Source organism: Calypte anna, chromosome 3 (assembly GCF_003957555.1).
Source record: "Calypte anna isolate BGI_N300 chromosome 3, bCalAnn1_v1.p, whole genome shotgun sequence".
Taxonomy (NCBI): domain Eukaryota; kingdom Metazoa; phylum Chordata; class Aves; order Apodiformes; family Trochilidae; genus Calypte; species Calypte anna.
Genome location: NC_044246.1, coordinates 44,076,266 through 44,220,444, shown reverse-complemented (window position 1 = coordinate 44,220,444; position 144,179 = coordinate 44,076,266).

Below are 144,179 nucleotides of genomic sequence, written 5' to 3'. Positions count from 1 at the left end.
TCTGTGAAGTCCAGTGCTTTGAAATTGTGTGGATGTTGTATGCAGCTGCATGCTAAAGAGGGAACACTTCACTTCCCCATGCAACTGTGTTTCTTCAGACACTATTTAAGGGACCTGATTTTGACCTCCCATAAACCCATGTTAGCTGACGCTGGTGAGAGTTACTCTCTGCTCACACTTGCAAGATGAGGTTCAGTTGCAATCTCTAAGTTTAACAGCAAAAGACAGCAGCATTCCTGCTCAACTGAAATCTTGAGAGATCCATGTGTTTGGCTCGACATACTTTGACATTAGTCTGCTGTTGGACTATCCATGGGAAACAACAGCCAAGTGACTGAAGAATATAAGAAATCTTAGTTTGTCTGGCACAGCCTAGCCTGCCACCATAAAAGATGAAAACACATGAGGAGGTAGGAGGAGTCCACTCAGCTGTTTCAATTTCAACACGCAGTCTGGGCTGGTTTCCTGATTATCAGGGAAAGCTAAGAAAAGTAAAACAATGCTGCTAGTCTGTGAAACGTACCCTTTAGAAACAGCTAAGTTAACCAATCAACCTGTGAGTCAGTTGTGAAGGGAATAAAAGTGTGTACTAACGAAAAAGTGATAGCATTAATATTGTTTCAAAGTGTTTCATATTTAAATACAGCTCTAAATTTGTTGTGCATAACAGGACAAATATAACTAAGGTGGGGCTGAGCACAGGAGCTGGACTCCAGCCTGGTTTGGGAAGCCAAAATAAACACTTAAACAAATGCAAAGTTTCACATGGACTTTTGTGCTAATTATCTACAGTTTCTGATGCTAGCTTTTAAAAAGGTGGAGGGAAGACAGTGAAATGTCTAGGAAACCTACTGATGGGAATACTGTGGACTTTATCCAGATCTTGTATAAATCATGGCTCACTCTTTAGAAGTTAAGGATGAGCCAATGCTCCTGGCTTTTCTCACCAGGCTTATTAGGGTAGACTTGAATTTTTAAAAGCTGAAGCACCAGAATTCACTGGGTGGGTGCTGAAGTGGCAATCTGGTAGTCAGACTTCTCACTGCTAGTTGCTCTGCTGCATGGTTCAGAGCAAGCCTCTGTGCCTTGCTGTTTCCCACTTGTTCTTTGTCCCAAGGCTGCCAGCTCAGTTCTATTTATTTGCATTGTGGTACTGTGGGCATAGGCTCTTCAAATTCACTCCACATTTGTTTCATCCCTCCCTCTTACTTAGCTTATCTTTTTCTGACTATATGTTTTTTACTCTTGTATAATGAGCTCTGTCTCTGTGTCCAGGCTTGGCATTCTTGTTTGCTTAGACTTGGAGCAGATTGGTTTGCTCACTGCTGTTGTTTTATGCCTTGTAATAAACAAGTATGTTAATAATAAGAGATGACTGTTACCCCAAATAGCTTCTTGTTTTTTTGGTTTTGCTTGTTTTTTTTTAAAAAAACAGCCCTGAACTATAGTATAATCCCATACTTTATTGTAGTTGATGTCTTTAAGTGGTGTACACCTAAAGGTTTAGGATTTGTGTTTTTGAAGCTTTTATAATGTAGCAGAGCTCTATTTGTCTTTGGAGTCTTAAGGTGCTACTGTTATATTACTCAATGCTTATAAAACAAAAATGTTCAAAGCTACTTTGTAGTTTTGTAATGTTTTCTCCTAAAAAAACCTCCCACCCCTGTCTGTTTCTCTGTTTCTGCTTTTTCTTGTTTTGTTTTTTTGGTTTTGTTTTGTTTGTTTTTTGTTTTTTTTTGTGGGGAGTTGTTTGGTTTCTTTCCTTTGATTTTGGTTTTTTTTTTTTTTGGCAGTACAAGCTCACTGATGTGTGTTAAGTGTAGAGACACTTTAATTACTATACATCTGACTGGCTGTCACATTAGGAGTTTAAAGATCTCTATTTCAAGGAAAGAAACATTTTTATGTTTCTAATATAAATTAGTATGCTTCAGCCTTTTTACCAAATTCAAACTGCATGGAAGGGTATTTTACAATAGACTAAGAAGGCAATATAAAATTAAGTAAAGCTGGGTCTGGTGCCTAAAAATATTTGGCAGAATTCCCTGGAAAGCCACATTTGAGCATTTTAAATATATGTTACAAGGCAGACAAGAATAATTATCTTCTCTTGAAGTTCTCCAAGTGAGAGAAGTCTATTGCAATGCCCTTTGAAAAAAAATAATATAAATTGCCAAATGATTATGTTGTGGTATTCTTCCCACCCCCTGTCTTTCACCCATCTGATTGTATGCAGGAGAGGAAGAATATGGTATCAATGAAGCTGCTGTTTTGATCTTTCATTTTGAAAAACAAAACTTAACACCTTTAAGTATAGGTGTACCAGCCAGTGTGCAGGATAGTATTTGCAAAAAGAATTAGGATAAGTATTTCTAACTCATTAAAACATAGCATTGTTTAAGATGAGGCAGCTCTTCCTTTCAGTTTTGTGTTGTGAATTCTTGGGAAAAGTCAAGTAGAGTCGCTAATGTTTTCCTCTCCCTGCTACATGCAGAACTGAAAACAAGGAATGTAAAAGCCTTTTTGATTTGCCTCCTCATCCACTGTTAAAATGAATGACACAGTCTTAGCATTGGGAACTGGGATTAAACAGGATTATATGAACTAGCAGCAACCATTTGTATTTTAGAGACCTTGATAAATGCCCAACTCCCTCAAAAATTAAATCCCCATGAAAATCCCTACAGAGAAGCACCACTCTTTAGATGAGAAAGAGAACTTTGTTAGAAAATGAAGATTCTTTTTTAGTCAGTAGAAAAACTCTTGCAGTGCCCAAGTGTCTTTTTTTCAATCTTGTTCTACCTGTTAATAGATACTTACAAAGAAAGGCAGTTGTGCCACCACTTTCTTGTGGAACTCATCTTGTCTATCATAGTCTGGTGTAGAGGAGTATAAAGGTAGGCAGGCTAAATGAGCCAAAACATGATTCTTGGAAGCTGAGCTGGATTCAAACTTGACAGTTTCAGTGTGTTTTCCTCTGGTGAATGAGGAAAACCTGGGTCCTGATCCTAAATTCCTAGAGGGAAAGAGAGGCATGGGCTTGTGAAATCAATGTGGGGATAGAGGGGTGGAGGGAGAAACAAGACTCTCTCCTGTTGTAGGCTGGAATTGCTGTTACTTGGATAAAAAAAGTTCCTTCTGATTTAAACCATCCAAGAAAGGTCCTGCAGGGTCTTGAGAGAGCTGCAGATATGTGATCCTGGAAGTGAAGAAACAAAACTAGGAATCTATGGAGAGGCAGTCAGAGCTATTTTGGCAGCAGTATTTAAGGCAGAAACAGGGTGGGAGACAAAACTGTAATGGGAGTGCTGGGGCTGAGCAATCTTAGCCTGGGAAATCTGTCTGACTGAGGGAATACAAGCTGCTTTCCTAATTATTTACTTCTTTTTTTTTTTTTTTTTTTCCAGAGAATGTGAAGTTTGATCCTTTTAGTTCAAAGGGGAGGTGGAAAAGCTGAAGGAAAATTTTTTTATTTAGTGGAGTCGTTCATATGAAATATATGTGCAAATTGTTTGTGTACACCTATTTTAATGAAGAGCATTCAATTAATCAGGTGTTCAGGAGAAGCTATTTAGATCTCTTGGGAAATGTTGGTATATTATCTTCCAAATAAGTGTCCCTATTCATGCATGGCCTGTTGTACAGTGATGGGTACTTTGGAAACGTATGTAAAATTAGCTTTTAGATATGTTATAATTGAAGCTGGTTGTGACAAGTGAAATTGTGGTTTCATTTTATGGCTAACAAATTGATTCTTTGGAATCTTTCTCTGTTGCAGTCAAACACAGTGCTGTGAGTGTATAACACTACCTCCCTCTGGCACTGATGGTAATGTTCCTGAAGAGCCAAGGAGCTCAGCACAGCTTCATCACCATATATTTCTCCTCCCTGTTCGGAAGGTTTTGTAGTTGACATCAAGTTCCATTTTACAATTGTAGTTTAGCATGTGCTAGCTTCATTCTGAGCACATATAGGCATTAATGTTTTGTCTGGGTTGTTGGCTAAGGCTTGTCATTCTTGGTTATGCTAGACAACTAGCTGTAACCATAACTTACATTGCACATGACATTAAAAGGACTGCAACTATGTTGTCAATTGCAATTGTGGACTCATCCCCACATGCTTTAAGAGAACTGATTCCTGTAGGCTGCTGGTACCAGGGAAGGTCAGAGATGATGCACTGTGGATGAGAGGGAAGGCTTGGTGGTGATGACATTCTCCTCTCTTCATTTCCTCTCCTACTCTCGTAGTGGAACACCAGGGTATTGGAATAGACCTAAAGATGCTTTGTAGTGTGAGACATACCTCAGGGAGGCCAAAATACGATGCAGGAGAGTCCAGTCCTGTAGAGATTTGCAGGAGAAGGTGGTGCTTTCATCTTCTTTCCTTTGGGAGGTGAAGCAGTTGGATGCTTTCACCTGTGACAAGTCCACCATGTAAAACTTGTACATCTCTCTTTGCTCCTTTTACTGGCAGGGCTGAAGGAGCTCAGCTGCCTTAGTGGTGCCATGATGTTGGCTATTGTACTTTTTTCAAGTCCTTTTTTTAAATGTGACAAGATCAGAGCTTAGAAACATGCTGTCTTGGAACACAAACTAGATGAAAACACACTGCAATGAAAGTTTTTTAAAGGAAAGTATTATGATACTGCCAATTGAAAATTAGGACCAGGTGAAACCTCTGAGAGCCTGGGCATTTAATTTACTGAGTTGGTCACTCCTCTGTGAAACCAGCATGTGTTCTCTGAAAGTAAGTGATATCTTTGTGTTTGACCTAGTTGGTTGAAGGAAAATAATGAGATGGATTGTTTTGGTCTTCTTGTTTGCATAAACCTTACATAAAAGTTATTTGCTTTGCAAGCCACTATGATAGGGTGTCTGTAGTTTATGTGGTCAGGAAATTTTGTAGAACAAAGGTATCTAATGAAGTGTTGCTTTGAATGTGGAGATGAGCTTTCTAAATAAACAGGTTAATGCAGCTTAGCAAAGTTTTTGTTGTTGTTGCTCTTCCTCCATTTGCATGCATATGAGTTTTATCAGTCATAGCCAGAAAGAAAAGTTGCTTTGCAATGTAGCCTACTTGTACCCATTCTGTGAAGTAAACACAACTTTCCCTAAGGACTCCATGCCTAAGATTTTCATTTTCTGGTACTGACTAAGTGCCTTTTTGGGTTGTGGTCACATATGTATACATATCTCTTAGTTTATTTGTTTGTCAAGTTAGAAGATGGAAGGTTTATAACTTCACACCTCTAAATTTCATTATCCTTTGAAAATTAATTATTTGATTTTTCGGTCTGACAAACCAGGTGTCTAGATATCAAATTGAAGCACATTTTTTGTATTGTTTTCAGATCTGCTTCTACCTGGAAAAATTGGCTTAAAGTCTGCATACTTGTGACTCAGAATTAATCAAGATCATAATTCAGGTAACCTCCCTCCATATTTGCATTTGTTTGTAGTATTTCATATGGAACATATTTTAAGGCAAGGTTGTGGTTGTGGTCTTCTATGGGAATTGGGGTCTCAAATCATGTAAAAAACATACTTCCATGAGAATCTTCATGAGAATCTTATATGCTTAAAGACATACAAAAAATCATTCATACATTTAGCCAATAATAACAAATGGAAGCACACTTAGATACGTAAGAAATAGTATTTCCATACCATGGGTGACATGGACTCTCTTAAAAAATCTACTTCCAAATCAATACCTTGTTAAATGTTGCCAAAAAGGTTTTTTAAAAAATATTGATTCAGAAGTGCTGAAACATGTTCTCTATCAGGCAAGTTTTGACATAGAGATTTTTATGATGATTGTAAATACAGTATTCAATGAAATCAGAGATGACTGGACAGCGGGATGCAAAGCCCTCCCTTCTGGTTTCATTCTGTGTCGATGCAATTTGAAACAGAGGAATATTTTTCTTTAAGTTGTGCTTACTTGCTTTACTGTGACAAAAATAGAAAGGTGGATTTTCTCATAATTTTACTTCTTTTGGCATCAGTGAGTTGAAGTCAGGGCATAAATTAATATTATTAATCTCAACACAAATGCTTAAATGGATGCAGTGTTCTCACAAATTCAGTCTATGGTGTGTAGACCAAAGCCTAGTGTTGGATATAACATCTTGTCTGTTGTGGAAACCAGATTGTAATAATCATCTTAGTTTTGCTGCTCTGTGTGTATGAAAAACTTCCTGTAAAAATCTGGAAGGAAATCATCCTTGCTTTCCAGAGACAGGGATCTCTGTCAGTCATTGAGCAATCAGTGTCACTATAGAAGTTACCTAAAACTCATTGGGATGACTGAGCGTGCTGGGTCATGTTTCTAGTTAGCTGGGAGACAATCGAGCCAGCTTTTTTCCTGTGGGTTTTAAGATTCTGCAATAGTAATTCCTAAAAGCCACAGTTTCTGGGGCTTCATTGTGCAGTCTCACAAGATGAGTCTTCTCTGTCCAGGGAACCTACACAAGCAGCACTACCATCTGGTTGTGCCAGTAGTGAGTGACAGCACAGCTGAACTCTGCCTGTTTGTGGCTGGGGTCATCCTATACTTGGGCTCTTTCTGTCAACCAGGGCGAATTTTTCTCATTTGGAGACGATGTAAGAAACATAGGTTGGCAAGTATTTCATTGGTTCCTTCTCCTCCCATCCTGCCTATACTTGTGGCTGACTTTTTAATATATTTAAAAGCAATGCTTGGACAATGAACTCAACCTTTAGCTACATAAACTATTATGAGCTTAAAAGGCTACCAGAATTGCATCATGAACTTTCTGTCCAAGCAATGAGGGTTCAAACTCACGTGGTGACTGCTCACAGGTCAGTGTGAGATGGACATGACCCCAGTTCTTTCCTAGAGGCATTTATAGTTTCGAATTAGAAAAGGGGAAGATTTGAGGTGACTTGCACCAAAGTAACTGAGTTATCAGCCCAATTAAATCCTTCATTTTCTGTCTTTTAGCTCCACTGGCTTCGTGTTCACCTATGTTGGTCTACTTTCTCTAAAATTTGCAGAACTGGTCTTTTAAAAGTGCTTATTAAAGCTACCTCCTTTTTTCCCCTTTCTCCAGTATTCAGCATTGATCAGATACTGTTCATCTATCATTCTTCCCTCTGATTTTTCACTGTGTGTCCTTAGCAAGGATTATGCTGATGACTGTCTCCTTCCTTGAACCTTACTAACAGGATATGTGTGCTTGCTTATGTTTCTTTCTCTGCTGGGTGATTCAAGAGCTGCAAATTGAGCTCTACCCTTCTGCACCTGTGACAATGTGGGCTTCTCTTGGTAACCACCATACACAACAGCATTGACCCATGTAAACTCTCATGCAGCTCTGAGAGAGGAGACCTTGCATGTGAAGAGGAGGGAAAGGGGGTGGAGTGAAAAATGTGGATTCATGTTCTCGCTCTGCAGCAGTCTTCCTGGGTGGCCTTGAACTGTATCACTTACATCGTTCCCTTCCTTCCTGCCCCTCCTTTCCTTCCTTATGCTCCAGTCTCCCACCTGTAAAATAAGGATGATAAAACTTCCTCTTGCCCTTCCTCTGGCTTAATCATTCAGGTGGTCAGCTCTCCACAGATGATGTTCTCAGTATAGTGCAAGTAATGAGGTTGACCTTGCTCATAAGTTTAAGGGTTGAAGTAATTAGAGTAACATAAATATTCAGAAGCCAGATTTGCTGTAGGTTTCTAGGATATGATTTTCATAGTTCCTGAAGACCATATCCATGTGTCAGGGAGACTTATGAGACTTTTCTACTGTAGGAAGTTCAATGTTTAAGTCCATGATTGGGTTGCTGAATCAGTTGTATGACTAAAGAGGCACTCACCAATCAGCAGCTTGATGTGAGCATGGTAGATGTGAATTTGGAATGCTCAATATTTTCACAGTTGTTTCTGATTTAGAGATGGACTTAAGCCTTGCTGTAGATGATGAGGTTCTACGGTGGCTGTGGCTCTGTGTGTGTGGTTTTTTTTTCCCTAAAGCCACTGCTTCAGTTCAAAATGTCTCTAGTTCACAAGGACAAAATAAACGTACTAAGTGACTTGATTCATCAGTAGATTCCAGATTGCCAGATGCATTTGGTGGTCTTGGTGATTTTCCAGCAGAAAAATTCAGATCTGACATTGTGCATATGTATTTTCACACGTAGATATTTTGGCATTTTAGCTGGCTGTGTTCACTCAGTAGAAATGTGGACCAAGTTGTTGCAGGAGCAAGGAGGTGGTCTCAGCAGGTCAGAGTTCGGGTTAGTGGTAGGGCAGGGTGGGGAAGCTTGGATTGCAGCTGCCTACGCAAAATTTGACCTCAGATTAACCAGACAGCTTCAGTTTCCACTGCTGCTGTCTCACAGCCTCCGTGAGCAAAAATGTAAAAAGTACAAAGTACAGTAAAAGAAAATAGATTTTTGGAATTTGTACAGAGAGGGGAAGAAAACCTAAAGTGAAGAGTTTTTTGTTTGACTAGTGCCTACTGACAGCTGCAAGCTAATGTTAGATATTCTAGGGCTAACGCCACAAAAGTGTATGCATACATCAGTGCTAAACAGGTTAGACAAGATCATACACTGATGTTAATCAACAGGTCTCTGTTGAAGTTGTGCCATCTTAGACCAGTTAAGTATATAATCCCTGAATGTAATAATTTACTGTGTTATTCCCTTTAAAGTTTTAAATTCTTTATCTTCTTACTCTGAAAGCTGAGCTGGTTTTCATTAGATAGCAGGTTTATAGGAATGGGGTGTTTTTATTAAATAATAAAACTTCACATTTACCTTAACTGAAGGTTTTGGCTTCATTTAGTCCTCATTGAAACTGACAGTGAAGAATATACACTGTTCTTGCCAAATCCTGATATGGTAGGGCATCAAAGTGTTTTGCGAGTGATGATGAGTTCTCCTTCACAGAACTTATCTGAGTTTCTATAATCAAGTACAGACTTTTTCAGAAAGTCTGAAATATGGCTTGTTTTTGAGAAACTGCTGAGTATTGAGTGCTGATCTTTCTTCTCAAACTTATATTCAGTGTTATGCCAGAAGCTTCTGTTTGCCAGAAGCCATTCTTTGAGTGTCTTTTCAGAAGTTTCCACATAGGCAAATTCTGTACATTTATAGGAATCATAGAATGGTGGAACATGCTGAGTTGGAAGGGATCCATCAGGATCATCAAGTCCAACTCCTGTCCCTGTGTAGGGCATCCCCAGAATCACACCGTGTGTCAGTGTGTCCAAATGCTTCTTGAACTCAGTCAGGTTTTGTGCTATGACCACTTTCCTAGGAAGCCTGTTCCATTGCCCAACTGCCTTCTGGTTAAAAAACCTTTTCTTGATATCTAATCTAACCCCTCCCCTGATTCAACTTCCTACCATTTCTCCAAGACCTGTCTTTGATCATAGGAGTGAAAAAATCAAATTCAAATGTATAAGAACAAGGATTTCTGAAACTTCTGAAAATTCCCAAGTAAAATTAGACATTTTTCCGACATCCTGCCTGTTTTAACCCTGCCATCTGTGTCCATAAGGTATTAAAATAATATTTTAGAAAGCTACACTACTGGCTGTGTCCCACAGTGCATCGGACCTTGCTTCTCATAGCCTTGGTCTAAGAGGGCTTCAAATGCTGTTCAGACTTCTGTGCCTTCCAATAAACATGCTGAATTAATTTTGTCTTTTTTTGTGTTCCCAAGGATTTGATTATTTGACAAAAATTGTAATAACAATAGCATTCCATAGGGTGTTACGAATGACTTTGTCACTCAAGTGGTGCTGGGGACTGGATCATCTTCGTATTTTATGTAAACAGGTTTTTTCACTGCAAAATTAATCTGCAGGCTGTAGAAGCAATGAATGACGAGAAATGTCTGATAGATGCTGTCAGTAGCCAGAACATGGAATGTCATTGAATTCTGAGTAAAAAATAGAGAGTACCTCCAAAGTAAGAGAAAGCAGAATTTGGTGTTTAAAAATCCCATGGAATTCAGGATACAGAGTAATTAGGGGAAAAAAAAAAATCTCCTTTCAATTCAATCTTCCAGGTTGATATTCAGTATGTAGAGTGTAGAGGGGGAGTTACTCAACTAGAAAAGCTTAAAGAAAAAACTCTGAATTTGGTTTCCAGGAACACCTTTTTGCATTATGATTGCAGCCTTTCCAGAGGTTCAAAGTTGTCTTCAGTAGTCAAAAGAGTGGATTGAGTGCACTGGTGAAAGGTATCTGGGGTGAGAGTTTCCCATTGTCACAAAGGAAGGATTAAGTGAATTTTGAGGTATTGTTTTCCTCTTCCTGGTTTAGTCTTGGTAAATTCAGTGATCTGCCTGTGACTAGAGACACCAGGTATAGTGGTGTCCTTTATTCTTCTCCTGCAACAATTCCAGGAATGGTCAATCCATTAATACATTATTAAAACACAGAGCTACAGCTCTTCTGGTGATCAGTCCCATAGTCATCCAAGACAGAATGAGTCACCAGTATATGATTGTCAGGAAAATGGGTTTTGGAGCAGGCTTTGAGTGGATGTCCCTGACTCTTACTAAATTGCTGAAATACAGGTCTAGAAACAGGTTTTCAAAGCCTCTTTGCATGCAGTTGTGACACTCTTGAAGCCCATACTAAAACTCACTTGTATTTCAGCTGATGCTGAACAGTTTTAGCTATTCAGGTTTTTTCTAATTCTTTTTCAAACTTTGATTTTTGTCACATATGTTTGCACTGATTGATATAACTACAACTTGGGGTTAACCTTCCAATGTCTTAATTATTTGTAAGTGGAAGCATTGATCTCTGCTCCCCCCTGCTTGCTCATCATCTTAATATGCATTTGCAATTGTGTGCAACCATGGTTTTAGTGGATGAAAGGGCAAAGGTGATGTCAATTTACTTTTCCACGGATGGCAGATAATTTGTAAAAGTCCTACTGCCTGGTACATTACCACTTTTTAGGGAGGTATGTTAGTGTGCAAAGATGCCTTTCAGGCCTCAGATGTTGAGTCATGAAGGAAAATAAACAATGTATTTTGATTGACATGTAGAAAGGAATTAGATTTTAGAATACAAAAGTTAAATGGCTTCTTAATACAGAAAATCACCACATGTTTAAGAATATTGATGTTTAAGTTTGTATTGACTGAGACAAAGCTAGAAAAATCCTGTGTGGAAAACCCATGAACTGAATAAATTACTCATCCCTACATCTCAGAATATCTTAAAGCAAATAATTTTGCTATTTTCTCTCTCATTGCTCTTTAACTCAGTAGCATCTTCTTTCCTATGACTTGTTCCATTATCTTCAGTGTGGCAAGTATAGAGTGAATTTACTCCCTTCAGTGTGAGTTGAATGATTAAATCTCGTTCAATAAATTGTTTCAGTATTTTAGAAAAAAGGTCTTCCTTCTCTTATCTTCTTCCCCACCCTCCTGCTCCTCACTCAAGTTTCTGATGCTGTTGCTGTAATGGCCCAGGATCTGAAAAGCATCCTAAAACACACCTGGTATGTTTGTACTTAACCTTGGATTTACATCCTTATTTTAAAGGGTGCAGAGAGTTCTTGCTGCATTCAGTTTAATGATGCTTTTGTTTTTCTTCATGGAATAGAAATGAGTTCTTAACATGCAACTTTCTGGGTGCAGGCCTAGAAGCAGGCTGACCAAGCTAACTCAAACTGGAAATCACAAAATGTAAAAAACTGATAGGATGAGTTTTCTGTGTAGACCCATGCATGACCTTTTCCTCTGAAAAACATTTTGCAACACAAGGTAAATATCTGACCACATTTATCAAGATCTAAAATACTTTAAAAATCTAACTTTATTGGCTGTATGTTTCTGTACAGGAAGTAAAAATTTTGAGAGACTTGTAACACAGTATAAAATTCTTCCTGTTTCATTATTCTAGCTTCAGATATATTGATCATTCGTGCTTGTTTGTTTCTAATACAAAGTCCACCTAAATTTTGAAATTGAAGTTTTTCGTGGGACTGCTATTTCAGAAAAAAACTCCTCTGTAAAGGAAGAATTAGTAGTTTTTAATAGGCTTTCACTATTGTCTTTCTTTGTTTAATGTGTTTGAATGTTGTATCATGCTAAATTATGTACATGTTAAGTGATAAATTATGTAATGCTTCAATGTGGTGGGAATTAATAGTGGAGCTGCCTTAATTTGGTCTTTTTTTTTTTTTTTTTTTTTTCCACCATAAACCCTATTAAATTTCTCTGTTATGTAGATGGCTTTCTCAAATAGTATTCAGAAGAAAGGAAGGAGTCAGAAGGGGGGCGGGGACGGGGGGGGAGGAGGGAAGCCCAAGCCCCAAACCAAACAGAGTCTTGCTTCCTTTGGACAGATGGTGAGGGCTGAACCTTCATGAATTTGTTATTGACCTAATTGAAATCACATTTGTGTATTGTTCTCAAGCTATGCTAAGGACAGGGCTGGCAGGGGTGGGGGAGAAGAGTTGCACCACAAAAATGTGGTGCTGTGAAAATCCTCCAGAAGGTTAAGAAGGATTCCAGCACCTCCTGGGCTATTGCTGCTGCCCGCATGGCCTGCTGCTGACCCAGGGTCAGGCATGGGCAGACACCTCCCAGCTGCATTGCTTCGCCTCTCTTTTCCCAGAGGAAATTACTACAGGGAATGGATGGCCTCAAATAGCATAGCTGAAGCCTGGGAAAAGGCGTATTGCTTCCGAGCAGTTAGTTTACAATATGGTAAATTAGAGACAGGTCTTGTAGTCACAATGCCCATTAAATGACATAAATCAGGACTTTGTGCAATATTTCATTATATGTGCAGTATTTCAGTATAAGGGCTGTCTTTTTTTCACTAGGTGATGAATTATGAAGGTATGTTAATGGTGGGTGGGATAGAGAATGGCTTTGATTCCTGGGGCAGCCTGTGTAGGTGATGCTCTAGGATGTTCTCTTGATTGCACATCTGGGTATGATATGGAAATGTGGTTTAATCTTACGTGCTGGCAAAATTCCCAACAGCATAAAAGAAGCAAGTGCATGCATCTATGCCTGTCTGTTGCTTGGATGTTGAAGGAACAGTTTTAGCAGAGAAGTAGAAGATTTTTTTCCGTCATGGTTAATGCTGTTTACCTGTGATACCTGTGAACTGTGGTCTTAACCTAAAGAGTACTCTTTCAGTGTTGAATGTTATTTCATCATGATTCTAGTGTACATTTAAAACCAGAGATGAGATCCTGGTCATTGCTGTAGGCCCATGCAATCCAGAGAGTTCAGTAGATTTCATTTACTGTTTGTACTTAATAACAGGAAAAGTCACTCTGTAAGTCCATGAAGTTTAGACTTTGCACTTAAATATCATTTTTTCTTTACGTAACTGTCTCTTAATCACTGCACATCATGAATGAGGCTATCGTGTACTCCTGTCAAAAAAAAGTGAGCTTAAGTTTAAAACATATTGGAGGTACTGGTGTCTCTAATTTCAAAATTCAATGGGGTGTTCAGCCCTCTAGAGTGCAAGTAGCATGTATGAATAAAGAGCAGAGTAAGTAAATCACCCTTTTATCTCAGGGGTATCTCAGTTGCTATGACAGGCTCTTTATTTTTCATACAAAACTGATTTGCTTTATGTAGAATCTTTCAATTCTGTTGCATATTCAAAATCACTAAAGTACAGGAATACAAATGTTACCATTTTGACATTCATACATAACTCATCTTGTGTTCTTTCACATGAAAAAAATTGTCTTTAAGATGTAGGTAAACATGCATGTGTATGTTGTACTTATAGCTGTGGAGTCCTTGGTGATGACTGGAGTAGAATAACAACACTAAGAGTGCAGATTCAGACATCAAATTTTTTTTCAAAATTAAGAGAAATTAAAATACTTTTCCTGCTTAAAGGAGTTTAAAGAGGAAACTTATATACCTGGAAAAATGAATAGAAGTTGTGTTTTGATTTCATGTTTGCAAGCTTTGTTCCTTTACTGATTTTTTTTTTCTTTTATTCCTGTCACTCTTTGTCCTTTTCTACTAAGTCACAACATGCACAGAGAAGAGAGGAATAGTACCAAAAGGGGCCTATCAAAGATCAGAAGTTTAATTTTCCATTTTTTTAATAAAAAAAATTTCTTAAAGTCGGATGAAATTCAGGAGAGTCATAGTATATATAAAATTTTGTATGCATATATGCACATACACACACACATACATACAGCTATGATAGCAATGTGGAAATTCTCAAATTCTCTCTGCATTAGAACAATATATTTATTTCAGCTTGCTTTTCTTAAGGAAAAAAAAATATTACCAAAGAGAAACAGCTTCTTATTTACAAATGTAATTAAAATAAAGTTCTGGGGATGAATAGTTATTATTCATTGGCTTTCCAAATATTTTGGTATGGGAACCCTTTCAATACATACATGGAAACTAAAGCTAGGGATGTAGAGCAAAGTTAGAAGTTATCACTTAATGAAAGTGTATCTTTCAGGACTATTGTGAACGTCAGATCACTTGCTGAGTAATGTGTATATGTAGTAACTTCTCTCTCTGTCCCTTGCAGAACAGACCTTTGGATGGCTTTTTGGTGTATGCTGTAGTCTTTGTGTTGAGCTCATCTGTACCAGGATGATGCATTAGTGTCAATGTAGAACTAGGCCATATATTTCTTAAACAAATATGCCAGAAGATACCGAAAAGCTCACAGTTAGGCTACACTTTTGTTTAAAAATGGCAAGAAAAAAATCTGTGAATAACTCCATGGGTGGGGAAAGCTCACAACTTCTTAGACTAGTTAAATCTATTATCTGACTACATTCTTGCTGTGAGATTTGTGTCCTTCAGGTCTTGCTTTGTGTGGTGACTGTTGGGGTTGCAGCTGATTCCATACAATGTCTATGGAATCTTTGAAGATTCTCCATCCTTCAGAAAATGCTGAAGCTTTCTTTTAAGGTGTTTGCTGTAGGCCACTGCCTGCCTTTTGGGCAAAAAAAAAAGTTTGTGGTGTTTACATTTTGCCATTAGTTATGAGGAGTTACTGAACTTTTTCTGTACTCCTTGCATCAAGCTTTCCTTCGTAATCTTTGCTTGCTATTTAACAGTATTAGCTGAATACATCCTGCCCTCTAGAAACTTTCAGTTTAGTTTATTCAGTTATTCTCAGGACAAATGCAGCCTTTCATCAGTTCTGTAGGACACCACCTAACCCACCCATCAAAGAGCAGGGCATCAACATATTCCTTGGTTTCTTTTTAAACAACACATGCAATGCATAGTGTTGATAAAACAACCTGGAGACAAATTACTTATTTTTCATGTGCTGTATAATCTGAAAGACTTGCAGGCAACAAATGAGACTTTGCATTTCTATGGTGATTTGGAAAGAAGGCAGTGATTTGGCCTGATGAATAAATGTAAATTGGTGCAAGGATGCAGGAATAAGATGCTGTGTCCAGAAAGCATTTCAGGAAAAGTTTTGCTGGGAAAGCTGCTGAATTTGCTTGCTGTGGGAGCTGAGATGATAGCTATGGAAAGGTGGTTGATGATATAAAACATGGCACACGCAGCAGGAGGCTTAAAGTGGGAGGTTAGATGGGTGTCTGCAAAATTGGCTTTAGGCTCTAGCTAAAAATGAGGGAACTGACTGCTCTCCTGAATTTCCTGACAGCTCATTGAAAGCCAGAGATAGGAGGAGGAGATACCCAGGTAAATCACTGGCTAAGCTAACACACACTTATTTTGAAATTATGGTGAAAACCATGAAGATTAATTTACTGTGTTGGTTGTCAAAATCACAGGAGCAGGATGACCGTGAAGATTTACTGCAAAGTGTTGCATACATGCTCCTGGAGTGGTACTTGCTGCAGTGGATAGCAGTGTCATCAAGCACAGTGTGTGCACTGCCAAGAGGTGTTTCTGAACATGGTCAGTTGCTCTTCTAATGCTTGGCTGAAGTCTTGGATGCTGTCTGTTCTCTCTGTCATGCAGAAAAGTGTGCTGTAAGTTACGTAGGTGAAAAAATTCCCATAGCCCTTGGAGACAGATGAGTTTGGTTATGGACAGTAAATGTAAATATAGAAGTTCTTACAAAGAATCCATTAATTTACAGGTGCTGGTGCCCATTTCATTATTAGTTATTGAATTTTCAGTATTAGGCTAGCTATACATGCATGCAGGCACATCTATAGCAAGAACAATTAATTCCTTAATTCTGTATTATATGCAGTGATGTTTTGTCTGTGCAACTACTGTTCTTAAGAATTATGGATTATAATGACTTAAACTGTGGCAGGAACTGTTTATTGCATAGTAGACTGCCTTAACATTTGCTAACATAAATTTTTACTTCAAATTCCAACTTTTCACATTTTGTGACTACAGTAAGTCAACAGATGTCTATTCCTCCATTTCCTCTTGTCACTTTTATGTAGAGTGGAGGTTGCTTTGCTCTGCTTACCTTTCTGAATGGTAACCCATATTGAGAGTCTTCCAAGATGGTTTCCTTTCAAAAGAAATGCGACTTATATGGGATGTGGCTGTGTATTCTTAGTGCCACCTGCTCTTATTACATAAGACACATCAGTGATAACTTAGGACCTTTGTGTTCCTGCAAAACTATAGACAGTATATAGACAATATAGATCTATGGACAGATCTATATTACCTACTGAGCAAGAACTCTGTGTAACTATTGTAAACAGTGAGTAACCTTCCTTGCTGCTTGCAACAGCTTTCTCATTGGAAATGTTCTTAAAAATGTAGATTTCTTAAAAACTAAATATGACTTGCTCTCGCATCTTGTGTACATGTTTATAACAGCTCCATCCAGTGGCTTGTGCTATACTGTGAATTCAGGTCATGGTTTGCAGGGGTTCAAAACCTTCAGGACTGAAAAGTGCTACTTCAAGATACATGATTTGGCAGTTAGCACCTTGCAGGAGAAAGCGTGACCAATTTAAAAAATGAAGTATGTGGTGTTTACATTTTGCAATTAGTTATGAGTTACTCTACTTTTTCTATGCTCCTGGTATCAAATGGCTTCCATCTCTTGGTGCTCAATGAGGGAACATCCTTCCAGTGGCTGGAACATATTTGTGTTTGTTATGAAGATGAATAGAGTGTCTCTATATGGATGGATTTCTTGAAAGAGCAAAATAGCCCATGTCAACTCACTCATTCAAGGAAGTCCTGCTCTAGAGTTCAGAAGAGAATCTAGAATTGCTCAAGTTTTTGTTGTCATCTTTATTGTTGAGAAAAGCCAATTTATTTATACAAAGCCTTTGATTTTGAAAATGTGAGCATTAATTTGAAAGCTTAGTTTTTTTCTCTTCAATTTTAATTGGGTTGATTCTTTTTTTATTTAGTCTTGTCTCTCCTATAAGAGTGATGCAGGTAGATTTTCAGGTTGCAAAAATTTAAGATTTCCATTTCTTTCCTTTTCAGGATAGGAAAAATCTTTCAAAATCTAAAAAAAATATCATGGATCAGAAAGTTTCCCACACAGCTCTAGTTAATAGGAGTCTTTTGATAAACTTCACTATGCCTTGGATCGGGCCCTGAGAGCTTATTAGAGATTTTGTCAGCCTCATTGATTGCACAAACCAGCCTTGTTATGAGGAAACATTCCTGGGCCAGACAGCATTCTGACATTTGTCTGTAGTTTTCACATTTAGGAGCGATTATTGTCTCCAGAGGGTCATTCTTGATGATTTAAATCTGAGGTAGATCGTTTTTTCTGGCAGCGTGTGTGTAATCTAATCCATATATTGTTGAAAATAGTTGGAATGAGCATTGAGTTGCTCTATGGTTGTGGTCAGAAGTATTGACTGCTTTGAAACTTGCTGAGTAGGTGGTATAAATTATAAGAGGACCTGGAAAACCAAAGCAAAAAAAAAAGTATTCAAAACAGGCCAGTGTGGAAGTAGAAATGCTTTCCACTGGGATTACGTTGGAAGCAAACAGTCTGAGCTTTAAAAAAATTTGCTCTTAATTACATGTTGGATAACATCACATACACCATATGACCAAGTGTATGTAAAATTTTTGTTTGTTTCCTTCTCAAAGGGCTTGATGGTGACTTTAGGCACATCCTCTGAGCAAAGGATGGTGTGTAAACTGTACCACCCAAGGAGCAGCCCTGGGGGAGGTAGTGTGACTCATAGGCAGGCTGCTGAGACAGATATCCCTCCCTGCTTTCGCTGAGCTTTTAAGGCTGTAAAATAGAAAGATACTGCTGGGTTTTTTTCACCACACTGAAGCTCCTGCAGTACTACAGGGATCAGTAGTTGGTAGTGGGAGAAAAGGATGCTTGGAGTCCTGGCTTCGTGTCTTCAGGAAGGGGATGTGTTGGCAATTCCAGTTCTCACTGTGGTGTAATATCAGAGTAACTTATGGAAGTGAGTTATTTCTTCAGCCTAGCATGGTAAAGAATTTCAACACACATTTCAACTTTTAAATGTTGATTAGATTTAAATACGTGCTTAATAATAAATGCTCTAATGCTTCATCAGAGAAAAATGTTGCTATGAGATTATATTCCCTTGCATATGTGTATGCTCCAAGTTAGTTCACATTGCATCTAGCTTCTCTGAATTACTACCCTGTCCTGTGGTGAAAGCTTTTTGCTGACTTCAGTTTTGGACACCTCACAACTACTTTCTAATTAGAAAAATCTTTTAAATGTTGTTTATTAGGACTTGCCACTATCTATTAACGTTATTTCTTTACACTAATGATATGCTTGGTTTAAAAACAAAAAAAAAGGTCTATGTGTGTGTGCAATATTCCAGGTAGTACCCTACATAAAAATAGGAATCAACAGCAGCCCTGGGAAAGCCCAGGCTGGACTCCTGGAGTCGGCAGCAGTCAGGAACTGGAGGCAGGAACAGAGGTGCAAGGTTCAGTTTGATATATATCTAAAATGTTAAACTGACTAGTGAGGTATTTTAATAGGTAGAGAACCAAATTTTAGCCAACAGGTTGAATTTTATTTCAGCCCCAAGAGTTAATTTTGCAAAAAAATGAAGCCTCCCATTTCCCACCCGTTGGCACTTCTTCCTTTTCTTTCTTTCATTGCATAAATTGCCAACTGAAAGAGACTTTTAATCCACAGGCTAATTTCTTCAATGTAAGTAGTTTTTAGATACCTCTCTTTAGACATTCACCTCAATTTAGATTTTGTATTAACCTATGCAAAAGACTGTATTAGAAGGTTCATTGAAATTAAGTTATAAATGTTTCACATTATTCAACATTAAAATCAATCTCTTAATTTGTTAAAAATAATTTTTGACTCTGATTTTTTATTAGCATGCTGAAGGCGGCCTTATTCTCCAGTTTTGTGGGGGTTTTTTTAACCTTTCACTTTTTCAATCTGTTGGTTATTTCATGTGAAGTAAGGAACATTTAAACAGAAAAGTGACAGATATCATCTGAGAGAAGACAGTTGGAACATAATTGTGGCATTTCTGTATGCACAGAACCGTTCACTGGAACATTGGAAATCCTACAATGTTACCATGCATACTTACATGAGCTATGTAAAGGATTTAAAAACCTTAAAGATTTAAAAACTACTATTATATTTATTTTGCTGGAGGGCAACCTTGTAGCTTTGTACTTGACACTGGAGACTGATGTGTGATGTTACTGATGCTTATTCCAGCCATGAAGGTAAAAGTTGAAACCCTAGTTTTCCCACTGTGGTCTATTTACTTCTGAATAAAGTGTTTGTCTCTTTCTGTACTTTGGTCTCATCACTAGCAGCCTATTTTCCTCTCTGTATTACCACAGCAGTGCATGAGTTGTTGAAGCCTGCAACTTACCATTGGAATGGGGTCCCTCCAACCAGTGAAAGCTACCTGTCCTCTTATTGCTGGTTAATGCAGGTTTCCCATACTGGGCATTAGACAGAAGGGAGGAGGCCCCAGTGACTGTATTAATTTCTTGAAAGTATTCTATTGTATATTTTCTTCATGAAATTGTATCAGTTTGCTGTCAAAATTTCTCATAGCATGTGAAATAGGCAGAAGTGATTGATCTGCATGATCAAAGCCTATTCAGAGTCTTAAAACTGTAAATAAGACACAAGACTGAATGCTCTGTATATCCCTAATTATATCTGCCTACATTATATTACTAAATGATTATATCCAAGTGGCACTCATATTGCTCTCAGGCACATGGTATGATTCTGGGGGTGCCCTGCGCAAGGACAGGAGTTGGACTTCATGATCCTGATGGGTTCCTTCCAGCTCGGCATATTCTAAGATCCTATGATTCTAACTGCTAAAGTGGAAAAGGGGCATTTCCTACCAATATTATGAGTAGCTTTTAATAGGTAACTGATAAAATACAGGCTAAATTTAGCACAATAAAAAGTTGTGCTTGCACTGGAAAGTGCAAGAAACTTGAAACTCTGGGGCTTATGATGTGCTCTTATAGGAGAAGGGAATTATTTCAAGTAAACAAATGTAGTTATTTCTCTGCCTAACGTAGGTGAAAACTTAGCTAATGCATTCCACCTGCAATAGTCATAAGGGGAATTCCAGAGAAAAGCTTTTTCCTGCACTTAAAAGACTTTAAGTAATGTATCTATTGGACTGGTTAACAGCAAAGTTATGTGTAAGACCTAATTATTGATTTTTGGTTTGTTTCATTTATGTTTTGGATAGTTTGTTCAGAACAGAGAAGCTGTGCTCATAGGTGACATTTGGATTTTCTTTACATAACTTCTGGAGATAGGTTTTTTTATTATTTATTTAATGGAATCTTCAGTTTTAAAAAGACAGGGAAGGATTTTTAAGTAATATTTTTTCCACACATCCCTCCTGTGCCACACCTTCTGTGACATCTTGATAGTCTAAATATGGTGCCTCTTTTATACGCAGGACCTTTCAGCAATATGTGGCACAAGGGATGTTACAAACCAGGAAGTAAATGTCCAATACTTTGACATTTCATATGAGACTTCCTCCTCCCCACCTTCCAGAATCTTGCATCTGAGGTGAATTTCTTCCACAGTCTCATCATCAGTTTTGGGTGATATTAGAGTTGCAGACTTTGGGCTGTAACAAAAGTGACAAAGCTGCTGTAAGGAAGGAAGATAAATGGAAAGAATTAAGTTTATGTTGACTGCATTGTGGGTATCTCTTAGCATGAGGTAGCAGTGGAGAACAATGTTTATTCATTAAGATATAATTGCTTGGAGCTAGATGTGTTTCTGCCTTCCATGCTGGTTTTCTTTGAATGCTTTCTGTTTAAATTTTTCTTTCTCATTGCTGTAATTTGCTACGCACTGATGGGGATGAATGTCATCAAAGGTCTGAAGCTTTTGATGTTTCTAATGTAAGATGCAAATTCTAAACAGATGAAAAGTATTTGCTAATAAGTAAATAAGTATCAAAAGAATAAGTACAAATAAAAGCCTTGTGTAATAGCTGCTAAAAATTAAAGTGACTTATTATTTAAGTAGTGGGCAGGTCCATCTTTGTAAATATTTTCAGACAGAGGCATCCTTGTGTTGTTAGAGAGTAACTTTTTTTCATTTTCTTTTTAACTTGACTTGAAACATTCTGTCAAAATACAGACAGGTGAATATTCCTAGATATGTTGGAACTGAGGGAAAGAGGCATTTCAACTGCTGATGATTCCCAACTACTTGTCTGTTTAGGTGGGGAGACTGTTCCTGGTTCGTAAACGTGGCAGGAACTGTTAGTTCTCTAAAAACTCCTACAGATTGCTTGTGTTCAATATTGAGCTTAACTGGACCTCGTGCATGTCTAGTTTCTGCAGGCTGCTGTAATAAATACTGGGCAACTTAAAACCATCTACAATCAGGATTTCAAGTTGAAATATGACCTTCTCTTGATTATATCCCTGGAAGACCCATCTTGCTGCTAATCATTGAAGCCAATGCAGAGCAAGCCAGAAGAGTTGCTTTACAGTCTTTTATCAAGACAGCCTGTCTTTTTGAATGACTGCCCTTGAAATCTGGGAAAGGATGTTGGGCCAGGCATGTTATATCTTGGTTGGATTTTGGCTGAACGGTGCTTAGGGGTCAAGGTGATTTGACCTCTGGATTTATTCACTTGCAGTTTGAAATGGCTGAAGTATTAAAACCCTTAAGTGCATTTCTTGTCAAAGGCCTCTTAAATCAAACACAGCTTAAATGACTTACTGAAAAGAAACAGTTTCCACTTCTTCCTTACTCTGTCTCCCATGCTCAGTAATTGATGTCTAGTTTCATTATTCATATTTAACTAGACTCAGGTTAAATCTCTTACAACTTAATCCTGTACATCCTTCCGCAGTTAATGTCTGTGATGAGAGCTGGTATAGTTTTTTCATGAGTAGACTGTCAGATGGATTTCTGCAGGAATTTGTGGTGTTTTTTATCTCCTGGGGAAGAACTTGAGGAAAACCAGCATCTGTAGTCTTTGCCTCTTACGGGACTGGAGAGCTACTTTGAGTTGATTTGGGGATTCCCAAGGAGTAAGGGGTTCTGTTGTATGGACATGCAAGATCAGATCTTCAGGATCAGATGTTACAACACAAAGGAAGTCAGCTGCAAGTGAATTGGAGACTGGTATCCCAAACAGAGGGGCCAAATGGGCCTTGAGTTAAAAACAGAGATGGCAGTCAGTACTTGCTGATCCCTGCAAGTAAATGTGGACTTACCTGTGGAGGTCTAGAGGAAGGAGGTGGAAATGTGTGAGTTATGCTACTTTGATTTCTGTCACCACTGTGAAGCGGCTTTTCTGAGCTGTGGAAGTTATGCTCAGAATTAATTTTTCAAAAGATTTAAAAGCCATTCTGTTTCCTTTTTTTTCTTTTGTTCTTTTTCATTTTTTTCTTTTTTTTCTTCTTTTCTTTGCCTTCTTTTTTCTTATTCTTTTTTTCTTTTTCCTTTTTTCTTTTTTTCCTTTTTTTTTTCTTGTATTTTTCTACAGAAAAGGAAGAAAAAGGGTAAGGCAGGCATATAGTAATGGGAATGTGCAGTTTTGTCAGATGGATAGGAAAACATGACTATAGTGACAATTTTCATTAAAACCAAACCTTCGGTAAGAAAAAGTAATCATGTAATGGCTGTTTTCATTATTGTTGCTGCTGAAGAAACAAAATGTATTGGAAGATAAAACCATCAAAATTTTCCTAACTACTCTCAATCACTTAAATTAACAAAGAGGAAGAAAGTTTATTCCATTTTGTCTTTCCTTGGTTTGTTGTCTTGGTGTTATATATATTAGAGTCTGTAAGTGTCTTGCCCCTTTTGTTTGGTTTTTTTTTTCTGTTGTCCCTGTGATTGTTTTCTTTCATAATAAGACCAATTATCATGTTGACAGAAGAGAACCACTTGTGGATTTTTTTCCTTTCCCCTGAGTCTGGAACAAGGTTTAGCAGATAAATAGATTTGCCTCTAATGGAAGGGGGGAAATTGCAAATGGGAATTTCACTAGACATGTGTCATTAGTTACTCCCACATCTTCCAGGTGTGACATTAATCAGGTTGTGGGTGATGTTTTTGGAGTTTCAGAGGGATCTGACACCATCTGTGTGGCTCCTGTGTTCAGGGTCACTAACTGAGTATGCAGAAAAAGATCACTTCCTGAGGCATCTCTGCCTTTGAACAGGCCTCTTCCACCCCACAATGGGTACCTCAAACAGCCAGCACCTGAAGGACATCACTTTTCTGGTATTGGCACTGATGGATGTGCACAAAGCTAAATTAGCACTTCCTTCTTTCCTGAAACTCTGGCTGGCCCATCTGTGCATGGGCACTGCATTTGGAGTAGTGAGTTAGTGTTTCTAGATCCAAGGAAACCAAGCAGGATGCAAATTACCCTATCTAGAAAATTCCCATTTTTCCTGCTTCCTTAGAGAATCATAGGATGTCAGATTGGAAGGGACCTCAACAATCATTGGGTCCAACCCGTCTAATATTATTGTTTATATGATATGTGGCATTATTTTGTGCTGAGAAGAATGAATTGAATAGAACACTTTTTAATACCACTATAAAGGAGCAGCACATAGGTTTTCTTGGTCTTCGAGTATGCCAAGCTTTAGCAAGACTTGGAAAAGAAATGCCTTTAGAGATATTGCAGTTCTTGATTGTAAAGCTGTTTCTTCATGTTACCTATGGAATGGAAAACAGACTGACAAAAAGATTTCCTCCACCTCTTCTCACCTTTCCCAACCCCTCCATGTAGAGTATCAATTGTAGGGTAAGTAAGTAATAATTTACTTGCATTCTCTCTCTTCCTTGCATATCTAAGTGTTGTCATCCTTGTCACTTAAACCTGTCTGTCTAGTTGGTGGTTGTTTTAAATCAAACCCCTGCATGTCAGACACACTACTTTGTATGCAAGCTAGCACAGAGGGTCTCTCTTTTGGACCATGACTCTTATCAGTTTCTGCCAAAGCCAGATTCTTTAGGGAGTTGTGCTCACCCAGCCCCAGAGTGCACTGTGGGAGGAGAACCCTCCTAGAAGTAGTTATCTGTATTTTAATTCAAGAAAATAACTTACTGGATTTCTTCCCTTGAGAAAATATCCCCTGATACAGATTTTGTTCCAGTCAAGCCTCAGTTTCAGTATCTAACAGAGAGACCTAGTTTCCTTCAGGCTTCTGAGTCTAATAACTTGGGAACTTGTTTCTCCCCCTCCCTTCCCCCCAAGAGATCATGCTTGCTAGACGGGCTTTCCCAAATTCTCACAGCTCTAATCTGGATACCATTTAGTGTGACAGCCTTCTTCCCGGGTTCCCACAGCTGGTTAGTGTTTTGAATTCCAGCCTCATGAACTCATATCAGGCTACATGGGCTAATGCTCTGAGCACAACCTAGAGCAGATATCTCTGATGACAGAGTAATGGACAAAACTGTGGTACTTTCTTTGTGTTTATAAATGCACAGTCATTTGTGGTGTTCTTCAATTTCTACAGAGAGTTATTGACTAATGCTTCATAAAGGCATTTAGTTGTTAATGGAGGTGAAAATAAAATCATTAAAGTCTGTTTGAAAGACCAGTAAAACAACCTGCTGCAGTAGGAAAAGTCTATCAAATCCCAAGGGTCACAAATAGGGCTAAAAATATCACTTAAATAATTGCTGTTATCTCCAGCTGAGCTGTTATGAAGGAAAAGTCCAGTTGAAATATGCCCTATTCTCTCATAAAACTCATATTTTGCCTTGATTAAAAGATATTTCAAATAACAAGAGGTGGAAGTTGTCAAACAGTTCAACAGGCACCAGACAGTGCCATTGAATTCAGTGCCTGGGCCTTGTTCAGGGCTGGATTTAGAAGCAGTCTCTGGTTGGGTGATGTGCTACTCCCTCCATTTCCCTGTTGGTTTGTGGGGGCCATCAGCACATGGTTGGATTTGGGGAGATATTTGGAACCCCAAACTCTATTCATGCATTTTGGGAATCCCACGCTCAGCACTGCAGTTAATTAGATCTGTATGTCTCTGAAAATCCAACACTCAAGGCACTTCCAAAGTGGTGTCCTCTTTGGCAATGTTATTTATGAGGTGTGAGTAGAGATTTGAGTGAAGAAATTTTACAGGAGTAATTCCAGGTATTTCCCCCAGCAGTTCTACTGATTCTAGGAGGGGTTTTACAATCTGTACCAGTGCGGGATTTAACCCTGCTCAACTTTTGAGTTTTCAGTTTTTTCCTTAAATTAAACAACAAAAAACTCTCAGAATTATAAGCAACTGTACATCAAAATGGAAATGATTGGTGGCATGTGTTAAGAGCACTGAGAAGCAGTGGGTGAAAGTCAAGCATTTTGTCTGCAATTGCACTGTTCAGAATATTGTTAGGGAGCTGTGTTACTTAAAATTTATGAGGGTGAAGCTACTCTCAGGGCACATGAGAAACAGGATTTCCCTCTGAAGCATTTTAAAAACACTTGAATGTTTATTTTTTCCTTTGATGTTGACACAACTGCATCCCATGACTTGCCCATCTTAATCCCGTAACAATCAGGAATCTGAGAACTGTGTGGATGGGAGATACTGTTCTTTCATGGAGAGGAAAAAAAGAAGATAATTTACTAGTAATTTGTAGATGGATCCCTCTACTTGATTCACAAGCCCAAACTGAGAAGCTCAGATACCTAGGAGATTGTTCAGTTTGTGGCCAGGTCCTCTACTAGATCTTTGACTGGCAGAAAGTCAGCAGATATGAAGATGTGGCCCAATAAAAAAATATTGGGGTAGTCAATTTCATAGTTTGCCCAGGTTAACCCCCAAACTTCATAGAAAGCAATAGCTCTTTGCCACTCTAAAAGAAAACACTTTTGTTCACCCTTTGTTTTTTTTGTTTTTTTTTTTGAGTAGAAGCTTTTCCATATAATTTTGTGTAATCAGATGATTAATCTTGAATGTTTCTGCAGTTGAGACTATATATAGTTGAATGCAGGAGCAGAAGGGATTTGTAATCTAACAAAGGAAAAAAAAAATTCCCAGCAAGCAACCTGCTTATAGCCCCCTTTGAAAGGTTATCAGGCTGCTTTGATTTGGATTCTTGCTATCTATTGAGGGAAAGTTTCAGAACCTTGCTCCTCTGATGCCTCAAAACCCTTCTCATTTCCCATCGAAATGTGGTAGCTCTTAACCTATTCCAGGTGCTTTTATGTTAAAATACAGGTGCTTAACCTGGATATCCATCCTCTAAAATTTGATACATCTCAGCATTTATGTCAGAGAGGAAGGAGGTGACCGGTTCCACTGCTCAATTCTAACCAGGAATTATTCAGACCTTTAGGAAACATAGGAGAGCAAATGTTTACTGACCGTGTAATTAGCACAGTGATTTGCTCTGTCTGTTGGCCCTTAGCACCATATTTCCTGTCTGAGCAGTAGAAAACAAAAATATTAGTTACTGTTTTACTAGAGGAACAAGTGTCTTCCAAATGAACAAATGATCTATTACCAGACTTGCAGAATCTTCCCATGGGAATAGCCATTTTGCTTCTTTTTTTACAGCTAATTTCTTTTGTACAGCAGGTTCCCAGACACATCAAATGCCTCACATGTTAAGCTGTTAGTTAAGACTTATAGTCTCTGTGTTATCAAAGTGAATTACACTATGGCTGGCAGTCAGAGCTCTTCTCATGGACTTCTGTAAAAATGAATAAATTAATAAATAAGTTTTTGATATCTGGTGCTTTCTAAACCTCGAGACATTCTCAAGTCTTCTCTTCAGAAGTTTCTTGTATTGCTGGGCTGACAAGGCTATAACAGTAAATACTACTCCTTTGCTTGTTGAAAGAATAAAATTCATGCACAGTATTGGTGGGTCTTCCATGTACACAAAAAAGCTGTAGAAGAGGATTGGAATGAAATTCAGTGGTTGTTTATTACTTTTGTGTTAATAGATCTCAGCTGAGTCATGAGAAGAAAATATAGACTTAGCAGATTGAAGAAAAGCACTTTCTGCATTAGTGTTTTTTAGGCTAGTTCTTTAGCATACAGTGGCAGACTTGGAAAGATGTTGGTGCTTTTATAATAAGACCACATGAGCCTTAATCCAGTACTTTTTCTTTCTAGTTGTAAATGTGTCATGGAAATGCCTTTGCAGTAACATTAAAACATTGAGAATAAAAGCAAAATTTGCTCTTCAAAAGGTGAAACTTTTATTTATTTTTTTTTAAGAACAAGTAAGTTCTTTTAATGTTTCTGGGAAATTTTTAACTGAACTGATTTATTAATTTAATTATGGGGTAACTTGCAGTTGGGAGAAATGTCACTTCTAACTGTGAGAATCATGAATTGTGTATGACAGTATAAGCAAATTTTTAGTTGGTAGACAGGGAAGGGAAATGGAGAATGGAATCCATGAGACTGGAGTTCCACAAGCTCTGCATCTTCTTTGTAGCTGTGTGACAAGCTAAAAGGAATAAACTTTTTACAAAACAAGGGAAGTGTAGCCTACACTTACTTTCTCTCACTTATCCTTTGTCACTCCCCAGTTTAAATGTTGAATTCTATAAATGTCAGATGTGCTTTTTATTTAAAAAAAAAAAAAATTAAATCAAAAAACCCCACCAAATAACCAACCAAAAAGCCCAAATAAAATCTCAATGCTTGTTAAAGACAGTGTGGATGAAAGAGGGGGAGATACTTTCAAGCCAGAATTATTACGTTCTACAGACTGACCAACAAAAATGAGAGAGAATGCATCTCTTAGCTAACAGTTTAGCTCTTTTTATCTGTTTCAAACAAAGAAACTGCTATTTCTCATTAATGCCTGCTGCTCAATCAGCAGCCCTGATTACGGCATCACATCCGCTCCTGCTTTGAGATACCTCTCTTCTCTGAAGTGAGACCACAAGATCTATTAGACCTGATAGTTAACCTCAGGTTTGAGCTGATCCATAATAACAAAAGCTAAGTACTGATCCTTCAGCCACTCATCCACATACCCCTAATGCTTGCTGCCTTTTCTTTTTTTTTTTTTTTTTTTTTTTTGTAATTCGGGGAGAGGGGTGAGATTTCACGTTTGTTTCATTTCCAAGGTTGTAAGGATTTAAATAGTTCATCGCTGTTACATTGTAAATTCTACATATTTATGTATCTTTAAGTTACACTATGACTTCTACAGTAGTTACATAAAATATTTCAAATTGCTGGGCAATTACTAAGTCATCCTGATGGTTATTACTACTTATTGTGGTGATAATTGTCTGATTTCAAAACGAATATTTAACTGACATTTTACAAACGAAATAAGAAAATTGTTTTTTCAGAAATGTGTAGTTTAAAATTGGTTCACTTTCACCTTGGTGTTAAGCAGAATAGAGTCTGCTTTTCATGTTTTTTGTTCAATTTTTCTACAATAAAACTACAAAGCTCCATTATTGTACAGTGATTTAGTTAAATCACTTTTCATCATGGAGAACTGATAGTGATAGAGGCAATCTCAATCCAGTCTTTAATAGAAATTAATCTGTATTCCAAATCTCACTCCCTGCTTGCTCTCCATCCACTTAAGGAATTTCAGCACGTGAAAGCAATGGAAGTTGTAGGTAGGTATATTGGCAGGGCCATTTATCATCTGCCTTACACATGCTCACCTGGGTCTCAGTTGCTTGCCCAGTAACCTGGGGTCCTGAGGCAACAAAACATTAAAAGACATGTGCAGTTTAGATATTCCAGGTAGTTGTACTGAAAGTCAGGCTGTCACCAGTGGCGTGATGGCTGATGTAATGGTATTTGCATAGGATGGAAAAATGCAAATTTACATTTGTTTAAAATCTGGGTTGAGTGTGCAAGATTAAAATTATTATGCTGCAGGTTTAGATACAGAATGTCTTGCTAACTGAAAAAAAAAATTAAAAGAATCTAACTTGAGTATAGTAAAATAATAAAAAGCCTAAGTATACTAACCATGATTCTAAAAAAGAAAATTGTTTTATAAACAATTCAATTATTCTATGGTTAAAATAAAACTTAATCATGATGTTTACACATAGATGTAAATTACAATGGTGAGTGACCCTGTGTAAGAATGACCAGACTCTTACAGAAGTACAGCTAAATTTTTAGGTTTGGTAAATCAGTCTAAACAAATGTTTTATATTGTTGAAGCTTTATGGCACTGCAGAAATAATTCTGCAATATAAAAAGCTGTCAAAGAGATATGCAAATTTACCTGGGATTTATGTTTAGGGAGGCTGTATTTATAAGAATATTTATGTTTACTTGTATTCTGCAGAAGTAAAGATTTGTCTCCATTTTCCTACTGCCTATAATATTTTGTAGATTAGTGTCATAATGTAAACGTTGGCAGAATTTGACAGTTGGATATACCTTTTTTGAACAACAACAAAATATTTACCCTGTGTTGCTTTGTTGGCCTAAAAAGAAAAAGCACAGTATTTTTTGGTGGTTGAAATCTCAGTCTTCTGAGATGTGATTGCAGGATTTTAATGGGTAAAAAAATTGTCTGCAGAACTACCCAAGAGGTGCATTAGCCCTCCCATACTGAATTTCTCTCTAGTGCTTTTTAATTTATTTGTGGGAGGTTTTCTTCTGAAGTAATTTTTCTTGCATCTGGAAAGGCATAGCATGGGGGAAAGGTCAAATTTTCAAAGCACCTCAGTAGTGAGATCGAAGGGTAATCCCAGGTTTTGTGAAAGTCTGTAACATACCCGTCAAACAAGTTTTAGAACCACAACCAGAGGCCAAATTTTTGAGTGTTCTAATGGGTGCTTCAATGACAACAGCCTTGTCTTCTTTGAACAGTTATGCTGTATTTCACAAAGCAACAAGTTTAAAATCAAGCTGAGGAGCATTTTATGATTCAAAGAGTCAGGCAATCCTACTAATACCTGTCACCTCTCCTGGAAATGGTACCCTGAGAACGGTGCTGTGTGTCAAGGTATTGAGACATATAGATTGCTTCTTGATATGAGAGAGTGACTGTAAGAATGAAAAGGGAGAAAGTAATTGAGTGGAGGGGGAAGTTATCATCAAAAGGAAGAATCTTATTGTATTTCAAGGCAAGAGCATCCAAGAAAAATTAAGAACAAGGGCAACATAAAGAGATGACATCAAGCCTCATTCTGCTGTGTATGTGATAGGTGAATCTCTGGCAGCAGCAGTGTTCTTCCTGCATCCTTTAGTTTGTACTGATCAGTTCCTGATACAGGAGAGCAACAGCGTTAGTAAGACATTTCTTTACCTTACAAATAACTACAGTGATAAGTTTAAGCAAGATAGCATACAAAATGCTGTCCATTAGCCATTTTCCAATTCACACCAGCCCATGCTGAGTTTGCCTCCTTATCAGACAAGGTAAACAGCAGAAGAAAAAGCGAGGAGCAAGCCACTGTCTAGTCAGGCATCTTCTCTGACACAGACTCTGTAGTGGGATCCTTTTTCTGCAGCAAACCTACACGTCGTGTGTTGGGCCTCTTTCCAGAGGATGGGAATGTTTCTACCCCCTCCTTTTTCCTTCTCAAAAAAGTCAAACACATCCAGTGCGCACTTGTACGCATGTAGCTAGTTGGTGGTCTGCCCGCTGGCTTGCGTGTTGGGTTCTTTCCAGAGGGGGTGTATTAGCATGTGGTTTCCATCTCAGGAGCTCTCAAAGCCTTCTCACAGTGCCCCTTGAGCATCCTTTAACAACTTGGGAAGAGCGCAGCTTCTTTCAGGTACTTGGGCTTTGGTATCCCTCCATTTGCTTAGCTACACCCCTGAAAATGTTTGCAAAAGGAGTGGGAGGCATTTTGTTTCTCCTCTTGAATGTTCCCTTAGCTGTGTCTGGTCAGCACTTTTTCTCTGTAGCATCCGGTCTGCAGTGTACGTGAGCACTGTTAGCTCTGCAGCGGGGGCTGCTCAGATAGCCCCTTAATTTCTGTATCTGATGAGCTTCCTCTTTTTTATTTTTCCTTTGAAGTGGTGTGGTTCACTGGGGAAAGGTGTCACCCTGTATGATAACTTGAGAAAATCACTTTCCTTTTGTCTCTACCACCTTCCTTTCTGCTTGTAGGTAGACTGAAACTTTAGCTAACCCAATGTGGACAAAATATTCACTGAAAATTTGTTCATTAGGAGGTAGCTGCTCATCCTTGGATTCTGGGGTAAGATGTTTCATAAACATTCTTCAGCTTTAGTTCTGGAACTGGCACTTGACTGGGGGTGGCAGGCCCTGGGAAAAAGGCATTAGTTTTTAAGTTTTCTGATTTGAATTCTTGGCTCTGACATAGTCTGCCTGGTCCTGTAGATAAATCTCTTCACTCTCACTACTGTAAGAAATAGAGTAATATATGTAAGAAATACAGTAACATCTGTAAGAAATATTTTTTTTTTCTTCCATGTGTGGTTCCTTGTGTTTGCAGTGACTTGATGCTTGTTTACATGTGTAGTGTCTATCACTTCCTGTTCATCGGTGCTTGTAATCTAGGCAATTGTTTTAAGTAGTATTTTTATGGAGAATGCATCTTGATATGAGACATCACAACTTTGTAAAAAGTTTAAGCTTCCAGAATTAGACTAGAAAACCCTGATGTGTGCAGCCTGGGTGATTCAGATTGTTCTGATGTCAGCCAAGATGTCTCTGAGCTTTTACCATACTTTGAAATTCCACCCACCCCAAGTCTTGCAGCTATACCATGTTGCCTTTCTGATTTTATGAATGGAATGTCATGATGTGCATCTGCATAAAGGTCCTTTCATTAGATGCTCTTTCTGTTCTTAAGACATTTATGGAGGTTAATCTGGGGGAAAAAATTCTTTGCCATAGACGACATTTTCCTTCCATTATACTTCAGCTGTCCCAGATTTATGTGGAAAGATTACACATAGCATCCTATTTATAAGGATATGTACACTGACACAGACAAAAATGCTACAATGTATTCTTTCTAAAGGGAAGTGCTCTGGCTAGTCAGAGCAAATTACATCATGGGACTAAACAGTTTTTTATCAAAATCCTGAATAGACATAACTAATTTGCAACACTTCTTATGTGCTTTCCAAATCAACATTACCAGAAGGCCAGATGGGCAACTCCTATAATTGCTGACTGTGCCACTGTCTTTTGCCTTTTACCTCTTTTACAGTGTTTCTACTAACATAAATATTTGCAGCCCAAACCTAGAAAGTCTTTTGGGAAATTGAAGGTTTGTTTTTTTTTTAGTTTGCTCATCATTTTTTTTTTTTGGTCCCAACATGTTAACAGATGTAAATATGAATCATATTTCATTCTCAGACTCCTTATAAAAATACTCAGAACCAAAGTTTCTGAGTAATAAAACATTTTGGATGCATCTCTAAACCACAATGAAACACCCTATCCCCAAACGAGTCAAGGCTTGGCTTGTGCACCTTTGTCTGAAAACGAGTAAAGAAATCTTAGAATAGCTGTGCTGTTTGTTTGCTTATTGCTTACTTTTACAGGCAATCAGCACTGATAAAGTGTGTGTAGATGCATGCTTCTCTGTGTTTTTAGGTGTATGATTTCCTGTAGTCTTATCTTTCTTGTCTATCCTTTATGACTGATCTACACTGTAGACATTTCTGTGGTTTTGATGGTTAAAATGAGATGATATTCATTGTTTTCAGTCAGCCCTCCTCCTCCAGGCACCTCAGGCAAGACTTAGAATTAGGCTTTCTGAGTGTGCTTACATACCTAGGAAGTCAGGATGTATTAGTGATCTGGGATTCTCTTTAGGGTACCGAGCATGCTATGAGTTAGGGTATCAGCCAGTACACAGGAACCGGTACTGTGAGTTGGGTGTGAAGCTTGCTTGAGTTATTGGAAGGAATCTTGCTGGCTTCAAGCTTGCTGTAATGACCTCTAAAACAAGACCATTCATTTAAGCTGAAAATAAACGCTTTGTTTTGATTAATGATGTCAGAAAGGATGGGGTACATATTATCCTAATAAAATGAAAAAGGCTGGGACATGAGACAGCAGGCTCATGTTGGTTGCTTGTATTATTTAACTGTTAGGCAGCTGAGCAGAATACGTGGAAGTTTTGATGTGCAGCAAGTATCAGTCACCCAAGCGACTTTTGGGCATGTTTTAGGAATTGGGAGCATCCTGCTCCTGGTCCCAGTGCATAGCATGAGTGACGACATCATTTTGGGAAGTGAAAAGATGTCCAGCCTATGTGGATATGAGCTCTGCTGTGCATTCTTTTGGCTTCAGGGCTGGAGAACAGGACCATTTCACTTGGTAGTACAGGCATAGCTGTTGATGCTCTCAATTGAAGCTTTGTATTCTGAGTGTTCCAGTTCTGGGCTCTACATCCCTTTTTCCATGTTAGCAATGTACAGTGTGGGCATCCACATTTAAGGCTTTAGGTTTGATGCTATGAGCTGGCAAGCTTCAGTCTCACCTGCTGAAAATATCAGCTGCTTTGAACAGAAAACTCTTAGAGTAGACTTACTAAGCATGGGCTGTTTGACTTAACTGGGTTTTGATGGGTTATTTTTTCTGGCAATAAGCCAGTGTAGCAGAGGTTGTTCATAAGTGCATGGGTTCACTTTCATACTCCCTCACTGATGCACAAGCATCTTGCTATTGTGTCTGATCCTGTGACAAGAGAGGATTCTTGCTTTCTGTGTAGGCTTTGCATGGACTAAATGCCTGTGTCTTGTGCCCCCAGAGCTACAGGAATCCAAGTAAATAGTGGGAGAAAGCAGCAGCAATGGGTGGCTGGGGTGCATGAAACATTTCTGAGGTGAGGAACAACTTATTCCTCTATAGTACTTCCTTCCTTAATATAAACCTCTTGTTTCTCTTTAGAAATGAAGCCTTAATTGCAATGAGACTTAACAAAAACTCTTCCAGGAAGAAAAGGGTGTTCATATCACTTTGCTGTAAACACTCCTGAAAGATTTGTTGTACATTTATCTTAACCATGAAAATACCCACCCATCTCCCAACACAACTCTTTCCCTCAAAACTAATGAAGCCTACATAACACCCCTCCTTGAACTTACACAGCCAGGAACACTGAAAAATAGTTGCTGTTTTATTATACTATTTATATGGCTGAGACAAAACCATATATGTGGTTTCCACCCTCTACATAAAGTCTTTAAATAAAAGAAAAAGGAGAAGATGGACAGCAATATGATTAATTTCTGTAGGGAATATTCTGTTAAGGGTTCAGTGTAATTTTGGAGTAAAGGCCTACACAAAGAGATGAATAGAGAGGTTTTAATTCTTCCAGACTTGGTTTTCCAGATGCAGGGTCCAGATGTGAGGGGTAGCAGTGTGTCATGTCTGCTTGCACAGCAATCTGGAGTAAAGTGAATGTGTTCTACTGGTTTTCTTTTAATATAAAATCATACTATTCTGGGATTGCCTAGGATATCTCAGGCTTTATGTCATAAACTGAATCATCTGAGTCTTCTGCTGTAACTATAGAACCATGCATATAGATCTTTTGCTAGTGTTTGCTTTGTGTTTACATGAAAAAACAAGCCAGAGGATTATGTGGTCAGCATGATGACAAGGATTTGAAGTGAAGAGAAAAACCAAAATGAGTGTAGACATGATCAAAGCTTTACTTTAACATGGAAGCTAAAAGCACTTTCCCACTACTTATAGGAAATCCATTTAGGACCCTCTGTTACTGGAAAAGGTATCAGCTCTGAGCAATGTTAAATGTGTCTTGATATTAAACAAGATGCTGGACTTGAGACCTTCATTACTACTTTTTTTTTGCTCAGGTGATTTTTGAGTGTATGTTTCTGCAAAGCTGTCCTAGTTTCTACCTCTGGATTTGCTTATTTTTTATGCATCACCTTATGAGTGTAGGTGTGAGCAGGGTGATTGGGCAGGAAAGAAGAGAGAAAGTATTTGGGGGTTCCTTTTTGAGCTGAAAGGGCTCAAAAGCTGATATGAATTGTTTTTACAGGGAAAGAGTAATTCTGTCATTGTAAAATGAAAGAAATGGTACTTCAGCAATGTGATTCTTAGTCATCATGTTTTGCAAGACCATTTTTATAGAGCTTTTGCAACAACTGTTTACACCCAAAACTAAAATCTAACCTTACTGATTTTTGCTTGTGAATGGTGTAATGTGAGGAAAAGTTGGTCTTCTGCTTCCTCTGAGGAAGTTTTCTCTTATCTCTCTCTGTGGGGTTTTTTTGGTTGTTTTTTGTTTTTTGTTTTTTTCTTTTTAACCCCCATTTGCTGTCTTCAAATTCAGTGGTCTCTCTATTTTATATAGAGAAGAGAGGGTATTGAAATTGTGGATGCATTTTCCTTTTACTACCACCATGCCCACTGTGTGCAAATTTGATGCACTCAAAGTTACTGTGTTTTGGGGGCAGCAAGTCATCAACTTATTTTACAATGAGAGTTTCCTCTGGGACTGTTTTTCTCCAGGATGATGAGCCTCAGATGAACATTCCTCTTCATTAATTATACAGTCAAGGACAATCACTTATAGCTTCTTCCCTTTTAAGCTCTGCAGCAAGTCAGTTTATAGACACAATAAGGATTAGGAAAAGACTACAATCTTGGGAGAAATCCTGAGTATAGCAGCCATGCCAATAGTCTCACCTCTCTTCATCACTCAAGATGCTGAACAGCTTTAAAGCAGCTTTGTATATGCTGTAGCCCCATGTTAGCATACTCTGTGCCACTGATCTGGTTCTGTGTAGGAGGATATGTGGCCTGTGTTTCCTGTTTTATCATTCATCCCTTTTCTATTTCTCCACTGGCAGAATTTGTGGAGTAAAAAGTAAAACATGAATTTTATCTTCCATTTATTGAATGTTTTCTCCACCATTTAAGCTGCTGGAATAACATGCCTCAGTGGAAGCAGGAATTTTCTTCTCTGACCTCAGAAAACTTGTAAAATCTTTTTTTGTTGTATTGGAGATTTTAGTACAGAAAACAATGTTCAGTGATGTAACAGAGTTCTGTCCTCACTACACTCCTAAAATATTGTGTATACTATGAGACAGAATTTATCATGGTAGAACTTAAACAAATTTCAACCTGAAAAAACTCTTGCTCAGTATCTGTTTCTGAGGTTCTTGAAAATATGTAGTAAGGATCCCATGAGTTTTACCTGTCTTTCCAGAGCACATATCTGTGTTTCTGCTCCCTTTTTTGAAGGCTACAGGAAAGAAACTCTGTGTAGTCTTCTACTTCACCTCCATGAACTCTATCCATTGAGTGTCCCCATCAGTAATTGATACCACCCTTTATCTGAGACACAACACCATTGATCCACTTCTCTTACTGTTTAGGTTTCACAGCTCACAGTTCACAAACCTGCTGAGATTTCACAGCTTGCTCTGTGTGATCTTCACACAAGCTTCTCCTACACAGTAGACTCCAAGCTGGGATAATTCAAATGTTCCCTGGAAGTCCTAGAAACTACACTGCTGGGAATAGCTCTGCCCTTACATGGGGTCTACATGACATAGTAGGCCTTTCCATCCCTAATTACAGTGATTCAACTTTTGGCATGCCTTAAACCAAACACCCTAGGAGGAAGTCATGCAAAACTCCTTGCTGGTCTCTGGGCTTGCTGATTAAGAGATCCATCCTCTTTTTCCCAGGTGTTGCATGACAGCCAGATATTAGTGGGGGGGAAAAGGCATCCTGACTAGAGCTGTGAATAATTTTCTACCAGCTTTCTTTTTCACTTAAAAATGTAAATTTAAGCCCATCAAAACTTTTAGCAATTAATTTTCAGTTCCTTACATTGTTCTACATAAACAGGAGTGAAAATATTAAGAGTCTATTTCAATTTTAACTTTCATTTCATTAATATCCAGCCAAGTTTTTATGTATTTTTTTACATAAGTTATAATGTATAGAGGTCTAGCTTCAAGGAGACAAGACAGCCAGAATATCAGAGTTTTTAGTTTGCAAATACTCCAGACAAAAGATTTCCTTTTCTGTTATGACAATAATTTTAGAGCTTGTTGTCTATAAGATGATATAGTAGGTTAATATAGGGAAATCTATTGATGCTAGCATTGGCCTTTAAAGACAAATAACATCTGATCACAGTGTAATTCTCCAAGCATGTAAAAAAAAGACATGTCCATGTAGTTATTCATGGTCTTTAAATAAGACATCTAACTAGGTTAATAGTGTGAAACCTACACTTCTCACTTACAATGACACCAGGTCTCACACTGTCACCTACACTTGATTGTGCAACAGTCTTGCAATGCCACTCATTAGCAAATCTCTGAGGACTGTGTTGTTTTATGTCAGCTCCAAGAAGCATTGCAGCATTAAGTTTATAGGAAATCCAGGTAGCAAAGATTGCTAATCAACTCCAATTTAGGCATATTTGCCAATGTTATTATCTCAGGTAGCAATTACTCTAACAATCATAAATAGCTGAAGTTGCGTTGTACAACAGTGCCTTTTTTTTTTTTTTTTTTTCCCTCTAGAAGACTATGACATGAAGACATGTCTTGTAAATTCTGCATAGCAAACTTCTCACTCATAAGATTATGTCCCCTGATATTTCTAGCTGGTATTTTGAGTGAAGTATTGGAAAATAAACATGCAAATCTTTCTTCTCTGCCTTTGTGAAAAAATCTTTGTTACCATATGTGCGAAGTAATTGCACAAAATCTTCTTCCACTGAAGCATGTAATAAGCACACCAACTCCTTTGTCCCAAAGAGGAATGCACAAATAGCCTTAAACAGAGACTCTTTCTTTGAACCTGAGTAAGCAGTCTGAAAATACAGTGAATAATTCAGATAAAGCCAAATATTCATTTAAAAAAAAAAAAAAAAAAAGAGAGAGCTGGGCACAAGGAATCTATCTCAACAGCAGCTGAAGCATTTTGTGTGAACAGAAACTCTTCAAATAAAATATTCTTTCACCCTCCTCAAACTAAAGCTTTCTCTGGACATTCATGTCTGGCAACAGGTGTTACTTAATTTTCAGCACCAAATGAGACAAATGTGCACTTCTCAGGTGGAGGCATCAGGATCAAATGGAAGAATTGGAAAGGGAAGGAGAATCAGAGTTTTGTTGAACACATGCAAGTTCCATTAAACTGAGGTGGAAAACACAAAGTTCTTTTGTGTCATGTGAAAGTGTTCATTGTAATGTGGCACATCTTTAACATGTATAAATGTGTGTAGTTCCTGCTTATTAATGGCTCCTTCACCCATGAGATGTTTTTTATTTGATTAGCCAAGGGTAACAAGGATGAGCATTTGCATCTTAATAAATTGATCCTAGAATCTCATCGTGGCTGATCTGTGAGACCTCAGAGCACTCCCAGTTTCTGACTGGTTTATTTTAACAATAATTGCCAGGTCAGGTTTTTGAAGGCTTTATCAATGCATAGAAAAAATACTTAGGTGTCAGGCTACAGTATTTAGCACCTCTTGGCAGTGGAACTCAATGCTCTCTTTGGCATCTGTGTACTGGCAGATGGCTGCACAGTATGAGCCTTTTGAGGAGTCTCCTGTGTCCCTAATGTTTGCACATATATTTTGCTTATGATAAGACCTTGAAAAAGGTCTCATTCTCACCCTGAGACTGTGAGAATAATGGTTGTCTGGTAAATTCTCCTTTTGGATTGGGTTCTACTTTTTTTAAACCACATTTCATCACATTTAAACAGCTGGCTGTTGTGTTCCTAATAACTCTTCAGGCAGTTAGTAGAGATATAGATCAATGCTAGAGCTTGTATGAGTATAGCAGTCTGAGTAGCAAGATAACTGATCAGTCATCCATCCACTTGGATATCCAAGCATTCACAAAGTCTGTTCCCATTCATACATATGTTCAATAAGTACGATGGACAAGGGGAGACAACCTGGATCCAAAAGAGATGATTGCAGGTGTTAAGATCCCTGCAAAGAAGCAGTTGATATATCTGGAACACAGCTGAATCCATGAGCTTGTCCAGGGGGATTGCAGTCAGGGCACATCAGGAGTCAAAGATTCTGGGCCCGTCTCACTTCACAGACATGATGTAGCCACTGAGATCAGCTGACTCCTAAATATATCCTGGGACCCATACAAGGGATGGGCAAACCCTATGGATCTTTATTGCCTGCAGCATGGCTTAAAATGTTTATCAGAACAGCAAAAAAGAGCTTGAGTTCAGAGATCTTGTTTTTCCCATAATTCAAACACACGGTCAGATTAATTCTCTCTCTCTTGCTCTTAAAAGTGATCCAACTTCAAAACAAAAATATTGTTTTCATGAATCTGTACTGGGATGGGACTAGGAAAGTATCCACTGAAGGCAGGTTAAGAATGTGACATTCTTATATGTCCACTTACCTCCCCACCACTTTGTTTTTTCACTGAATTTTTCTGTCTTTGTGCCCATCTTTCATATTCACACTTTCTTGCCTCCCTATCAACTCAATTCTATTTTAAGTCAATTTATCTGTGGCTTAGAATGAAAATCCAACTTAAATAAATAGAACTTATGAACCACAAGTTGTAGTACAAAATTAGTGGAGTAAAGAGAAATTCCCCTCACTGTTTTCAAGTGACCCTTAGTTATCCTGAATTTCTGGTTTTTTTCATTCTGAGGAGCAGCTTTCATCATAACTGTTCTCTTGTTGCTTTTTTGTCTGTCTGAGTGTTTGTGTATGTCTCTGAAAACTCTGATAGTCTTCTTGGTTATTAATTTTTCTCCAAAGACTCTCAGATATCAAAATACCTTGCAAAGTTGAAGCAAACTAGAATTCCAGGTTCCATATGAATACTTTTTTGTTTTTTGTTGGGCTTTTTTTATTTGTTTTGGTTTTTTAAGAGAACCTTAATATATTAGAAAGTAAAGGTTAGCAGAATTCAGGCTAGCTCTGAGTTTAGAGTTTGCACAGCTCCCATTCCTAGGGGCAATTCTGGTCACCTCCATGTCATAAGATCTGAGTATTTACTGTCCTTGTTTTTTTCCCCCTACATGCCTTTCCTTAGGGTAGCTTTCCCTGTTCAACAGCATCAGCTTTTCTTTTCAATTTGCATGCTACTTCCTTCATGATTTGTTCTTTAGAGGAAAAGTCTGCTAAACAAAACTTTAGCATTTCTAAAATTACCTGTGATTTCTGAAAATCATTTTTTCTGAATGATTTTTTTTTAAATTGTTTTTTATATGGAAGAATCTCAGAAGGATATATAATCCCAAGATATTCTAAAGATACAGTAATTGTACCTGGTCTGCTTCTTTAATTTGGCTTTTGATGCTATTTAGAGTTTTGGAAGGACCAGAGAGTGATTTCAAAGCATTTGTCTGGAAAGCTAGAAGTGGCCTCTTAACTTCTCATTGCTTTAAGATTTCTGAGCCATCTGTCTTGGTGTCTTGGGACACTTGTTCTTCAGGTTCTTTGAAGCATCTGGCTACCTTTTGCATTTCCCATTTCCCATGAACTCGGCAATATTTGCCTTGCATGCTACTTAAACTTTTCAGGCATGATTGCCATTTTGTATTTAGACATGAATTCATTTGTGTTCTTTATCAGCCAACCAAATTTGGTTTGTTTTTCCAGTCTCTCCTTTGTGGAAGGGGCTGGGGGATGTCTGGAAGGAGGGCAAGGGAACATTCATGCTCCCCAGTGTAGAAAATAGAAACCCAACTGCTGAGTGCCCAATTCAGCCTCTGTTGTTGTGGCCACAGAGATATTTACCCCTTTTTTCATGGAATGCATCGAGATTTGTGGATAGGAGAAAAAAAATGATAGAAGTATTATATAATGCTGAATAGCATATTACTTCGATTATTTTGTTGTCATTATTGTTGAGGGTGATGTTTACAATGCTGTGACCTCCCATTGGAAACCATGCCTAACTTCTTTTTCCACTGACTGGAAAATAACTGTGGATTTGTTGAGTTAGGCTATAAGTACAGTAAACTGAAATCCAAGATTTGAAGTCGTAGAAGCTGAAATGCAGAATGACTGGCTGTCATTCAGTATCTTCCTATGATATTCTGGTTTACTTGTGTGTTAAACATTTTTATTTGAGCAGTTGCCTGCCACGTACTTTGCTTTCTAGTGCTGGTATCAGTATCCCAGTGATTTTCTTTCTGATGATAGTCAATATTGGCTGTCAGTGTTGATGAGATGGTTGTTAACTGCTGCTGCAAGAAAGAATGTCTATTCTATCCCGTGATAGGTAAAATGTTTTACCCACCAACAGTCTAGTTATTTCTGCAAAATATTGGTAACTGTCCTGTCAAAATTACTTTCTGTAGATCTTGCCTATTTTTTCCATATTTTTTTTTAATGTTTCAGAACCTCTATTTTGATTGCTAGGAAAGACAGTTTCTGAATTTGTAATGTTACAATAATTTTCAAAATTACAATTTGTAATGTTATTTGAAAAAAATCCTGTATTTCTGTGTTACCTTGGAAAACGTTTCACTTATTTTTCAACTCACCCTAAAAAAAATCTGAAGATCCAAAGGTCCCTTTGGTGTGAAAGTCACTGAGACAATCCATACAAAAAGATGTCATGCCTTGTGATCCAGCCACAAAGACAATAGACTTTCTAGTCTCCCTTGCTTATAGCTATATTCTAGCAATATATTCCAGTAACACAATACTCTCTTAGCCAGGATTTGTAACACTAGTTAGGCTGACAGAATTTTACAAAACAACAAACCTACAAATTATATCAGATTAATAAGATCACTGTAAAGCCTTCTGTTTTGGAAGACTGCTCAGTAATGTGAAAAAGTACCAGGATTTGCTATAGTAAAAGAAAGTCTTTTGAATTTCAGGAGACTTTAGTACACACCGTAAAAGAGAATATATCTCCAAGGGAATTTGGTTGCAGAGCCCTGTGTGCTTATTAAGAAATATAATCTCGTTTTTTTGATCATAATAAAGCTTGTAATCTGTATTTAATTTAGCTGTAAAGCACAGCTCTTCATATTTTCTACATAAACCATTTGAATTTTGGACTCCTGAAGCCTGATGCATAAGGCATAATACATGTGCTTAAAGCAAATGGGTTGTATCAAAGTGTTAATGATTAATGATTGATAATTATTTCAATCTTGTCTCCAGTTAAAATCTGTCATTTAACATTCTGAATTTAATCAGAGAAGTGCAGTGTTGCAACAACCACAGCAATGCTGTAAAAAAGAAACACCTCTGAAAAGGCTGTTTCTTCCATTCTTCTAGCCCTTCACTGCCTACAATTTCTGTCCAAAATGTAAAATCTAAAAATAATAGTGAAGAAGTATTAATTTTATAAATCTGACTGTTTCTTAAAATAGCTATTTTAATGTAGCATAGCTACATTAAAGCATAGCTAGAAGCAGATTTTGGAAATCAATATATTGAAAATGCCATAAGAATTTCATTCAAGATTTGCACATATTTGCACAAAAAATTATGAGACTTCCATTCTTCTTGTTCAGTTCCTGTTATATCACTGTCTTTTCAGAAGCATTCTACAGTTGTACACAGGTGAATACATCTCTCCAAATAGTTTTCCATTAAAAAAAACAAAATTAAGAGTTTTGTATGGAAAATAAGACTTTCATTTTACTGTTGAGTACACCCCACCCTGTGTTTCCTAATCAGGATTTGTCTGGTTTATAATACGTGATTGCTGCAATAGAGACATTATTCATTTGCTGACAATATTGCATTTAAAAAGAGAAAAATGGCTTGGAAAAATATTAGTATTTCCTAAAGGAACATGAAGTGGAAATTTGTGGGGGGTTTTGTTTTGGCTTTTTTTCTTTTTTTAGTATATTCTTTAAATCCTGGAGTTTAATACAGAATATTTTTTACTCACTCAAAGGATGTGCAGAGGTAGAGGTTTTTCTTCAGTGGGCAGGTGATGTAATCATGTCCAAAGACAGCAGTTCTTAGTTCACAACATGCAGATGTTTTCAGTGCTAGCTGAGCCAGTGGGCAGCCATTGATCCTGCTGACATGCATCTCAGCTGAGCCTTATGCCCTTCTCTGTGCACTTCATTGCTTTTTCTTTTCTACTTTGGTTGTCAGTTTGTAAGATCACCTAAAGACAGTGCAGCAGGAGAAGGGTTCTGAGCACTCACTGGAAATTGAGAGGAGAGGTATGTCCTGCCTTGAAAAGGGGAAAAGACTGAACACTGGACCTTTTGAATCCATTATCTTCTGCAAGGTTTTGGTGCTTACGACATTGAGTAAAGGAACATTAATTACTGAAGCTCTGTGATGGATGTCTATAAAAACTTCTGTTTCATGCTTAATTTGCTGTGTTCACTGGAGAATAGGTCTTGGAAGTTCAGCCTGAACTGTCCCAACTCTCTCAGCCTTTCTTCATTGGACACATGTTCCATCCTTCTGAAGATCACTGATGAAAATGTGTTCTCTAGAAATATTCAAAGCAGGTATTTGTGCAACCACATTCTGTGTTTAGTAATGTAAGACAAGTGTGAAAGCATTTTAAGATGTGTATTCTTTTCATCTCTGAAGTGATTCTAGGATGGTTTAGTCTGTCACAACTGGTAGAGGCACAGGCTCTCACCTCAGCTAGTGATTATCTGACTGATTGTAATATGTATCTAAACCACTTTTTACTGCTTAAATAAATCACAGATTCTTGGTGCATGAGATCCACAAACTGACTTGCAAGTCTGCTGGCACAGCAAACTTATTTTTTCTCTATCCTTTACCCACTCATTTGCTCATATCCTTGTTACTCAAAATGAGAGGAGTTTTAACTATGGACCTCCTCACACCAGCCAGAAGTCATCTTTCATAGCAAGAGAACTCTTAGAGACAAATACACTGAGGCACAAACTTATCCTGATCAACTTTCAGCTGCTGGGATATAGCAGATGAACTCCTCAGCCTGACATGGGGGAGTTAATCCCCAGCTCACTTTCTCGTCTTAGATTTGTCCATGTTTTTATTTAAGTTCAGTGTTCTAAAGCGTCCTGAACTTTTGAGTAGTGGATATTTCAACTGCCAAATAGATAACATTTCAACTCTGAATGCTTGCCAGTTTAACAGGTTTCTGGCAAGTTTTCTAAAGGTCGTGTTAACTTGTGCTGATGAGTTGAATAAAAGGTGGTGATTAGCAGGAAAGAAACACCCATGCTTAGTATGGACAATGCCCTTGAGATGCTTCTTACTTCATATGAAATTCAACTCCTGAAACTTACAGATAGGTTTGTATCAATCTCTGAAGAACTTTCCTTTCTGAAGAATACCAGACAAACTTCTGAACTTGTTTCCTTTAGTTACTGCCTAAACCTATATGTGAAAACCTATTTTTTTCTTTGCTACCTTCACAGACTCCTGATAATTTGAATGTTTACTTATTTCCTGTAGATATTCCATATAAGAAGACTTGGGAAAAAAATGATCTATATTTGGTATTCTTAATTGTGGGAGCTCAGGAAAAATAATCTATTTAATTTACTGTATTTTAATTTTAATTTTACAATGAAAACCAATTTCTGTTGCCTCACATCTTTGCCATTTATTTTCTGTGCATTAGTCACATTGCAGAAGTGGGACAGGAATATATTATCAGAACAGATTGTGGTGTGTATAATCACACTGTGTCCTTCACCCTAGCACACAAGCTTGTGGTGGGTATTTAGGTAAGGTCAAATTCACTGAGTAGTATCTCTAGTGTGTGAATATTCACAGTTCTGGTGAAATTAATCTTCTAGTGACATGAAGACATTTCTGACCTTTGTCGTGCCAAAAGTCCAAGAGACAGAAAGCTACACCAAAATGAGAACTTCAAGTGTCTAGGCATTTGAACAGGTGCCAAATTTTGTTCCATCATCTGTGGCCTGTATCTGCTATAGAAGAGCTGTTTTATCTGTTCTGGTCACCAATGCACGACCCTAAATATGACTGGGTTATTCTTTCCCATTCTTCATGATAATTTCTAGTACAATATGTCCCAAAATACTTCTCATACTTTTGGAAGCTGTGCTTTTAGGGTCTGATCCAATACTCACTGAAGTCAAGAATAAGTCTCCCCACTGATTTCGGTTGATTTTGGATTAAATTCTTATTTAGGGGATATAAATACATTGCTAGAGGGGAAAATCCCATCCCAGACTTTTGATTTTTATTTTTTTTTTTTTTAATTTTCTTCTCATATTTTTATCAAATGAAATCTCAAGCTCCATTGCATTTCCTAATCTTCACTTTTTCGACAGATTGCAGGCCAGCAGAAAGACAAGACTAAACCCATGAAAATAAAGTGCTTTTTTCATTATGCTGTCTAAGATGTTTTCCATAAAGCAGAGAGAGATATCACTTTGCCAAACTGGTGTAATGAGATTCCAAAAGTTTTGGCGACTTAGCAGACTTCCAGTAAAAATACATGTTGCTCTTCAGACCTCTTGTGGGTGATCCACACCTCTCTTGGAGCCTCCTCTTATTATCTTGTGGGTTCAAATGGAAGAAAGTCTAAATTATTTTGGACCAGTAGTAACAGTTCTCAGTGTTATTAATAGCATTCTGAGTGAGCTTATTATGCTCTGATTGCCTCTTTTGCCTTCCATGGACTAAGCACTTAGGAAACAAACAAACTTTGGAGAAAAGATGGCTCAGTTAACAAGCTTCACATGGAAAGCCAAGAAAGGTGAATATCTAAAAGAAAAAGACATTTCTGTGAAAAAGAGCATATTCCCAAACTGTGGTGAACAGACTGACACCCCTTCCAGGTTGATGTGCAGTATGCATTGACATTGAATTGTTCCACACAGCTGTCTGGCTGATTCCTATTCTTTTTTGCAGAAAAAGTCACTTCTTTATGATGTTTTGCCTCCCTGAGATGACATTTTTCTTATCCTATCTATTCCATTTTTGTATTTTTATAATCTGGAAATTACTGAAAGATTTAAAACTGGAAAATTATTTCCATCACTTCTTGGTGCCTCTTGTCAATGACAGTAGTAATAGACCAAAATACCCATCAGACAGTGCTCATTTTTTAGCATTCAGAACACACATGCTATTGGCTATGTTTTTAGTTACTCTGGCAACCATTATTATCAATATGTATGAAAAGATAATCTGAATTTTTGTATATGTGGATAATAATCATGTGACTTTTGATACATGGTTCTAAAAGGTGAAATTAAAGGAATGTAACTGTCAGAATTAAAAAACAAAACCCAAAAACCCGGACATTCCTATGTCTAACTGCTGTGTTGGATGGATTTAAAACAGAATTTTCCACCATTATCCAGGGATAATAGTCTGAAATGTAATAATACTTTTGGCACCACCTTTTACAAATAAGGCAACTGCATTCAGTTAGTAGGCATTTAAAGTTCTGCAACAGGATACTTGCAGCACACTTCAGAGGCTGCAGCTGACTTCAGAGACATCCTCATTGAAGTCTGGGAAGCAGCCAGTATCACTGGAAAACATTTGCAAAGAAAGCAGTATGAGTATAACTTGAGTATAACTAAAAAAACCCTAAACAGCCAAAACACAATACTCAACCTAATGCTCCTTTCCCCATGCCTGCCCAGAGGTTCAGCCAGGTCCTGCATGGCCTGGAGCAATTTCAGTGTGTCCAACTCAGTTTGGCACTGAGGAACCTAAGCATATAAGCTTGCCTGCTTCTTGTGGAAGATTCCTTCTGATTTTAAGCAGCACTCATCTTGAAGTTTTTGTAGCTCTTTAGAATGAATGGTAGACTACTTGGTGGAAGAAAGTAGATTGTGAATATTTTGAATGCATCCCTTGATTCCTGGAATGGCACTTGTGCAGGTGTGGAACAACATACAGAGCATCTATTTAACTGATAGGGCCTTAAAAAACCATTGAAAATTTAAGAACTGTCAAAAATCCCTTTCTGCACAGTTTTCAAAATACACATTTTGAATCTTATCTAAGTTTTGAATTTTGAAACAAATGTTCAAGTGCATGTTAATAGCCCAAGACTGGCTGCCCTAGTGTAGCTGTTTGATGAATAAACAGACCACTTCATTCCCTAAGCACAGTAAGTCTCATCCATTTCTGCTCTGCTAAGTGAGTACAGTATTTACCAAGGTCAAGAGAGGTGGATGTGAACCTTCAGTTTGCCTTTATTCTTATTTCAGTTTATTTACTGAAGTGTAGTCATTCTACTTGAGTGCTGGCTGAATGAAAGAGCAACCTTTTTTAGTAAAATGTTCAAAATGAATATGTTTTTTGACAAATGGAGGAGAAATTAAAGTGAAAACTGTCTTCTTTTTATAAGAAACTATTTTTTCTTATTTTGTCTTCAAGATTTTTTTTGACGTTTGCAGAAGAGGTAATGTGGCGTCCTCCTTATTTTCTAGGGTTTTTTCCTACTAGAAAATAAAGAATACTTTATTTTTAAGCTTCTTTCATGGGAAGTTATTTTAAAACATATTTTCATAGAAAAATAGTAAATTTCACTATTTCTTGATTTGGTTAATTTTGTCCATTTTTTAGAAGTGCTTTTGTTATTGTAACTTTCTTCCTAAAATCTCAAGATTGAAAAGCCTAGCCTACTTGGTTTCCCCCTGTGAAGTTTTCCTTAAATTCTGTTGAAATTAGCAGCAGTTTCAAGATATCAAAATATTCAAAGTATCAAAATATGTGATCTTTAAGTGAGAAATGTTTGAAGCAGTAATTTGCTTTTACTGACTCAACTCCTTTCTTCACTTCACCAGCTTTTTTTCAGAACTGAGTTTTTCAGGATTTACTCATAGTAGTAGTGCACCTGATGATTTTGTAGAATTGCAAATCTTTTTGAAACCTTTGTTTGTTTGTTTGTTTTTTTGTTAGAACTAATGAAATAATATTCTATAGTTAAGTCCTGTGTCACCCCAGATTATTCTATAGTACTCAAAGAAGGATCTGCCCCAGCTGTAAAAACTGCTAGAGCTTTGTTTTTCATTTTTCTTATTTCATAAAAATTGAGCTGTTTTATAATCTTTGCATTTTTATTAATCACAGTGTTGGAAGTTCACACAGATTTGTTCAACCTGATTTGTACTTCTGGGTATTTTTTCTAACTAGATAGCTTAATAGATAGAATACAAAGCCACATTCACTAAAAAGGTCCCAGTGACGTCACACATACTTGTGACATCAACGGATCTTTCAGTAAATTACTATCTTTGTCTACATCGAAGGATCAGACATTGCTGTATCTGGTGCTTTCTATGAGAGAATTTTTTCTATTAACTTGAAGTGGAGAATGAGAATTTAGTCTTGGCTCAGTGAATCATCACTCTGTTGTGCTTGGTTTTTTTTTTCCTGTGGAAATCTGTGGAGGAGAGCAAGCCACAGGTAGCATTTTATTGGTTTCAAGTCTGATATTGAAAGGTCTTTACAGAACCATACAGAAAAATTCTGTGGCTCAAATATTATTCTTAGCAATACTAGAATTGAAATATAGTGTTGCATGGAAAGACTGAGTTATCTACTATCTCATAATGGTTATTTCTTTTTATGTATGTACAACAGATGTTAAGAAAATATGTTAAATGTTCATTGGGAGGAGAAAAAAAGGGGTACGGAAGAGGAGATGAAAACAATTCTTTAAGATAGGGTATTCCAAGACAAGTAAAACAACTTATGTTCATCATCAATCACACTGTAAATTGCCCAGCATTCAGAGAACATCAAGTGCTTAGCAGAAGAGAAATATTTTAGCACTTTGGGAAATCTGGAATGTGTTTGAAACATGTGGGGAAAATGATGGCAGTGTAAACAAAACAGTGAACACTATTTTGAATAACTGCTCACTGCTTCTCTGTGGATGCTTTCAAGGGTCTCTGTTTCATCAAAATGACTTTTTTCTCTGTAACAGTCATGCTACATATTTTTCAGACAAATGCAGTTTACTGTGGTTCCAGGAAATTCTGTCTCATGTGCTCTCAAATATTCAGCTTCTTTAGACAGAAAATTTTAACTGCTTCTCTAGAAGAATTTTTCATTAAGCAAGAATCAGCATGAAAACATCATCACCAGCATTTAAAGATTAATCTTTTAATTTATTTACATATTAATCACAGCTCTGTCAAAATAATAATGTTATTGCCACAACTGCTACTACCAATTGATTTATAGATCGCTTTGCATATGTCTCAAGGTGCTTTAAATATAACCATAAAAATGACACAAAAGTGTAATAAAATAGAACAAATAATACATCCAGTTGTTGCTAGAAGAGTCACATGGGAAAATGCTTTTGATCAGTGAAGGGGTAATGGGAACTGAATTTACTCTGCTTATATGATTCCGGCTATCTCTTTATTTCTAATACTGCCTTTGAGTCTCACTGTCATAAAGTCAAACATGAAAAAGTAACAAGTATCAAAGCATCTCAAATTCATGCCTGTTCATTTTCACATTTTGCAGTTGGAGGAGGTTAGGTTTTCAACAACACTTTGCTCGAGGTCACAGAAAGTGTATCTATACCTTGGGATTAGTGTGCAGTATATAGACTCTTTTTAGGTTTAAAACCTCTTAGTAGATAACCAGGAATCTGTTTTATAAGCACCTCTCCTTTCTTTAGTTCATTTTCAGTCACAGGAGAGTTTATAAAATACTAGTGCATGAATATATTTTTCATATCTTAATTTTCTTGGAAAAATATATTTTGTTGAGAAAAACCTTCATTTTTTTTGTTTCATCAAAATTTTATTCTTATTTGTTGAAAAAACCAACTATATTTTACTAGTTCTATAAGGGAAATTATGGAATTTGCTTTTTGTAGGTTTTTTTTTTTTTTTTTGAAAGAAACACTTCAAAAGGGTGGTAAGGTTTACAATGATATCTTCACAAAAGAGTGTATCCTCATATCCTTCTACAGCATCTTGCAGTATTCTACTGCAACTTCACAACATGTCTTTATCAGGAGGTCCTATGCTTCCATTTGATACAATGGTGGCCAGAGACTTCTTTTTGGTCATATTATTTTTTAATTATTATTTATTTTTTAGATCATGTTATTGTAGCTACTGACTTTTTCTGCGTCATTCATCATCTCCAGATAGAATGCTTTATGCAGCTCCACTTACTCTTTCCAGAGACCTGATGTGTGTTTGCCAGCCATGGATAAGGCCAAGGGGGCCAGGCAGCTATGTTCCTCTTCTTCCCAGTCTGGCCATCAAATATTCCTGTATCTGACCAATTGGAAAGTAAAAGTCCTAAGAAAGAACTGACCAGCAAGATAGATGGAGGGAAGAGCCAGGATACTGACATCTTAGATGTATTTCTCTGTTTCTATTTGTTGTTTTCATATTTTGAACACCTTTAAGTTTTATTTCGAACCATGTGATAATTCTAATGCTGGATGCTGAATCTGAATTTTCTCTCTGAGCATGAGGAGTATTGGAGTTCAAGTTCATCTGTGCTGTTTCATTAGTGAATCAACAAAGCCAAAAATGCATAATCTTTATCATGCACTGTCCTGGACCTAGTTCCAAAGCTCAGGATTTTTATACAGACATTCAGAAACAGAAAAGCAATGCAGGCCAGTGGTTGAAATGAAGCAGGCATAATAAAGCAAAATACCTGTTCTGCAGTAGTTATTGCTTAATCAGACTCTGTTACCTTTTTCTTTTTTTTTTCAAGTGGCAATGTGTGTAACTAGATACCTTGATATGAGGATCATTACCTTTGAACTGGCACAATCTACCTCAAGAATGGAGAAATCAAAGTCCATAGCAGAATTAATTCTGATGCAAATGCAAAGCTCTTTTTTTTTTTCTTGTATTCTTTTTTAATCTTAAATTTTTTAACATGGAATTAAAATTTAAATAAAATTGCAATAGTGTAGTGTGATGGAGTAGTTCATCAGGCATACAATTGTCCCCATAAAAAGTGAGAGGAGGACAGAAGATGGAATTTTAGATACACAGGACAAACAATGTCATATATTTAGGGAAGGGCCATAGCAACAGAGTGCAAGAGCCTAAATAGAATGGAAGAGTCTTTCTAAAATACTGATGTAGCAGATAGTTAATGTCTCTAAAAAAATCGTAAAAAAAAAAATAATCCCTTGTTTCCAAGTACTGTGTGAATACATACATCTTAGATTTGCTCTGCTGCTTCTAACGATATGTAAATTTTTAAGCACATTTGGGAAAATGCAGACATTGCAAAATCCGGGGTTTATTATCTCTTCACTACATTCTTCCAATCTGGTGGAAAAAAAAAATGCTAGAGTAATAAAGCTTTATGGCTCACTCAAAGACATGACAGCAAACATCACATTATGGCAAAATACCCCAGTTCTTATACTGTTTACATTCTGCCCTCTCTGATTCTGTATAAACAGACTCAATATATGTCATAAGTATCTGTTGGACCAACACTTCCCAGGACAGATCTGAAATACCGAAATTTATAGAAACATTCCTGTATGCTTCCATGAGACTTAGATGCAGCCTGGGCCTTCTGGCCTATCTTCTGCTATGTGCCTGATTTTGCTGCTCCTATGTAAGAGCTGTGGCTAGATGCTCAAATAAATTAATCAGGTAATTGTCAAAGATATTGAAAGAATCCTTCTGAGTGTTGTGGTCCCTGAGATCCTGATGTGAACTGATGGTCTTTTGTTGGATAGTCTGTCTTTGAAATCAGACAAATGTGAGCGTATTCTCCACATGTGCCAGCAAGTAAGCTTGAACATCCTATTTTGATATTATTAGAAATGATTTGCTCATTCTGTGTTGAGGGAGTTCTTTGTCTCATTCATTTATTTTTCTATAGAGGGCAATAAGCCTTTTACTCAGGTTGAAGAAAAAAAAATCCCTCAGGAAAGGCAAAATGTTGTTTATACAAGCAAAACAACAACAAAAATAAAACCTACCCGGTGGGGTTTTAGCTGCTCTGATGGAGCTGTGTGATCCAAATGCTTGGGAAGAGATTCATATTAATCTGATATAATGCCATAGCTGTGAAAATACAGTGGTTCTTCACGGTAAAAACATGCCTTGAGATCAGGGAAGTGGATAAAAATAGCTCAACTTGACTGTCTGCTGATTATAGCAAACTGTCAGGCTTCTTTTTCCTGAGATATTATGGGAACCATTAAGATGGGAAAGATTATTGTGGCTGAAATGTTGTGAGAGCTGAGCTGACCTGTGGCAAAGCATGTACAAGTTTTCTGTTGGTCTCTGAGGAGATAACATCCCTCTCAATTTTTTTACTAATAATTGGAAATTGGGAGGTTTTGCATTTTACTCTTTTCAATCTCACAGGGTTTTGTGGCTTGTGTGGCTTGTTCTTTTTGTTTGGTTGGTTAGGGTTTTTTTTTTTGGGGGGGGGGGTTGTTTGGTGGTTTTCATTTGGTTTTGCTGGCTTGTTTTAAAGTGCTGTAGGTTTGGATACTGTAAATTGTTAAGTGAAAAAAAAAATCAACTCCTTCATTTAGAACTAAACCATATTTTCCTTTAAGCCTTTGCTAAAGGGCCTGCCATGGAGGGATGAGATTATTCATGTAGTTGTGCATTAGCACACGTTGAAATGCTTCCAGAGCCAGTCTTGTAACTGGGTACAGGGAAGCACAAATAATGGATGATTAATGGTTTTCTTACTTAAATGTAGAGCTGACCATAAAGCTACATGTCAGAGTTTTCCAGAAGGAAGTGAAACTACTAAAATCGTGTTTTTACTGGAAATGTAGTGACTTGAAGAGACATTTGCACAAGATACTATCAAGGCAAATAGTTTTGGCATTCTTGTTTCCTTTAGTAGTATTGTCAATTTAACATAAATGTTTGGGGAAAAAAGTAATTTTGGCAGATTTCCTGTACAATTTTAGATGCTACAATAATGTTACTGCATTATCTTGTAGTTGTCTTGAATGGTTCTATACCATTGTATTTCTGTTTTAATACTATCGATTAGAGTTAAAATATTCTTATGCTAAAGAAGAAAGAAAACACACCGGGTTCATTGACTCCAGGCTGGTAGTTTCTAGAACAATGCAGAAGAATATTTTGTTCTTAATATTTTTTGGGATAACTTCCGTTTTTTCCAGCTCCAAACCTCATCATTCTCAAATCACTATTTTCTATTAACTGTAAAGAGAAAACATGCCTGAATTTCTCTTGGTATAGCCATATGTGTCTAGAAGTAGAATCAGATGTTATGTTTTCACTCCAAACTTATACACAGTACCCTTGCAACATAATACTGTGCCCCTTTCATGTCAAGATGTCAAATCTCTCTATTTTTACTTTCACCTATATGAAAATGTCATCAGGGCTAAAACTGAGCTGTTTTTCACACCCTGTGACCTATAAAATGTAGAAACATTGCACTCATTAAATTTTATGAAAGCAATTCTTCTTTCTTAGTCCACCGCAAGTAACATTTTGTGGTGTGTGTTTCATGGTTAAAAGGCAACAGCAATTTGAGGACTAACACCCCATTCTTCCCTTACTAAATCAGGGATATTCCACTTGTTTAAAATTACAACTTTGTTTTATGCTGCAAGGGTGCCTTGGAGAATACTTGACTCTAGAAACACGGAGAATCTGTATGCAAGTATATATGCATTTAACAACAACCTAAGTGTAATGAAACATATAGGATATAATGAAATGAGAAGTATAGGACATAGCATTCATTTTTACTGCATAAATAATGCCGAGGGAACTGAACAAGTTTGGCAATTGAGATTTAAGAAAGGAGAAAAGATGGTCAGTATACTTTGGAAAGAAAGCAAAGGGGTATTCTGTATTTCAGAATGCATTATTTTTGTTAATATCATTATAATAAAAAAAACCAGTGATGTGAACATTATCTTTTAAGAAAAAAACCAAAGAAAAATAGCGCTTGTTATTAATACTTCACTTACTCTGCTGCTAGGTTTGAAAAAATGTAATAAATATAGTAGCCTAAACTCTGTAGGTATTAGAGAATAGCAAGCAACAGAAGCTCTATCCAGTGTACATTTTTCAGTCACACAATAAGAAAGAGAAATGTTATAGTGGACATGAAATTACATTATATGTTGCCATCAGCTTTTACTCAAATGAAACAGCAGCCTAAGAGTCAGAGCTCTGACTCTTAGAAAATATCTCTTTGATTGTTATTACTGATACTGTGAAGTCTGGATTTATTTAAAGCTCCCATTCCTAGAATGTTGAGAATCTCAACATGCAGTCATGATTTGAAACAAAATGCTCGTTTTGGAGGAAGATTGAAAAATATGGTTTAGGTGAATCTAAAAGATTCAGAAATGGGATGGGGGAAGAAGAATCCACGATATTTTGCTCTTACAATTGTAAGAGGTGTACATTTTTGATTACTGCTGATCAAGTACCTTATTTCAACAGTTCCAGTTAGACTCTGACTTTTGCTGGAAAAATATGGATATCGTACTGGTATTAAAGACCTGAAATGCCACTCTCTGAAGAGTTAATTCTCACCTAAGTGTAGGCATTCAGAAATTAGACATCTAGTAAAAGTTAATTATCTAAGCTTTCTTTTCACTTGAGAGGGATGGCCTTTTGGGGATGCCTGTTTTTCTTTCCTGAATATAGAAGAACCTTATTATCTATCTAAGACTGAGCAGATAACTTGTAAATGTGGGAAGTAAATAGAGATGTTTTGGTAAATTGATAAAATGCTGAAATAAGAACAGATTTTGTAGTATGTTAATATTTCATAGAATCATAGAATTGGCTGGGTTGGAAGGGACCAGAGATCGAGTCCAACCCTTGAACCACCCTTGCGGCTGCTAGACCATGGCACTGAGTGCCACATCCAGTCTCTTTTTAAATATCTCCAGGGACGGAGAATCCACTACTTCCCTGGGCAGCCCATTCCAATGCCTGATCACTCTCTCCGTAAAGAAATTCTTTCTAACATCTAACCTAAACTTCCCCTGGCACAACTTAAGACCATGCCCTCTTGTCTTGTTGAAAGTCGTTTGGCAAAAGAGCCCAACCCCCCCCTGGCTACCCCCTCCTTTCAGGGAGTTGTAGAGAGCGATGAGGTCTCCCCTGAGCCGCCTCTTCTTTAGGCTGAACAGCCCCAGCTCCCTCAGCCTCTCCTCATTTACACCAATGCAGGAGGTGGCCTGCAGACATGGAGAGCTGGCCTTGCGTGCAGATGTGGAGCTCCTTGCTCTCTGCCTCACAGTCTCAACAAGCCTGAACAATGTTGAGTGAAATTGCTGCAGCTGCCATCCCTGAAGGTGGATGCTCTTTCAGCAACAGCTTGTGCTCCAGGCAGGACCTCGTGTCTCTGCTCCTGGTACAGTGGAGGAGGAGTTGCTGAACTTATATTGTCTGCAATAATATTGGGAAAAAAAAAATCTTGCAAAGCAAGTGCATTGCCTGTTGCATTTGGCTATGATTCTGCTAACATAAAAATATTCCTATGATTTAAAAATTTTTCTTTTAGTACTACATTCTTTAAAATTAACTCAGTGATGAGGGCATTTTTAAGAGCTATTAGAATCTATTGTATATAGAGCCTGTTTGTTATTTTGGAACACTTTAAATTGCATATTACTGACCTGGGAGACTATATTGGGCGCCACTGTAATGTTTTATATTACCTCATCAAACCTTTTTTTATATAGTTATAATGTTATTTGCTCACAGCTAAATACCAGAAGCTTGCCGACATGGCAACTGGAAAATATTACCTCTCCCTAACTGACACCACAGAAAGAAATCATTGGCCTCCCCACACATCCCTGACAAGAGTTTTAATGCTCAGAGGGTAGTTAAAAGGCCAATGATCATTGAGATCGGCCTGGGTGAGTTTAGGGTACATCCTCAGCAACTGTATATTCATGTTCTGTATTCTAAAGGTCTATTTCAAATGTGTCATAGTCCTGTGGATATACAACCATCTCTGTGCAGTTGAAACACATAAGCAGAGTATGATTATTGCTGCCAAGATGGACTGTGACATTTAGCTCTATGAAGACGAAAGGTAAGTGACAAAAAAACATGCAGTCATACATTTTTTCTCCTTTTGTGATTCATGGAGATACACTGTATGATCAGGCCACACAGTTTGAACATACATATGCTACTTTGGAGGCCTTCTAAGCTTTGTTTTTTTCATGGTCTTTTTTTAAAGAATTTCTTTAAAAGCAAGTATCTCTGTTGCAGTTCGGAAAGATCAATATGTGAAAGCAGAAATATGAGCTGGGTATATGTTAAAGAAAAATGACATGCATATGTTTTCAGCTCTCTAATGTGGATTTGGCTTTCGAGGATGATAAAAATGCCATAATGACTGCAGAAGATGAAGGTCCCTGTTGTTGGAAGTAAGATTGGTGACAGTATACTATCAAATTAGAAATTAATTCCCTTCCTTGGACCACCATAAACTAAGCTTGTATGACTTCCCATGTTTTTGTATTCTATCAGAGTCTAACAGGAGATTCAGTGGAAGTCCCTTTACTGAGTTCAGTGATTTTTGGATCAGTGCAACTTTACATGATGCAAATTTATGCAGTGTAAGCAAGACTAATCTTAAAAATTATTCTGCATTCTAACAGTCAGTAATTGGATTTTATGTGACTCGGTGACTTGTTCATTAAAAACACCAGGCTGTCTGATAACAGCTATTTCTTTGGACCTGGTACTCTTTGAATAAATAAAAATAAAGGAATAACAAAGTTAAGCTTCTTGCACTAAAGGTATTCTAAAGCAAATGAGGGAACTTATTCTTTATAGCTGTTTAAATGACTCTGGCTTGAATTCAGCTTTAAGATATTTATTTTAAAAGCTTCCTAAATGATTTTCAATCTGTGTTGGTGCATTGTGGCTTTATCTCCATAGTTTATACAGCTGTTGGATACCTGTGGAGGGTCCCTTATAAATCAGTTTCCCAGTAGTAATGTGTAATTGGCCTAATGGGAGGCTCAGGTCACTTTATCTGAGAGGTGCAAAGAGGCATCTTATATATTGTTTGGTTTTATTTATTTTTGTAAGACTTGAGATTACCTGGAGTTCTGTAAAGTAAAAAGGGACTTTTTAGCCTGAAGGAAATACTATGAACTGTCACTAAATCATTTCTCAGTTTTCTCAAAACATACCTCCCTTTATTTTGAAGTTCTCCACTTTTACTCTCATCATGTGTATTTGCCAGATGCTTTACTCAAGCCTGGGAAAAGGATCTCAATCATGACTAGGTCCATCTCAGTAAAGCACTGTGAGGAAGCAGATGTAGAAAATATGGCTGGAGCATAATTTTCTACATGTCTGGAAAAAAGCAGATTTGATCTCTTCCTAAATAATTTATTTTGTGTGTGTGTGATTATATATGCACATATGCAGAAGTAAAAGAAATTGGAAGGAGAAGAGGTGGAAAGAATAAATTGAAGCCTAAAGGCACGACTTCCTGGCATTTGCTTTCTTTTTTATGGTAGCATGTTTTGTTTTACTCTTTCTGGCACAGTATTTGTTTGAGAACTGGTGGTCAGATGCAGTGTTTGGTTTTAGTGGTGGTATGTGTGTGTGGCACTGTTTTTCAGATCTGGAAACTGAGGCACAGGAAGATAGAGACCTGTGCATGATCCCGCAGTGAATTGGTGGCTCAGCTGAAATTAGGATCTGGTTTTTCCTTGTGACTCTTACTACTGCTTAGGTTGACTTCACCCCATCCTCTCAATCTCACCTGGTCACCAGGTTTTTAAAAGGAGGAATGAAGGCATAGATTTGAAGAATGCAGCCAGACCTCTACAAAATTTCTGATTAGACTTGTAAAGTGCACTGCACTGCCATTCCATACTTGAGTAAATAATGTATGTTGAAATCATGTATGTGGAAAATAATATAGATGTACTCCAAGAATATGCTTCAAAGCTTAGTGAGGTAGCAGAAATCTTCCTGTGGAAGTTGATGGGATTTGGACCAGACCTCTGAGTCATATACAAAAATTCTTTCAAAGAGAGAATGGATGATGCAATTACAAATCACTTGACATTCATGTGTCACAGGAACCCTAATGTGCCATGAACTTGAATATCTATTGTTCAAACTTCTCAGTGTTTTCCGTTGCTTCTGTGCGTGTTGTTTATACTTTGGATATTGTGTGTGTGGATGAAGCATCATCAGTGAAATCTATGCTGTTTAGGAACTGAATCCTAAGAGAAGACCACAGCTTGTCTTAATTTGGCCCCATAAATATTTCCCTTATACATTAAAAAGGCTGTAACATACAAAACCAAATGCAATAACTACAGATTAACACTACTTGACATGCAAATACTAGAATCCATTCACATACTCTGTGTAGAGGATGTTTTTGTTATCAGAGTTTACTTCTAGGGGTAGCAAATCAGATTGTGATGAAAATACATTCCAAATTTCATGTTATAAATTCACATCCACTGGCAGAATAATTTTCTGCTCTGTAACAGGAGAGTATTAGCCTTGAAAATAAAGTCCAGTTGGCCTTTTACTACATTTTATCAAATAGGGTCAGCTCTCATTTCCACTGTTGATATATATAAGAACATTAGACTGGCCAATTCCAGGTAATAATAAGAAAAGCAATACTTTTTTACATCTTTAAGCGTGTTGCAAATGTGCACTACTCACTGTCTACCTTAGTGAACATTGTTCTTTGAGTAATGCTGTAGACACAGACTATGACCTCTGCTTAAATACACAACAGTTTTTTAGTTGGTACTAAATAACATGGAGTATCAGTTCTGTGATTTTTAGTGTGTGAACTGATCTAACAAAATATCTGGACTGGGATTTCAGTATGTGAAGTCAATGAAGCTCAAAAACAATTTGAGATAAGCAGGCAGATCTTGAGTTTGAAGCAGCTTTTCTCTGACTAGTGTTGCAGAACATCCATTATTTTTTTCCCTCTTTCTTGAGCTGTTCTTGTACTTTCCACACTACTGGAATTGATTTTGGCTTTAGCAGGCTCTAGGGAAAAAATGTAGGACAAGTGTGGAAGAATAGCTGCCTCATAGCTCTCCATAGATGAAGTTAGAAGGAGCCAGGCAAGTGACAAGGGGGCCTGTGATGAGGACTTCTTGATACTATTGTGTAAATCTTGTGCTTCCCCATAGATGCAGAAGATGACATTTTCAAATGCCAGCTGCTGCACACTAAAAAAAAAAAAGAAAACCTGAGAAAGTTCAGCACTGTTTATAAAAACCTATTTTGATCCTTGGTAGAAACCATTTACAAAGTTTCCCAGTCAAGGTCTGTGTTTTTCAGTTATTTATTTTCTAGTTTCGAGGTATTTCAAATAATCCAAAAATATTACAGCAAACTAATTCTTTCTGACCTCTGGGGAAGGAGTAGGGATGATTAATTCCACAATGTCCTTCAATAGTGAGTCAGCAAGTTTCTTACTCATTTGGTTTTCATATGTACCTTTTTTTTTCTTTTAGCCAATGGGAATTTCCTCTTTTCTCCCTTCTCACGTGTAGTACAAAACACCACATTTGGGCAAGATTCTGTAAGTCCTAATAAAACCCATTGTAAGTCATCTTTTTTCTAGATGAATTGCCTACTCCTAAGGAATATCAAAATGTGTATGAAATCCAAGAAAATACTCATACGTTGGGAGTCTATACCTCTATTCATTGTCATGTCTTACCACTTGAAATGAAATGCTAGTTCTTTTGTTGTATACAAGGCAAATGATTTCTATGTATTTGGTTATTTTCATGAAATAATAATCTTGCTATAGGCAAATAAGTCCATACTTTTTCCTAGGCTTCATTCTCAGTACCTCCCTGTGTTGGTAACAAATAGTCTTTCATAATGCTCTTTACTAAGCTTGCTACTGTTTTGAAACAATTCACTGAAAGTAGAGTACTTACTTTAGCAAGGTTTAATTTAAATAGTGTGAAGTCTCTTGCTCTTCTTAAAATCTTCTTCCAGGCAACCAAAAGTTATGAAAGAAGGACTGACTGAAAGAAATGTGGAGATATCTACAGTTGCTTTTACAAATTCAGTTCTGTGACACTGATAAATCATTGCTGGCACCTCTAATTATGTTAGAAAAGAAAATATTTTGCTTTCCCAAGTGTGCAAAGGAATATAGGCATTGGCTATATTGGCTCATTTCATAGTGAGTCTGATGGCTGAAAACAAAAATGGCAAATGATGGACAAATCAAAGGCAAATTGGGATAGAGATTTTCTCCACTTTGTGTTTCTTTCCAATATGATAGTATAAGTTCTTATTTTACCTTAGATGCTTGAATACACATTTGATAGGAAAGGTTATTTATCTGACTGACAGCTTCGTTAAGCCATATAACAGCTTTGTATGAACTGATATTTAGCTCTTTTTGTATCTATTTTTTAATAAAGGGTAGTCATATTTTTTTTTTACCCAAGTTAATTGATGTAAGGTTTTTGTTAATAAATACCTATTTTTTTTCTTTGCCTGCTTGAAACTATCCCAGAGTGCAAATTATTAGTAGATGGCAACCATACACATAGCCCAGTTCTGAGAGAAAAATCTGTCATGTTTGAAACTGCTTCAGGTTCAGTCCTTGCCATTGACCAGGATTTGTCTGTATTTTCTAACAGATCTACAGATAGTTTTATGCTTGTGGCTTGTACTTTTTGTCTGCATTAGGATGTATTCTGGATTATTAGAGGTTTCTCTGCATGCTTTTGAGGTGAGGAAATGAATGGTCCCCTATGATTTGAGCTTGTTTTTTTAATTCAAATAAAGTATTAGTACTGAGGTTATTAATGGCTTTCTTCTATGTCCATTGTACTTAGTGGATTGCTGTTTGAAAAAACAAATGATTTCTATTTCTTGTTCTGTTACTGTCACATCCAGAAGCTGGAGAAAGGAGACTTCTAAAAGGATTAAAAAAATGGTAGAATTCATTTACACCTTTCTGTATAGAATAAGAAAAGAAACAAAGGGAGGAATGTTAAAACACCGAAGTTTCAGAGAAGGGAGATATCCTTAGTGGTGGCCACAATAAATATGGTTAAGAGAAAAAAAAAAAAGAAACCAAGAGGATACGCATGCCTGATGCCAAAGAACAGCCAGTGTGCCTAACACACTGGAGAAATTGTTTCAGAACAATTCATCCATGGGAAAATATGACCCTTATTACCAAGGTCAGTGAAACCTATGGTGATTTGCTAAGTAACGGGCAAAATGAAAGATGTCTGTGGTGGGATACTTTCTTGGGATCCACTCTATTTCAGAATTAAAAATATGGAGAATAGAATGTAATTAGAATAGAATGTAATTGGTAGGGTTTTTTGTTTTGTCTTCTCTTGCACATAATCCTGCTGATTATCTATATCCAAAAAAAAGAAAAAAATCCATTAGAGAAGTGGGAAATTTTGTTTTATACATAGTGATGAAAGCAGCTTGAGGGGGGGGATACCACCTCAGTATTTTAAAGTGAATTTCATGCTAAATAAAACTGTTACACATTTGCCTTGAAGAAATTTGGCTGAAGCAAATTCTAGAACTGAGACAAGTCATGGAATTTTTGCAGCTAATTTCAAAGGGAAATACTGACTTTTAAATTTTTCTTTTGTCTTAAGAAATAGTGTTTGTGAAAAAACTCAGGGAGCTGATTGTCTGATGAGGGAAGTTACATATATTGCCTTTTGCATGTGATATAGACCATGAAACTGAATACGAACAATAGTAAACTTGCACTATCTATTGAAGTGTAGTGAAGGATGGTATGTAAAGATTTTTGGGCTCATTTTCTGAGAGCTGGTGCAAGTCTTCTTTGTGTCTCATTGCTGTGACCTGCAGTCAGTTTAGATATGTAAGAACATCTGAGAAAGAAATGACAACTTACAAGCTTCTGACCTCATCTCTCACAGAGAAGAAATTCTGACTATGTGGAATTTTATGGTGGGAAAAAAAAATCCAAATAAAAAGAAAACGAACAAATAATAATAAACCCTTACCATTTGCAAAGACCAATATTTCACTTGTGGCAACTGTGTGAAAAGTGCACTAATATCTACTGTGAAGGGAAGGCTAAACCTTAAATTAAAACCTTAACATTTTCATCTACTTAATCAAAGATATATATTTTATCTGCCTGTAATTCAGTATAAGCTCAGAAATGTAAAGGTTTGTGTCAATGTATTCTGTACTGTAACTTTGGTCAAGAGATAAAATGTCATGGACTGAGATGAAACATAGGTTATCAATGTACAAGATGCTTTTTTGGCAGTGCTTGTATAGCTGTCCCTCCCTGTGGTAGTGTAGAAATCCTGAGGCTGTTTTTCAGATTCATATGATGAACTTCCCACCCCACTTCTTAGTGTAAGTGAGATATGTTGGTATTATAATGAGTATATAGATTTTATTTTGAGGTGCCATGAGGGTGGCAGAGTCTGGCCCAGCATGCACAGGAGGAAAATCAAGGAGTCTACCTTTCCAAATGAACCATTGCAATGGCAAGTCTGTGTAGCTCAAAATACTCCAAGGATTTCTGTTTAGATCAACAGATTACTCCTGTGTTAGCATGATCAGTGTGGGAAAGAGGGCTGGAATCTAGTTTGTAATAACTAGTGCTGCTGCAAGTTATATCCACACTGTCAGTGCTCCTGTGGGGAAGTAAAGCTTTTTCCAGGATTCAGCCTATAATTAGATTAATGAACATTTAGTATGTGCTTTGCATTAGGGTATCAAGCCCATGTCTATTTTTGTGTTCCAAGGACACTTGAATATTTGCTTTACTTCTGAGTAGCACTGGTGTAAATATAGAATGTCAATTTCAACAGCTTTTTGAGTCTTAATTAATATTGAACCAAAAGTCATACCTATAGTCTTTCCCTTTATTGCTATAAGAAAATTCTTTCCCCCTTCAAGAAAAAAACAGTTCTTCCAGTGGTGAAAGGGGCAGCTGTGATTCAGTTACTGCCCATCAACCCTTTAGTTATCACTGAGGGCCACTCACTGCTAAATTCTTTTTAGACATTTCCACTGTGACAAGTTTCCTTGCTCTACTTTATCAGGAAAAGGTCTTGGCTAGGAACCAAGAGAGTCATTTGGATCTAAAATTTGACAAGGCTCAAAATCTCAGTTCAAAATACAGAAACCTGAAATGAAAGATTACATTGTATTTTAAATAGCGATTTTCCTCTAACTGAGGTAGGGAAGCAGAAGCAGTGCACTAAGCTGTGTAGATTACACAGCTTCAAGGATGGAAATCATAAAATAACCCAAAAAAACTATGATGTAGTATTAAAATTAAAAAGGATTGGAAGGGATTTGTGTCACACTGGACTAGAAGCTTATTTGAGATGCTGGTACTATGAGAAGGCTGAAAATTTCCCTTGCTATTAAGCTTTCTTTGAGGCATCTTTATCAGCCCTCTGATAAGGTGTATCACAAAACAAATGCCATCTCCACCCTTTACATCAGCAATTCTGGCTCAGTCAGGCCTGTGACTATGTAGCAAGTAGAGGTTCATCAAGTGATCTTGAAGGGAAAGGTGAGTTACAGCCAACTGTGATATTTGATAAGAGGTGAGAAAGAAAATTGTGGGAAGATATTGTTCTGGCCTTTAGATGCCAGATACTAGGAAATGAGTATTTACACCTCACTAGGCTTAGAAAGCTGGATGGATAAGATGGCTTCTTTTTGATGTGAAAAAGTAAAAAAAGGAGTTTCTATTTTAGAAAATGAACAGCTGTTCACTGCTGACAAAAAAAAAAGTGAGGAAGAAAACAAAGTTGTAGAATATTTTGATGTTTCCCTCCATGTTTTCTTCATGAATCAGATAAAATGTTCTACCTTTTTTAAGCTAAGAAGGAGGATGAAACAGCTTAACAGACAAAATCATCTGTAAAGTTTCTTTTTCGTCATGCTGCATGTAAATAAGTTGACATTGTTTTAATGATAAGTGTTTTCTTTGCTAATCCTGGAAAGATTAATGCATTAAATGCAGACCTTTCTAGCCAAGCACTCTTAGGGGAAAGAACCATGCTCCATTAATAATAAATTTTAAGCAAGACTAAAGAAAAAAGATGCTGTTCTATCACGGGCCAAAAGTTTTCTATGCTCTGAACAACAGCTGTAAACATAAAGTGTGGCTTCACTCACAGATTTAGGAAATTTAAATTACATGGCTTATGCATGGGAATTTTTCAGCTATGGTATTTGAATCCACCTTTTCCTCATCCTCAGAAAAAATCCTACCTTTTATCTCTGGAATTCCAAAATTATGACTTCCTAATACGCGTTAGGATTCAAATAAATTAAATATTGGCCTTGCAGGGCAGTTGTCCAGAAAATAAATATGAAGAAGTATCTCAATTAAATAGTGTGCTGCTGCCTAAGTCTGCGTTTATTTTCTTAGTGCCTTACAAGTACATTGTTGAAAGCCTCTTTTAGCAAATGCCCAAGGCAAGCCAGCATTTTTAGATCTTTGTGGGTTACAGGCTCAGTGTCCAGGGCATGATCTATAATGATTAGTCAGGTTTTTGTATAAAGTAGATATGAAACATTGTGGTAGTCTTTCCAGTAAGGTCCCAATCAGAGCTACTGGGTGCTGCACTCTTAATCTGGTCGGTGGTTTGGACCTTAAGACACAGATGAGCTCTTCCCATGATCTGACTGTGGCTAAAGGGCGTGACCATATGAATGCTTCCACATACTGCTGGACTGAATTTGGGAAGGTGATTCTTCAAGTGCATGAGGCGTTGTCTTTTAGAAAGCTCATGGGCTGCCTGTTTGGTACCATTCTCCCTTCCTCAGACTCAAGAGGTTCTATTATAGAGCCCACGGGGCTGGGAGATGACTGCTAGTGCAGTGCTCAGCACAGGGGCCCAAGGCAGAGAGAAACGTGGTGAATGGGGAGTGTGGGAAGGAAGTGTTCACCCAGCCAGTCAGAATGACTGATGGGAAGGAAAGGGACGTAAAGGGGGATATCATTTCCAGTCCCCTCTTTTCTTGATCTTTCTGCAGAGGAGCCTGGTAGTGAGTGTGTGTGATATGCAAGAAAAATTCCATGTTCATAGAATCATAGAATTGGCTGGGTTGGAAGGGACCTCAGAGATCATCAAGTCCAACCCTTGAACCACCATTGGGGTTGCTAGACCATGGCACTGAGTGCCACATCCAGTCTCTTTTTAAATATCTCCAGGGACAGAGAATCCACCACTTCCCTAGGCAGCCCATTCCAATGTCTGATCACCCTCTCCGTAAAGAAATTCTTTCTAATATCTAACCTAAACTTCCCCTGGCACAACTTAAGACCATGCCCTCTTGTCTTGTTGAAAGTCGTCTGGGAAAAGAGACCAACCCCCACCTGGCTACACCCTCCTTTCAGGTAGCTGTAGAGAGTGATGAGGATGGCCCTGAGCCACCTCTTCTTCAGGCTGAACAGCCCCAGCTCTCTCAGCCTCTCCTCATAGGGTCTGTGCTCAAGTCCCTTCACCAGCCTGGTTGCCCTCCTTTAGACCCACTCCAGGACCTCCATATACTTCCTAAACTGAGGGGCCCAGAACTGGACACAGTACTTGAGGTGTGGCCTCACCAGTGCTGAGTACAGGGCCAGAATCACTTCCTTGGACCTGCTGGCGACGCTGTTCCAGATACAGGCCAGGATGCCATTGGCCTTCTTGGCCACCTGGGCACACTGCTGGCTCATGTTCAGCTTCCTGTCAATCCAGACTCCCAGGTCCCTTTCTGCCTGGCTGCTCTCAGCCACTCTGTCCCCAGCCTGGAGCTCCCCATGGGGTTGTTGTGGCCAAAGTGCAGGACCCAGCACTTTGCCGTGTTGAACCTCATCCCGTTGGAATAAGCCCAACTCTCCAGTCTGTCCAGGTCCCTCTGCAGACCCCTCCTGCCTTCCAGTTGATCGACACTCCCCCCCAGCTTAGTGTCGTCTGCGAATTTGCTGATGATGGACTCAATCCCCTCATCTAAATCATCAATGAAGATATTGAACAGAACTGGGCCCAACACTGATCCCTGGGGGACACCACTAGTGACCGGCTGCCAACTGGATGCAGCCCTGTTCAGCACCACTGTCTGGGCCCGGCCCTCCAGCTAGTTCTTCACCCAGCACAGGGTGCTCCTGTTGTAATGATAGACACAATTTTCCAGAGTAAAAGTCCTAGATCACAAAAACCATTACGGAGTATTTCATTTTTATATACTTCTAGGACCTTAATCTGCCTCCCCCATGTCAATGTACCTTGTTACTAACTCCACTGAAATCTGAATGGATCCAGACTGAGAAAATCCACTGCACTGGCATTTCCTTACCTACGGAGTTTATGTGCGTGTTCTGTTCCTTGCCTTTTTTATTTCATGCTGGGATTTTTTTAATAATCAAATTTAATATCCAATTGCTTTGCATTTTGTGGCTCTTTAAAGTTTCTCTTACAGTGCCCACCAGAAAAGGTGGTGTTGCCTTTTCTAAATCATTTAAATAAGAATTTCTAAATCCTTTATGTAATGATTTATTAGGGGTTTTATGGCCTTGGTTAATTGTCACCATCTCATTGACCTTGGGTGGAGGAATTTTAATATATGGAGCAAGAGGGTTTATTCATTCAAAAATATTTAATGGAAAGTTTCTCTGAGCTGAAGGAAGGTAATGTTAAATGCACTCCTGGGACCACAGCTTTCTTACACTCTCATTTTGGAAACCAAGGAAGAACATCTATAAACTAAAAACAAAACTTGGGTTGGGGTCGCACACCAGGATTTCCCTTTGTTTTTAGGAGAATACTCATGTACCAAGCCTACAAATTTTTCATTGTTGCCTTCAAGATCAATTCTGAGCTGCAACAGATCATCCTGATGAGATGAAAGCACACTAATGAACTGCCCTGTTGAATCTGAAGCTGGGATTCAACCCTAGTCAGCCAGAGTAGAAGTTTCCTTGAAATCTCAGTTATGGACTGGCAGTGGTGAATTCACAGTGCCCATGGAAAATGGCCTAGGAAGTGTTCTGATGTGTAATTGTACCCCACTGATTAGGGCCTTGGCAGTTAAAAATCATTGGCTGTGTGCAGCCTGCCATTTCAGATGTCAGAGTGAGCCTCTTGTGATGGGAAGTAGGTTTTTTTCCTGGTTTTTGAGAGGGAGGAGGAGGGAGAAAAGAGGAAAATAATTTTTTTGTTTTTCTGACTGAATTAAGGCTGTCAGGTGGCTCTAACTGAGGATTAAACCCCACCATAAGTGCACATGGTCCCACTTGACCCTAATTTTTCCTTATGCACTTAAGAGGTTGCATTTGTTTTTAATGTGTCCCATCAGAATAAAGGAGAACTGAGTTTTCTTGTGATGGCTCAATAACTTACGTGCACTCTCCTACAGCAATGACTTTTCAAGTGGAGTGCATGTGAGCCTTACATCTCTGGGCAAAGCAGTCTGTACTTTCTTTCATCCCTAAAAGTAATTATTCCTGACTACTCATTTGTTTTCACACATCTTTTTCTCATGTTCTTTTTGTAACTATCTAGACATTTCTACAGCCTTCCTTTCTGTGAACAGCTCTGAGCTAGCATTCAGTTTTATCCTAGAGACTTCCAATGACATAGTACTGAAAGGTTACAGGGGTACAAGATATGATTTCCTTGAAGTCACATGGGAAATCTACGTCCAACCTTGGAAGTGAGTGCTGTTCTCTGACCCACCCTAGTGCCTAATGGAGTCAAGCATCTTTCTGTTCCACAATGCATGTCACTTCTTGATATTTCCCCTCTGATGTCATCTGTTTTTTTCCCTTCATTTATGCCTCTACCATAGAAAATAATCGCAGAGAAAAAAAGCTTCAGAAAATTCCCATGGATTGTCTTCTACTTGAAGCAAATAAAGATCCCTCTGATATTATTGGAATTTTCTTGCCTTCTGCTACTGAAAAGCCCTGAGAATTGCATACAAAGAAATAGAAAGGCTACATTTTAGTAATGGGAAGTTCAGCATCACAGTCTGACTGTAGTTAGAGACACTATCTCATTTTGGGTCTGATCCTGCTGTGATTACAATTCAGAGGAGTAAGATCAAGCCTATAGCTGGCAATCCAGCGACAACAGCCCTTATACAAACCCTTTAAAGGGACTCTTTGTTTTCAACAGGCCTGGCAAATTGAGTCCCAGTAGTAAGTACGAAGGAAAGACAAAATGGTCGAAGTTGCCAGGGCCTGTAAAAAGCCCAAGGAGAGGACACAGCAAGCTTCATGTGTTGAAGATAATGTTTCAGATATGAATTGGGTACATCGTGTTACTGATGAGGCACCTTGAGAGCCTGATCCTAATGACTCCATTGATTTGAATTCAATCCACTACTGGCTCATATGATCTGCCCATGTGAGCACCCAAGCAAGCATTTTTCATTTTCCTATAGGTAGAAACACTACTGTGGGGTAAACAACACCACACAGGTTTTGGAAGGACAAGCTAATCAGAGAAACAGAACAAAGCTTTACTCAGGTTTGAAGCTAGAACCAATCACTGATTTCACTTGAGGTGAAAAATAAAGGCTGTGACTTTTAATTTATTTTCTTTGGATTTGTATATAGATGGCTTTAAAAGTCTCTCTCCTATAATGTAAATCAGTACTTCAGACTCTTCTAATGAAAAAATTAAAGCCTTTCATACACCTGCAACAAAGAATGTCTTATTTACAAATTGGCTGCTTTGTGGTGGAAGGCTATGTATGAAACATTAAAGCATGGTGTTTACTCTCATCTAGTTTTTGCATTTGCTTCCCTATTCTCTTGCAAACATCATTGGTAAATTTCTATAACAAGCACAGGAAACATGCCAATCAAAAACACATATTAAAAAAAAAAGCACAACAAAACATTGAGGCAATTAAAATGTGCAAATAGATCTGTGTAATTACTCTGCTTGCAGACAGCATTCATTAGTAATGTCCATTAAATCAGCTTTGCAATTTTGACTCTACATAATGCACAGAGAAACCAGAGAACTTGTACTGAAATCAGTTGCACTGCAAAGATACAACAGACAGGACTCCATCCTCCTCTGGAAACTCTCATCTTGCATGCAAAGGTTTTATGTAAATTTTACTTGAATTGTTAATCAAATAAGACACTCACCAGCTGCTGCTCTTCATGGTATAATCATCATCTTTTAAAAGGAATTCCATAAAAGAGAAAGGCCAAAACTGTAATTATCTCTCAGAAGCAGAATTTTTGTCTCATGAGAACAGATTATTTTCCATTGAAAATTAATACATTTGTACACAGGGTGATTGTAATTCACATGAAGGAATAAATTTGCAGTTCTGTACTCAACTGTACCTGTCACAGCCCTTTTATTCCATTCCCAGGTTACTAATGAGTCTGGATATAAATCTGATGAGAAAAAAGTTTCTCAGCGTACATGAAAAAAGTAAGCTCCCAAAGTTGGGCATAAACTGGACTTTCCTCTGGTTTTGTTAGAAATAAAGAATTTATGATTGTAACTGGGAGTCCTAGGTAAAATTACAAAACAGAAATATGGCAGATATTTCTTTTTTAGAAGCAGCAAGGTTTTTTTTCTGTTATTTTGAGCTCTGAGTGTGTATGTGAGTGCATATTAATATATAATCTTGTCCACATGTGAAAAACATGGCTGTATTATTCACACCATACACCCATGTGTGGTAGTTGAATACCTCTGATTTCACCCTCTGTAGAGGGTTAGTTAGAGCCTGAGAAAAACCTAGGTAAAGGTAAATTTTGTATTTTCTTCCTGCTGTGAGTAAAGAGTAATACTTGCATGTTGACTGATAAGGATAAAATTCATGTATTATTGCACAGCTTAGGTTTTTGTGCAACTGCAATGCAAAGAATAAATTAGGTGGGAAAGAGCAAAAAATCTGCAGTTATATTTTGGCTGCCAAAGTTTTCTTAAAGCACAGTCTTACTGTACAAGATCTTAAGCTCAGAAGGCATTTTCAAATCATTCTCTGGATTTGTTTAACTCTCATTATGTATGAAAAAGAGAAGCTCTCTTTGCTCATTTGGATTCTGGTCTTGAGATAAGTTACTCTCATGGGTAACACTACTTACCTGTTAGACCTTCCATTTTCTAGTTAATGTTTTGCTGGGATTTCTGGTTCTTTTTTTCCTTCCTCTTATTTTCCAGCTTAGGTCTGAGATGTCATCTGGCAGCTCTTTGTACCATTTAGCCCCTGTGCCATTCCCTGCTATTCCAAGGCTTTCCCCATTTCTACATTGGTGGGATCTTAATCTGATTGTTTACTCTTTTTGTAGTTTAATTGATTTGTACTTATGCTAAGGTTAGCCCATAACTGAGGGATCATGAATGTTTCAACTTATTGAAAGAGCCATAAATAATTGTACTGTACAGCCTTAGATTTCAAAATTCAAATTAATGAATTTTCCTGGAAGATAATCAGACATTATGAGCAATGATATCTTAGGCGATGGATAAGTCTTGCATATTTGGATGATGATTGAAGGTGATTTCTCTTTTTTTTAGAGAAAAAATAATTTTCCATTTTTTAAAAATTAAAATCTGAAAAAGAAGCAAGCCAAAATAAACCCCAACCAAACAATCCGCATACCACACTTCATGCCTGCAAAACTGTAAACCTCAAAAACCTCTTTATGGTAATCTTAGTTCCCGTGTTTTGCAAGTTTGCTTTCAAAACTTTTGCAGAGAATTAATTCTCACAGGTTGAAATATAAAAACAGATAAACATTTGCAATGTAGGCTGCTTTAAAACCCTTTATAATTTCTTGGTTCTAATGACATTAAGAGTGGTATTTCCCAAAATTAACATTTTGAAAAAAATATTTTTAAAAGGGAAATATTTTTCTATATATTTATAGTATTTACTGGAACAGATCAATTTTGATGGACTATGTGGGGGATGTAAAGTAGCATAGAGAAATGAGTGCTGTTTTTCTTGCTGGGAAAATAGAAAATATCAAGTATTTATCAATATAGCAATAATGATAGACTAGGAAAACATCTTGAAGAAGTCATTTATAGTTGCTGACACAGTCAATAAGACATTTCAACAAGATTTCTTGCCTTTGCCCTGTGAGGCTTCTACCATGTAGAGTGAGCTTTCCACGTTTTTTGAAAAATGGAAGAGGTGTCACTGGAAGATGATAGAAAATAGTTTGTTATTAAGGGGATAAGGTTTATTCTGTTAATGCATGACCATGAAATTTATTCAGATGAATATGAATACAACTTAAGGGGAAAATAATATTTTTGGACAATTTTTTTCAACGTTATTTTTCTGAAAAGTTAATCTTTAAATTGTTTGCAGTAGTGATTACTTAATCCAATTTTCCTTTGAGTTCTTTTGATTTATATTTCTTTCAAATAGTCCTATCAATAAGCATTTCCTATTAAACTGCTGAAGAAATGTTTTTTAAAAATGGCAAGAGCAATTAAAACATGAAGAATTTTTTTCTTTTCATTCTTGGAAGTCCTTACTGGTAATGTCAAAGATGCTTATTCTTCCTGAATATAATGATTAAAAATAAACCAATAGAAACAGCAAGGCCTACCTAAGGGGTTGACAAATAGTGAACTGCACATAGATTTCAACAGATGGAAGCAGTTACAGCTGAACCACGGGGCAAGAGAAACCAAACTAAATGACTATGCTCCCAAAAAGACTGCTAGATATAAAATGTTTCACCCATAAAATACGTAATAAAATATTTACAGAATTCCTCAAGATCATTCAAAACTTAATATATATAAAAAAAAAGGGGGGTGGAATCTAATCTGCCTCTTGCAAAACTTGCTGCTGATACCAAGGAAAGGAACTCCATTTTCCTTTCCATTATTAAAAAGGGAATGTGCTCTGAGTCACAGGGTGCTATAAAGGCAAACCTCCCCCTGGAAGACAGACAAAGAGCATTTCTTACTCAAGTGAGAGCAGCTGCCAAGGGAAAAGGCTACACAAAGACTGGAAGTCCCTTACCTGACTCTATTGTGTAGCATAATGGTGAAGAAACCTTCATGCATTAACTTGCTATCAAAAAAATATGAGGTCTAAAAAGGAATGTCTTAAAGTCTGTGGAAATGGAACCAGTGAGCTAACACTGAGTAATCTCACAGCCTGTGCCAAAATAAGCTTTTCCTATCTGATAGATTAAGTACTAAAAGATAAATACAAAACTAATGTTTAAGTGTCGTGGCCTAAAAGCATCAGTTACTGAATAGGACTGAACACCCACTAATTATTTGTTCTTACCTGCAAAGGGATGTTTCTCAAAGATGAGTGTTCTAGGGGTGCTATTCCCCTCACTTGTATTGAAATTCTTATTCCTAAATTAGGTTCCCTCTTGCACATATGCAAACTATTGTTTAATTCTCTTTGTACTACTGTAAAGTGTAATTGTTGTGCAGGTCATTTTTGAATTTTGTGAAGGCATATTTTGGAGTGTAGTATTTGCAGAGCAAGTTTTGCTGTGGGATAGGGTGTTCAGATGGAACAGCATGCAAGATCAGAGTAGCTTGTAGTGAAAGGCAGCTACTGTGGCTATTTTACAGTCTTCTGAGAAGTGCCACACCGTTCTTCATAGAGATTATTAAGGAGAGTAACAAAGGGGACAGTGAAGGGGTGACCAACAGGAATGCTCCCTTGCAATATATGGCATAATCGCATGAACTTTTAACCATCTCTTTGTGCCAAATATTATATTCAAATCAGGATAAGATGTAGGGTGATAGCAGCTGGAGTATGATTCCAAAGCAATGCTAATGTTGGTGTTTCTCCCTTAGTGTGATGAGATTAAAACTAAATTTTCTTAAATTTCAGAAGACTTTAAAAAGGAGTCTTAAGGGCAAAGTGAAATAAGCCCAGCTGCTTCCTTAAATCTGGGAGCTTGCTTTGATCTTTGGATGCTTTAGGGCCTCAAGACACTAAAACCCAGACTCATGGGGTATTCGGGTACCTATCACTACTTCACTTCAGCAAGAGTGACCTTAATACCTCTGAGAATCTTGTTCTGAGTGTTTCCTGTCAAGAGATCATTGGAAAGCTACTGATTGCATTCAACTCAAGAACATTGTTGTAGAAAAAGGAGCAACAGGAAGGAATGATATTAAAAATAATTCATGAGATCTTAGAATACCTGTTTCTTTTTCTGATGCATCATTTTGTACAAGCTGTGTTCAGAAAATCCCTCTAGGTAAGTAACTAAGAGTGGCACCCAAATCAAATTATCCTGTTATCATTTTCACATGGACACCTCCCAGTATACTCAGTGACTGCACCAAGAGCAGCACAGTGGTACAGGCCAGTCAATATTAAGGCCCAATCCCACACTCAATGGGAGTCTTGTCTGTTGAAGAACTGCAGAATCTGGCCTGTCTCCAAGTTTTTACAGGTCAAATAACATAAGGGAATATTTTAGTCTGAACCACTTCCTGAATTCCCAATGAAGAATGTAGAGTCAAAATATAATGAATGGTGACTGCATTCTACTCTAAACAATAGCTGCTATTTACCAAACAGTGTGTAGTGTGTAAATTAAATGTGAGATTTCCCCTCCGCCTCCCCGGTCTTTTGACTTCTTAGAAACTTTTCCTTCTTGCCTCTTGGAATTTGCACTGACTACAGAATTTCCTAGAAATGCATATGGATAGAGTACTTTAGGGCTTTTATAGAGATGTTAGTCTTTGCACACTAGTTTTTTAATAACTCGAATGCCACAGAATCATGGACATCAGCCATTCTCTTTCACTCAAAATTAGTCTTCTCAGCTTACAACAAACACTCCATCAATGTTTCTTGTTTTTAACACTGACAATCATAATTAGTGGCCTTTTTTTTTTTTTTTTTCTCACTGAAAAAATAAATGCCACGAAGGACAGCTCATTAATTCACTTGGAAATCCATTACATTTCCATAGCATCAAACTCATGAACCAGGTTTGGTTAAAACAGTATCATGTTTTATAGTGTTTTATCTATTTAACTAAAGTATCAAGGGTTGCCCTATATACCTTACTTACAGAAAAAGTTGTTTGACCTCCTTCACTTCACATTATCTTCATCAAAATAGTATCAAGACTGTATTCACTTTGTTCTCATTAATTAGAAAGCTGTTCAAAAGTGATGGATAGAAATATTCTCCAAGAGCTAACCAGTAAGTAGCCTTCACTGCTGTAACCTCCATAGTCCTACCTCACTTTCCTGGTTGATGGGGTGACAGGTGAGAGCTCTACTTATCCTTTTGTAGCTGCTCTTCATCATAACTGGAGATGCTGGGGAGTACTCTGGGATTTAACCTAAGTATGCCAGAGTCATGTCCTGCAGACATGTTTAACTTTTGGTCTTGCAGTTTGTACATCCCATGGAAAATTGACAATCTACAAGTAGAGTTAAGAGCTGTCTGTACCACTGCACAGTGGTGTAAGTGCTAGAATTAGTGGAAGTGGCTATAGAGGCCTTTTACAGAGTGAACAGGCAGAGCTCCAGGCCAGCTTTGCACAAGGCAGGAAAAAAAGCCTCATTAAGTAATTACTGAATGTGTGTTTCTAAGAATGTGTAAAATGTTACAAGTATGTAAGTCCTAGTTTAGCAGACAATTTCAAGCAATGAATACTGCACTAAGGAGTTACTCATGTGCTTAAGGATGCGCATGTATTTAAGTACCTTGCCGAATCAGAAACATAGTAATGAATCTTAGCTGCCAAGCACTTCTTGTGGTTTTGGACTGTGATTAGGAATACCCAAAGTGATCAGATATCAACTATGCCATGGGAACAAATGAATACATAGGAATATCAGTGTCTTCTTGGACTTTTAAGTGGGGAACAAAGCTGGGCTGTAGATCCAACATCTTTGATCACTGTTAAGGGATTTGGAAGAGAAAATATACAAGAGACATGCTTTGCCTGTAGTGGTATAAAGCTAACACTAGTCATAACCTTTTCACAGTAAGTTCGATACAATTGATATGAACTAACATGTGATTCTGAGTGAACCAGTTAATAATAATTTTCCTCTCACTCTGTTTTCTTGGTACTGATGCATGCATTTCAGTAAGCCTTTGGGACTGGTCAACTAGTCAGGAGGTGCAATTATTGCTAGAAAAGGCTGGAACCTGTCTCTGCTAATTCTCTGCAAATTTATATATTTGCCTGCTGCCAGTCCGGTGGATTGTTGGGTCTAATCCAGTATACTTGCCCTGTAGTTGTTACTCACATGAGTAATCCCACTGGCTACAATGAAGTTGGTTGGAGTAAGAAACACTGCACCATGTAGAAATGTTCCATGACTTACTCTTATTCACTGCAATAAAGGCTAGAAAAAAGTGCAGTGAGGAGTTAGGCCCTTGCAAGAAATTTTTTTTTGTCTTTCCACAATTTACATTTAGAGACACTGAAGTCTCCAGCAGTGTTGCTATATAGAGATGACTAACCAGGGCTGTTTTCTTCAGGTGGCTTCCAGCCTCATGCTGGGAGGTCTAGGGAGCAGTGTAGAAAGAGTATAATCACCACCTGTATGGATATGGATCTCTTTCCACATATAGGCTAAGAAAAGCATCTTTGAAAAAGCTACTGCAGGTTTAGACGAAAGCTTGTTTTTCCCTCCTGACTTTGAAAAAAACATTTTTAATTGCACAGCTCTTTGAGGCCCTACTTGAGTGTTGCAGCTGAAGTATCCATAGTTGGCACAGGCATCAGTTCTGGATGGGCAGATAGAAAGCCAGTGAGAATGTCATGGAAAAAAACGTTGTTGGAAGTTAACCAGCAGCGTTTGCATATGTACAGGAGTGTATTTCATCTATAAAGCTACTTTATAAATATACACTGCTACTTAGAGATTGGAGCATGGGTTTTTTCAATGTAGCTTGGCTTTGATTTTTGTAATGCAGGTATTTTTCCATTTGTACTAGATATCTACAAAAACCACTGCATTATGGCTGGGCTGCTCGGAAAATGTGATTTCTGTATTAGAAGCTAAAATGGCAAATTAAAAGAACAATTTTAGTTGGAAAAACAAACAAAAGGACTATCTCTTCCATTTGTGAAAACTAAATGTGTTTGCAGGTGAGAAGTACCAAAAACCTTATTGAAAACCCAATTTTCGGACAAAAGAAAGTATAGAAAGAGTTTCTAAGCAGCCTAGTAGTATTTGTGTGAATACTACTACTCCCTCAACACTTGCAAAGGCAGTTTGGTCTGGATAGGAGCGAAGGGAAGTTACATGGTACCTGGGCATCCCAACTTTATTGAGCTGCCAAAGTGCATTAGCGGAGAGACAAATCCATCTTTTTCCATTTTGATCTTTCTTCTGTTCTGATCTTTCATCCCCTTTTCCTCAATGATGAAGAGGGGTAGGACCTGAAAATCTCCCCCAGTCATCCCTGTTTCAGATCATTTCAACTAGATTAGGGTGTTATTAACACTTGCTGTGATATGAGGTGGCATTTACCCACAAAATGGTATCTGTGAAGGTCTATTGCTTCTTTCTGAAAGCTTTTTTAAAAATATATTCAGAATAACAATGATAATAAATCCAACTGTTGGCTTAAAAACTAGCAAATCTAGTGGCTCCTGGAAGTTTGTATTTACTTTACAGAACATAATTGAATTTGTGGACTTTATTTGGGATTCTTAAGGTGGATTTGTTTCTCAATACTTTTGATGCAACTAATATGTAGGTGGGTTTTTAATATATTAATATTTTGATATTTGGGGGTTAGAGTGCAGCTTTCCTCTCAAGCCTTATATGTGAACCTTAAGCAAACACTGTAGCAAGACAGTTGTACAAATATGTCCTTTATAAGCACACCTGGGGACCTAAACTGCTGTTTCACTGATGATCTACTTCAGCTTTAGGGGTCTGATGACAGAGCTATTTAAATGTCTCATCATAGGTCAAGTTATAGACACACAGAGAATTGGTAGGAAACCTTGAGATACCTTGTACATGCATTGGTGTGTGTGTGTGTGTGTGTGTGTGTGTGTTGGGGCAGACCCAGTTACACAATGATTTGGCTGACATAACAGACATGGTAGATGATTTTTCTGAGATAGCTCAGTTATAAAGAACATACGAGTATAAGTGGGAATGTTGCTGCTCTCTCTGTTTATATATATTAATCTAAATATGTAATAAAATACCCAGCTTTGAAAATGTTTTTTTTTGTCTTTTCCTCATCTTACTGGACTTCATCTGATTATGTAGCTAATTCTTTTAGAAGGTATCCGCCCCTACTAAAATTTACAGACCATTTGATGCAGATTTGCTACCTCAGAGACATGCAGCAACATGAAAAAAATTGGTACCTTTTAACTGTTTTCTTACTTTGAGGTATGAGTTTCAGTTTCTTCTTGTGCAGCAGACCACAAACAGAGCACTATCCCTTTACATTCTGAGTGGTGGCATATCTATATTGCCATGGTGTCCATGCCGATTTTCTGCCTGCTGAGCTCAGCTAACTTTTCAGAAGTTATCAAACAATTTAACCAAAGAAGAGATTATTCAGTATGTGCAACATTACTTAAGATCTTTGCCTGATCAGCACAAGTAGTTTTAAACCATTTCTATGATATTAAGCTTCTAAGTTCCTAGTTTCTTGTTAGCAGTGGTTTCAATTAATCTAAAGTTATCCATTAACGTCATATGTCTCTGATTAAATATAAGCCTAGTTTTCTGTTCTGAGGACTGTAGTTCATTGTCCCATCAATGCACTGGGTATGATGTGGGTTATGATATGTGAGCAGGGGTTGAAATAGGCTAGATTGGCAGAATTTGTTCTTGAATTCAGTGTAGCTGGATCAAGATCTTGCTTTGGTGTTTTCGTCAGTCTTCTCATGCACACTCGAAATCAGTTCTGGTGCTAGCTACTGGTATAGTTTGTCGCAGGAGCAAGCAGGGAACCTTGATTTTGCTGCCATTTGGTCTCCACTCTGTGGCACTGGTGTGAGCTAAAGCACTTTGGTGTGCTGGTAGTGCTCCTCAGTTCCACTGTTACAGCAATAGAGGAGGACAAGTCTTCCCTCGAGCACTGGGGAGAAAAAACTTTGAGATCAGCTCATCCCACTGGACCACTAGGGTAAGGGGACATACTATCTGATATCCTAGGAAGATGGGTACAAAAGAGTACCTGTAAAAATGTAGTAATTGGCTAGGCATGTTTGAGCACATGACTGCGTACCTCCAGGTGCTGTTACAATTCAGCTGCAAAGATGGGCATTCAGTTATTCCAGGTTTTCTGTTTTGAGCTTTCTTAAAATACTTGTAGTTTATCCTTAACTTGGATTGAAAAGCTGAGCTTTTTGCAACCCCAGTGAATCTACAATAAAAATGTCTGCAGGCTTCATACGGCTTACTGGTAGAACGTTTCAAGTGTATTGCTCTGGCTTTAGATAGGGTTACTGAGGATTTCCATTAGTGGGTTTTGGGCATCTTTTCAATGCAAGGGATACTATCCCTTTTCCACAAAGTAACAAAAGCACCATGTTTCCTTCTTCCATGGAACACTAGTCAATAAAGGAAACAGTTCTGTTAGTCTGTTGGCATTAGCACTTATTCTTTCCTCTCTCTTTTGTTCTAGAATGACAACCAAGTTTTTGCAAAAGTCTAATAGTCTGCTGAAGTTTAACTTAAAACCTGTTACTGACAGGTGATATTAATTTGTACAGGTGAATTTCTAGAGATATGGACAATACTATTTGAGAACTCATTAGTGATCAGATCCATTATACACTAAAAGATTTAGGTGAAAAAAAAAACTATCTCATTTGGACTGATTTTGTATTGTAGAGTTGCAGGCATCATAATCTTTATGCTCTAGACTTTTGTGTTCTGTTGTTAGTACCTTGTTTGCTCTGCCTTATACTCCCTCCCTCCCTCCCTCTCTCCCTCCATCCCTCCTTTTCTTCCCTTCCCTCTCTTCCCTCTCTTCCTTCTCTTCCCTCTCTTCCTTCTCTTCCCTCTCTTCCCTCTCTTCCCTCTCTTCCCTCTCTTCCCTCTCTTCCCTCTCTACCCTCTCTTCCCTCTCTTCCCTCTCTTCCCTCTCTTCCCTCTCTTCCCTCTCTTCCCTCTCTTCCCTCTCTTCCCTCTCTTCCCTCTCTTCCCTCTCTTCCCTCTCTTCCCTCTCTTCCCTCTCTTCCCTCTCTTCCCTTTCTTCCCTCTCTTCCCTTTCTTCCCTCCCTCCCTCTTATCAAGACATTTAAGCTTTATACTCAGACAGAATTGGAAATATGCCTAGTTTATATTCCAGTCTTTTTACAAATTCTAGCAAGTACACAAAGGTATCTTTGACAGAAGTCTATCTGGACCATAAAGGAGCAGTAATGTGACTGTGCAGCTATCTGTGCTTAAAAAAATAAGAGGGTATACAGGCTGAACTACTGCTTGGCAATCACTTACATGAGTGGTGTTTAATCTTTCATTAAATGCTACCCTGCTCCTCAGAACAGGTACAATTCCTGTCTTACACAAGTGGATATTGAAGAAAATTTACATGAGCTCCTCAAAGACATCTTGAGAAGAGATGTTTCTCTTCTGTGTTAATGCTGAATGCTCTGTGTTAATGGTAAAGAGTTCACTCAGAGAACTAGATGTTTCCAAGTTTGTCATCAGTTATTCTACTTCCTTGTTATCTGCTTCTTTTGCTGTCGGTGACAGGCTTTAGATTCATTGATTCTCTCTTACACAAATGTTGGGCAGCACGGAGACAGCTTAGGTCCTTGGTGTCAGGTCCTTGGTGTCTTGACTAAAACTTGGTGTCTTGTCTAAAATGAAATTCAAACTTAGTAATATATTTTCTTTGTATATTTGGTATATAAATTACATCCACTCTTGGAACAGTAACAGGACTGTTACAACTTCAGTAGAAACAGAACACATGATTTGAGTTGCTGTCTGCTTCCCAGGATTTTCCTACAGTAAAGAGACAATAAACAGATCTAAAGATATGGCTTTTGCACACAAATTTCTGAACAGAAATTTCAGAGTAGACATGCATGTTTTATGTGCCTTCACATGAAAAATATTGTTAAATAAAGTTCAAATGTATATCCCATGCATATAAAGTCCACCTGGGTTGGCACACCTTGGAATGTCAACTTCATGTAGTCCATACCACACAGCAGCTGATTCATTTGAGAATGACCTTCTATACTGACTGGAGGTCTTCAGTTAATGATATTAGGTCTTGCAGCTGAAGTGTAAAACTGGCTCTAAAGATTCTGATCAGATCAAAAGATGTAGCTTAAGTAGAGCATTTGTAAAATGAAGAGCCGTGCTTTATATTCACAGTGGTATTTTGTAATCTGCTTAACTGGAAGCTCTGCAGTATTTTCAGGTCCTTGGACCGCAGCCACTGAAGTTACATAAATGCTAAGTATTATTGGAACAGGTAGTAGGTGTCCTTCCTTCCTTAGGAATTGCCCCACTTAAAACCTCAGTTCCTGTCCCTTCCCAAAAGTTCTTTTTAATCTTGTTTTTTTTAAGCTATGACTCAGTTCCCCTGCCATGTCCTCTTCTAAGCTGAATCCAGGGTTGTCCATTTCTTTCCCCTATATGGTCTGAAGCAGTGGATATGATGTATTCTTGTTTACAGTATGCTAAAGCAGAATATTTCTGAGATGTTTACAGGTACTTCCTGCCCCAGAGGAAGAATATAGGATTTCCATCCTCCTAAGCAGCAGTGCTTTGGCCTTACTGGAGCCAAGGAACTCAAGCTGTGCGATCTCTCCCTTCCTGTTTCTTTTGCTTGACGCAACGTGGTAGAGTTGTTTGATGTCTAGAGTGAAGGATACAGAAACTCCAGCTTGCTAAATTCGCCACTTATTTCCTTTATTATGTTCCCTACTAGGAAGCTGTGAGAATTAATTTTTTTTTTTCATTCTCTTTGCAAGTGAACTGAGGTCCAAGGTACTTTTGAAATATTTAGCAGCTTTTTCTCTTTGATACAGAGAAAATTGTATTACTTCTCTGAAGACTTTTTTTCACCTTTTGCTTTTATACCAGTTTGAGATAATAAAATGTTTTCAATTTTGCATATCTTCATTCAGGGAGCCTTTCGTTGAACTTTTTCACAGGTGACCACTAAGTGGGAATGACACTGAAAAGTACTTAAATACTCAGTAATGTCACCTCTTATATTTATTTTCTTATTTTAATTCATTGTGGAAGAAGGGTTCTGTCTCCATATTTTCTAGGAGATTCTCTTAGCCCTTTTCAGACTCTGTATTATCTGTCTCTATCTGCCATTATTCTGTGGTGCTCTGGGCCAATTTTCATCCCTGCTCACTTCCCTGTAGTAGTGACTGCTGCATTTGACTGATCCTGCCCCACCCATGAAATTCTGCCAAAAAAACCATGAATATAAGTAGCAGGATGTGGCTTTCTAAATACTGAGATCTTTGTGCCAAATATTTCATGCTAATTGCAAATATTTTCATTATCACCGCTGTCATCATTTGCCATCTGTGGCCATAGTCATCTTTGGAGTAGCTCAACATAATGCCTTCCTTGAATGGGAGGTTAAAATTTGAGGTTAAATTTTTAACCTTCTTATTCAAACAATAGGATACATATACGAAATTGAAGAATCAGTGTATGAGTTGGTTTACACATTTTTAATCTCAACCTGCATTGATTGTCTATGAAGTCCAAACCTGTTTTCTTACTGATGTTTGATATTCTTGTAAATGTAACAAAAAGAACAAACTCAAACTCCATATGTGTATTTCCAGGTTCCTCCCCTTAGACCTGCAGTGCTCCTGCCTTTGGGGTTAATATCTCATGGAATTTCTATAAATCTAGGTGATTTATAGAAATGTTATGTCATAACATCAGTGAAACCTCAGATCATATCTTTGCATCAATATCTACATTAACTTGAGGAATGGGATGCTTCACTCTGGCATTGCCAACATAAATACCGCATATTCATAAATTATGACTGTATGTGGTATAGAAGAAGTTTATATAACAGAACTTTGAGGGAGAAGGATTGGCTTTTGCATGATATGTCAACTGCTTTTATTGTAAGAATAATAAAATAGCTGACTTGCTTGTTTGCTTGTCTACCTCAACAGTATCTTACCTCGTGGTATATTCAGGCCAAACCTTTAAATAATGTTTCCATTATATTTACGGAGACTAAGTAGGGTCCTGAAACATTTTGTGCTGAATGTTTTCTGATTGTTTTTTCTTATCACAAGTATAAAACAGATTGGTTTGACATTTCCAGAAAGTCTTTTTAAAGCCAGACAGAAAAATAATAGAGCATATTTGATCCTGTTTCTTGGATGGAGATCTACCACATGAGCTTGAATACTTACATGGGTGTAATTTTAGTCCAGATTTTTTTGGCACTGGTACTGAAATAATTTGGATTGTTCTTCTTAAGTATTCTAAATGATGCATCTTTTCCTTCAAATCTGTGTGCTTCATGCCTTTTTTCTTTCCATAGACCTAACCTTCTGTCCAGATTACTGCATGTTCCAGCTTGATATTGGAGCAGACATTTTGAGCATAAGTAGTGTGATAGTAGGGATAAATTAATAGTGATTATAGCTGATGTAAAGACTTCAGTTAGGCTTTTATCTTGCACAGATTTAGGTCCCAAGTTTTTGCTGCTGTGGAAGAAAGGTCCCATTGCAAAATATTTTCAGTGCTTTGTTTGGTAGAACTCAGCTGAATTTTGCAGTGGTGCTAAAGTGAACTGTCATGTTGTTAGATTAACCTTTTCACATCTTCCATTTTAGAAACTTGGGGTAAAAAGCATTGTCAAACTACCAGAACTGGCATGGTGTATGCAGAGTAAAAGGTGGAGGTTTAAAAAAAAAAACAACACCACGTTATTGCAAGGGCTTTCCAGCATGAGAGGAAAAGTGACATTTCATGGCCTAATGAGAACTACAGGATCCTTTTTAGATCTTTTAAAGAAGAACGGATGGATTTGCTTTCAGAGCAGCATGGCTTCTTGTAGAAATATAAATACAATGGGAAAGATTTAAGTTTTTAAACTCCCAGATATGTCAGTTTTGTGCTGAGGGGCTGTATGCAAGAAGGTTGATAATTACCTGGAGAACAGAGTGTCATCATAACTCGGGTGAAGAGCCATAGCAATGACAATATAGTTTTAACTGCTAACAAAAATTACTGTCTTTGTCATCATCAACTGGGACATGGTTTGATTCAGTGATACATAAAAACATATCAGAAAGATATGGTCCATGCATTGCAGATAATGTCTCATGAGTGAGAGGCAGATGAATGCAGCAGAAGTGGTATATATCCAGGGGAGCATTGTGAAATAAAAATCATAGAATTACTAGGGTTGGAAGGGACCTTAAAGATCATCTGGTTCTTACCCCCCTACCCTGGGCAGGGACACCTCCCCCCAGACCAGGTTGCTCAAGGCCCCATCCAGTCTGGCCTTGAACACTTCCTGGGAGGGGGCCATCTACAACTTCCCTGGGTAACCTGTTCCAGCATCTCACCACCCTCAGAGGAAAAAAATTTTCTTTATGTCTAGTCTGAATCTCTCCTCTTCAAGTTTGAAGGTATTAGTTGAAAAATTGAAGCTCTTTTCTAATACATCTTCAATTTTCCAATTAAAACATGCTAGTTCTTACACTGTTGCTCCCATTAGTTTCCTACAACTTGGGCAAGTTTTGGTAATGTAATTCTCCATCTGTTTCTTACATGCAAATGCAGTGGTTTCAAAATCTATGACATGCTGGACCTGTTTTACCATTTACATGGCCTGAGTAACGCCATAAAAATAATGTGGGGAAAAAAACAAAGTCACTCATTGGTTTCTTGTTTTATTTTTGTTTTGGTTTTTCCCCCCCACGCTGATGCAGAATAATGCATTGTAAGTCAAAGCATTTTAATAGATTCTGTGTTCAGAAAGGACCATTATGGTCCTGGTGCCAGACCTACAACCCATAGCATTTCACCTGGTGATTTCCATATAGGGACTAAAAACTAGGAAGACCTGTTCAAGTTTTGAAAATTACCAACACATTTCCTCTAGAAGAGATATGTTGAGCACCTTTTTTTATTAAGAAATAAAAACCAAGGGCCTTTCACATGGATTTTACTGATATCAGATTCTTAACTCATTCTTAGATGTAAGTAATGCTACTGAATAAGCTGATGACATAAAAAACAGAACAGTGTCAATATTAGAAAGCTCTACCCATAGATTTACTGTTTTCTGATCTTATCTGATGATGAAATTTTCAGTAGTGTTTACAATTACTAGCTCTGCCTGGACAAATGTTCACATATGCCATCCTTCCAGGCTGTGATTTGTAACCTCACACTGTCTTCACAGGCAGAGGAACCACCCTCTGTCTACAAATGTATGAGGCTCATATTGAGTGAAGTGGAAACTACGTCCCCAACAGCATGGAAAGAGTTTGGCTGTGGATGATGTCTGTATTTTATCAGCCACTGTTTGACATCCAGCCATTTCCAGCATAGGATGAAGCTTTCAGTTCCTTGTCGCTACACAACAAAGCATACAAAGAAGAAGATGGAAGCAGACAGGCAATAAACCACTCATGAGTGTTTTCCAGCTGAAGGTTAACTGTTTTTTCATAGTTTCTTTTGGGTGAATCAGCAAAGGAAACAGAGGAGAAAAAATATGCATCAGAAGGCAGAGCCCAATGTGACTATCTAGTATTGTCTTGGCTTACTAAAAATGACAACTTGATTTTGAACGTCTGGCACTGGGAAACAGAGCAGCAAACACTGTGTCCTGTCGGGTCACAAGGTGATCAAGCGTGGAAATTATCAAGCATGATATCTCAAGACATTCAGATCCTATGACTTGTAGATGGATCATTGAATTCCCAGTCCCTTGGAAGTCATCAGTAACTTTGTCTTGAGCTGAAATTCTTATCAGAAACATTTAATTGTACTGGAGATCTGAGTCTAATTTTATACTGCCTTGAGTGATTTCTGTGATTTCATGGCTTGATAATCTACATTGAACAATGATAGACACAAGTTCAGTTGCAGTATGTTGTGGATTTACAGATTTTAGTTTCTTACATGTACAAGTTCTTCTTGAAATGTAAATCTGCCATTTATAATTTAATGAAATTTAATTTTAAAATTAAAATTAAAAGTATTAGCTGAAACTCAGAACAAGTAGTATATTCCAATCAAAAAGGCTAATGGTGTTCCAGATCCATATTTCCTATGAAATTCATCAGAGAATACAACAAAATTTAAATGGCTTCAAAAAAATATAATAAGCCTTTTGGATGGAGGACTTAATAGCTCTTAAAATCTTTATTTCTGTTCTAATTTCTTTGTGGTAGATACTGCTGTTTTTAAAAGACTGCCTACTGTGCTGTCTATGCTAGCAGGGCTCTGGCATTACTCTCCAACTATTTTATCTGGATGTTTTAAAGCAAAATGCACTCAACTTCTCTCTGCACAGTCAAAATAACAAGACAGCCTAGCTCTCCTGAAAAAGAGGGCTGTGAGCCTGCATAGGGTAAAATCCTGCTTTTCTCTGGGAAACTAATCTAATTGCAGGTTATGACTCTGAACTGTGGTAATTTTTCCCCTCTTGGGCCAAAGCAGTGTCTGGCCTTTGCCTAGGATATCAATGAGTTAATTAACTTCTGAGAGAGCTATCATGGAACTCTAACACACCAGTGATTATTTTAGTGTGCAATGGTTTGGTTAGCAAAGTCTAGCAACAGCTTTGTCTTTACTTTTGCTAAGGAAATTGCCACTGTTCTGCAATGGATGACATAGCCTTCTCTTTAGGGACAGCTATAAATTTTATTAAGCTCTTCATCACTGTAATAACTTCTGGTGGAGACCCACAGGCTAAGTATAAGTTGCTTAAATATATGTTGTGTAATTACACATTGTGTTAGGAACAAAAGGAATAAGGCTCCTTCCCATTTCCCCCCACCCCCCATTTTAAATATTATGATGTTTTTTTGAATTTCCTAGGAATTCCAGTATGTGCATTATGAAGATTTTGGTGCTTATGTGACTTTTTATTAATAAAGAGGTTTCCCCCATTTAGGCTTCGTGGGAACTGCAGGGCATTTTCTCAAGAATGTTTGTGTCATGACATTTGACAACATAAAAATATTTTACATATTAAAAAAAAAAAGGCTATGTGTTCCTTGGCTTCACCCATGATGGCTAGTTGCCATATTTGTTTATTGGCCTGAAAAGCTGCTTGAAAGATATGACAAAATATTAGAAATCCCCTTCTGTCAGATTTCCTCTGGGAAGAATTTCTTTCTAACCTAAGTTCCTGAGAATAATTTAAAATAGAGGAATTCCTTTAGAGATCTACCCTTTTCAATGGAATTCACCCATCATCTTGTCTTGGGCAATGCAAGTAACTTTCCCCTAATATCTCCCGTCTTCATTGAAGCACATTCAATGTCAGTTTTTTCTGTAGCTGCTTTGAACCTGTTACTTACACTCCTCTTCCTCCAGTTGCAAGACTTTTATAATTCTGTAAGAGTCAAACTCAAGCGAATACGAGGCTTCTCCTGAATGCTATGGTGCCAAGATTTTTAGATCCTAATTTCCCCCCATTATGCAGTTGTTAATTGGAAAAGATCATAATCAGAGGGCTCTCTACAGGAGATTCAATCCCTGCTACTTGTAGCAGCACATGAAAACTTTTTGAGATGGTTCATGGACTCTCCGTTTTCAAGATTTGGCAATACTCAAACAGTTGGGAAGAACTATAGCTGATTATCAACCTCAAGGGTTTAAGCAAATATGCCTGCAATGTCTGTTTGTGAAAAGAAAAAAAAAGTCTGCATTCTTACAGCACCAAGTCCTGGGAACAAGTACAGATTTAAGAGATCTACACCAGCGTGTCCCTGTGCATCGCAGAGAGACATTTCTGTGGTTTGAGTTAGACAGAAATATTAAAACTATGACTCTTGTGTGCTATTGAGACCAAACTCCGTGTACAGACTCCTGTAGCTGTATGGTTCTAAGAATCAAAGTGATAATCTGAAGTAAAAAAACTCCTTATTGTCAAACTGTAGAGAAGAACAGCAGGTTATGCTGGTACTGCAGATGTTGAGGAGAAAGAAATAGAACATGTCTGAAAAACAGTCTTTTTTAATAAGGTAGATTTGATAGGTCACTTTTTGATCTAAACTAGATTAAGGTAAGAATGAAGCTTGGTTACTCTGCTACCAAGTGAACATACCAGAACCTGCCTTGAAGTTTCTGTCTGATTTTCTGCTTTTCAGAGGTGGCATATTAGAAGAGTAGAGAATACATTATAAAATAATAGAGCTTCTAGAAATTTTGTGCATGCAGAGAGTAAGACTTGGGGTAAATTCTCTGCTCGTTTTGATTCAGCTCTTCTCACCTCCTCTCCTGTGACTTATTTTGCTTCTTTTAATTTAACTTTATTTTGTCAGTGATATAAAATATAAATAGGAATCATGCCTGTGGTAGCCAACTGAAGGTAAGAACCAAAGACAAGGTCAATTTTTCTAAATTGTGGTAATATTTTTCTGTCTTACTGTAAAAAAAAGTCTTTGAGAGCTGCTTAATTTCTATTTATTTGCCCCAAAGGTTCAAACAGACAAGTAGGTTCAAATAAATAATAATTAATATTAATATGAAAAAAATTAGAATCTTTCCATGTCTTTCTGGCCTGAGGGTTCAAGCTTCAAAACCAATTTTTAACCTGTGCAACATTTAGTTCTGCTGCTGCCCATCGTATCAAAATTGCTAAAATGGGTTTAAGGACATAAACCTGTTGTTACTACAGATACAACAGTACGAAAGTAATTAAGATGCAAAACTTGGGTGAATGGAAAAGGCTACAAAATATGGATGTAAACCTTTCTTTCCTATGTCCAATACTCACAGTTTAGAGCAGTTTACACTTGAAGGACATGAGTCATAAAATGAGTGTGACCCTTGGTATTGATAGTCTAATCTATTCCTTAGTTTTTATCACTAGAAAACAAATGAAACCAGGAAAAAAAAGTCTTCACTAGAAGTAAATCAGGGATGGAAGGTAACAAGATAAGCCTTCAAAGTAGGGAAAAGTAGAAGGCCAGCCAGGACATTAACAGGTAGATCATACCTCCACAGCAAATTTTTAAGTTGTCAAAACCCTTTCCTCTCCTGGGCAGAAGACTGGACAGCAATATTACTCTTCCTGTTATTTAGTATTATGGCCTAAAAAACAGGGGGATTATATGTGCAGTGTGCTTAACTTTAAACCTGTTGTATGGTGATACACAGGAGGGTAGGCCTGAACACATCAGCATCAGCCTACTTCCACCTTTTTATTTCCTCAAAATGGTTGTTTCTGTCCAAGCAATTATCTGAGATCTGCTGACTGAAACACAGGCACGTTCAGGCCTTTCCTTCCAAGCTTATGTTACATTTCTAGGAAAATCCTTATAACCATGGTCTGGAATTTGTCATCATTTTGAGTAACTACAAGATAAATTGCACAAAGTCAATTTCTTAAAAAATATATATTGACCTTGATCTTGTTTTTTCTTTATTATTTTTGGTTGCTTGATGATTGTTTTTCACTATTTGTATACAAATGACAAAATAAGAGGGAACAGCTATTCACATTAATACCTGAAGGTAAGAGTCAGCTTGTAGAGGATGGAAGAGATGTGAGAGAGGCACAGTGTTGAAACTACTTTAAGACAAATAATAGATTTGTGGTTCTCTCATATTTCCAAAGCCTAAGATTTAGTAGGATTCAATTTCTAAAACTAATGGGTGTTCACAATTACAAGAGCCAGGGATAAAAGGAAATAATGTTTACAAAACTGAAGAAGAAGCCAAACAGTTTTGGGGGCAATGTAGTGAGGAATGTGGCTCCTAGTCAACATTTCTTTCAATGTTTGTCTCCTTTTGCACCTTTCTCTGTGAAGTGCCTTGTGGTCATGGTGTGAACATGCCAGATAGGTCACGGGTCCAGTCTGGATTCCTGCAATTGTCTATTTTTGTGAACCAGTATTTAGGGTCTGGTTTCAGTTTAAATTATTTGGAGCAAAGCTTCTGTTTTGGTTTTACAATTAAAGATTATGAATAAATTAATTTGCTCTGTCTGCTTAACTAGATCTGTTGGACTGCCCATAACCAGGCAGTTTGAAAAACAGAGAATTGGAAATATTGTTTTAGATTCATAACTTAATACCAGACAGACCAATTTATCGAGCATTCTGGTTCTCTCTCTAGCACAGTTCATTTTACTACATGCATAGTCTACATCCAGCCAGGAAACAATTCTGGAACCTGGAACCATCCTAAGCAAACCAGGGGATCTGGTCATATTAAAATCTAATACTGAAATTTTCCACTGTAACTTAATTCCACTTTGGCTTGCCAGAAGTTTCAATCACTGGTTGATTTTTTTCATGTATTCGTTCTGCAGTATATTTAAAAATACATGAATATGAAAGAACAGAGTATCATAAACCAAGGTAATACTTATTAAAAAATATTGTCCAGGGACTTCAAACCATTTTACAGCCCTTACTGACCTTGCCTGACAAGGAATTGATAGGGTGGGAAGTCATTATTTAAAGAACTTCTGCAGTGGGTAGCTGCAGTGTGAAAATAACCCTTTCCTTCAAGAGAAAGGCAGATGAATAAACTAAAACTTTTACACATGCAGGATAATTTTTAAAATCCCTCTGCCAGGTAGCCAGTGTGAGGTCAAAATCATGTTTCCCATCTGCTATTACTTGGTCAAAGCTGTACAAGGAGTTAATTTAGCTCAAAGATGTCTGGGTAAATCTATAGGAAGGAAGTTTGCAGACAGGAAAGAGGGGTGTGGATGGGAAAGGCTTGCCCTGTGCTGGGCTGCATTGAATGCAGTCTCAAATCACAGCACATGGATAAGAAGGAATTTAGAAATTAATGCACAATCTTGAGAATTAAATTCTCTATCGAGCGACCTTAAAGTCTGGCAGCTGTTTTGGAGCTGATAAGGAGGGGACCCGCTGAAATGTTCCCATGGAAGGATCTCGTCCCTAGCTGGCATTTTAGCAAGTTACAGAGAATGAATCAGAGTCTAATTCTGTCATCCAGTGATGGGGCCGGAGAGGCAGTGGCCAATGCATTAACTGAACAATATGCTCTGTTGAGTTATGGGAATTGTAGAGTCCCTTTTTCTTGTTTTTCTCTTTCTTTTTTCCCCTTCAGCCTGCTTTTCCCACACTGTCTCCTGTCCTTTTCCTTCCAAAGCTTGCAGTGCATAAATACATATGTGCATTAGCTCATGTGTATAGTATATCAAAGAGCATTTTAAAATGACTTAGCATAACAGTATTAGACAAAGTAGAGGCCCAATACCAAGTAACGTATTGACTGTTTTTCAGTCAGGCTTCAATTATAACAAAATCATACGTCCTGTTTTATGGGTGGGCAAATCATAAAAAGCTCAGCTTGCTAACGAAGTCTAGTTAAAAGTGAAACTCCCTCCTCCTCCCCCTTTTCCTTCATTTTTCAATCTACTCAGGTTTAGTGTCATCATGCAAGCCAGTCTTTTATCACGTGTGACAAAGTAAACATCAGTATGGTGACAGTGAATAAAAATGCTGGGGGGAGAAATAACTTGGTTTACTTTAGCTTCACAGAAACTAGATGGCATGAAACTGAAAATGTACAATTTACTCTTCCTGAAGCAAGATGCCAGAGACACGTTTAAACATCTGTTTGTGTTTATAATGTGATTAACTTTGCCAATGATAAAATGGCTTTTAATATGATAATTTGACTGCCCAAAGAGGTGATATTAAATAGTTTGCTATTTTTGCCTCAGGCTGCTAATCATTTGAGTCCTAATCTGAAGCTCTCTGAAGTCAAAGGATATCTTTTTGCTGCCAGGCTTTGAGTGAGGCACATATCTTCCTGGGGGCTATATGGATGTGCTTGAACATATTGTTATTAACACATCACCTCTATAATTTAATGTATTTGAAACATTTTTTTTAGCTTGATCCAAAGTTAGATGAGGCTCCATAATGCATTTGAAAATATAAGTTTGTTTGGCATCAGATCTGTACTCACACTTTGGTGGGATCTGCTGTTCAAAGACTATTGGGCTACTGTTATGAGTAATCATTAGCTTAAATTCCCCAAATGTACAAGGATTTAGAGTGAGAGTCATTATACAAACAGCTTCTACTTTTAAAAATTTCTGATTGTTTTGTAACAGTAGTTAATAGAGCCTCAGATCATTGTGGAATGTAATCATCTTTCAGCCAAAAACTCGGTGGGATAGAGATTATATTATCCATGTGCTCATGTGTTAGAAAGAACGGGTACAGTTTTGTGTTCTTTCACTAATCTCTAGATGTAGTGTGTTCTCCAGGCTTCTATTCATGTTTAGTTCTGCTAGTCATGGGGACTGTCAATAAGTGAATTCTGAAGGCTTTGTCCAATACATGTATACTCTGATGTGGGACTGCTTTACAATTTCCCTAAATTGTAATCAATAATTTGAATCCTTCTGCCCATCTAGCTAGACATTTTAACAAAATCTATAGGATCAATGTAAGCCTTAACCCTGTAATATTGAATCTAATGTTGAGCAAGATGTTCAAAACTTACTGGAAAGATAGAAAGTTCATAGTCAATAGTCTAAGCCCCTTTCCATAAGAAAGCAGGCTGAAAATTCCATTATAATTTCCTTCCTCTAAATATGCTTGCTTCAACCTGTTCTTCTCTTGTGGATGAAAGATGATGAATGAATTGTATTACATCTTGTGCCTAGTTCTGAAGGCATTTTGGATTAACAGTGAATCATCATATAATGGGAACATATGACAATATAAGGTTCTTCAGACAGTTTTTTGGATAGCAGTATCTTTTATGAATACTGTTCTGTAATGTTAACCCAATACCTAATTGCTGCACCAGCAGTAATAAATCTTTAACCTATAATGAGTGTATCAAGCTGATTTTGTGGGAGGAGAAATTCTCATATGCATTCAGTAGGTAGTTTCTTATGTAATAATTTCTCTCTACCTGAGATTTTGCCTGCTTCAGTGGTCTCCAGTTAGCAGACCTCTAATGAGCTTTCTGTTGGTAGATGATACTTGGAGATGAGTCCATTCCAGAGGTGATTTCATTGACAAACAATTGGATAACATCAGTTGCCTTCTGGGAAGAAAGTTCATTCTACTTGTCTCCCTTTTCATCTTTTTGTTTTACATGTTCTGCAATCTGCAAATCCTTCCCCATCTTCTTTCTTTTGATCAGTCATCTCTATTTATGCTTTAAGCTTTTAATTTGCTGGGCTATTTCTTAGCACAAGCTAACCCAGTGTTTTTCGCAGCAGAGTCTTTATCTTGGGTGCATCTCAAAGTGCTACCATATCAGTAGAAACAGTGAAAAATATGAATTCATACATGGATATCCTCAGATAATATGGCCCTTCAGCAGACTTGAGGGAACCATAATTCCCCTTAAGGGCTTGATTTGAGGATTTGTGTTACTAGTTTGTGTACTTAAAGAAATACCAGTTCTAGGTATTTATATCTAAGATGGACTTTCAAAACAGGCCTGACTTGTGTTCATTCTCCCCAAGATCATATTTAAGGTAATAATTGGTGCTGTAAGCCTCATGTTGGGCAGATTTGTGACAAAGGATTAAAGGATTAAAAAACCTCACCTCTCCTTGCCAGTTGTCCCCACCAGAACCATCTGTAAATCTAGTTTCCCAAACACTAACAGGATATTTGAGGGTGAGAATGTGTGGTGTGATGTGATGATACAAACTCTGTAAAGGCTTTAAAGAGTAAAGTGCCACAGGTATTTTTTTGTTTTAATTTGACAGCAGTTGGTCCACATAAAACTTGGAATTAATGAATTCTGCCAGTTTAGAAGCCTATATTTGTTGTTCAAATATGACATTATCCAAAGATTCATAGGTTGGAATGCCAGAGGGGACAGCTGGGACCATTCTGATACCAGTTCTGAGCACAATGAAGATACAGAATTTCTGATAATTTGGATTATGGCTGTAATTTCAATTTGAGCACCTTCAGAAATTAATCCAACCTTCTGTCAAAGGCTTAAAGTGACTGCAGAATTTGTAGGCAGGTTGTTACTCTCTAGTAATGCAGTGTGTGGTAATTTTATCTCCCTTGCACCTTCCTTTGTTGTTTAGGCCTGGGAAAAGTTATTTTCCTGATGCTGTTATCTAACAATTTTGATAATATTGTTTCCTTCAAATTCATTAGTGTATAGTTGTCATTTTTTTACACCCTTTTTGTATCATTAACCAACAGAATTCATAGGAATGTGAATTTCATGCATAAATATTTCCAGAATAGTTTGGAGAATTTTGTTTTAACAAATGGATTATTTACAACCTGTGAATCTTGATTTGAATATACTATTTCAGTAGGTTAAAGCTCTTTATCTATGCTTTCTAAATAATCATTTACTACAAAATGAAATAGGAAAAATAATAATACTCTGAAAATGAAAAATTAGTATTGATCTGAGTAAAAAGTTTAGGATGATTCATTATTTATGAGGCACATAGAAACAAATTAAATGTTGCCTACAAATCTAGCTAATGTAAAACCAAATTAACCAAAGACTCTCCATATACCTCAGGTAACTAAATCAATTCTCTAATAAAAATACATAACAATGAATAATATGACATTAAAAGATCCTGTCAATTCGGTCTCCCTGCTAATCCGTGTGTCTGAGTAAGGGGAATGAGGTTGTGAAGGGACTCCAGCACAGTCCTGTGAGGAAGGGCTGAGGGAGCTGGGGGTGTTCAGTCTGGAGAAGAAGAGGCTCAGAGGAGACCTCATCACTCTCTACAACTCCATGAAAGGAGGGTGTAGCCAGGGGGTGTCAGTGTCTTCTCCCAAGTAGCTCCCAGTAAGACAAGAGGGCATGGACTTAAGCTCTGCCAGAGGAAGTTTAGGTTGGATATTGGGAAAAAATTCTTTACAGAGAGGATAATCAGGCATTAGAATGGGCTGCCCAGGGAGGTGGGCAACCTCCATCCTTGGAGGTTTTTAAGGAGCCTGATGTGGCACTCAGTGCCAGGGTCTGGTAACCACAGTGGCAGTGGATCAAGGGTTGGACTTGATGATCTCAGAGGTCCTTTCCAACCCAGATGATTCTGTGAGTATCTGTGTGACTACCTGTACTACCCAGTGCCTGATGTCTCTTTTAACACAGACAGATGGAGTTCATGTGACACCAGCAGTTCAGGCTCTCTTCCAAGCCCTTCACATTGGCCCTTCAGGATTTTCTTCTACTTGGAAGTTGCTAGCAAAACCCTTAGTCCTACTCTAGCAGAACTGGTGCCAAGCACTTTTTGGGTATGAGTATGAACTGATCTTTACAGGAACTGAGCTGGGGAAGCCTCATACAAGCTTCATAGCAAAAACAATGGAACTCAGATTTTGATCAGACTAAAATTTTAAAAAGGAATGATCTGGACATAAATTGTTTTCATTCCTCCCCCGCCTCCTTTGTTTAACACGAAGCATCCCATCTTTATTCTCTACATATTTTCAGAGGGAAATATCTCAGTAAGCAATTACAGGATTTTCTCCAGAATACAGGGATCTTGCACTGTGATGTTTTTCATCTGGTATGTCTTTGTTGCTTTCATTGTGGGCCGCTCTACTGAATAGAAGGCAGACATTACTCAGAATGAGAATGGAGACTGTCTGTTTTTGAGTACTGAAGCTTTATTTAAAATGCATGCTTTGCCAGTGAAGTTTGCATGTGCCTCTCTTTTATAATGCAACTCCAGCCCTTCAGATGTGTGTTACAAGGCTGTTATATTGCACAGATCCTTTGCCTTACAACAGGCACTACCATGATATTTTCACTTAGTACACCATGAACAAGTGAAAGAAGAGAAAGATGCTCACAATTGAATCAGCTTAACTGCTGCTCTTTAAGCATAAATTCAAGTTTCTACCAAATATTTGGCAGAATTAGAGGTATGCATTTGCACACACCCTCCCCTCCCCCCCCCCCCCCCCCCGAATCATCTTGTTCCATTAGAAAATGTATAAAAGGAAAATCTTTAAGTTAATAAACCTGGTGTGTTCAGTCTTGTCACCAAGGTACATTTAGACTGGTGTTTTACTTTCTGTCCTTGGCCATGAAGATGGGCCATTCAGAAAAGTTTCTGGCCTCATAAGAGAGTCAGGATGCATCAGAGGGAGAAATTGAACCATGGTTCTGATTTCACTTGTTGAAGTTCTGGTTGGGACAGTCTGGCAATATGAAGTAGCCTAGATGTGGAGAGTGTTGTGATAGCTAAACTTATAAAGAAAAATGGATATAGATATCAATCTTGCTTTATTTTATCTGTCCTTTTTTATTAAAATTATTTGATGAAATTTAAAAATAGACACCAAGCACGAAGTATAGTTACAATTGGAACTTGTTTAAATTGAATTTGTGCATGCTAAGCTTTGCTATTATTCCTTATGAAATACTTTCTTCGCTCTGATGTGGCTGGAATACATGTAACTCATAGGAGACTGTGCCAAGCATAGTAAAAAAAAAAAAAAAAAAGAAAAAGAAAAGATTGGAAGTTATCAGAATTAGTATCAAGTCAAATAAATGAAGTTGAAACTCTATCATTGTCCCAAGATAGGGTACAGCACACAGAGAGAGAGAGGTGCATCAGCAGCTGTCTTACATTTTGGTTTCACAGCTAATCTAGAAGAACAATATTATGTTAGAAATAGTAATTATTATGACAATAATAATGATAGTCACATTGGATTCTGTATTTATTGCTTTGACTTTTCCCCAAGACCACCAAGCAATTCAATGGATGATGCTCTTGAAGTATGCGTTTTTTCTTATTTGCTCTATTTAAATCATGGGTTTACTTTAGTTAGATCACTGAATAATGTCATATTTTTAGTGAATCAGTTGAAGTCTGCATGAATCTAGCTGGCAATAGGAATCGATTATATTTTGAGAGCTCTCTGAAGTTTATGAAAAAACCTTCCTGCCTTTGGTCGTGTTATGCACTGAAAAAATCTTCCATTTAGGTGTTAGCTTCCATGAGTTTGTTGACATAGTAGCAAGTGAATTTTGGGATTCTTCATTCTAAACACAAAGCTGTGGATCAATCACAATGTTTTAGAAAGTGGCTGTCATATTTGTACATGTTTGAGGTATCCATACACTTTTTGGGATACCTGGGCTTGGTGTTTTAATCTGCTTGATGTTAGCTAAGTGACTTATTTATATGACTCATGTTGCCCATGATGAACGTAATCTTTCATAAAATGTTTGGACACTTTTCACACAAAAATTTTATCTAGAAGAAAAGTGTTATCTCACACAGCTTGAAAACCCAAGGCTGGATTCACTGGGGCGAGGACATGTCTAATTCTTGCAGAGGCCAGTGAAGCAGTCAATGTCTAATAAAATCACAAGTTACAGAACTTGGATTTGGGTCAGGCTATAATGATTCATTGCTTTAGGTTCCTGGCTCAGTCCATGGTGTTAGCCATGAACATAGACATCCTACTGCTTAATACAACAATGAGCTTGATTCTACTTGGCAAAACACAGTGTGTTGCAGACCATTTAATGTGCCCACCTTACTGCTAGGTAAACAGATAAAGCAGAGGCTAAGAGTTTTTAAGATTATATTTGTGGATATCTGAGTGTTGCAGATGAAATGCAATGCAATTAGTGAGACAGCCTATATTAACTCTGAGATGCAAGGAAGTTTTTTACATTAACTGGAGAATTTGAAGGACTAGCAGGAAGTAATGTTCACAGGGTATGGTATGGGTGTGGTATGCTATCAAGTTTTATTGCTGTTCAGGAAAACGGTCACATTAATCCCAAGTGGCAGACTTGCATATGTAGAATGGGTTTGCCTCTTACAAGCAGCAAGGAAAGCATTATACCTTGTCATACGTGTTATGTGTTTTGCCCATGGCTTGCATTTATAGTACTTCTGTGCCTTGTCATTGGGACATTTTCTGAGCAACTCCTCTTTTTCCCTTTCATTTACTATGAAAACATTATTATTGGCACAAGTATAGTTATCACAGCACAAATGCAATTTATTTTAAGGTGTCTTTGATAAAGACACATATGTGCTGGCTCTTCTCATCTTGTATATTGTTTTTGCTACAGATGGGGCTGAACTCAGACAATGAAGCTAAGTTTCTCCAAACTTTACATTTTTTAGTGCCACTGTGTTGTTTTTAGACTTGCTTGTAATTGTCTTCATCTTAAGAGCTTAAGAAGTCCACTGAACAACATTCCTTGTAAAACCAACCAACTATGGACTTTGTGTATTCCAATACAGAGTGAAGGCTGGGCAATCAGGGCTGTGCTGTCTATCCACCATGCAATTTAGCATTAGCACAGTCTGAAAAACCCAACAGACCAGTCTCTCCTAGGTTTTTAGTACTTTTTCGTCCTGCTCAGCTACTCTTTTGCCAGCAGTCCAGCTGTCTTCAGCCATCTGTGACCCAGGTCCCTTCCCTGTGGAGAAAGCTTTGGAAAACCTAGTCTCCAGCCCCAGTTTTCTTCTTTACTAATGGAACACAGAATAATAGCGTGCTGGATTTCATAACCTTGATTCTGGCTGTTGGAAAACTTTAGTTAGTTTCATTTTGGTTTGGCTGAACCCTTCCCCTCCTTCAATTCATGAACATTGAGACTTGTCCTGGGATGTCTCCCTCCCATCTTGGTAGGAGAGATATCTTGAGTATGTTGTTAAATTCACTGGTGTAGGAGAGCGTAAAGCTATGAACCACAATTCTCTTTCCATTACAGGCATGAAGGGTGTGATTTGTCCCCTCTTTCTTGGAAATTCAGCATTTCACTGGGGAAAGTGCCTTATAATAAATATTTCAGAGCTGCTTCAGTATAATTGTTTAAACTTGAATAAATTAGAGCTTTTTTGAGTTTCTTATTCATGCTTGACATCACTTTGGCAATGAAAAAATGCTTCAGCCAACCTGTGAGAGAGTCTGCAGAGACTCTGCATACTGGAATATTAAGCTACTCTGCTCTCTACTTTGATTCTTCCAAGCAAGATGCATGTTTGGAAATACGCATTCTGGTATAAAACTGCAGTTTTATTTTTCTTGTATTTTAAAAAGTGTCAGGACAGGCATTTAGCTTATAGATTAGGATCTTCTATAGTTCCTGTAACTATATCACAAACAATGAAAAAAATGCGTAAGGGTAGAAAAATAATTTTTCTGCTTTTATTAAGAACGTTGTAGTTGTAAATATCCCAGTTTCCTTAAGCTGTAGTCGCGAATGTCCCAGTTTCCTTAAACTGGCATGTGTGGTACTTTGGCCCTAACAATATTAGATTTAGGGAAAAGCTTTACACCTAAAGAGTTAAAACACAGAAAGGAAATAAAAGGAAGTTAACAGATGGTTAATTGAAGTATTTGAAGCTTGGGGTTTTGGATATTTAAGGTCAGGAGCTCTAGCACATCTTACTAGAATTTGTTTCAGTAAGGTAGAAGATGCATAGACTTGAAACTCCTTATCTCTGGTAGTTTTCTAACATAAAGCCCCAGTCAGCAACAATTTTCAGAGATTTGTGGGTAAAAAAAAGTTTTGAAATCAACCCAGAAAGTTACAAACTTTGGCTGTTTTGGGCAAAAGAAAGGAGAAATTGTAATGACTGGTTGTCCGTAGAATAAAGCATTCTGCCAATAATTCCATTTTATTGGCTTGAATACAGATCTAAAATTCAGTATCAGAAATCATGCTCTCCAATTTGGATAGCTTTAAAAGCTCAGAATTAACCTCTGATATTTAAATCAGACTGCAAAATTTCTCAGAAAATTGCAAAGATTAACATACTTTGCAAATCAATAGTAATTCTTTTTAATTTTATAGTCATTTGATCTTGGCTAATATTTAAAGAACTGAAAGCTTTAGAATGTTGAGTCAGATGAATGCTGTTGTGGAAGTTTCAGAGGACACAAACATTTTGCATGAGTACTAATAAAATAATCTTGTGTCCTTTTTATTCTTTGACATGATTTAATGTGACTTTCAGACTACAATAGAATAAATTGTATCTGTTTGGTGAATTGAAAGACAAAAGAATTTATTCTCTTGAGGGTGAAATACATTTCTGGCACCCTTTCCAAAGAGAAGATTGTTGATGGTGGTGTGCCAAGCCAGGTTCTAGCATAGTGATGATCACTGCCTGTCTCAAGAGGATTTTTTCTTGGGTTAAACTTCCAAGGCAGTAAGCTACTTGGATGTTATGTTTTTCATTTCTGCCTTAACCTTAATAGAAATCAACAGGAACTCTGCCTGACTTTGGATGCTTACAAGAGCCTGAGGTCTTGCATTCAGGTGCTCTAGACACGTTTGGAAATCTAGCCACTTAGTGTCACAAACTGGTAAGAACTTTGTACATCTTTCTGAAGTCCAGTGCTGCAAAACAGACACCATGTTTTTACCCAGGAGACTGCTCCACTTCCGTGGTGGGTGAAGTGATGCTTAAATAAATAGTCTGACAATTTGTTAAGCATGAGAGATTCATAAAAAAGAAAGTTATTACTGTAGCAGGAATTTTCCCACAGCAAAAACAAAATAGCACTGAGTTTCATCCATAAAAACATTGCAAATGAACCACTTGTTTGCTTCTTACCTCTGTAGCTTATTTTATATAAGACAGCATTCTACTTCTCCTTTATGAGGAGTTAGGTGAGTAGTTCAGACATGTTGATCCTTGCATCTACAGAAGAATTATATGAGCTAAACACATGTTCTGCCATTGGCACATTACTGTTATCCTGCCAAAACCCTTCTCCCTGCTTGGCTTCTGCAGCAATGAGCATGGGTGGAGGAAGGAAGGAACAGCTGGGAGGTGATTATGGTTTCCTGACACTGCCCCACCCATGGCACAGGTTAGATCAGTTCTGAGTCGCAGGCAGCTGGTAGAAATCCCCAGGAGATTGTTCATTCATCTCCTGCATTATCTCCACCCAGTACCTGGCAAACATCCTCTGCAGCAGGCTGCTCCTGGAGGAATCTGAATCTGTTTTACTATTTTGGTGCTCTCTCCTGGGGCACTTTTTCTCTTTGGGTTGTTGCTCCAGAGAAATAGATTCAATTTTGTTCTTTGGAGTTTGGGATGAGTTTGATTTTAATAGGACTTGTGTGCATGGAGTTTTATCTGGAAGCCTGGGAACCATCAACTGATTTATTTCAGTTATTTGAAGAGTTTATTCCTGGAAATGTTTCCAGTTAAAAAGCTGAGGTCCAAGAAGAGCAGAAAACTATTAACTGAGGGGGCAAAGAAAATATGCTGAAAGAAGCAGAATGAAATTGTTAAAGAATACTGTTTACTTCTCCATCCTGTTGGAAAGGCTACCTGCCCCAACACAGAGGTAGTCTTGGGCACTATATCATGGATAAATGGGTGCCATTTAAAATATTTGTTGTATTCTCTGCCAATAATGCACCACTGCCACACTAATGTCAGCCAGTAACAAGCCCAAATTCATAATCAGTCTTTTTAAACAGCCTGTAATGTCTCCTTGGGTGATAAAGAAGTATTTCAATAATAGCAAATGGGAGAGATGAGTTTCACAAACTAATGCTGAAACATTTTACAGTCTAGTAGAAAGCAAAATGAATTGTGGATCAAAGGGTGACCAATGCTAAATTCAGGACTATAAGCTGCAGTTATCTGATGTCCTGGTGAAGGGCAAGCCACAAGCAGAACTGTTGGCTGACACCTCTGGAAAGTAGTAATAATAATAATAAACATCTGGAGGGTTTGACATATTCATGGTTGCCAGTAAATAATCCCTGGCTCCTAAGCAATTGTTTTTTGAAGAAGTAGTCTGAGACATAGAGAAGCTAAAAAGTAATTGTGTAATGGAATGATAGACAATATCCTGAGCAATTGGGATCCCTCGTGTGTCAGCATGAATAATGAACACGGCTGTGGGAGAGAAAGGAGAAAAAAGACCCTGATCAGGTCGAAGCATTCAGCAGAAGGGGTTAGCCATAGAGGGAGAAAGGTTAATGGAGAACAAGCAGATGGTAGCTCATCTGTCACCATCCAACCTGGCCTTGAACACTTCCAGGGAGAGAGCAGCCACAACTTCCTAGTGCAACCTGTTCCAGTGTCTCACCACTCTCACAGGAAAGAATTTCTTCCTAATGTCTAACCTAAATCTCCCCTCTTCATCTTCTCCCTTGTTCTTTTACTACACACCCACGTAAAAAACCCTACCCCAGCTTTCTTGCAGGTCCCCTTCTGATATTGGAAGGTTGCAATGCAGTCACCTCAGAGCCTCTTCTCCTGACTGAACAACCCTAACTTGTTTAGCCTTTCTGCACAGCAAAACTACGGCAAAAGCAACAGCAAAACCATTGGAATGGTCCCGTGCAACCAGAAGTGTTTGTATCAACTTAGGATTTGATCTAAATTTGATTGCGTTCAGTGGAAATCTTCCACTAACTGTGAAAAGACTTGGATCTGGCCTGATGAGGTTGTCTGTTTACATCTCAACCTGCAAACATGAGTCCACATGCCCAAAGGAGCACTTTACACTCTTGTGTTTACTCCCATTTGTTTCTCATACAGAGATTCCTTTTGATGAATGCAATTCATCACAAATTTTCCCAGTTATGTTTGCTGCAGTTGTCATTTACTTTTCTGTGGCTGTCTCGTGTATTGATACATCTAGAACGTACCAGGAGCACTGCTGTCATGTATTTAAGGCATCTTGGTCTAGGTTTTTTCCTTTCTTCTCCCCCAGTAATCACATTTCAGTCAATCAGGATGTTTGTGTAGATGAAATCAGTCTTGTACACCCGGACACATATTAGTCTTTTACATGATAGTCTAATAACCTAAGTATTCATAACGTAATTGTGGCTGGTGGGAAGCCCCACTGTACAAAGCTGATGGTTCTGCTTCCCTTCAGGTAAGTCCTGTTGACAGGAAAAAGGCTGCTGCTTGTATAGGCAAGTTCATTGCTCCAGCACACATAGTGCTATGGATACATCATCAGATTAGTCAAATGTCTGTGAAAAGGATCCTGTTTCCAAGGTTCCAGTTGCTCCTTGCCTGCCTTTGATATTTCTGTGGTTGCACAAGAAGGTTTGACCATGTTAGCATTATGCAGGCCTCTCTCATAGAGAGCTCATTGTCTGTGTCCTTTCCCCAACAAATAACTAAGGTGTGGGGCTTAAATACAAACGTGAGGTGGATTTCCCATTAAAATAATAAACCAAGATTCATTTACTGCTTTTTAGCTGTGGTACTGCTAAACTGATAAGATAGCTTTTACTAAAAGGAAAATAAAACCTATTATATCAAGCCTTTGGTGTTAACAGACAAGGCAGCAATTTAATTTAAAGCTTGAGGGACAATCTTTGAATAGCGGAGATGGTTACAGCTGTAGATCTTCCCAGTAATGAATCACAGATGAATACCTGCCTAGGAATGTGTTAAATGTCATGTAAGAATAAAATGTCCTATTATGCTGCTGGTATTTTCTACAGTCCCAAAAGAAGTGCCACAGAGAGGTACCAAGCTGTCATTAACACCAACAGCAATTATGTGCACAACGTGCTCTGCCTCAGCTCATTCGAGTGACATATTTTTGCTTTTTCCAATTAGAATTTTTTTTTAATTTGAATTCTATATCATAATGTTTAATATTACATGGTATTGATGAAATTCAGTATTCATATCTCAGTAAGTATTCTATGTCTATCTCATGCTCTAATTCTAAATAACATTATATTTAGTATTTAATATTTCCAGTATATATTTTGGGGGGAAGCATGTGTACTTTAAAAAGCTTTTGTTTGTTCCAAGTCAGAACACAAAGCACATTTTGGAACACTGGAATTTCCCATAGGGCAGAGATCCTGTTTTCCAACCAGCTTTGGTATATGGGCTATGAAGAACCCTTTCTGCTGGCCCAAAGATGACTTGGCTCATGATCACTTCTGAAGTTTATTTGAGGGCAAAAGATGGGGTGATTGTTATGAAGAAATCTCATTTTGGTTCATTCCCAGAAGACTAAAGTAAAAACTAGTAAAGAGCTTGAAACTGTCTCACCCACCAGCTGTCATGTCTAACCCAGATGCTCTACATCTCTCGCCAGCTTCTCTGGGGGGGATGGGAGGAGGAAGGGAAGTCTTAAAAATGAAGTAATTTTTTATAAAGAAAGAAAGTTGAATATTATTTGATGCAAAGTGGAACATAAATATGAGGCCTTGCTATCCATGAGTCATGTATTCCTAATCTTATGACAAACTGTTTCTCTTCTTATATATTAATAGGAGTGTATAATAATAATTCCCTTAGAGCTTTCAGCTATGGTGATCTTCCCATTTTACTGTTGCAAGGAATTAGTACCTATAGATACTTATGTGGCTTCAACTATTTTGTTAACTGAGAGTAGATAGATGTAGTCATCCTCACCACGCTTTTCTTAAGCAGCAAATGTTATTTCCACTTCATGGGTAAAACCCAAGACATATGGGGATTTTAAAGGCCTCATCTACAGCCTATAGGCATTAGTGGGAGTCTTGACACTGATTTCAGTGGCTGTGTCCTTAGTGACTTGCCCAAGGGAACTGTTATGACTCAGTCAAACTGCTCATCCGGTCTTTGATAAATTTTATTTATTTATTTCCCCCCAGCACCAAACTATATCCTCGTACTTATTTTCTGTATTGTACATAATACTATGCTTTAAACTCACAACTTTACTCTTATTGCATTTCTTGTTCACAGACAAAAAGTGCAGAATGATAGTTCAGTTCATTACCTTTCAATCTCTATTATTTATAATACAGTGCCTAAGAAAAATATTGAAATATTTTTTAAAAGATTAATTTTATTATGGCTGTCCTCAAACCTGTGGATATCTGAGACTAGCTCATGGTTAAGTTAAAAATCTGTTGTATTCTTTTTCTTTCTCGTTCTGCATATTATGAGTTTAGATACAGTAAACATCATAATGGTTTTGAAAAAGTAAATACTTGGTCAAGACATTTGTATGAACATGATGCAAGAAGGTAGATGTCTTTTCCCAGCACTGGAAACTCAAATTACTTGCTTTACAAAATATACTGACAGTACAGCTTGCACTCACATCTGTATTGAAAGTCTAAAATGTGGTTTCTTGATGTGGACTGGAGCAACCTTAATTTTTCCCTATTTTACTGAGATTGGGCTTAGATCATTGTAAGCCATAAAGTGTTCAGTGACCTACAGAAGAGCAGCTGACAAGTAATTACAGAACACAAATGCTTTAGTCTGAATGTATTTCACCTGATACGAAATTTTAACTAGTACTAATGAGTTAAAACTGAGAAAAAGGGAATATTTAGACTGTACATCAGGAAAATGTATACCCTGTGTAGTGTTCTCCTAGGGGAAAGAGTAGCAGCAGCATGCATAAGTTACTTAAACTAATTGGAAAAATTACTTGAGGGTATATTGTAAGGACTGTTTACTATTTGGGGGGTGGTAAAGAGGAGGTTTATTGCTATGATCATTGCTAAGCTTTTTTTTTCTCTGACCTCTATGATTCATTTTATGTTCTTGAACCTATTGAAGAATTAAACCTTGCTTTGGAACAATCACAAGGCATTGATAAGCTTGAAAAAAAAGTTCTTTGTCTGTTCCAGGATACCATGTCTATGATGTCTAGGTAACTAAATATATATATATATTCATTTATTTGTAATCTTTTGAATAATTGTTTCAGTTAGTTTGTATTTATTCATAAAAAAAGAACTTCTCTAGTTCCATTGTGACTGTAGTATAGATGTTTAATGTTATGGACTTGACCAAAGAGAAAGAATTTAGTTATTTTGGCTTCATACGAAATGTGGTAGAACACCTTTAAAAAGCTGACCTTGTGGCATCTAAACCATGTATTTCAAAACAGTAATGCAGGTGGTCAAGAGTGGGCCAGAGTTAAGTACTGGTGACTAAGTAGTGTTGTCAGCCTTCAGCAGTTAAATTCTTTCCTGTCATAGATGCCTGAGAAGTGGTATAAATGTGACGCTGGCTGTGACTAATGGTCATTGTCTCTACAAAGTGTAAAATAAAGTGGTGCTGCTTTTGTAAAGTTGCATCATGAACACTTGGCAAAGACCATGTAGGAAATGCTTTCAGATAAAAAAAGCCAGGAGGAAAAGAATTGCTAAAGATGTCTTCATTGAGTGCACAAATGAGTGACTTTCTTTTTCAAGATGGAATATCCCTTTTTTACTTCTCTTTCAATGCAATGCTCTATGGAAGTTAGGGACCAGTTTTTCCAGCTGGAGTTATGAAAGGGCTTTAGTGGGTACCAAGGCAGTATATATCTGTCAGATTGGTGGTTCAAAAAAACAGTGGGCTTCTGTGCAGGAAGCAAGATTAGGTGAGAGAGGATTTTAGATTATCTACTATTCCTTAAATAGGTGGTTGAATATGTGAGCCTGTGCTTGCCTAGCTCCATATGGTGTGTTTCTACAATGATAATTTGGGATTTTCTAAGATAGAGAATGGATTTACAAAATAAAGTGGAACACACACCAACATCCCCTCCCAACACCAGCCCCTCCCCACCCCATTTTATTCTTTTTTTTCTACATGCCGAGATACTGTCTTGACATGAGAGATAAGTAGTACACAAATGTTGCCAAGGGTGGTGTAAAAGCTTGGTTGTCCTTTGCCCTCCCTGAAGGAGGGAACACCTGCTGTCAAGCAGATCTGTAGACTGTTGCTGACAGTTTTTTTCTTAAAAAATAATCTGAATATTTGAAAAATTTAGTATTAATTAGTAAATTTTTAACTTTAAATTTCTAATGGGAAACACTTTATAGAAACAAAACCTGTACTTTGGGAATATAACATACTGGGCTACTTCTATCTACTGCAGCTTTTATACCATTAAACTTATGCTTTTCTGTAAGAGTTTAGAGACTTATTTTTCCGTAAGGTAGCACATCATTTTTTGTCCTCCCCAGAAAACAGCAAGCATTCAGTAGTTTCTGCAGCCAGCCTATAAAACAGTATTCTAATTTGCTCCTATTGTGACACTCTTGCATATTGTTCAAGCATTGAGACTTTAGAACATTACATTAGGAAGTCATGTATGTCATGCTCTTCTCTGTTCTACTGCAGCTGTATAACAGACCTTTTCTGTATCATTAAAAAAAAAATAAGGAAACCTCTAAATGCTGTGATCCTGTTTGCTTTTGCCTGGATTTGCAGAGGCATATGGGAACATACATTGACTCTGCAGGAACTAAATGTCCTTGTCACTCTGTCCCTGGGGGCCCATGGTGAAACTCCTGCTTCCATTGCAAATCAGGATCTACAGAACAAAATGCTGGATTTTGTCTTAGCACTTTTAAAAGGAATAACATTTTAATCATGTGCGCTATTGGCATAAGCCTTCCCAAATGGACAATGATTTATATATTTCATGTGAGGACAGGATTCCTTAGGGGATGACTCATTGTTTTAGTCTGGAATGATTCCAGTGGGAACCTTTTTCAGAACTGGTTGATACATACCTTACATGGTCTTAGTTTGAGATTTTTTTTTTTCTTTGGTTTTGTCTGATAATATGTGTGCTTGGCCTATTAAAATTAAACTGTCTCTTTCCCTTCTGAGTCAAATGCAGTTTGTATTTACCAAGACCTTATATGGAGAAGGGAGTGTGTGTGTATATACATAAATATATGTATAGATAAATGTATTTACATATGTATATATACATATACAGGGGAGAAAAAAGAACTGGATCTATTGCAAAGTCAAGAGTTTATTTTTTAATAAAGGGCTGACTTTGGCTTTAACAGATCTTTTCACATCTTAGTTTGAACCCAAAGACAACAATTGCCAGCACGACTGCTTCCATTTATAGCAATAAGTCAGAACTGTAGATTGTGGGACTATAATGATACTGTGGCCTATGAGTACTGAATTAGCAGGCAGTGGAAGCAGTACAGACTTGTGTCATTTGATATGAAAACACATTGTCTTCACTCATACTCCTAGTCTTGGTTGTACATTTTGTGCTGTGTTTAAATTGACATTGCCACTGTTATGAATCACCACAGTCAAGAGAGCTCTGTAGCATGGATAATAAAGTTGAACTTTGAATCATAGCTGAAAGGGCCCACTGCATCAAGGATTTAAGGTAATGCCCTATTAGTGGCCTTTGTGAGGATGGGTAAAACATTTGCCTTTCTTCAGTCATGGAGACCGCCCTTGATCTCCATGAATCTTCATCAATGATAATAGAGTGACCCTGCCATTTCACCATGCACTCTTGCCTCCATCCCTTCTGGTAGTATGGAACTATAAGAGTCAGAAATTCTTAAAATACCCCTGACTTCCCTTTGATGTTTATAACTTCTCTCATCCTTGAACCCTGTCTGTGTGTACAAAGAGTGAATAGACCTTGCTGGTGAAACCTGAGGCATAGAAAGTTTTGATTATCTCATCCATATCTCTATATACTGCTGCTAAAAACCATCCACTACATTCACCAATGGTGTCACTTTTTTCTTTTTTTTTTTTTCTCTTTCTTTTGCCACTGATGTGATTTCAGAAGCTTTTTTAGTTCTTAATATGTCTTGCCAATTTTGGCTCTAGCAGGGTTTTGACTTTCCTAAAACCAGTCTCGTGTGCCTGAGCAATGTTTCTACATTCATTTTCTGTAGCCTGTCCTTGCCTTTACCTCCTATGTATGACTTTTTGCACTCTAACTTTGTCAAGATTTCCCAGTTTAGCCACAGTGGTCTACTGATATGCCTGCTTGCTTTCCTGAGATAGAGCTTTTGTTTGCTGAGAACTTGTCCTGGAAGACAACCTTCATTTTTCAGAGCTTTTGCCCACAGGATGCCACCTACCAGTTTCACACATCAGACAGTATCTTCTCTTCTGAAGTTCAGGGTCTATGCTCTGCTACTTGCCTTCCTTCTGCACTTGAATTCTGGCTAAATACTAACACATGCCAAATGGAAATTCTTTTCCTTGTGGGCCAAAATGGTTCAAGTTCAATTGAAACATTTGGAATATCAATTGCAAATGTCAAGTTTTGAGTATGGAGACCTTCCTGTGCTTCATGGAAAAACATGACTGGGGAAAAGAAATTTCAAGAATCTGTCCTAAGAGAAACATAGAAAACAGCAGTGTCAGTTGGCCAACCATACCTATAAAAAGATTTCCAGTATTGGGGACCAAAATCTCAAGACAGCAGGTTACAAGATTTCAGGTTTCATGATTCCAGTTTAGAAGATTTCATCATCGTTGGGTCTGTACAAGAACCCCAGCCCTGATTTGGTCATGAAACCAAACCCCAAACCACTGACTAAACCTAATTTAGATCTGGATCTAAACACCCACTTCCTTTTCCTCTTTTCCAATCAAAACATTTTGGGCTGGTTGGAGTTCTTGGTGAAATCTTGTTTGCTTATTGTTAACTTTTTCTCCCATCACAATCTGAGATCTCAAAAAAACTCCATAAAACCAAAACCAATAACCAAACCCAAAACAATCCCCCCCTCCTCCTCCTCCCAGGCCATGTGTTTCTATTATACAAAACCACTGTCAACAAAAAAAGTATGGCAAAACAGTGGTGGTTTTCTACCCCTTGTTTTATAGTTATTAATTATATTTGGGTTTGGTGCTAAAATGAGATGTAAATATTTCATTAATCAGGTGAATTTTTTGCTTTTATAATTACATTTTTTTATATAAATGACAGAATACATTTAAGTAGGCTTAGATGCTACACAAATATTTTATGTGGTTGTGTTAGCAGCCTGTTACAGATGTGCTCATTAAATCTGGCACACAGATAAGGATTAAAAAGTGCCATTCCTTCCTCTAAGTATTGTGACTTGAAAAGTAACCATTGGACCAACTAAAACACATCAAACTTCAGGCTCAGTCTTGAGCAGAGCCAGGTGCATCTAAATTGCAATTACTTAGTTAAACTGTAGAGAAGAACATGACAGTCAATGCAGGGTTAAATTTATCCATCTTTGGGTTTGTTTCTTCTTTGATAGTGTATCCTTATGGAAATCTCTGCTGCTTTTTCAGTATGTGACAAAATGAATATGATGTTTCCTTTTCTTTTTGAGCCTCAGACTAAATTAGGTGACTGGAAGGAGCTACAAAGAAGTAAGCCAAGCTCAACTGAGAATCTATCTCCAATCTTATTTCTGCCAAAATCCTTTGTTTTCATTTCTGCAGCTTACGTCAATTCATAACTTGCGTGTACTTAGACCATTATATGAAAATGGTGCTTCCTTTGTCAAAAGCCTGACTGATCATGTTCTTACCTGATGTGTAGTCTCAAATGAGCACCTGTAATGAACTTCAGAAGTAAGGATCTAATTTCAAAGATCAACCTATGCCATCTAGAATAATTCTTCATGTTGACTAGCTTGTCACTTAAATCATTCAGGATGAAAAGCAAAAGGAGAAAAGCTCTACCTTTAGAACCAAGATAATAATTAGGTACTTGTGCATTTTCTTCCTTTTGTTGTGTTCATACAACTTACTTGAATAATTCTGAATAGTTATGTTTTCTTTTAGGTTAGTATAGCTTGTGTAAAGGCTGCTTTAGATTAAATGCCTAGGTTGAAATACAAAGGCTTTTTATTCCTTTATTGAGATGTCCTGAAACAATAAAATGGCAGTTCTAGAAGTAATAAGCCCCCAAGACTGATCTCTGGAGTATTCAAAAAGTCAGAAGATGTGCTTCTGTTTATTTGAAGAAATTAGAGTTAATGGAACATTAGTGAGGAACAGAAGTCTGTCCTGAACTGCAGAGTGGTAGATGAGGGTTAGGGTTATATAGAGATATACAATGTAACATAAAGAGGAAACTATGTGGAAATCCAGACTGTCCATGTAGAAGAAAAGGAATCAAGTAGATCTAGGCTCTGCCTCTTCCTTCCCAAAACAGATGCAGGAACCAGGAAAGGTGAGGCCAGTCTTCTCTTATTCACTTTGATGAGAGGAGGGACTTTGTGTTAGTCTAGGGCAACAGTGAAGTATTAATCTGTAGTGCTAGGAGAAGAGCTAAGGTGGTGGTGAAGAGAGGGATCTGAAAGTCACACACAATTACCTTGGAAAAGACCTTGAAGTTTGAGTCCAACCATTAGCCCAACACTAACAAGAGCTTAACTAAGCCATATCCCTAAATCTATATACAATAGTTAAATACCTCTAGGGATGATGACTCCACCACTGCCCTGGGCAGCCTGTTGCAATGTCTGATAACCCTTTCAGTGAAAAAAAATTCTTCCTAACATCCAATCTAAACCTTCCTTGGCAGAACTTGAGGCCATTACCTCTTTTCCTGTGGTTCTTAGTAGGGCTCCAGCTTAAAAACAACAATTTCCTTAACAGAACACCCTAAACTTCACAAAATAGTGTCAGTATGAAATTTAAAATTTGCTATATTCAGGACAGAGGAAGCAGCTGCTGTTTTGGCCTCTATTCTGATTGGCATTTTGAGGGAGCCACTCTCTAGCTTGTTGGATGGACTTTAGTGAGCAAAAACAGAGCACATACAAGATCGAAAGTATCTGCTGCTCAGATGGAGACACTGAGCACAGGAAGCCCATGATTTGTTTTACATGACAAATTCATCAGGACTATAAAGCTTTTTTTTTTTTTTTTTTTTTTTTTTTAAATTATGATTTTTAGAGTCTCAGACAGTGTTTACATACACAATACTAGTCTGTATGCAGACAGAGGCTGGCATCATGCCAAATGCCTACAAATTCAGAACCCCATCCTCAGCTGGTATGTATCACTGTAGCTCCATTGACTTCAATGAACTGGCGCCAGTTTATATTAACTGAAGAGCTGTTGCATTATGTGGAACAATTTCTTTTTTCTCCTTCCTTTTTTTTTTTTTTTTTTTTTTTTTTTTAAATGTTAAAATGTCAGAGGAGTCCTTATTTGGAACATCTACTCCTCTTTTGATGATGTTCTTTCTTGTCTCTTCAGTTTCTTCCCATTTCTATGCAATTTATTATATATTCACTCCAGTTTTCTACAAGTGACATGTTAGGGTTGCCTTATGCTTCCTGACCTAGCCCTGATGGACTCATGTGAAATTGTCTAAGTAAAAATCCTTACCCTGTGATTAAAATATGTATTATATCACTGAAGTGGTATTCCTTTTACATTTCTGCAATACATAAGCACATCCCATAAAAAAGCAATCAGATGAGTATTTTGGGTCATTTCCCAGGAGACTGTGGAAGCTGTGGCTGAAGGGAGACTGCTGATCAGAACCAGTCAAAAAAGATTCTTATCTTAAATTTAAATAGCCTCAAGCCTACATCTAATAAAATGAAAGCTTCCTCTGGCTCTAATGCTGTTAGTTAAAAGAGGTGGAGGTCTGAAAGCAGCTTTGTCACACAGTATTTTGGCTGAGATTTGTCCATTTATATTTATACCTTCCCAACCTTTCCCCTCATTTCGGAACTGCTCCAATATGGGAAAATAGTCTCCTTACATAAACATTTGTTCATAGATCTTTTCCACATCCAATGGGACAAAAGGGGAAACCTTTTTCATCTCTAGGTTGATAGAGGTGTTCTTATCTAGAAAACTGTGAATAATTGTTTAATAGACTTTTCATAATGTCTATGGATTTCTTTTTAAAAATTTCTTTGGACTCTAAGGATACCTTTTCAAAAGTCTTTCTTTCTTAATTTTTACATTGTTGTCTTTTGTTCCTGAAGAGAGGGATACTTTTTTGATACCTTCTTTGCTGTATGGAGAAATTCTGCTTTGTCTTAATCTTTGCTATAATCGTTTTGGACATTTTCCAATTTTAAATGAACTTGCAGTAAGCAATGAGTGTTTGAAGATGGACTTCATGTCTGATGTTGTTTGAGTGTCTGAATTTTTCTTCGTAATCTTTTGATACTCTCTTACCTACCCCGTATTTTCTCATGCAGTCATCTTGAGTCACGTAGCCACAGTCTGGCCAGATGTTCAGAAGAACTCTCTGTTCATTTTAGCATTTTAATATGTGGTCAGGTTATGTGAAGTGCCCCTGTGCGTCTGAAATGAGGGCTTCTGGTCAGTGTAAACTCTTAAAAATTAATATCAGTTACATGCCCAAATTGGAGGGGAATTCTTTTGAAAAGCAGATCTATATTAAGAGTTTCTGAATTACTGAAAATCCATGTTACATAATTTTCACTCCTAATTTGTTAACTTAGGGTATCAGTGATCTCATCAAAAGTATCATTTTCTTTAAAACTAAAGATATGGAAAGAAATTCCTAGATATAAGGACACGTGGAAAAAAAAATAACTGTTGACAACACAACAATTCATTCATTTCCTAACATCTCAGGTCATGTACTGTGTTTTAACTTAAACAATAAGGCTATTGTTCTTACTGGAAAACAAGCACAGTTTATATAAAGGTTAAAAGACTGAAAAGGTTAAAGGCTGGTTTGTTTTTGGCAAGCTGTGATTTGCTTCTCTCAGGTGAAATGTGGAGGTTTCATGGTCTGGCAATTTGATGAGGTTTTTGCTGGGTGCCTGCAGAAGAGAGCAGAGGCAGTTTACGTACTGTAGCTTAGTTCATCATGATGGCCAATCTGCCCTTATTGTTTCCTTGTGCAATATTGAGCTCTGTGTTATTTTATGTTGTAAGCTTTGCAGAGAGGGGACTGCCTCCTTTCTGAATGTTTATACAGTATCTTATTCCATGCAAGCCAGATAGCATCCAAAAGCCTCCATGACATTTCCTTCAAAACATTTTAATAGCTATAAAGAGGTTTTTCAGTGTTACAAAGAGGATACAAGGATTGAACTCCTTAGAGTTTCAGTGGAATTGACTGTTTAACTACTCTTCAGAGTCTCTCTTCTCTGCTTTTGCAGCTACCAGACAGCTTGGGGTGAGAGATTTTATTGAATCCCTCTCTAAAAATTGTTTCTTTAAGGGACTTTGTATCAGGACTTTTAGTTCTTCAGCCACTTGGATTCATCAGTGTCAGAGAGGAATTGTGAGGATCACTCCGTAACAGACATTGTTTAATCTGCTACTGATAAAATGGTATTAAATGTTGCAACAATTCTCTCAAATCAGCTCTATTCATAAAGTTCCACTGGTTTTCTCTCTAGAACATGCTACAAGTGATATTTTAGAGCCAGCCTTAAAATAAGTAAGTTCACTAAATGCTGGTTTGATCTATACTGAAATTCCAGAGTAGAATTTAGTACTCCTAATTAGAAATGAAATATAGAAGTTTTAATTAGTGTGGTAGGAGAGGAGAATTTAAATGCATTTGTATTGATGTTTATAAAGGAAAGCACAATTTAATAGTTTCAGTTGTATATGTAGAGAAGATTGTAAGCTACTGATCTTAAAATTTACTGATGATTATTGCTTATGCAACTGTATAAATGCTATAATTCTGTTCATAGATTTGCAAAAGTGAGTGCTTAAATTTTGGCACCATGAAGCAGATTTTTCTGAGACATTTGAAAGTCTAATTGTACAGATATATGCTTTCCAGTAGTTGCTTGTTCAGCCTGGGTATCAGTGGCTCTGCCTTTTTGCTCCAATGGGAACTGAGAAATTTTCAGCATTCTGAAAGTCAGTCTGCACTTCTCCAGATACTCAGATATATGAAAACTTGGGTGACTTTTCAGATTGAGCTTAGCATCTGACGTGATCAGTGTTCTACATACTTGCACACAACACAGTAAAAAATAAGAAAATGTTCTGTTCAACATAACCTGGCTTAGGCTTGTATTCTTTTACCTAACCACGCAGGGAGGCAAAAGTACAGTGATTTCTTTCTCTTCTAGCTTCATTTCCCAAATAACACTGTTATGTTCCACAACAGGTAAAAGCATATAGTTTGGGTCTGTGTAGGCTGCCCTCTCTGTGGGAGTATGAGATGAAACATCAGTATAATCCCACTGTAGTCTGTTTACACAGCCATACTGTCCTGGGACAGAGAGTCGCATGGATTGCAAGCATTCTTGCTATGAGGAATCTGAGTCTGACATGAATAGCTGATTCCCAAAGCTCAGCTCTGTTTAGAAAACTGGCTCTATTCTGTGAGATTATGGGCAGAGAGCAAACACTCCTCCAGTTTACCATAGCTTTACCATCAAAAGAAGCTTTCTTTTAGGAGTCCGAGTTGCCAAATAGAGCATATTTTCCCAGGAATGAGCATTTGCTTGAAAGATGAAGAGCAGGATCACACTAACAGTGCAATGCTGTTGAAGTTGGTTTTACTTGAAACAGCCACAGAGCAGGAAGCTGCACAACATGGGGCACGGAGACATCTCACCAGAACATGGGAGCTTGCTTGCATGGAGAAGTAGGCTGGCTGCAGGCATTTACAGCTGCATCCTGGATAATAATTCTTACTGAAAGGGGGTTTTGGTGTGTAGACTTCCAGTCTTAGTTTGGTGTTGGGCTGTGTCACCTTGTGTAGGCCAAACCCACACAGCCAATTTCTAGCACAGTGCTTTAGGGGGCATGATTCCACCACATGAGTAACAGGGAAACTTCTGACTTAAAAAAACTTTATAATAAAACATCCTCCTTCAAAACAAAAAAACTTTACATTATTTATGTTGTCAAGCGCACTTTGGTGTCTGAAAGGGAGACTGTTATTTATCAACACACTCCACGTTCCAAGTATTGCCCTTCAACCATATTTCTTTTTGATTACTCTGCTAGAATCTTAGTTCAATGACAGGATGGTTCCTCTTAGCAGATGCTCAATCCCTACATAGCAATTACTGTCTAATGTTTATTTTGCAGTGGTTACTGAGAGCTGTTGAGTCACTGAAATCTTTGTGAGAGTCCTGGGTTATTGCTTGGTTTTGGTTTCATTTTTTTATTTGTTTTTTGGTTTTTTAATAGCACTATTTGATGAAGTCAGAATCTCATTCTCTGTTCATTGTTTTTCATGAGCTTTTAGAAAACTCTCTGAAAAAAGACTATGTTAACTGGTTAAGGACAAGTTAGCATGGAGAGAAAGAAGCACCAGAAGCCACTCTGCAAATGGAAGAATAGTACTTCTCAGGCTGAGTCAAGCAGTCTGTTTATAATTTTCAACTGCCAGAGGGACTTTGTGCTGCCTTGAATAAGTCAAGCAGAGATTGCTTGAGAAAAGGATTCAACCTTCTGACTGGTCTCTCTATATCCAGATTTTTTTAAAATACCCATTTATTTTGTCATCTTAACCTGAAGGTTCTTCTGTTTCTGCTGATGAGAAATCCCCAAATGAGTAACTAGATATCTGGCCATGGCCAGCACCGCTTGACCCTCAATGTTATCTTAAGAACTCATGACTCAGATTGCCTTGCAGGAACTGGGGCCTGCCTTTCCTGCATGGACAGGAGCTCCCCTCAAAGGCAGGAGAGAGAGAGCTGTTACAATTTGGGAATCAGTTTACTGATGCTTCTAAGCATTTCTCTAAAGAAAACAATAGTAAGTAAACCATGTAGTGGGTATGAGATAGTCACTCACATGATTCTTGCAGTTTCCTCCCCTGAAGTCCCTAATGTGCATTCTTCTGTCAAGAACTACTGTTGATGCTGTACCACAATACCACAGGCTTTTTTTAAAAAAAAAAAAAAAAAGAAAAAAAAAAAAAGAATCAATTAGATGCAATTATAATTGAAGTCTACTGACTCTAAGTTTATTCTGGCTGGTTAGACAAGCTGAATGAGAAATTTCTTGATCATGAAATTTTGTGTCATACCACTGCATGTACAATCCTTTGTTTACACAGAAACCTCCATATTATGCTTTGTTTATTTTAAAAATCAAGTTCTATTTTTAAATATAATGACATGTGAGTAAAACCAAAAGGATCTTGGCATATTCACTCACTCACAGCCTCCTTTTGTTACCATCTTTTTCCCTGGCAAATACAATAGGAAATCATGCCTTCTAATAGGTTCATTTATAAACTCAGCGGATGCGGGCAAACGAGGGGTAAGCGAGGGAGCAGCATGATCAGGATTCCTGACTTGTGAAAATAGTTTTTTGGCAGTGGCAACCAAGTCTCTGGTTTATTTTGCTTTGGCTGGTCTCTAATAAGGCCCCCAATTTCCTTCACATGCTGGCTGGTACTGAAGTACTAATGAATGGCATCTCAGGGTCATCTGGCTGAGTGTTTGTGGGAGCTTGGACTATGCATACAGCCCAATAGGACTGGTTTCATTCTTTTTACCTGGTTTCTTTGCACAGTTCCAGACATGATAATCTGTCAGATGCTGTGTTTCAATAACTCTTAGAGACTTTTGGAGACTTGCAAATGAAATCCACTGCTAGATTCCCCACTGTGGTTTCTTACATTCATCTGTATTCCGGTCAAGATGTGGCGTCTTTCTCAAATGGACACTTGGCTGAGCTGGGAGCTGTGGGATTGATGTTTGAGTCACTGGGTGAAGCTGTCTCACAGTGCTCTTCCACACTGATATTATTTAGGTTCCTTTGGTGCCAAGTATGAGAGAGAGGGCTTGGTGGTGTTATTTTTAGGAATTGCTGGAGACTTGACATGAAGAAATCTAACCTTGGCACTCCAGAAAACCTTCAGCAGGACCCTCTCAAAGACTAGCAGGGCAAACCTGGATCAGCCTGTGCTTTAATATGCCTTAACAAAGGTTACCCTGCTAAATCAAATACTCAATAAATCTGTGCTTCTGCATTGTTGGTTTTTTTTGTTGTTGTTTTGCTTTTCACTTGGTGTTTTTTCCTGTGGCTTTGGTTTTTGTTGATGTTGTTGTGCATTTTTTTTGTGGTTTTTTGTTTGCTTTTTTTTTTTTTTTTTTTTTAAAGTCAGAGTTTCTCTGTTAGACTACAGTGATTGTGTGCTTGCCCAGCTCCAGGTAGTGTGGGCATTTGCCTCGTGAAACAACCGCACATTTGAGAGACTGGCACAATATGATTGCTGTATTCAGCAGCCCAGGCTTCCTAGAGCTGCAAAGGACCATCCATTGAAAAGTATCAAGAGATCATGAGAAAGTTTGTGGGTGTTTACAGGAATTTGCAAATTTCCCATTAATTTTCTATGAGACAGTCACAAGGGCTGGCATTTCCTGATGAAGAAAAAAAAAAAAAAAAAAAAAAAAAAAAAAAAAAAGAGGAGGTGTTGGAAAGGGTAAAAAAAGCATTTTTGTACATGTTGCTAATCATGTATTCAAAGTCAGAGGAGGTATAGAAAGAAACTGCATAGGTCCATATGGATAATGGGACAGATAGTTGTAAGTGTCTGCACATATGCCAGGCTGAGAACTGTGAGATTTTGTAGCATGCTGATGGATTATATTGCTGTCGGTGACAACTCAATCTTTTCAGAGATTAGGTGGTCTGTGGTGTTGGCTCCTTCTGCACATTACTAGTCTTGGATGTTGAGATTACATTCGCAGTTCCCAAGTTCAAACCTCAGCATAGTACACACCCACAGATTCCCACAGTTTAGTCCTACAAAATCTCCCAGTCCTCCTGTGCTTTCTTTTTTTCACAGTTGCAATGAATGGCTTTGTTCTGAACAGAAGATTGAATGTAGCAGCTTGTTTTCCCACCAATGACTGAGTCTCATGCTAAACCTGAAGAACACAAGTATTCCTAAATCCTGTCTCCTTCACTTGTAGTTGCAGCAGGACATTTACTGCAACTGCACCTCTGAATTTCACAGTAAATATTTCAGCCTACTTTGACTGCTTGCTTCAGTCATTCATGTGAAAATGGGAGTTGGAGGTTTTACTCACATTGCTGCTGAAGTGGTATCTGAACATGAGTAACTCGGTAGAAGCAAAAAAGTTTAATAGCACCTATGCTGTTTTCTTAGTCCTTCCTGCTTGTTTTGGTTTGTTTTTCCTGATTGAAAAGGGGCATGTATTTAGTGAATAGTCACAAGCTACAAATAATGAATAATATGTAATTTGGGAATGGCCAATTAATGATTATGGCTCATCAAGGCTCCTTTCTTATAGGTGAAATACAGATGCAGGAGGAAGACCACATTGCTTTAAAGAGCAGGCAATCTTACTAAAGAAAACAGAGAAAATGATGGTGTGGGAAGGGAAACAAAGTCACAGCGAGTGACCATTGCTACAAAAGAATTGTCATCTAAGTCTTATTGAGAAACTCTGCTGCCTCTGCATCTTTTTCACACGATTTCTTTGCTCATATGTTTAGTTGAGTGGATCTTGTTCTTTGTGAAATACAACTTTCTGTTCAGTTTAAGTACATACATGGTCCCCGGGGGAACTCAAGAGACTTCTCACGTGGCTACAGTTAAGAACCATATGCATATGCTTAGCTGGACTGGGGTTTGTAATACATGTTACAGCAGTAATTAGACTTGCTCAAAATCAAGAAAAAATACTTAGTTTATCCACAGCAAATAATTCAGCAAGTCTGTCACCAGTGCACTTCTGGTCTGTATAGATATTGCACACAGTAATTCATCTCTATAGAAAGAGCCCATCAACAAAGGCCACACATTCTTTCACAGTGAAGACCACCAATCCTTCAGTTGTCATGACTTCTCTGAGCCCATTGTTCCTTACTTCCTTTCTCATATAATAATTCTGACTTCCATGACCTTTCTGTCTGCTTCTCCAACATGGATTTTAGAGTACCTACCGCAGAAACAAAGCTGAATCCCAGTGATTATTGGTCTTCATTCCTTTCACCCTAGATGGAGCTGTATTTTCCTTTCACCCAATTTCCATTTAGACTTTCTTTTCCAATTCCTTTAAACAGTCTGTCTTGGCTGCCTGGTTTGCAAATGCTGCTTGCGCTGTTACTGTGTTTTTCTCACAGCCCTCTGAAAGCCACACGGTCAAAACAATACATCTAATCTCATTTGAAATCCCTAATGCAGTTTGTTTAGTTATGTTTTTGTGCCAGTTTTCTTGACACATTTTGCTTTTAAACTGGGTTTTCAGATTCTCCTCAGGGACTGAAGTTCTGGCTTCATAGAAATCAATTAAAATCTTCTGTTACCTTCAGTCAGGCCAGGTTTTTTTCAGAGTCCTGAAAGAAGAAAGATTGTTATTACTTCTCATTCCTATACCTGTAGAGTTTAGTGAACTCTATAGATGTTTAAGAATTATTAAAAAGCATAGAAGATAAGAGTGCATGGAAGAGCAAAATTTTTTACCTTGTTTCAGAAGGATGAGTTTGATTTATCTTTTTTTTTTTAGATCTTTAAATAGTGTATTTGTGAGTTTTGTGCTATTCTGCCATTGTTATTTACTGAGTGTGTTCCAAACCCCTCTGAAGTTAGAGGAATTGCTGCCATCGAACTAACTCTGTGAATTTGTATCAAAACCATGTTTGTAGTTTCCTACTCTGCCTGAAGTCAAGGGAGAGGCTACCTATAGCGTTGAAGACTGCTCATTGCAAGGCCCAGCGAAGCCTTCCTTTATTCTGTGCCATTTACTATCTCATTTGAGGGAATGCCTGTGTTATAAGGAATTAAGTGGGCTACCTCCTTGTCTTCAGTATCTGTATGAGCCCTCAGTCTTAATTTTTTTATCTGACACTAATGTCAGAAAAATACATGTTTTTCTACTACTTGTAAAATAGCAGGTGATAAAAGCCAAAAAATATTAAAGGAAATTTTTGTTACTGTTTTGAGCTTCTATCTCCATTTGCTGCATTTTACTTTTAGTTTTGTCTAATAATTCCTTATAGAATACGTAGATTATAGCCAAGTTTACATCTACATCTGAACTGTGCAGAAAAATTTGGTGATGCTTCGAGTGCAGGCAGAAATAGGAAATGGTAGGGAACCAGCTCTGTATCTTTTCCTATGTACTGCAGAATTGTTATTTTGGATACTTGGCAAAAATTGTACTGTAGGAAAAAAGACATTGTCATTGTAGCAGTATGTGTAAACATAGACAAGAACAGGAGAATTGAAAAATTAATAAGAAATTACACAGCTATTTTGTAGGACTTTTGAAAAAGGAAACCCATTGCTAACTAGGGCTGCATGTGAGACATTAGGCACTCATAGCTGAATTTCTTGCACTAACTGTGCCCAGGGGGTCTGCTGACCAGTTAGAAGGATGAGCAGAAGAAACAATAAAGTATTTTTACTAGCCTTGAAGTCGGACCAGTGGGAATTTTTCAGAGAAGGGTCTACCCTAGACCTTTTTCGTAAGATAACTTCCTCCAAGCTATTTGATACCAAGGGGGAAAAAAAGCTAACCAAAAACAATCAAAAGAAGGGGGGTGGAAGTGAGAGCAGAGAGGAAAATAATATTTGTTAATTACCCATAAGAAGTTTTGGAAATGTCAAAATGTGGCAGTTCCACACTATTTCTATCAGCCACTGAGTATAAGTGGTTGCAAACATCTCGTCTCTGTCCAGAGTGAGTAGGATGAAATTTGTATGCACAGGAAAACTACACTGTAGTGTATTGTACAGTGGAATGGACTGCATTTTGTCAGTTACTTGCCAGCTCATCATCATGATATTGCATTCAAAGGTTTGAGACAAAGCAAGAGGATCATGCAAACACACATTGAGAGACAGGGATTTCAGCTGGAGAAATGCTTGTTGTCATTAATTGCATATGATATTCTCTGTGGCAGTGCTGTATCTGCTGCTGTCAGGTCAAATGGGTTTTGCTGTTGCTCTGACTGTCCAGGAATCATCAGCAATGGAGTTAAGAGGTGACTGCCCTTAACTTAGTTTGCTGCCCTCTGGGTCAAGCTCTAAAAATTTTATCTGACAGAAATAAAGATCAGTGATCTCAAATGCTGCTAGGTAATAGTACTTCTAGAAATTAGGCCTTTGAGTCAGGCTTTTTTCCTCTTTTATCTTACCATGTAAAAGCCCAAACCCTCACTTTCAATGGGAAATAGGTACATAAATAACTTTAAAGGTTTGATCTAATACTGCATCTAAGATGCACTGAAGTTAATAGCACTTTCCAAATTGATTCTGCTGAGCAGAGGCTTGGATCCTATTATGCTAACATTGCAGCTGAAGCTTTAGGTACTGCAGAAATGTGAATCTAAATCAGAGTTCTTAAACAAGGTCACTTGATTTTCGGTGTTGTGACAGTTCTCTTTAATTCAATGAATCTGAAGTTACTTTAATTATGTAAGAGTTTCTCAGGTGCTTAAAAGCAGCATCAGTAGGCTTAATGAAACTTTTCTTGCTATTGTTAACTGACTTGATTTCTTTTTTCTGTATCAGACCCAAGAAACTTAGCTTATGGAGACCTCTGTATAATCTCTTGATCTTTATTTTTAAAGATGACCATTAGGACTTCAAAGCAATTAAGTTAGTCTAACCTTATGTCACTACTCTCTCCACTGTCTTTGCAACCTGGGCACACTACAGTTGATAAGCTGGGGACAGGCTGCACCAATTTTTTTATTGTCTTATAATTAATTGTTATTGATTTCCTTAATGTCAAGGTCACCAGAAAGCTCTGGAAAACTTTATCCTAAAATGCTGAGATTACTGACATTTTGTGCTGTTCCTTGAAGCAAAAATGTAAAAAACGTGAAGAACTTGGAGAGCCTCTGCCCTCAAGTCTCTTTACAAGAAACTATTTTTTATTATTAGATACTGGACCAAGCTGCTTTGCAATTTTTCCACTGCTATTAACTGTAAATAACCTTCAGCTTGTATGAACACTTTTTGTTCGTGACAAACAAAACTGGTTTGTATCTGCTGGGTGTAATGAGAGAAACAGATGAGCTGAGAAGTTGAGGCTGGTTCTGAAGCAGAGCTATTTTGTGTTGTGACTGTATTTCTGAACTCCTGTGTGAAAATTCTCATTCCTGACTCCCCTTAGAGAGTGGAAATATTTTTATCATGTAGAACATGTTGGGAATTACATCCATAGTAACGCTGGATTTGATCTTGTGACTGCTGAAGTACATGACAATGTTCTTATCAGCCTTTGGGAAATGGCTGTGCTCTGCAAAGGTTTTCCTGAAAAGATGTTATTATCTATCTGATAGGTCCAAACTGGAAAGCTGGAGCTCTGAGTTAAATTCCTTAGTATCACTGGTTGTCTAAAGGCAACAGACTGCTAGCTAGATGCTATCTAAGAAGAAGTGCTAATAGGAATAAAAATATTAATACATGTTGAGTTAATGAGGCAAGCAGCTCTTTTTGAGAAACTGTAGAGAGGGAAATTCTCTAATCTGGTGAATTCCCTTCTGGAATACCCATGCAATGCTGAGATTATGTCTTGAATCCTAAATCCTCCACACTGGTTTAACTACAGAGAGGGACTCTGGGTGTGAATTTTAAGATGCCTTTATGAACATTAAAGACAATGGAAACACGGGGGGAAAGTACATGCTTAAAAAGCATGTATGATGATTTGGAATCTAAAGATTCAAAAACCAATCAAGTGAAAAAAGTCCTATGTACCTGTCAGGCTGCAGTTAACCTGAGCTGACCTGCATTTTAAACGCTCCACTCATGCATTATGAATCTGACGAGTGAACATATAATGGAGCAAATAACTTGTAAACTGAAGTCTGCATCTTTATCTCTTTTTCTTTGTGCACAACAGTATAACCATCTCTTCTATGAAACTTGGGAATTTCTTTTCATATTAAGAACTCTTGTCAGAGAAGCAGAATGTGAAGTTGATAAATTACAAATCGTGCTTATCCCCATTGTTGCTACATCTTATAGATGAAGAAAGCTTTGTACACACTTTTCCACAAAAGAGGGAAAAACTGTTTACTGTGACCATTTGAAAATTCTTGCACAAAAAGATTCCCAAGTACTATTGTATTTTTAATGGGAATTATGACACCGAAGCACTGGACTGTGAAGTTCATTAGGTATTTAAAATATATTTGAGCTTCCTGGCAAGGCAAAAGATTTGACAGGAGGTCACCCAAGAACCTTTTGGCAGAACTGAAAAGTGGTTCAAGCTTCCCTATGCTCTCTAAAGAAGGATTCTGTCTTTTCAGTTCCTCTTCTGATTATTGAATGTTGTTTTCCAATTCAACATCCACTGAATCTTATCACTGTGTTGAATAAAAATTAGGTCATGTTGCAAAAAGATAAGTAGCTGTATTATAAAGGTATCTGAACTGTACCTACTTATCCTGGACAGAGAAGTGGTCTTAGAGTTTTACATTTGATTTTTTATTTTCATTCAGGTCATAAGTACCTTCGATGGAATTTCCTCTTCTTTCTTTTTCAACTAATTAACTGGTTTCAGTGCATGTTTTTCCTTTTTGCAAGTATGTCTGTCAGCTTTCTATGTCTATCATGAAGAGGGAAACAGAACTTCTTCAGGCTGTGTCATCTATGGCTCTGCCAATTACTCTTCTTCCATGGTGTCCCAACCCCCAGAAATAAACCAGACATCCAAAATAACTAGTCTCTGTTGGAAGTTGTGAGCAAAAAGAAATACTGCTAAGTCAATATTTTTACTGCTTATTTTTTTCAGGACTCTGCTCCATGGAGTCACTAGCTGGTAGACTACTGTGACTGCAACTGCAATACCCTGATGGATGAATCCCTTTTCCCATCCTGTTTGCTTAATCTGTGCTCATGTATCAGAAAAGGTAAATGTTCTTTGTGGTTTTATCCACCAACTTGGCTGTGCTGCTAATGAGTCTTAGACTTATGGCTTTCTGAAATGGAAGTTGTTTGATTCTGATGAGCCTGATGCACCAGAACTGATCTTATTACAGCTTTGGGGCCCAGGTCACAAGACAAAAAGAACCAGATGGATGAAATATACATAGAGGAGGGAAGATAAAAGAAGCAGAACTTGGAGAGGGTTAGGCTGATCAGAGGAGGGAAGGTCCCAGTATGATATTCTTTTCAAAACTAAAGTAGAAGACCGAGATTTGGTGCTGGAAGGCTACACTGAGTGCTATGATTCCTTCCTGATGAAAAATTCTCAGATTATTCATTCATCTTACTAATTTTGACATTTGAAAGGTAGAAGGTTTCATTGTACTTCTTACCTGGTAATAAATATCTAAGTGAAAAGGGGAGAAGAAGGAAGCATGGAATGGAGATGGGAGGGCTCATGTGTTGTATTTTGCTTTAAAGTCATGTGTTAAAAATAATCGCTTTGCATTCAACTGTAGAAACAGTACTGGAATCCACAGGGGACTGCTGTGTTTGAACAAGACTGCTCAATTTGTTTTTGATTAAGTGTAATTATTTATTGCAAGACAGGCAAGCACGGGTAATACCATCTGATTCCTGGGAGAGGGTGTGTGAGTTTTGGTTTTTTTGTTGTTGTTTCTCTCTGTGTCTTGGTTTAAATTTATCTCAATCGCCCCCTTTTTTTTTTTTTTTTTTTTTTTTTTGGGTTTGGGTTTGTTGTTTTTTTTTTAAAGCAAAAAGAAGTGCATTTTGGGCACATCTTAAAAAAAACCCAACATTATTTATCCTGACCAAAAGCTCAGCAAAGAGAGCAATCTTGAAAGATTTCTATAATGGAAATGAAACAATCAACACAGAAATATGAGGAAGAAATTACACCCATTAAATACATCTAGACTGATGAATGATATGATGGCTGCCTATTCAAGTTGGAAATTTTACACATGATTGAAGCTTTATTTAGTCTAATGAAATGTGCTTCCTGAATGCTGCATCTGAGTGACGGCGTGACCTAGAGCACAAAAGAAAGTATTATGTGATTAGACTGAGATCATTCTCATTTAAAGTCATTGTGATATAATTTTAAGTTTTTAATTAGCAGCATATACTTTTGTGTCCATTGCCTCTTTTATTGTGAATACCTTTTCAGGTCTTGTCCTTCCACAGGCTTGTTTGAAACTCAGCACGGATTAACAGCAAAGGGGTTTGGAGTTCATTGATCCTTTCTTTTTTTTTTATCCCTCCAAAGTGGTGAATGGGGGGGGGGAAGGAAACTGTTCTTTAAGAATAGGCTCATCCTCTGTTGAATTCTTTGTATGGGCCACAGTACATTCTTTATATTTTCTTTAGTTCAGAATCCAACTTAAATAATTTGTTTGACTTCTGAAAATACCGATAGTCACATCCCTAAATGAGTGAAATTGGAATTATTGTTGAAGCCATTGATGCTAGATGTACTCTCTACCCTTTCTTAACTATGACAGTTGGGATATCACCAGCTCTGGCATTATACTTCTTTTTCCCAGCTAGGAATTTTTACCTAGATCTTCTACACTATGCATTTCTTGCCTCACTTCATCTTTATGGGCTGCATCTTTGCTTTGAAGCTGTTTTGTATCACCAAGCTAGAAGGCAACTAGCCACACAAAAACCACCAGTGTTCTAATTTCAAGCTATTAAATCACATTGACTTGTGCAAAATTTAACGTGGTTCATAAGGCATTTTTACGAGCTATTGAGATTTCTGGCACCATAAAATGATTTTGTTAATGGGTTTCAGCAGTTGTTACTTAAAGTAATGTTAAAAAGTAATGAAGAGGTAAGCAAATGCAAGGGGTGAGCTTGCTTCTCAAGTCCACAGTTCTTAATTTTCTTGGCTGGGGGGCATTAGTAGGGGTAAGCAAGCATTAAACAGGTTCAATATGCTTCTTTGTGTGAAAGAGCTCACTGTGGACCCCATATTTTCAGATGAATATGAATTTGCTGACCACAATACTGAGTTTTAGCTTGTTTGTTAGGTTGACTGATGAGCACCCAGGACCAGACAGATAAGCCAGACACTTAATCTATCTACTGTATGTGTTCAGTCAGACTAAAGTTTTATCAGTCATTTCAAACTGCATTTCAAGAGCAAATTGTATAGCTTCCCACTACCATAAATGACTGATTTTGAAGCCTGTAGGAACTTAACCACCTCTTTCATGAGGAAACTGAAGGTATCCATGTACCTGTAAGTACCTTATTTTGTGCCCATATGAAAGATTCATATCTCATCATTCCTCATAGTTTTTTCTTTTTATTGCAGAGCTTAGTTAAAATTTCAGAGGGCAAAAGAAGAAAGACAGGAACAGTCTCTTAATAAGAGTTTTTAAAAATATTTCAATTTGAAATTTAGGATAACCTTCTCAGATGACTTCTTACTGTGCTGTATGGGTATCTTGATCAGCCTTTTGTTTCTCATTACAGGGTAAAATATAAAGATAAAAAGGCTATTAAAAATGTATGTGTAAATTGCTGAATAAAAATACAGTGCTGAGAGAGGCAAAAGAAATTATCTTAAAGATTATTTCTCAGGTTTTGCCTGTTTTAATACTTCTAATCTGTTTTTACACATCTAGTAGTGTGAGCTAATCATAGATATGTTTCACAAAGACCAAGCGGTTAACTTGCGGGTAAGGAGGGACAATTCACCTGATCATTTGTGATACTTTACACATAATTTAGACTTCAGAAATGCTCAGACCCCTGCTTTTTTTTTTTTTTTTTTTTTCTTGGCAGAGTGTTGTGAATGTGAGAACTACATTACAAGGTCCACTTAGGCCTATAGCCTGTTGTGGTTAATATCAAATGTTGCACTGCAAGGTCTCAAGGTTTAGAGTTGCAAAACATGGGATAATTTCTTCCTCAGAGTTAGATAATTTCAGAGATTCCCTGATGATACTATCTGGTTTCAAGACATGAAGATTAGTAACAATTCCAAGACTCATGGTAGATTCTGGATCATGACAAACTCAAATATTCCCAACACCAGATCTGTGACTCCTTTTGGAGCCTTGCTACAATGGTCACATATTTGTTCCACTTGTGCAGAAAGCTTTCTAACCTTTGAATCCCAGGAATAAATTAAGCATCATGGCTCAATTTTAGAAGCCTCCATTTTTATGTAATAGGAATGTTACTCTCATTATTTTTAGTGATTTTATCTTTTTTTTTTCCTTTGGTGGCCACAGTACATATTACATTGGTATGCACAGATGGCCTTTGGTCTCACAAATGTATCTGCTAAATGGCTGCACAGAACAGACTGCTGATAAAACACAAGGAAGAAGCTGCATGTGAGAAGCTGGTGGAGCACATTTAAAGGCATTCAAGAATGCCTTTAATAAATCACAGCTTATCGGTAACAAATTCTTTCATTAGATTTCCTTCTTATTATATTTTGTAGCTTATTAAGCATTATTTTCTAATAGTTGATGAGGTCTAAGCACAGTGCTTGTAGTAAACGACTTGTTTAGATTTGGACTAACCTTTGCGCAGCATAAAACTGCCAACAAATACCACTTTTAGTCATGGTGTAGTGGCTAGCACTGAAGAACAGTTGAGATGAAGGCGTGATAATGCCTGTGGGACAAATTACACATCACAAATTAATTATATGTAGTGCTTGGCACAAGGGACATGAATTTGGGGCATGACCATAACATATGTTTTTAATGCCAACAGCTACCATCTTCTTCAGTCGTGGATGAAGAGGGGATCTTATGATATTATTGTAAACACACAGAATATGAATAAGTGACCACCTATGGCTTTGAGCTATATGCATGGAGATTAGGTACTTCACAGGCCAAGAGACTAGAAATGCTGGAGTGACTGTAAAAGCACCATAGCAAGGTCCTTTATTACAAGTTAAATAACTTCCCCAATGGATTTTGTTGAACTCTTGGCCGCTGGTTGTTTGTTTATCCCTACTTAAAATCATACAGAGGAAGAGGTAGGGCCACATCCTTTGACAGACAAAAGATTTCTGGTTAAAAATGGTGATCAGTTGTATAAATTTGGAACAGGACACCACACTAAGATATAAGTTTTGGATTCACGGACTGTGGGAAAACTAGTTATACAGCCTTTTAGGTTTCCTTTGCTGAAATGCAACTCCTGATCACTGTGATTTTGAATGATGCTTAAATGTTTTCTCAGACTGTGCAAACCACAAACTGGCCCCAAGCTTTGCCAGAGAATGAAGAACAGTCACTTTACTACTTCACAGCATTTTTCTGAGATCTGTCAGTTCTGCTCACCCTCCTCAGACCCAGGAAAATAAGTGGAGTGTTGTTTCCAGGGATATTTCCACTAATAATTATGAAGAAACTTATAGACACACCACACACACACACAAACCCACAAACCCCTCTCTAGCAGCAGTTGTGGCGACCTATGAATGATAGTGATGAGGATTTAGTTTAAAAACACATCACAGCCTTTTTTGATGTAAAGTTTGTTTCAAGAAATCTTGTATTTTGTTTCACATTTGTAAAGTGCTGCATTTTAAGAAACTATAATGCTGTATTATCTTTTCCCAAGGTATGACACTTGGGCCAAATTTGGGATATAATTATCTAAACTGAAATTCAGTCTGTAAAGATACTTCTTTCCTGAGCTTTTTTATTACATGGCTATGTAAATATTCTTAAGCAAATAGAGGCAATAATTAGGGCTTGAGGCTACGTGCATTACAAGTAGGTAACTCCTTATACATTTATTTAAATCTTTTAGAAGCTGATCTGGATCTCATTTAAAAACATATAGTAGCGTGACACCAAGTTACATCATTGGTATCTGGCCTTTTGATATCCAGAAAACTCATTAAAAATAAAATTTGCAGTGGGGGAAGAATAATGTTATATAGCAAGTGAGCACAGGAATGATTGGCAAGAGAATAGTACGGTACAGATGAGCTGGATGATGGACAGATTTGCAGTGTTGTAAAACACATGGCGAAAGTCCCTTCTGTTTATTTTTTTTTCACCCCCTTATTAATTTACTACAACCACAAACCATGTGTTTCCATTCCTGTCTGGGAAAGGAGGTTGGTTATGCCATGTTGTGACTTAGTTGAACCAGTGACCTAAATGCAGCTGGAAAACCCCAAGAAATTCTGAATTGCTCATAAAAGAGCCAAGGAACATTGTTTGTAAACCGCTCAGCATAGGGACAACTCTGTTCTGGTCAAATCACTGTTCTGCATGTTATGTATTGACAGTCATAATGAAGGACATCACCAGTTAAAGCTCAAAAAGACAAAACTTATTTAATGAAAGCTTATGCCTTAACATGATAGGATTTATAGTCTACCTGTAAGCCAATGTTCAATGTAAACAGAGCAGTGACTTGAGTGAGATATTCCAACAACTGCTCTTGTCAAAGTACATAGTAGATGTGCTTCATAGTAATAATGTTGATACTTGCACTTTTTATCCTGTGGCCCTGTTAAGTCATGTTTCACAGAGCTTTTACTGTATTTGCTCTGTAGCATGGATTTTTGTCTGAAATGTTTCTTTTTCTTGAACTATCCCAGTTCTTTTGGGATAGGTTTTGAAAGACATGACCATCTGAGTGGACAATATGAATTCTTAAGAAAACAACATTAGTTGCAACTACCCAGGCTGCAAGCAGTAGGTAACATAGAACCATCCTGTCCCAGGAACAATCCAGAAAACAGGTCAACTGCTTCAGCTCCTCCTTTCCCTTCTCGCTCTCAAGAGGAATGACAAGAAACAAGGTCCTTTCCCTTATTAAACACAGATAATTTTCTTTTCTACATTAATGATGTATGACAGACTTGAAATTCCCTCTAGTTCTTCTTCTCCAGCCATTCCTGCAAGAACAAGCCTCTTGCCTGCCCCCAGCTATAAGTTTTGATGCAACAGCCTAGACAGAGACAGGGCCATTTTTATCGCTCACATTCACCTCTTTGCCAGCAGATATAACAACTTTTCATACAATAAAAAAAAATGAAGAAATGAAAACTTAGAAAGATAAAAGGTTGTACTCTTAATTATTGGAGGGAAGTTTCTCACTTCAGGTGTCTATTTTGCAAACGGAGCAGCTGAGCTGCAGTAGGTGGTATATAGGAATAAAGAGCACAAACTATTTCTTTTTTGCTTTGGCTCAAGCTTTACTATGGATCTCTTCTGCTTTCCTTCTTTGCTTAAAGATGTACCACTTTTGCTTATGCATACCCTGATGGACAATATTAAAGAAGTGACTGAAAATGGGCATTATCAAGTATTTTAATGAGGGATGACCTCATCAGTTTTAAATAGGTAAGGGGCGAGTGCCAGGAGGACAGAGTCAAGCTTTTCTCAGGGGTGACTAACAATAGGACAGGGGCCAATGGTTATAAACTGGAGTATAAGTGGTTCTGTATAAATATTAGGAAGAATTTTTTCAGTTCGAGTGACAGGGCACTATAACAGGCTACCCAGGGAGGTTGTGGATTCTCCTTTCCTAGAGACATTCAGGACCCACCTGGACATGTTCTTGTGTAACCTTTTGTAGGTGATCCTGCTCTGGCAGAGGGGTTTGGACTAGTTGATATTTCAAGATCCCTTCCAGCCCCTAGGTTTCTGTGATTTTATGGTTGGCTTGGAAGGCCTAAAATTCATCAGACTGATTTTCAGATGGCTCACCTGGGATTAAGCTATGGTATTAGCTTTTAAGCTATCATCTGAGCACTAGTATTGTACCATATGTACATGTGTACCATGTAGAGCTTCATCCCATTTGTGTTTGGTGTTTGTATGTGTAGGCCACAGGCAGCACAAGTCAGCATATATAGAATTTTCTGGCAGTCAGAGATCCCCTTCTAATTCTTTTAGTTCCTCAGTTACTTGCACGCTTTATAAGAAATTCCAGTTTCTTGCTCTCTTGCATTGCAGTCCACTATGTATGCAGTCCACTTTCTTTCACAGACTTTGTCGTGTCACTACAACAGTTCAGCACCCAGCTGAATGCCAGAGACCTTGGAAACCACACCTCAGACCAAAGAGATACAGTAGACCCACTCAGACAGGACCAGGCTACAGCAAATCCTATTTGAGCTTTCCATGTAAGTAACTCACTAGTGAGCAATGGTCAGCTATGCTAAGCCTGAAACCATTGACAGAGGCTTACAGTTTTGGAGGATAAAAGGGAAACAACCTATGACCAGAAGAATTAAGACAAACACTCAGAGTGATGAAGGACTCAAAACTACTGATAACAAAACAAAAAGTTCAAATTACATTTCCACTGGTTCCTATTTTGCAGTCACATGTGTCCCATTACCCAGATAAACATCTGGGTCTTCATTTGTATAGGATTGTGGAATAGTTCAGGTTGGAAAGGACCTTGGAGATCAGTTAAGACTAGCCTCCTTTTTGAAGCTAGGTATGCAAATAAATTCCTCCCTTGAGGACCATTTAACCTACAGAAACAAAAGAATACAGCATGTGGAACATTTAAGTTCTAATACTTTCACAGAAGTGAAAGTCTCCACTTTCACAGAAGGGAAGGATAATGTGATGATTTTTCAGAGACCTGGATTTTAACTGCTCTTCTATCTTGACTTGTTTTTTTTTGGTAGCTGTTGAATTCCCACAGAAATCAAGGTGAATTTCAGATAGTGAAGAAACTGTAGGTGGACGGACTGCTCTCACTGTAACTTTAGAAGGCCAAGCACTTTGAAAGTCTGAGTGTCGTATACGCAAGAATACTATCAGGCAAAAAGCAATATTACCAAGATTTAGTGAGCAGTTACCTACTGCTACTGGTGAGATAGCAGTGTATTAACATTTCATTGGTAAAATTGATAAAGGTTGTTGTTTCATGGTTTTAAACTGCTGTTTCAGCTTAAAGTATCATCATTTAACCCGAAGTGTTTAAGTTCAAAATTTTCTATATTTTTTAATTATTGTTTTGCTTTGATTTTGAAGCTTGAGACTTTTTTCTTTCCTGTGCAGAATTTTATTTGCTACTAGTTAGGAATTTTAAAGAAATGTTTGCCTTTTGGACTTTTCTATCCCAAGCCCAGAGACTCAAATAAGATCAAGGTCAGATTTTTGTTGGAGAGGCTACATTTCTTTCCTCAGGTGCCTCAGCCTCACAGGTCTTACATGGCTTGATAAGTGTGAAAAGCTGGAGTAATTCAGTAACTTGGGTGTAAGGAACTCCTATGCTATAGTTTACCCCTTAAATTTAACAGACCTAAAATGTTTTAAATAAGTGGTAACTAGTGTTGTGAAGATAGCCCCATTCAATAAAGAGCCTTATTGTTAACTTGGCACTGATATAATGTTTACCAAAAAACCCCAATGAATTTGTTATTGAAATACTTGTTAAACATCAAATTGCATGTAGTACATAATGCTTTTCACAGAGATGATACCAGATAAACATGCACAAATATTTTGTAGTGTCATTTTCATCCATATTCTGGAACCAAGATTAAAACACTTGCATATTTGATGTCTTTGATAACAAAGATGAAAGTATTTTTATTTTTAACACAAATATGAAATTTTGTTAAGTCGGTACTTGAGGGAAAATTTTGATTTTGGAAGTGCCGGTGAAAATGAAAAACCACAAGAGGATTAATGTACTGTGTATAGTAATTTTGGCTTAGGTAACTGGTTAGGGTGTGCAAGACAAAAATACTTTGTCTTTACTGGTAAGAAATGGATTAATTTTTTTACACAAACTTAAATTACAGTAAACATGCCACTGAGTCAGGCACATTTTTAGGTGCTGTTTGTGAGGCAGTTTCATCCATATTTACCAGTCTCTGTGCACCTGAAGGATAAAATGATCCTGTTCATGAAAAATTATCTTGATTTGAAAACTCTGTAGGTGGACACTTTGCAGTTGAAAATTATCCATATGTGTCAGTATGCGTCTGAACCCACATACATGACTTAGTTGACTGTCACATGTGCCAGAACAGTGGACCATATACATCATTTATGGTACAGCCTACAATTAAAGGCTCAGCCTGCAGCTACTGGGGCTCATGGGAAAGTCCTCCTCTGGTGCAAAAATAGGAGGAACAGCCCACTGACAAGAGCTGGCACCTTCATGACAGCCATATCCTTTCACACTGTGGTATAATGCAGTTCAGCATGCTTTGAAGGCCCGAATTGGTGGTGGTCCTTGCTTATCTTTCAGTAGATACTGATCTTTATCACCAAGTCATAACAAACTGTTTGGTGGAGTTGGAGGGGGTGAGAGAAGCCCTTGGCTTCATTTAGAACAAGTCTGGTGTGAACATTGAGCTTATTCTGTACTTTAGGTGGCCTTTTTTTATGTCAAATTTTAAAATGTGTTTAAAAATCAGTGTTAAATTAGACTTACTTATTTGCATTGGATAAAATGAAGACCACATTTCAATGAGATGTTCAAAATGTCAGGCATAAAATTATTGTAGTTGAGCACATCCTGTTTAATTCTTTTGTAACTGCAACAGAAACAGTATCTGTTTTACTATGATTTCTCAGGCATATGCAACTTCGTCTCAGAGTCTTGTGATTCCCTTGATTAGGAGTTTGAGGAGAGAAAGTACGAAATTATTCAGGGATTGGAGGAAAGTGGGGCAAAGTGTTATCTCAGAGCTGTGATATTTGGCTTCCAGTGGACACAGAAACTTGACACAAATCAAACGTCAAACTAGCTGATAGTAGACAGGAAGGATTAGTGTTGACACAGCAGACCTGACCCCTGCCAGCAGCATAGCTGTGTTTAAATGCAGCCACGTCTATCTGAAATCACCCCAGGCACATGAGCAGTAGAAACTGTAGGTGAAGATATAGGAAACACGGTGCATTAGGACATTCTCATGCCTAATTGGGCTGACAGCTCAGTCTGGATGGAGGACAATGTTTATTTACTCATTGTTGTCTGATGAGCAACTAGAAAGATATGCCAGCTTTAGCCCATGCTGATATTGGTCCTAACACTGTCTGGCTCCAGCTGCAGTAAGCCAGGACAATACAACATAAAAACTTCCTGTTCACCATCACTTGTAAGTCTGTCCTGGCACAGATATGCAATGACCTCAGACCACAGTTAGGTCTAATAAGGAATTTATCTTCATGGAAATGTGACCTTTTGCTACCAGAAGGCTACAAAAATACAAGTAACAATGGGTAAATGAAGATAAAGGTTTATCCTGGCCAACTGTTGCATTTTCAAAACAGTTCAACCCTGCCATGAAAAAAACTACTTGACATAGCTTGACATAGGGTGCTGTCTGAAGATCTTAAAACAGTTATCAAGGTTGTGGTTGAAAAAAACATGCCATTATTACTGGTTTCATAAGTGAAAATTACTGGATTGAGTCTCTTGACAATGTCTTGATGCACACATTCAATCAGTTTTCAAATCCCAGAATCCACTTTGGTTACAGGAAAGAGATTTCAGGAATTTGTTTTTCACTGTGGAGTTAGTTGATTCTCTCTTAACCTCTACTTTCCATACAAGGAGTTTATACTCTGTATATGCCTTTAATCTTGCCTTCAATATATTTTACTGTGGCTAGCTTTTAGTTACAGTTTAATAACTTCAGCTTTATTTTGCCACAGGCCGTATTATAATGAAGAAAAAGCTTTTTCTGTGATTTAGCTGAATTTATACAGCTGCCCTTGCAACATCTGCATAACTTTTCCTACTGACGAGGAAGGATGTCAGTTTACTCAGCACAGAATAATCAGCTGGATTCTACTTCCAAAGTCAGCTTTGCCAGAAAACATGTAGAAACAAATTCAGATCCCTAAGTATGCTTCCAGATATTTTGTGTTATATTGCTATGTCTTAAATTTAAGCTATCTTCACCTCTAAAATTAATTTTGTATGAATAAGTACCATATTTTTATAGAGCTCTGTATGGCACCACGTGCAATGGAATATTTAATCTGAGGAAGGTCTGTGGTACAGCAAAATTAGATACTTCCTGGTTTTCAAACTTAAAAAGGAAATGTTAAGTAGGTTTGGAAAGAAGTTTGCATCAACCATTTGGTATCTTATAATTGTATGCTGCTAGGTTCTTCCTGTGAAAACAGTTTAGCAATAGGTCAGATCTAGCAACTGCTCCATCAAGATCTATGGAGGGATTTGTAAAAAAAGTAAATATGCAGAGCCTGTGCTGGGGATCTGAACAGAAGGAGGTGGTAAGCTCAGAAGAGGCACAACATTGAGCCTTTGAATTTATTCATTTTATGTCTTAAAAACTGGCATCCAAAAATTGCCTGTAGCCAGAAGCCTATGTGGATTCCAGCCTGGTAGACAACTAGGATAAAGAATAATATGTGCTGTGTGGGAACCTGCCTAAAAATTGAAGGACAACAGATAGGATGGAAGAGGCAAGAGGTCAGTACTGTGAAGCTTAAGAAGCACGTGGTTTGAATGTAACTGTGAAACTTAAGACACCTCATCAATTTGAGACTTCTTTAATAAGTGCTCAGCTTCACCCTAAAGCAAGGAATCATCTCCAGAATTCAAGACACATGAAAGACATTAACTCATAATTCCTAGTAGTCTCCTGAGTACCTGTTAATAATTATGGTTGGCCTTCTTGGCCTTAGAAACTTGGAATTGCCTGGTGTTAAACCTTTTAGATTAAAGTGGAAACCAGCATAGGATGCTGAGTGTGAAGGTATATTTATTAATACTTCTGTGTATTGACAAGTATGAATGAAGTGGATGGTTCTTACTTGGTCAGGATTAAAAAATATCAAATTAAATTGAAGAACAGCTATTAACAAGTACATAAAATAACAGGTTTAAAAGAAATCCTGTAAAGAAAATAAAAAAGAGAAGCAATAAACTCTATTCTGAGATCATACTATTAAATCAGAATATTATTAAGAGAACAATTAAGTGATCAATTTGCCCAGCTGTTCTTGTAGCAAGGAAAATGCTAATTAAAAAAAAATAAAAATTAAACATAGTATTAATCTCAATATTAAAATAGTAAGTGAAGAAAGAACAAGACAGATTAGATCCTGGTGTGGGGAGTATGCCCTAAATTAAGAGATTCTAACATATGTAGAATCATATATATGGTGAAGCACCCCACCAAAACCAGAGGGTGTAGTCATGTACACATGTAGTGAACGTTTTATTCATCACAGTTCTGGAGAATTTAGGGTCAGTTCTCCATTCCACTGTAAAGGAGGCTTAAATGTAGTATTTTTGTAATATGTCTTCAGCTAAAAGTGCTCCTCCCAGATTTCCACTGCTGGAATGAGGTGAAGAATTTTGAGATTTTTAGAAGGAATAAGCTGATTTGTAAATACTGCACAATTATCTAGCCTGATGGAGTATGTGAATTCACCCAGAGAAGGACTGGCTTCTTCAGCAGAGATGCTGATGGGCAATTGTAATAGGACTTTATTCTATGAATCACCATGTTTCAAACCTTGGCAAATACTATCCATGAAAATTCAGTGTGGAAAAAAAGTCAAGAAAAACCCTACTCCAGCTGTACAAAACCTGTGTACAGGATGAAAGCAGGACAGTCATCTACCTGTGAACTGACATTAGCTGAACATTAGGAAACTGTGAAGGAAGAACTGAAGAAATTTTTAAGATCTCTGTTGAAATACCTAAACATCTTTGTCCTCTGCTGATGTAGCAGAAAAAATTTGAAAATCCATCTTCTCTGGCTAGAGAGAAAGGTGTGTAATCACAGATAAGATATAATAAGATACTGCCCATAAGAGAAAAGATCAGTATGTTTCCATCAAATAATGTAGCTCTTATTTGTCTGAGACCCTCTATAGGTCAGAGAGATGAGACAGACCCCTTAATACCCTATCCTGTGCAACTCAGACCTTTCCATAGCAGTATGATAGGATAAGAAAGTTATTCTTTCAGGTATAAAGATCTGAGACCCATTCAGAACTCCTATATGTTTCATTAGTGAAAAGATTTTGATAGGAATTAACATCCTGTAAACATTTTGAATATTGTCTTTATACATACTAGGTTAGAAAAAATGAAAGTAATAAGGCAGGAAAAAAAAAGAAAATTCTTTCATTTTAAATGTGATAGAAAATACAGCTTCCCCTGTCAGATTTAATTCTTACTATGAATGTCCACACTGTGCGATATTTTTTTAAAAGCCTGGATAGAATCACCCTGAAGTGAGTGTTTGTGAAGTTAATAGAAAATTCTGGACCTTCAACTCTGAGAAATGTAACTCTTGAGTGCTATGAAAAATTTAATTTTCAAGGAAGCCGTGACTTTTTATGGGAAATTTTTCCAGCTGAAAAATTTTACTGGCTCTACTCTTCATTCCATGTTAAGGATCAAATTTCAAAATACCTGTGAAAATATATTTGGTTTCAAGGAAATCACATGGATGTAATTGAGGACATCCAGATCTGTTCTTACGAAAATGCTTTAAATATGCATGATCCCATCCATTACTTGCGTGTACTGAAGAGCATTACGAAGGTAGAAAATAAAACTCCAAGAGGGTGAGAGTTAGCCAAGGAAGACTGCTGTATATGACTGAGCTGTATCCTGAAAGCTGGGAAAACAACTGTATGGCCTGTCAAGATGTGCCATATTTGCAATGTGACAAGTTTGGTCCTAGAACTACTGGGACAAAATGGTGGAGGCATATAAAGCCAGTGCAGTCATGGGGAAAAAGAAAATCAGTATCCTTGTGCACAAAATGTTTCATATTCAAAATCAGCAAGATGGGTTACAGATGTACTTCAGAAAAACAAGGCAATTTTGGTCTTTTGCTGAGTGTTCTCTTAAAAATTCTTCGCCATGCTTTAGAAAGATGGGATGGGGAATGGGGGAGACTGAAATGTATAAGTTCCTGAGAATGCAAGTAGTTTGTTCATTTGGAGTAACTTATGTAGGTACCTAGGTATCTTAGGGCCTATGAGATGTTTGACTGGGTAAGAAGAGCATGGGGCAGGAAGTTGTGAGATTTAAACTCAATTCCAGCTTTGGGACAAAATTCCTTATGACCATGGGCTTATATGTTTACCTACACAATGGAAACACAGCCTGTTTTACTCTGTGTTTTCAATCCCCAACCGTTTCTCCATGTCTTGTCTGAAGTGGGGAAAAGGATACTTCATTTCATTGTGGTCATTTCAGGTTAATCTCATTACAAAATTTTATAATTTTACAGAAATACTCAGGAGAAAAGTTTTCAAAGTACCTAACAATGCTTATTGATTACAGGAATCTTTGACTGGAATCTTTCATTTCTGAAATAGATACTTTTGGAAGAGTTCTGAGCCATTCTTGAATGCAGGGTATCCCTTCTCATTGGAAGAACTATAGACATGCTTGCTTATTTCAACAGAAGGCATAACATACTTACGCTGAGACAGAAATTACACCTCCTCCCCCTTCTTGCAGTTGGCTAGGTGGATTGCAGTCCCAGACTTCTGAGTCTGCTTAGCATAGTATTTTCCTCATGCAGCTCTGTGTGCTATATTAAAATAGGACTTGGTTGAGTAAGGAAAGTCCTTACTAAGGGCACGAGAACAGGCTGCTAGAGCAGGAAGTTCTCAATGAGATGGTGTTACCTTCACAGTTCAGTGAAAATACACTGCATATGTCTTTCAAACAAAAAATATTCACATTAACGTAGTGCTTTAGATCTGTGTCTTCTCATGGCTATTTAATGTGTTAGAAATATCACATTGATATAAAGATATGCCACTTCTGGGTCTATAGACATTATTTCAAGCTAGCTTGAAATATTTCAATGTATTGAAATATATTATTTCAATGTAATGTGGTATTGTACATTGTGATCTTTAGATACCTGCCCCTTTGCATGTGCCTGAAGTAAATTAGATTTTATCTATACATTAAGCCCCTTTTAGGAGTACGTGAAAACACTATAGTATTATAGTCCTACATTACCATAAAGCCTTCTCAGGAAATTCTAGGTCCATGCTCATCCCATCCAACCTGAGGCACCTAACTGTTCTGCCAAAGTTAGGAACTTAATTAGGTAGGTAGCCCAGTGCAGTGGTCTTATGTGAGTAAATGTATCCTGTGGAACTGACTGTTGTGTTCTCTTGACCATAGAGACAACCACTCTTCTACTTCAAAGGTTCTAGTTAGTCACTAATCTAGGCTTCTTCTTGCAGAATATGATTGGCTTAGTTTTAGCTATTTCCTCAATGGCAAAAACAATAAAAAAAAAATATGTTTGCATATGTGCAACTATATCACTGTATCTGCAGTGCAACTGTTTTCACATCCTACCTTTATATTCATGTAATATTTTACCTATGCAAGCCCCATTGTAATTGATTCAGTCTTTAGCAGTATTTTCTGGTTAAATCTGGTACAAAACTTGCATATTTTGAGTTTTCTAACTCTTGAAATATGGATCCATTTGGGGCCTGTTCTTTAAATATCAGTTATTCAGCTTTAGCGGTGTTCTTAGTTGAAGTCACCATCAGATTTCAATTCTGTGGAAAAAGCACTTGTTATAAATCTCAAATAGTCAGTAACTGATTACAGCATGGAACTGTAAAACTCTATCTAAGTGCCTGAAATAGCATACGTTTGTGGTATGGTATGTGGTTTCAGTCCAGGTCAAGAAAAAGCGAGGCCTTGGAGAATATGAAAGTTTTAAGAAGCTTTCTACTAACAGAATGGGTCAAGGGACAGCATAATCAAAGCATCCCATCATTAATGCTATGCAGTGAAATAAACTGCGTTTGACCCTCAGTGTTTCAACTATTAGTCTTTCCTTTTATATATATGTATATATATATATGTTGATTTTTTTTTACCATGATGATGTAGTTACCAAATTAGGATTGACGGAAGTGATGAGCTATGATCAAGCTAGGCCAGTCTGACTGAATTTCCTCAAAGGATCATTTCTCATTGGTATAAATTAAAGGCTTGCTTTCTCCCCACTGCAACCTCCATCCTGGTAAGACTGTCAAGGAGTTGCAGACTTCTCACGGATGTTTGCAGTAGCTATTGTAGTATGAGCAGTCTGTTAACAATTGAGATTGCTTGGGCAGTTGAGGAACTAAACTCTAACTTGGGAACTTACACTTAGGTTTCTAGATTTTAAAAATGCAACAGTTGGAGCTCTTGTTCTTGCTTCTTAACAAGCTTTCAGTGGGATCTTTCTTTGGCTTTTCATTTATTCTAAATATTATTTGGATGTTAAAATCTCTATCCTCTTGCTCTGTAAGACAGTTTGGGACCACCGATACTTGATGTTTTCACAATTTTATGATGATAAAACGTATTTCATTCGAAGAGCTTACCACTATGGCAACAATTATTTATTGAAAGAAAAATTAAGTCTCCCTGTCATGATGATGAATCTGATATATGAATTACCTAATGTTCTTTTGACTTTATACACCACTGTAACTGGTAATTTAGTCACCCATAGTCAGTGTTTCAAAGTGGTGTAGTGCAGGATTCTCTGATATGATTTGCTAATGCTTGGGTGAGTACCCTGAAAGCTGGATAGTTCTTCCTGACTTTCATCACAGCACGATGTGCATAGCACCAACACAGTAATTATGTCCAGAATCGCTGTGTGTCTGAGGGTTGTCTATGAATCACAGGCTTCCTTTTTACAATGGTACATTAGTAAATAGTTGCCTCTGGTGTTCATTGTATGTTACTAACTACTCCCAGACCATGGTGCTCAGAAACTTGGGGGTAGAGGAGAGAAGAAAACATACTTTTCCCATACAAAGCTCTACTGCGGGAAAGAACAAATCAATGAGCAGTTCTCTGTGCCTCCCCCATCCATTTTCAAGAGCTGGGCAACTTGAGTACGGCATGTATGGAGAAACTAAAACTATCTAACATAATAGAAAAAACCACAACAAAACACCAAAAATAAACCAATGACCATTAATGCTTTTATATGTTGCTACTCTAAGGTGTGTAGTTCTCAATCAGGAATCAATGTCAACCCATTCATGCCCAGAAAGACTGCAGTCTACCTATTAGTCAAGAAGCAGTGGATGAAAGAATGTAGATGATAGTGGAAAATAGGCAGTATAGAAATTCAGACAAAAGGGTATATTCAGAAATTGCTATTCATGTGGTCATTTTTCACAGATGGCCAAAAGTTTAACCAACAAGAGAGTTTCAGAATTTGCACAATAGAAGTACTTTACAAACTTCTTTGTGGTGCTGAGAGAGTGTGAACACAATTTTTTCTAATAACTTGTTGAGCAGCCACAGGCTTTTTTAATATTTTGCTTTCTAGAGGTCTGTTATAAAAATGTTTTTACTTAGTATATATTTTGTAATAACACAACATTTTGTGAAAATTAATCAAGATCCTAATATGAAAAATTTACTGACTCTTTGTAATGAATTAGCCTTTGTATCCAGCTACATTCTAAAAGGTGTTGCAAAAGTAAAGCAGTACCAGGATGCCACAAATCCTTTAAAATAAAATACCTAAGTCTTTGCTTGAGGCAAGTCTGTTCTTTGGAGAGAAACCTTCAGATGGAGCATTCCAGATATTCAAGGCAGGTTTTATGTATCTTGTTTAAGGTTTTAAATTAAGAAACTGTATTTTAAATATCTACAGTTTTAGAAAACTTTGAGAATGAAAATTTAACTGGGCTGAAAAAGAAAGCATAGATTAGCAATCAGCTAAACTGACATTTCAGTTAAACAAGAAAATTCCTTCCTTCCTTGTACTTTCTTTGCAGATGGCATAGTTTCAGGGGAACAGACATTTAAACACTGGCTGGAGTGGCCTGCAGAGCACATGCGTAAACTTCTGCCTTGCTTAAAAGATACATGTACATCTTTGCTGGAGGAGCACTAGAGCTGCTTAGCACAGCTACAACAGGGTATGGTGTTATGAATTATTGGGGTCTATCTCCTACAAGATGTATCTATTTAGTGTGGCAATATTTAGAGCGATCCTGCCCCAAAAGATTTCTAGTAAACTGTCTCTCTCCACTGCTGAAACATGACCCTTCATTAGCACACCAGATGATGGTCACACATTGAAAGCTACCAGTAAAACTGAATAAAAACTTTCAAGAAGTCACTGTTGCTCTCCTCTGTTCTTTCCCAGCTGCTGTGAAAAGAAAAATGGCTCAGCTGAAGAACTGACAAGCCATAAAGAACTTGCAGCTGGTGGTGGCCCTGGTATCCACCTCAGTGTAGCAGTCTGCCAAGCAGATGAAGAAGAGGGTGGTCTAATCATAAGAGAGTTACAGCAAAGGAAGGAGAGAAACATGTATGACAGACTCCAGGCTTTAGCTTGTTGGGGGGAGGAGATATTGTTGTTATTGTTAATGCCAATTAGGTACAAACCTCTTTCTTGGCAATAAACAGTGGAGGATGCCTACAGAGAAATCCAGCTGCTGGAATGACACCAAGTATCTGGTGGAGCAACTGCATTCCAGATGTGTATCTCTGCACCACTCCATCTGCTGAGTGCTCCATATGCTAGTACTGGCTTAGGAAAGGGTACATGAAGTTGTGGCTTCTTTACTAAAGATTACAGCGTTAGACGGTCTTGGCTTTCTTTGACCTCCAGGCAAAGCCTAGAACATTCTTGAATCCTTCTGGGTTCAGTTTACCTACAACATCTGTTCAGTAAGGAAAAGAGAGTTGGGTTTTCTCTTAGGCTATGATAAATCAGCAAAAAGTCAATGGAGTTACACTGTTCAGAAAGAGGTGGGGTAAAATCAACCAGGCCTTGATTGAGGAGCAACTCTGTTGTAGCAATCTTCTCAAGAGCTGAGATCCTTTAAACAAGAAAGTTGACTGATTTTTCCTACCTCAGTTAAAGGGAGGGTGGGTGAAAGGCAGAACAAGTGAAATCCTCAATATGGAAGGTGAGGATGAATAAAAGCAGATTCTGGAAACTAAAACCACAACATTTTTACTTCGGAGACCTCACTTCTTTGCTGTATCTACACCTCTAAGTAGCAGAAATGTAGAAAGCAGTCCCTGTGCCCAAAGCCAAGTAGCAATGGTTCATGCTAGCTCCTTATTGGAATAGGGTTGTGTTCCTGCTTCATGGTGTTTTGAATTGGAATTCACCTGATCCTTGTGGAGTACTCAGAGGGTCCTACATAGTTAGTAATGTTTTTTCCAGTATCAAATGCCTGAAACATAGTGGTGTTATGTCCCAGCTCTCAGGCATGTTGGTTTTATAACCTCAAACTAGTGATACATGCACAAAGGTATGGTATAAGGGTGGGTGGGAGTGTCTGAGAGTGTAAAGCCTGCTGGGATAAAGTTGCAGAACTGTTGAGGTGGTCAAATCATGTCTTGTATCTGTAGTGAAATGAGGCAACCAAGTGCCACTAATTGCCAGGGAGTGAGCATGAGCTTGTGTCAAGCCCACCTGTGCCTAATTAGGGTTGGCCCCCTGGTCCTGCTCATGCGCAGTGGGGGCCCACCCTAATTAGGCACAGGTGGGCTTGACACAAGCTCATGCTCACTCTCTGACTATTAATGGCACCTGGTTGCCTCATTTCACTACATGTGTCCGTTGCTATTTGGAGTAGTCCCCAAAAAGCAGTATTGATGGGCTTTGCCTGGACACAGTGCTGGAGGGAGCTATTAGGAGAAGTCTAGATATGATCAGATCACATCAGGGAGTGAACTGGCAGTTATATATACTACAACCTCTTTTATTCATCTGAGTATAAATATACCTGAAGATAGTACAGAAGGGAGTTTCCTATCTACTTCCACATCCTGGACCTGGAATGAAGCACACTGTCCCCAGAGAATCTTTTTCACCTGCATACAGAGATGATTTCTCAAGTGAGAGCCTTCTTTTTCCCTCCCAGTGGCTGAATGTGGTCCAAGTGTAGCAGAATAAAGCAATTACCTTGGTTGGAAAAGACCTTCGAGATCATCGAGTCCAACTGTTACCTTAACACTGACAAGTCCTTAATTAAACTGTATCCCTAAGTACTATGTCTATATGACTCTTAAATACCTCCAAGGATGGAGGTATTTAATACCTCCTCCCCCTCTATTCTGCACTGGTGAGGCCGCACCTGGAGTACTGTGTCCAGTTCTGGGCCCCTCAGTTCAAGAAGGACAGGGAAGTGCTTGAAAGAGTCCAGCGCAGAGCTACTAAGATGATTAAGGGAGTGGAACATCTCCCTTATGAGGAAAGGCTGAGGGAGCTGGGTCTCTTTAGTTTGGAGAAAAGGAGACTGAGGGGTGACCTCATCAATGTTTTCAAATATGTAAGGGGTGAGTGTCAGGGAGATGGAGTTAGGCTTTTCTCAGTGGTGACCAGTGATAGGACAAGGGGTAA